This window comes from Bufo gargarizans, unplaced genomic scaffold, assembly GCF_014858855.1.
Source record: "Bufo gargarizans isolate SCDJY-AF-19 unplaced genomic scaffold, ASM1485885v1 original_scaffold_1426_pilon, whole genome shotgun sequence".
NCBI lineage: Eukaryota > Metazoa > Chordata > Amphibia > Anura > Bufonidae > Bufo > Bufo gargarizans.
This window is the reverse complement of record NW_025334353.1, coordinates 1-110539: the sequence shown is the minus strand read 5'-3', so window position 1 is coordinate 110539 and position 110539 is coordinate 1. Positions and strand designations below refer to the sequence as shown.

General features: G+C 46.2%; 3 protein-coding genes and 2 long non-coding RNA genes across 7 annotated transcripts; all 5 read left to right on the top strand.

The window, feature by feature from the left end:
* Positions 1-23852: 23852 nt before the first annotated feature.
* Positions 23853-32715, top strand: LOC122923276 (kinesin-like protein KIF22). Its single transcript, XM_044274060.1, has 3 exons — positions 23853-24024; positions 24097-24306; positions 32575-32715. The coding sequence occupies exons 1-3, from the start codon at positions 23878-23880 to the stop codon at positions 32713-32715; spliced, it is 498 nt and encodes a 165-aa protein (XP_044129995.1). The 5' UTR covers positions 23853-23877.
* Positions 32716-39281: 6566 nt separating this feature from the next.
* On the top strand, positions 39282-41664 carry LOC122923275. Its single transcript, XR_006387259.1, has 3 exons — positions 39282-39438; positions 40974-41033; positions 41152-41664. It is a non-coding gene; the product is annotated as an uncharacterized LOC122923275 (long non-coding RNA).
* Positions 41665-49326: 7662 nt separating this feature from the next.
* Positions 49327-50362, top strand: LOC122923274 (kinesin-like protein KIF22). The gene is made up of 4 exons (XM_044274059.1): positions 49327-49696; positions 49821-49948; positions 50017-50177; positions 50250-50362. Exons 1-3 carry the CDS (start codon positions 49599-49601, stop codon positions 50088-50090), a joined length of 300 nt encoding a protein of 99 aa, XP_044129994.1. The 5' UTR covers positions 49327-49598; the 3' UTR covers positions 50091-50177; positions 50250-50362.
* Position 50363: 1 nt separating this feature from the next.
* On the top strand, positions 50364-93007 carry LOC122923273. Of its 2 annotated transcripts, XM_044274057.1 has the most exons (3): positions 50364-50459; positions 84408-84559; positions 90428-93007. In XM_044274057.1, the coding sequence occupies exons 2-3, from the start codon at positions 84542-84544 to the stop codon at positions 91367-91369; spliced, it is 960 nt and encodes a 319-aa protein (XP_044129992.1). In that variant the 5' UTR covers positions 50364-50459; positions 84408-84541; the 3' UTR covers positions 91370-93007. The 2 variants fall into 2 exon arrangements, with proteins under 2 accessions (XP_044129992.1, XP_044129993.1); XM_044274058.1 differs by lacking the exon at positions 50364-50459 and having other exon boundaries at positions 84107-84559.
* Positions 93008-104206: 11199 nt separating this feature from the next.
* On the top strand, positions 104207-107820 carry LOC122923272. Of its 2 annotated transcripts, none has more exons than XR_006387258.1 (3): positions 104207-104283; positions 107417-107550; positions 107642-107820. It is a non-coding gene; the product is annotated as an uncharacterized LOC122923272 (long non-coding RNA). The 2 variants fall into 2 exon arrangements; XR_006387257.1 differs by lacking the exon at positions 104207-104283 and adding an exon at positions 105169-105216.
* Positions 107821-110539: the final 2719 nt, after the last annotated feature.

Below are 110539 nucleotides of genomic sequence, written 5' to 3'. Positions count from 1 at the left end.
CATGCCCCTGTGGGGATAGATATATGTATGCCCCCTTGATTATGCCCCCCTTGATATACATGTATGCCCCCCTTGATATACATGTATGCCCCCCTTGATATACATGTATGCCCCCCTTGATATACATGTATGCCCCCCTTGATATACATGTATGCCCCCTTGATATACATGTATGCCCCCTTGATATACATGTATGCCCCCTTGATATACATGTATGCCCCCTTGATATACATGTATGCCCCCTTGAGATATTGCCCCCTTGAGATATTGCCCCCTTTGATAAATATATGCCCCCATATGTACTGTCCGTTCATATATGCTTATAGATGTGCCCCAAGCATCTATAGGCATATATGCCGGAATCATGCTGCCTGGTGGAGGAGACCGACAGTTGGACAATCATGTCCAGCGTCGGCCTCTACAAAAGGACAAAGGATCAATGAGATCCTCTGCCCTTTGTCACCATCTCCGATCGCGCCGGAGATGGTACGCCTAACAGAGACATGGGAACAAAGCGTTCCCATGCCCCTGTGAGTGGCTGACCTCGGAGGTAAGCGTCCGCTTCACAGGCGGGAGGAGCACGTGTTCAGGCCGGCCGTGCGCATGCGCACGGTGGCAAAAGGAGGACTGAGCGGGCGCCGCCAAGTTTAAATAGGCAGGCGGCGCTCCGCTCTGGAGTCCAAGACACCACCGGGCAGGACATCACCCCTGGACTGACGAGCCCCCCTGGACAACGAGCAGAACATTAAGTATCATTAACCCCTTTTTCCCTCCCTATACCACCAACGATTAACCCCTGATTACTCCCCTTACCACTATACCACCAACGATTAACCCCTGATTCCCTGCATTACTCCCCTTACCACTATCCCACCAACGTCTAACCCTTTAATTCCCTGACCCCATATTGCTAACCCCCTGATTTACCCTAGTCCCTGCCACTCCTGATTAACCCTATCTACTCCCTGATATAGTCCCTGCCCTGATACCCTATTTGTGCCTCCTGGTTAACCCTATCCACTCCCTGCCCTGATATCCCTATTGTGAACCCTATATCATACCCCTGAGCCCCCCCTTAGGGTTTGTGGTCTGCTTATCCCCAGCAAAACCACCGTTAACCCTCGTCGTTCCCCTAGGGATAGAATATTAGTCAGGTGGGTGGGTTGTTAATGTTACTTGGATGTGTGAACTGTCTAGTTAGTTTATGGGTGGAATTTGGGAACGTGTAGTGTAGTTGAGTACTGTATATTTAGTGTTGTGTTGACAGTATTGTGTGCGTAGTGTATTGTAATAAATACTGTGTTACTTGAACCCTTTGTGTAGTGTGTACTTGTTAGCGGTAGTAAGTAAGGCGCATGCAGCTAGTATAGTGATTAGTGTAAGGCATAGCGAAGATAGTGTAATTGTTATTATATAAAGGCATAAATAGGCGGAGTCATCACTAGACGGCTCCTATTTAGGAATATTAATTATCGATATTAGCATAATATTGGTGATTAATATTCCCCCTTTACATTGGCGAGCCAGGCCCACTGCGTGGATTTTGCGTTTGTTTTTTGGTCTTAAGGCTGAGGGTTGCTGGTACTGTGAATTATCGGGCAGGAGAGACGCGGTCAGCAGAGTGTCTGAGCGTCTAGGACCCGATAATTGGACAGGAGAAGCGATACTTCCCTTACAGTACCAGAAATAAAACAAAATCTTTTGCAGAGAATCTATAATCTGTGTACTAATATTTTTGTATTTGCTTTACACGTCACCGTCGCTGGGGTGTGAAGAAGGATACGTCACGGAAAGAGATCCATCTTCGTTGGAGGTACATAGAAGTCCGGCTGGTCGGGAAGAAGCGTTCCGGAAGAAAAGGACTTCTTTCAAGCAGCTGCAAGGGACGGGAAAGTACAGCACCAACAAGAAGATGGAGGCTCAGAAAAATGTGAGTATGAACTTCTCCACACTCCAAAAACAGCACTTTTAATCCCATTGTTCCTACTACATACAAATCCGCTGAGCTGCTGTGGTCCGCTTTACTGGACCAGGCTTATGCTCATGACCGGGTTTGTATTAGTAGGAGTGTCTTCAATAAGAACACCAAACGCCTCCAAATGCTAGCCAAATTGGTTCTTTCCTATGAGGATACCATTTGGAAGGTGGAACACATAGAGACACTTACCAGCACAAGAAAGGCAGGGGAGGTTGCGGACAAGGCAAACTTCCACTGCAATTGTTGTGTTGATAACTGTAAAAGAATTCACACACTAGAGGTTCAATTACAAGAGGAAGCCCAGTGTACGGTCGAGAGGGGAAGAGAAATCTGTGTGTTAGAGTCGAGACTCTCGGATAATGACAGTCTCTACTCTGATATGGACAGAGAGCTACTCCGGCTGTACACTGAGATTAATCAGTATAGGAACAATACGGTATCTACGGATGCCCCGATTGTTCAGATGAGGGAGGACCTGGCTGCAAAGACGCAAACCATTGCAGACTTGCAGCGGGCAATCTCCAATTTGTCCAGGCCTAGTACCAACGGTATGGTGCCCACGAAACAAGTTTGTGTTTCGGGAACGGCACAGGAGGAGACAGCGGCGACAGCGCCAAGGTCTTCGACGGATAATACATCCGCAGTGGTAGACACTAGGGGACATGTGGAGCGGTCACTACGATTCACCCCGACACCCGGGGAGAATAGGAGTAGCAACCGTTACCAGGAACAGGACAACGGTTGGGGAGAGGAGAGTGGAGGATATTCCGCTTCCAATCCGCCAACACGTCCGGAAAAACAGGAAGAGATGTATCCTAACCATTCAAGTATGGAAAGGATAAACTTCCTGTTACGGATCTGCAAGGAGATCCCAAAATATGATCCCCATGTAGATCCGTTCGCTTCATGCGATATTTTCGAAGGTCACTGTAACAAATATTCAGTGGCTCCGGAATATCGCATGGAGCTGTTCAGATTATGGTTACCAACACACCTTAATCAAAGGTATGAGGTAACGGGGAGGATGCAACCCACGAATGGCCAGTTTCATGATAAGGAAGAACGTCTCTCCATACTCACGAGACTGGCCACGGGTCACTGGGATGTCACTCCAGAGGTCCTGTCAAAATTCAAGCCTACTATACATGATGAACCCTTGTCATTGTGTAGTCGGTTTGAAGCAATGTACAGGAGGGTTACCAAAGATCAGGGTATTGGGATTCCACAAGGCATGGTGCGCATGTTTGTGGAAAAATTCCCATATCTTGATACTGCAATCCGGCTGAGTGCAGCTAGGGAGCCATCCCTCACGGACGCAGCCATGATTATTGAGCAGTGTAGACAAGACATACTGCTCAGTAAGAGGTCTGTGAAAGTGAGGGAGCGTGTGCCTGTATACGGTAGGTCACAAGACGACCGGGTACAACACACGAGGTATACATCCACCGTTCGCCCCACGGCCCCACCGTTGGAAAGGGCAGGAAACTTTCGTTGTTTCCTGTGCTTACAAGAGGGGCATATAAAAAGAAATTGTCCACAGTGGTTACACATTAACCGGACAAATTCGGATAAAAATGGCAATAATAACGGTTTCAGGATGAAACCCAATTTTGCCAGGCCTGTGGGGGGGACAGGGTGATATGAATCTGGGACATTCATCAGGGCAAGCACCAAAATGCTTGGCGGTCATGAATGTCCCAGGGGGCGTGGAATCAAGAGATTCCACACCTAAGGATCAGGAACAGAGCGCAAGAGTGGCAGTATGTACCACACAAGTACCTACTGGGAGTCTGGTGGATATCGAATGAAGATTAGGGGTCCCTAAAGAGTTGGCACCAGTATGTCCAATCATACTGGATCCTTCAGGGAGACCCCATATAGAAGCCACGATAAAAGATAAAGAAACGGAAATCATGCTTGATACTGGGGCGGAAATCTCCATTACCAATATCAAGCATGATCTACTCCCCAACAGCCCTCAGTGTGTGGTGATCGGATTTGATCACCAACAAGGGGGGGTGAAGGCCCACAGAATTGATGAGGTAATCATTCAGATTACCAGGTGCACTACCCTCAGGATACCCATGTGGTATTACCCCGGTTCTGATAACATTATCGGAACCGATGTAGAGACACAAAATGGGTGGATCCTGGATCTGGCAAATTGCATTGTGTGGAGAGGTCCCAGACGAGCCAAGGTGTTTGTCATTCAACGCCAGTATCTGGGACCACCTTTGCCAGCAGTAGATAACTCTACTGATGTGCTGGAACACAAGTGGCCTGAGGTCTCACACAATCCAGACCTTGAGCCTATTGTGTACAAGCACCCTGATCTGTGGGCCCAAAGTAAGAATGACTGTGGCAGACTGATTGGCGTTTTGGTAGACAGAGTGTCCTGACCCTCCACCTCAACGCCAATATCGATTTCCACCAGAGGCCACCCATTCAATTATGGACACAATCCTTGAATTGAAGACTAGGGGTGTGGTCATTGAGGGCAACTCAAAGTGCAACAATGCCCTCTGGCCAGTTAAGAAAAAGGACACGAATGCATGGAGGCTGACCATAGACCTCCGTGTCCTTAACAAATACACCCCAATGTCAGCCCCGGTGGTGGCCCAAACTCCCGACATCATGGCCAGAATAAGTGGCGAAAGCCGCGTATTCTCGACCATCGATGTTGCCAACGGGTTCTTCTCCATCGAACTCACTGTCGGGCATATTTATATCTGCACATTAAGGTCTGACAATATTAGAACCAAAATGGAGATTCACATTACCTTTAAGAGGCCAAACTCTCTGTTGGAATAAGCCAGAGAAGATCATGATGGTCACTGGCATACAATGTATATTGTTTTAAAAGTTATTGCCAACAGATGTGGTATCTTAAGAGAATGTAATGGGTCTCACATAAACTGTCTCAAATACCGGGGTCAAGAGAGGTTATTGCTTAAAAACACTGGTTTCTCTAAACATATCAGTCTGAGGAACAATGGGTGTGCATGACTAAGTCATGATCTGATAAGAAACGTCCATAAAACACATCTGGTGTGGAATGGGTATCTTTTCATATATATATATATATATATATATATATATATATATATATATATATATATATATATATATATATATATATATATATATATATATATATATATATATATATATATATATATAGATATGAAAAATGGCGGCACTGACTACTCCACAGGAAAAATAGGGTGCACGTTCCAGGGGAATCGACTCCTTACCCCAATCAATGGATCCGGAAAAAGGACGGCACACCGGTCTTGAAAAAGTAAAAGTGGTTTTAATCAACCTTGCGGTACAACGTTTCGGCTCCAATACTGAGCCTTTCTCAAGCACAAATACAAATCAAGTGTGAGCAGTTATAAAGGTGAGCTAATTACATTACACATCATGTGATCACTACACGTCCCACCCCAGGGGGCGTGTTCAATGTTAACCAATACATAAACATAGTTGCAAAAATAGCAAATACAGGAATAAAACAAATATCATCAGTTACATATATCCGATGTTAATCCCATGTGAGACATCTTTCAAGTGCATGTGTCAAACATTCATATATATATATAGTGAATATGAAAAGGACAGACCCATCGGCTGCATTTGCATCAATACACAGCCAGTGGATGTGTCCAAAGCGTGTGTACATACTGAGGGAGGAGCTGAGAAATAGATCAAAAAACACTTTCAAAAACTTATAGCTATGTTGTAACTTGATGCTGTGTAGGTTGCACGCCGCAGCTGTACGATCGCTGGGTCCCATTACCAACTCACTGTTGTCACGATCCGGCACCAGGAAGGGAGTATCGCCTGCTGTCTGTCATCAGAGGCCGCCCTCTGTTGCGTCACCACTCCGTCGTCACTTCCGGCCTAGGTGCTGCACTGCGCATGTCCCGTTCACGTCCCATGCCGGGACGCCATCTTGGATACTGGAAAGATGCCCTTAATCCAGATTATGGTACTTCAGGGTATAGCGAGCCAGACCGACATAGACAGCCCGGAAGCCAGATTGTCCTAGTGCCTTACCTGGATAGGAGCCCACCTCCACAACGGTAACCGTTATATATAGAGGGTTACCCATCACAGGTGTCCGGTCGCTTACATACCCACGAGGGTTCTCCTCCATTCTGTACCCAGGTGTTGCAGGGGGCAAATCTAAACCAGATAGATGGTGGAACAGCCGTGTCACCATATCGGCCCAGTTGTGGTGCCCTTGATGTGTGTCTGATCGGACAGTGAGAAATACCAAAAAGAAAAAAGGAAAAAGAAAAAAAGCATAGCTATCAGAGGTATTGGCCCCCTGTACATAAAATTGTGTCGATTTCATTCTCAAGCTCAACCCCTCCGTATGGTGAGTGTTGGTGATCTGTGAAAAGAAGAAAAAAAGGAGTGAGGAAGAATCAAATTTACTGTTGATTCAACAGTTTTTAAATAAATGTATATTCTGTGTGTACACAGACACACCTAGACATATTCCACATGACACAGAGGGCAAACCACCCATCACAACACCTCCCCAAAATTAAACTCAATGTTCAATCCATTGGGTTTAAGGCTGTTAAGCCTATGAATCCAGCGGAGTTCCCTGCGTTTCAGTAATTTGGACCTGTCACCGCCACGTCTGGGCTGGGGTACATGGTCGATGATCCAAACCATCAGATCACTCTCCCTGTGCCCAGCCTCAGAGAAATGTTTGGAGACAGGTAAATCAAGGCGTTTCTTGCGAATGCTCAGACGGTGATTATTAAGGCGGGTCTTCAGGTCGGTTGTCGTCTCACCCACATAGAGTACTTTGCAGGGACATGAAAGTACGTAAACAACGTAACTGGAATTGCACGTGAGGTGGAACAGTATACTGTGTGTTTCACCTGTAAGAGGATGTACAAACGATCTCCCTTTACGAATGTACCTACAGTTAACGCACCCCAAGCAAGGGAAACATCCCAAGCCCGGCTGCGCTAAGGTGGTTTGTCTGCAGGACCCTTTGGGGCCAATGTCGGCCCTGACCAGTTGGTCACGAAGATTTCTTGACCGACGGTACGAGAATAAAGGGGGACACTGAAATTCTGGTATCTCCTTGAAACAAGATCCAAGGAGATCCCAGTGCTTCCTAACGACCTTGTTAATGGATGGACTGAGTTCATTGTACACTGACACGAACGGAATCCTGGCTGCCCTCTGTACAGTCTTCCGCTGAGTCAGTAAAATGTCCCTCTCCATACCGCTTGCTTTGGCCATGTGTTGATCTAACAGGTATTTAGGGTATCCCCTCTCTCGGAATCTCATTGCCATGGACCCCAGGGTTGTATTGGATTTTTGTTCATCGGAGACGACCCGTTTAACCCTCAGGAATTGTGAGAACGGAAGTGACTGCACCATTCTCCTCGGATGGGAGCTATTAAAACAGAGGAAGGTATTCGTGTCCGTGGGTTTGATAAATAGTTCTGTATGTAATGTTCCCTCCTTGTACACAACCCTGGTGTCCAGGAACTGAATGTCCGTTCTGGAATGCACGAGAGTGAACTGTAAATTCGGATCATAGCCATTTAAAAAGGCCTGAAACGAAAACAATTCCGTCTCGCTACCTGTCCATATGAGGAAGATGTCGTCGATATATCTCCACCACCTCAGCACATGGCTGAAGTGGTGGGACAGATAGACGACATCCTCCTCATATACGCGCATGAATATGTTTGCATAAGTGGGGGCCACGTGGGACCCCATGGCCACACCCCGCTGTTGCAAATAGACATCTTTAAAAAGAAAGTAATTGTTACGAAGAACAATGTTGAGCAAATCAATGATGAACTCTAGAGCGTCCGTGGTATATGAGGACTGCATAAGCATTTTCCTGACCGCCTGGACACCACTTTCGTGTGCAATGGACGTATAAAGTGATGTGACATCGAATGATGCCAGCGTCAATGACTCAATCTGTGACACATCTGTGTCGCGTAATTTCACAAGGAAATCTGATGTGTCCTGTATATAAGAGGACCCACCAGTGGAAAAATCCCGCAATACTTTATCAAGAAAAATGGCTATGTTGCTGAGGATGGAATCCGAACCCGAGACAATGGGTCGTCCCGGGGGATCGATGAGGGTCTTGTGAATCTTGGGTAGCACATAGATCACCGGAGTGACCGGATGTGCCACCTCAAGAAATTCAAGTTCTCCCACAGGCGAGCAGTCTTTTTTAGACCAGGTTCCACAGACTCCGGCAGATCGAGGCGACGCATCAGGAGAGGTGGACGTGGACACAGGGGGTCCAAGCAAACCACGCAACAAAAGTCGTCCTGTGATAACCAGGAGCAACGTGGGGAAGAAAAAATGACTGATCAATCTGTCTTCCAAAGAACTGACCTCCACACAAGTGAGTGTCTTATCTAAAGGGTTTTCATTTTGTCCCAGTTCCTCCGTGGACTGGTTTGAACTTGAATCTAACCTGTTTTCTTTCTTTCGCCGCATTAAACTGAGAGTATGGCATCACAACAGAATTAGTATTGAGAGACCCCAGACAAGTGAATTCACGCTGGGTTCTCTCAATCTTTTTTTGAAGAGCAATTTTACACCTAATATCAATGAACCTGCTGTTGAAGCGTATATTAATGCGGTCCGAAGGGGGCTCTCTGAACTCAGGGTCTCCACTCAGGGGGACCCTGACTTCAAATACCCAAACCTGACCAGGGCAGAGGTTGAGGCCCTGGACACTCTGAGGTCTGACTCCACCCTTGTTCTGAAACCTGCAGACAAGGGTGGAGCCGTAGTAGTGATGGACACCAGTAAATATACACAAGAGGTCATGCGACAGCTCAGTGATCCAGATGTCTACAAAGTCTTGGACTCTGACCCAAGGTTCAAGATAGCTGGCATTATCCGCAATCGTCTCAATGATGCTATGTTGGCTGGTATTATCGATGGGGGTCTTGTTGAATTTCTTGAGGTGGCACATCCGGTCACTCCGGTGATCTATGTGCTACCCAAGATTCACAAGACCCTCATCGATCCCCCGGGACGACCCATTGTCTCGGGTTCGGATTCCATCCTCAGCAACATAGCCATTTTTCTTGATAAAGTATTGCGGGATTTTTCCACTGGTGGGTCCTCTTATATACAGGACACATCAGATTTCCTTGTGAAATTACGCGACACAGATGTGTCACAGATTGAGTCATTGACGCTGGCATCATTCGATGTCACATCACTTTATACGTCCATTGCACACGAAAGTGGTGTCCAGGCGGTCAGGAAAATGCTTATGCAGTCCTCATATACCACGGACGCTCTAGAGTTCATCATTGATTTGCTCAACATTGTTCTTCGTAACAATTACTTTCTTTTTAAAGATGTCTATTATTTGCAACAGCGGGGTGTGGCCATGGGGTCCCACGTGGCCCCCACTTATGCAAACATATTCATGCGCGTATATGAGGAGGATGTCGTCTATCTGTCCCACCACTTCAGCCATGTGCTGAGGTGGTGGAGATATATCGACGACATCTTCCTCATATGGACAGGTAGCGAGACGGAATTGTTTTCGTTTCAGGCCTTTTTAAATGGCTATGATCCGAATTTACAGTTCACTCTCGTGCATTCCAGAACGGACATTCAGTTCCTGGACACCAGGGTTGTGTACAAGGAGGGAACATTACATACAGAACTATTTATCAAACCCACGGACACGAATACCTTCCTCTGTTTTAATAGCTCCCATCCGAGGAGAATGGTGCAGTCACTTCCGTTCTCACAATTCCTGAGGGTTAAACGGGTCGTCTCCGATGAACAAAAATCCAATACAACCCTGGGGTCCATGGCAATGAGATTCCGAGAGAGGGGATACCCTAAATACCTGTTAGATCAACACATGGCCAAAGCAAGCGGTATGGAGAGGGACATTTTACTGACTCAGCGGAAGACTGTACAGAGGGCAGCCAGGATTCCGTTCGTGTCAGTGTACAATGAACTCAGTCCATCCATTAACAAGGTCGTTAGGAAGCACTGGGATCTCCTTGGATCTTGTTTCAAGGAGATACCAGAATTTCAGTGTCCCCCTTTATTCTCGTACCGTCGGTCAAGAAATCTTCGTGACCAACTGGTCAGGGCCGACATTGGCCCCAAAGGGTCCTGCAGACAAACCACCTTAGCGCAGCCGGGCTTGGGATGTTTCCCTTGCTTGGGGTGCGTTAACTGTAGGTACATTCGTAAAGGGAGATCGTTTGTACATCCTCTTACAGGTGAAACACACAGTATACTGTTCCACCTCACGTGCAATTCCAGTTACGTTGTTTACGTACTTTCATGTCCCTGCAAAGTACTCTATGTGGGTGAGACGACAACCGACCTGAAGACCCGCCTTAATAATCACCGTCTGAGCATTCGCAAGAAACGCCTTGATTTACCTGTCTCCAAACATTTCTCTGAGGCTGGGCACAGGGAAAGTGATCTGATGGTTTGGATCATCGACCATGTACCCCAGCCCAGACGTGGCGGTGACAGGTCCAAATTACTGAAACGCAGGGAACTCCGCTGGATTCATAGGCTTAACAGCCTTAAACCCAATGGATTGAACATTGAGTTTAATTTTGGGGAGGTGTTGTGATGGGTGGTTTGCCCTCTGTGTCATGTGGAATATGTCTAGGTGTGTCTGTGTACACACAGAATATACATTTATTTAAAAACTGTTGAATCAACAGTAAATTTGATTCTTCCTCACTCCTTTTTTTCTTCTTTTCACAGATCACCAACACTCACCATACGGAGGGGTTGAGCTTGAGAATGAAATCGACACAATTTTATGTACAGGGGGCCAATACCTCTGATAGCTATGCTTTTTTTCTTTTTCCTTTTTTCTTTTTGGTATTTCTCACTGTCCGATCAGACACACATCAAGGGCACCACAACTGGGCCGATATGGTGACACGGCTGTTCCACCATCTATCTGGTTTAGATTTGCCCCCTGCAACACCTGGGTACAGAATGGAGGAGAACCCTCGTGGGTATGTAAGCGACCGGACACCTGTGATGGGTAACCCTCTATATATAACGGTTACCGTTGTGGAGGTGGGCTCCTATCCAGGTAAGGCACTAGGACAATCTGGCTTCCGGGCTGTCTATGTCGGTCTGGCTCGCTATACCCTGAAGTACCATAATCTGGATTAAGGGCATCTTTCCAGTATCCAAGATGGCGTCCCGGCATGGGACGTGAACGGGACATGCGCAGTGCAGCACCTAGGCCGGAAGTGACGACGGAGTGGTGACGCAACAGAGGGCGGCCTCTGATGACAGACAGCAGGCGATACTCCCTTCCTGGTGCCGGATCGTGACAACAGTGAGTTGGTAATGGGACCCAGCGATCGTACAGCTGCGGCGTGCAACCTACACAGCATCAAGTTACAACATAGCTATAAGTTTTTGAAAGTGTTTTTTGATCTATTTCTCAGCTCCTCCCTCAGTATGTACACACGCTTTGGACACATCCACTGGCTGTGTATTGATGCAAATGCAGCCGATGGGTCTGTCCTTTTCATATTCACTATATATATATATGAATGTTTGACACATGCACTTGAAAGATGTCTCACATGGGATTAACATCGGATATATGTAACTGATGATATTTGTTTTATTCCTGTATTTGCTATTTTTGCAACTATGTTTATGTATTGGTTAACATTGAACACGCCCCCTGGGGTGGGACGTGTAGTGATCACATGATGTGTAATGTAATTAGCTCACCTTTATAACTGCTCACACTTGATTTGTATTTGTGCTTGAGAAAGGCTCAGTATTGGAGCCGAAACGTTGTACCGCAAGGTTGATTAAAACCACTTTTACTTTTTCAAGACCGGTGTGCCGTCCTTTTTCCGGATCTATATATATATATATATATATATATATATGTGCATTTATTTAGCGTTTGAACTTGTTAATGATTCATATATATTATGCAATATTAATGTACTATAACCAATTAATAATGTATCTTTTTGTATTGTATCTCACTGAGGGAATATAGAGAGCCAAGTTGTATGTTCTTAAAGAAGGATCTATTCAGAGGAACTGATGGTATTTCAAACATCATTACTCGAATAGCTGTGACAATTAGGTGTATACAAACCAGGGCAAAAGCTAGAAGTTTATGGTTCTCTTATCTGACCATAAATAAGATGGTCTGTTGACTGTCAAAATGGATCCGTGATGTCTGGGAAAGTGATCCTAAAGTGTCAGAAAGAGTACCTCCTAATTGATTTAAGTTGGGAGAGACCAAAGGTTAAGAGGTGTAATAAAGCCGGATATATATGTTAATTCTAAAAATTGCTATATGATACAACAGTGCCATCAAGTGGTAGATGGGCAGAAGAATGCCAATTAAATGACATCATCCCCATGATTACCATACGTAACACCCACCTTATCTAATTGGAAATCCCTAATCCAAGAGGGGATGGGCATAGATAAGGATGTGGATATCTAAACCAGTTTTTGGGGAGAGGAAAAAAGGAAGATCACTTGAAAAATCACTTGAGACAAAGAGGACTTGAGCCAAACATCACTTGGAACTTCTTCAGGGAGAACACTTGGGAATTCATTCATCAGCATCACTTCACACGTCAGGAACGTACCTCAGGACGGGATAGATCTGAATCTTGGAAAGCTGGGTCCCTTCTAAAAGCTCTTTATCCCAAAGCAAGGGGTAATGTATAATCCATTTTATTTGCAGTAATTATAAATCGCTCCAATTGGCATATAGTTGAGACCCCATTATTAGTGGGTCAATAGTGTTAACATTAATTTTACGGGAAATTTTAATGAACGTGCACATCATTAGAATTCCTATAATATTGCTATCAGAGTGGAATCTCTGATCGGATTTTATTATCCGTAGTTAGGTCAACGGGCGTATTTATAAGATGTCTCTTACTGCCATATTCTCTGATTGAGCATAAGGGATTTTCCACAGATTCAGTTCTATTTTTTTTTTGTTGTTGTTGTTGCTGCATTATAATATTTTGATTACCAGTATATTAATCGGTAATAATTTGGTAAAAAGAAAAAGTAGTATTGTATTGTACTTAAGTCAGCCTGTAAACGGTGGAGCACCATCTTATGGTCAATTTTGATATTATCTAAAAAATATGAAATCATAATTTTTATAATTTCATATCTTATATGATAAATACCCGACATATCTGGAGGCCCCAGCGAGAACGATTGAGATATTTCTATAACCAATTTGTGCAATTAGTGAAAATATTCCTTAAACCTTATTGGCAAGTCAAATTGGTGTTGTTATTGAATTTTATCAGAATCATGAGTGTAACAAACAGCGACCCAGGTAATGGCCAGGTTTTAGCAGATGATCCATCTGACCCAGGAAAGATAATCTCTAAGGTTATCAATTATGTTTATTCCCGTTTGAAGTTAGATAAAAATATAGATGAATGGACTAATGAACTGCAAGCGAGAGCCTTTGAAGAACGTTGTGATGTATGGAAGTTAGGTGGCATGGTTGATAGATACCTGACCTATATGGATTTGGCAAATGATAATACCAAGAGGGACCAACACCTCTTATGTGCATTGCCACCTGTTTTGTATGCATTGTTGGCAGTCAATACTCTTTCAAAAGCTAGGTATGAGTCTATAATGGGTACAAAAATATATGTATCCAAAATGGAATCAGAACTAAAATCCGCAGAAGCGAAGATCAAAGACTTAGAGTACAACCTTAGTCTCAGCCTTGATGCATACCAAAAGGCAAAAGGTGATTTAGAGGATTTATATCTCCAGCATTCCAAAATTAAACGGACAGATGAATCAGCCCATAATATAGTCAATGCTGAAAGGGATCCATCTAACACTGTGAGATCTCCTGACCCTCCATTTCTTACTCCCCAATATCCAGACATGTCATCACATGCTTTTACAGCAGACCCCATCCAAAACACTCAGCAACCTGAAAGTGTTGGCATGATTAAACAGGAGGCATTAACCCAATTAGGTCGGGTATTCCAAACTGTAACCACCTTACTAGGTGTTGATATCATGGAAGCCCCTAGAAGTGTCTCTCCTCATGTTCCCCTGGATAGACATGTTAGGGTTAGGGTTAAATCACCTGTGCGATATAAGTCTCATGAAAGTTGTGAAAGTGCATGTGAGTCTGACGGTGATGTGGGGAAGCGTGTGACTTATTCCTTGCCACAGAATCACAGGCGACCAACATATGCTGAGGTGGTTTCTAGGAAGAAAAATTCCCAATATTCAGAAAAGGATCAGAGCTCCTCCAGCATAATTAAGTTTTTAAATAGTACAGTATCCAAGTTTTCCAAGAAAGGTTCGTCTCAGATAGCCAATCACTTAGAACTGTATGAATCCACTATGGATTCTTTAAAATTATACTCTGATGCTGACCGGATTAGGTTCCTTCCATGGGCATTTGATGATAGATATCGTCATTACTTTACATCCTTTAAGGACAGAGGAGTACAAGATTGGCCAAGTGTTTTGCATGAGGTTAAATTGGAATTCGGACCATACCGAACCACTACTGCTGCAAAACGGGACATATATAGCCTTACGTGTAGACCCAATCAGAGTCCCCGTGAATTCCTCTCTGTCCTCAAAAATGCCTATGGGTTGGCATATAGATCCCCAAATTGGGAATCTGAAGAATTCAAGCAGTTATTCTATGATGCTATGCCAACCCAGATCAAACTTAGCCAGAGATCTGGATATTGATGCTCCCTTGGATAGGTTGGTGACGGCTGCCACCACGCTGTATAATATCAGTGAGTGCCATACAACAGGTGAGAGAAGGTTTAAAAATTCCCCAGAGCAAAAGGTAGCTGAAGCTAAGGTAAACCCTAACTTGGGATTTGAAAGCCAGACACAAAGGTTCCCTCAGTCTACAGGACCTTCTCAACAAGCCCAGCAACAACAGGTAGGACCGCCCAAACAGACCAAACCCCAAAATAATAATGGATCAGAGGGGAATAATTCAGGTAATGGGAAGTCTAACTACCGTCCCTATTACAATAACGTTCCCCAGGGATATAGGCCCTATAACAATCGAGTTTATCAGGGTTATAGACGTTGGGATAATCGGCCCAGACAACAGAGGGAAGATAGGCAGGAATCCTTGAATTCACCCAGGAGTAGGTCACCTACCAATAACCAGGGTGCCCAACAAAGCCAAAATGTGCCCAAACCAAACAGGTTTGATCAGCTGGTAGAGCAAGTGGCCCAGCTGAGCAATATGATAAATAAAATTATCCCAGTTATCCCCAGAAAAACAGCCTAATCCTTTTTTAGGGGCAACTGCCGGTCCCAGCAATGTAACAGCATAAAGCAGATTGGGCCGGGTCAAAACCCAGGCCACTGTAAGGATATTAAATTGATTGTGGTAGAATCTGATGTGATTCCTAATTCTTTATTTCCTTGCAGTACCCCTGACCCTGAAATTAGGGCCAGGGGGGAAATGTCTAATATGTCATTTGTCTTGCAGTCTAAGGATGTCAATTCAGTTGACCAGATGTCTGTTCCAGTGTATAATCACATCGTTCCAGCATCTAGCCATGAGCCAGCTGTGATTTGTGATGTCACACAGCTTGTCCCAAAGGGGGGGGCTAACGCTGCTCCTCCAGCTTGTCCTGGGAGACTCAGGAATGCAGAGGTCACGGAGCTGCAGAGAGGCCAACCTCTCAGACAGCAGATGGGTAAACATCCTAACTTTCTCTGTGATTTGTTGCAGGTGGATGGCCGATACTTTGTGGACATATATCTACAAAATGAACTTATCGGACCAATCAAAGGATTAATAGATACTGGATCACAAGCCACCATTTTATCTTACACCTATTTCAAACAAGTTTCAGATTTAACATCAAAGAAGCCACGATTAAGGTCATTTGATGGCTCTTTGATAAGTGTAGGTGGAAATGCCTTACAGGTAAAAGGAACATCCTGGTTGACATTTAAGATTGGCAAGAAGACAATTAGACATCCCACATTGATTGTGGATCTTCCATATGATCGGATGATCATAGGAATCGATCTATTAAAAAGATTGAGTCCCATAGTTGATTTCATTAGTGAAGCAGTATGGACTCAGGTGAAGGCACCCATTGCCTATGAATACTCTTGCAACACACAAGCACAACGCAGTTGTCATGTGATTGAAGAGAAACCTAACTATTGAAGTGCATTTCAGGAACAATCAAATACCGGAGGTCACAATCCTGAAGAATGGTAAGCCCGAGGAAGATGTCAATGGTGCTGCTCACACCATTACCATCCAGAGGGACAAAATCAAAAAGGTAACTCTGGATGATGATCTATTAACCATTTCTCTTGAAAGGGGGAATCAAGAAGTCTTGGACCTGACCAGGCACATTCAATCGATGGTACGGATTGAAAAGGTCAATGACAATTTATTGATTCCCGTACAGGTAAACAATATAGCCCGGGTGAAATATGCCAAGTTGGATCTGAAATCCGAAGCGAGTTACATAAGCCTAGGACTTTTAAAACAGATCACCAACCCTAAAATGATTAAGAGTTCCTCTCCACAGGACCAATGGATTCATGATCTGGATGGAGATTTCCAGAGGCATAATGTTGTTGCAAGATGTGTTTTATCTATCTCCATAGGAAGTAAAACTACGGAGCACGTTTTCATCGTGATAAATGAATCACGGTATCAAATGTATATAGGTAATGACCTTCTGCACCGATTTGCCATACAGATTGACATGGTAAATAACACCTTATGGTCCAGATTGCCGGGAAACCCAGAGGGGTTCCAGGATGAAGAACAAGCCTTACGATGGGGACAACAGATGCCCTATGCCGTAAGTATCATGGTTTGAGGAAGTTGAAATTCCTGAAGGATGCAAACCATTTCTTCTCCCCATTAAAGTAAAGAAGGGACAAAAGCTGAAGAACGCAGATGCGTTGATCTGTTTATCCAACAGAATGCAGCAACTCGGCCTAAAGGTAAAACCTAATCCACTGATAAACATCCATCAGGATCAATTACACATGGTAATTCATAATATGGTTCCCCACAGCATATCCCTACAAAAGGACACAGTAATTGGTTTAGCTATGGATTCGGAATACTACACATTTGGATTCCAAAATGATGTTATTGGAATAATTCCTGATGAATACCTGACAGAGGAACAAACAGTGGAACAACATTTTTCCTCAACCCCTGAGGGGTTATTTAACATAAACAGAGTGTATCCTTTCAGCTCTGAAGAAGGTACATGCCACATCGAAGAGTCATCATTAGTTTTCAACCATGAGATCGATGAAAAAGAGTATGAATCATACCAGCAAGGAAAGGATAAGGTACGCTACACCCAGAATGATTTAACTAGTGAGCTTGAAGAAGCTTACGAGTTAAGTCAGCCTGAGATTTTCCCAGAATTTCAGGAGCGGGTGGAAGAACAAATCTCCATGGCTGACGCATGCTCCGACGAGTCGAAGCGTCAACGGCTAAGGGAGCTCTTCGCAGAGTTCCAGGAGATGTTTGCCAAGGATTCTTATGACTGTGGGGAAACAAACCTACACGTTACAAGAATCCAAACAGATCCCGATGCACCCCCTGTTTTTGTCAAACAATACCGACTTCCGCTGGCGGCTTACGAGTCACTATCGGAAATCGTCAAGAACTTGGAGGAAAGGGGTATCATCCGTCCAGTACACAGTTCATTCAATCATCCGATACTTGGAGTCCTCAAACCTAATGGTCAATTTCGTCTCTGCTCAGACCTAAGACAGTTGAACAAACGTGTTTATATGTCCGGATGGCCCGTGCCATATATCGACCAAAGTTTGGCACAAATACAAGGATCCAAAATCTTCACTGCCCTTGACTGTGCACAAGGATATTGGACGATTAAGATAGATGAAAGGGATCAGTACAAACTGGCCTTTACATTTGGCAAACGACAGTACGCGTGGACCCGATTGCCCTTCGGGTACATAAATGCGGGCCATGAGTTTGCAGTGTTCATGCATAAGGCAATGCCTGATGCCGCTGAACGAGGTACCTTATCCTATGTGGATGACATCCTGATCAAAAGTACAACTTTTGAGGAACATATTCAGGAATTGAGGCATGTACTAACCCAGCTGAGGAAAGCAGGTGTAAAACTTTCTTTACAGAAAGCTCAATGGTGCCGGACCAAGGTTAATTTCCTAGGTCATGAAGTCACTGCGGATGGAATTAACCCACAGAAAAAGAAGGTGGAAGCAGTGACCAAGACAAAATCTCCTACAAATCTCAAGGAGTGGAGATCATTCCTGGGTATGATGAACTACTCACGTAAGTTCATAGATAATTATGCCGAAATTACAAAACCTCTTTTACAGTTGCTAAAGAAAGGAGTAAAATGGGAATGGAGCGAGCATCATGAGCAAGCTGTAACTGAGCTCAAGGCCAAACTTATCCAGGCTCCATGCCTTGCTTATCCAGAAGGGGGGGAAAACCTTTCTTTGTGGAAACAGGTTTCACTGAAAAGCATAAGTGCAGTTCTTTTCCAAAAACAGGAAAACCGAAACAAGATCATCGCCTATGCCAGCAAGTCATTGTCACCAGTAGAGGTAAAATTCAATAGCTGTGAAAAAGCATTATTGTCAACTGTATGGGCTTTACAATATTTTAGGAGCTTTATCCAAGGCGAAAGGATCATTGTGGAGACCGCACACCAGCCGCTGCAATACTTGCAGAGTGATCGTATAAGAGATGGAAACTTGTCAAACAGCAGGATAACCGCCTGGACAATGTCCTTAATGGGATGGCCATTGGAGATCAGGTACAAACAAAATAATAAAAACCCAGTTGCTCAGGGATTAGCAGAACTCCATGACTGTACCAATACAGAATGTAAAGGTGAGACAACGGAAAATGATTTCCTGGAGGAACAATCATCATCACCATATAAATCTTATGAAGAGTACTGCAAATCGTTACCATGTGTGTATGTAGACGGCTGTTCATTCCATGCCGGTGAAGGATCTGAACGTACATTGGTTGCAGGTATTGGAGTCGTGTGGAATAATACATTCCTAGAGGTATCCGTTGGGTACAAAATTGGTTCTAAAAGCAGCCAGGTTGCAGAACTTACTGCTGTGTACAAAACCGTACAAATGGCTATCGAATATGATATTAAGGAGTTTGTAATCATCACAGATTCTGATTATGTTCGTAACAGCTTTGTGGAGTACTTTCCCGGATGGAAAAGATCCGACATGATGAGAAGCAATAACAAACCAGTAAAGCATGGTAAGATGTTTTGTAAAATTGACGAGATGGTCACCGTCCACAGTCTTATCGTTTATTGGAAGAAGGTAAGAGGTCATTCAAAGTATCCAGGCATGGATAAAGAGGGGAATGACCTAGCGGATTCCCTTGCCAAGCAGGCAGCCATTGACGGAGAAGTCTTTGATGTTGACGACCTCATGGGAACTATCCAAGTGGATGCTATGACAAGGAGTCAAGCCCAAAAGGGAGCTGAAGCCAATGTGGCACAGTGGAGCCAAGATTCCCCTAGTGAAGATCTCATTGCGAGCCAAAAGGGGGATCCGATTATTGGTCTCTTTTATAAGTACATTGAGGATCCACACAACTGTCCCATAACCACAGAAGACTGTAGGGATAAGGAGGAGTTACGAATTTTGATGAAAGGTAAGTCCCAATTCTCATTACAGGATGGATTACTGATAAGGACCTCGAAGAACGGTATCAAACAATGGGTAGTACCTGCAGCATACCGAGGTCTGATGTTGCAACATGCACATGATGCCCCAACCGCTGGTCATCGAGGTGAGAAAATAACGTACGAGTTACTACGGGACTACGCTTACTGGCCACATATGTTACAAGATGTGCGAACATATTGTCAGGGATGTCTAATCTGCCCTCAATTCCAGCCACAAGGACCCACTCATCGGGCACCGCTGATGAAAAGGGGGATGTCCATGCCATGGTCAGACATCCAAATTGACTTCATTGGACCAGTAACAACCTCATCAAAAGGAAACAAGTATATGTTAACCGTAACTTGTCTGTTCACCAAATGGGTGGAATGTTTGCCGTGCAAAACATGCAGTTCAGGCGTATGTGCATCTCTGCTCATTAACCAAATATTTTCTAGATTTGGTCTTCCCCAGCGCATTGAATCCGATCGTGGAAGTCACTTCACCAGTGAGGTGATGACAAAGATGTGGGAAATCCTGGGGGTAAAGAGGAAGCTACATATAGCTTATCGACCAGCCTCTAGTGGTGGAGTAGAACGTTACAACCAGTCCATTGTAAACATCCTGAAAAAGTTTGTCAATGAATCTGGTAAGGACTGGGATGTCAAGTTGCCTTTGGTGCTTATGGCCATCAGAGCCACCCCAAGCGCAGCAACTAAGCTTTCTCCCTTCGAGATGATCACGGGAAGGAAGATGGTGTTACCCCAGCATTTACTTTATAGAACAACGGACCATAACTTGATCAATGCTACAACATAGCATCAGTATGTGGAAAATTTACGCAAGCACCTTCAGCATGCTTTTGCGTTCGCACAGAAGAATATAGAGAAAGCCGCAATGAGTGCTAAGACATACTACGATCTGAAGACTACACAGAAGGAGTATCAAATTTCCGATCGGGTATATCTCTATAACTTCGCTCGGGATCAAGTGAAGGAGAGAAAATTCCTGCCTTCCTGGAAAGGTCCCTATGTCATCACTGACAAATTATCTCCAGTGGTCTACAAAATCAAAATCCCTAAGGGGGATGAGTTTATTGAAAAATGGGTGCACATTAATCAGCTACGTGTTTGTCACCCTAGTGCACGACTTCGAGAGATTGAAGGAGTTGGATGAAAAGAGGTGAAGAGACTTTACGGTTCCAGCTAAAGACGGAAATAAGGATTGGTATCGTATGAACTAAAAAGTGTTATCTGTTATTGAACATCTTTAACTCATACTAACCCATCCTCATGTATGTTTCCTCTGTAACAAAATGTCTCCTAACTCACCTCTGAAACCAAAACTTACTCTGTCCAAGAAAAGAACTTATGCCAATCAAAAGGTATATGGTATTAATAATTCTTTTCTTGCAGGATAAAGTTGAAAAGTGTATGTACTCATATATGTCATACAATATTTTAGGGGCGTAAGACATCATCAAAGATGATTGCCATTATCTACATCGTCCTGATCTTGGGGAAGGAGTTCCATGCTGAGCCGATTGCTGTGCCAGGTCCTTCACCCGGAATCATGCTACAGGACACCGCGGGGTTCATATTGACGAACAAGAGGATATTATCCCAGAAGATCTACATCAGCCTGGATCCACGCGTTTTCATCGAAAGGCAATTCAACATGTCTGAAATCCATTCACCGGAGCTCCAATCCTGGTATCAGATGCACATCGGATATTTCCAAGAACGGATTACGCAGATCCTGGAACAAGCAAGGAAGACCTTGACCAAAGAAGTTTTCTACAGACCAAAGCGATTCATATTTCTGCAATCGTAGCCGCCATAATTTTTGGCATAGTGGGCACTGTTATTACTACCGGTGTAACAGTCGCCAACTCCATCTCCATCAAGACATTGGAACTTGAAGTTGGTTCATTGAAAAGGAACCTATTAAACATTCATGTGGAAATGGAGGATCAAAACAAACCTTTATCGAACTTATATCCTGTTTTGCAGGATCTATAGGATATTTGAATTTGTGTCCCATCCAAGTCATGCGTTAGATAAGGTTCTCCAGAAGAACTTTAACCAAGCTCTGGTTGGAACACTATAAGCCAAGTCTACGCATCAAAGAAAATATATGGAAAGCCCTTTATTACATTCCAAATGCATTCACATTTTATGGAATATTTTGGAATGAAGGGGGATTTGTCGGGCATATGTATATCTGCACATTAAGGTCTGACAATATTAGAACCAAAATGGAGATTCACATTACCTTTAAGAGGCCAAACTCTGTTGGAATAAGCCAGAGAAGATCATGATGGTCACTGGCATACAATGTATATTGTTTTAAAAGTTATTGCCAACAGATGTGGTATCTTAAGAGAATGTAATGGGTCTCACATAAACTGTCTCAAATACCGGGGTCAAGAGAGGTTATTGCTTAAAAACACTGGTTTCTCTAAACATATCAGTCTGAGGAACAATGGGTGTGCATGACTAAGTCATGATCTGATAAGAAACGTCCATAAAACACATCTGGTGTGGAATGGGTATCTTTTCGTATATATATATATATATATATATATATATATATATATATATATATATATATATGCATTTATTTAGCGTTTGAACTTGTTAATGATTCATATATATTATGCAATATTAATGTACTATAACCAATTAATAATGTATCTTTTTGTATTGTATCTCACTGAGGGAATATAGAGAGCTAAGTTGTATGTTCTTAAAGAAGGATCTATTCAGAGGAACTGATGGTATTTCAAACATCATTACTCGAATAGCTGTGACAATTAGGTGTATACAAACCAGGGCAAAAGCTAGAAGTTTATGGTTCTCTTATCTGACCATAAATAAGATGGTCTGTTGACTGTCAAAATGGATCCGTGATGTCTGGGAAAGTGATCCTAAAATGTCAGAAAGAATACCTCCTAATTGATTTAAGTTGGGAGAGACCAAAGGTTAAGAGGTGTAATAAAGCCAGATATATATGTTAATTCTTAAAATTGCTATATGATACAACAGTGCCATCAAGTGGTAGATGGGCAGAAGGAATGCCAATTAAATGACATCATCCCCATGATTACCATACGTAACACCCACCTTATCTAATTGGAAATCCCTAATCCAAGAGGGGATGGGCATAGATAAGGATGTGGATATCTAATCCAGTTTTTGGGGGAGAGAAAAACTGAGATCACTTGAAAAATCACTTGAGACAAAGAGGACTTGAGCCAAACATCACTTGGAACTTCTTCAGGGAGAACACTTGGGAATTCATTCATCAGCATCACTTCACACGTCAGGAACGTACCTCAGGACGGGATAGATCTGAATCTTGGAAAGCTGGGTCCCTTCTAAAAGCTCTTTATCCCAAAGCAAGGGGTAATGTATAATCCATTTTATTTGCAGTAATTATAAATCGCTCCAATTGGCATATAGTTGAGACCCCATTATTAGTGGGTCAATAGTGTTAACATTAATTTTACGGGAAATTTTAATGAACGTGCACATCATTAGAATTCCTGTAATATTGCTATCAGAGTGGAATCTCTGATCGGATTTTATTATCCGTAGTTAGGTCAACGGGCGTATTTATAAGATGTCTCTTACTGCCATATTCTCTGATTGAGCATAAGGGATTTTCCACAGATTCATTTCTATATATTAGTTTTTTTTTGTTGTTGTTGCATTATAATATTTTGATTACCAGTATATTAATCGGTAATAATTTGATAAAAAGAAAAAGTAGTATTGTATTGTACTTAAGTCAGCCTGTAAACGGTGGAGCACCATCTTATGGTCAATTTTGATATTATCTTTGTATTCATTTGTATGCCATTTATACTGCTTATATTTATAATAAATTATATTTTGTATAATTAATTGCACCCTGTTTCATTAGCTGCACAAATTAACTTTAGATCTCATCAATAAAAGAACTGGCGTTTATATGTCCGCCAATTAAATTTTCATTTTTTATTTTTTTTGTTTTTCATAAAATATGGAATCATATTTTTATGGTTCCATATCTTATATAAAATAAATACCCGACAGTATGTAGTGTCCTGGAGGTCCACTTTATTGAAGTCCTGGACTCTGTATAACAAGTCATCTTTTCCAGGTAAGACCCACACAATGCTGGGGAGCCCAAGCGAACCGGGTGTCATACCACGAGCTGTGAGAGGCCTGCTGCAGATGACTCGGGAGGCAAATTATAAGCTTGAGGAGGAGAACTGGAGCTACTCAATGACCATGTCCTATGTGGAGATCTATCAGGAGAAGGTGGGTCCCTGCGTGCTGCCCTGCCAGAGATTATCCATATCTGCGAGAACTGTCTAACATCTGTCTTCTCAGGTGATGGATCTTCTGGAGCCCACGAACAAGGCCCTTACAATCCGAGAAGACAAAGACCACAATATCCTCATCCCGGGGGTAACTCAGAAGACCATCAACACCTTCTCAGACTTTGATGAACATTTCATTACTGCAACCCAGAACCGCACAGTGGCCTGCACCAAACTGAACAACCGCTCCAGCCGTAGCCACGCTGTGCTGCTCATCAAGGTGAGAGGGGGGGGGGAGGGATAGAGTTTGCTGTTCCCTGGATTGTCAGATAACTGGTGTCTCCACCTTCAGTCTTCTGTAGTAATTCTGCATCTTAGGGTTCATGTCGGGCTGCAATGCACAGGCACTGGCCGTGTGCCCACCGCTTGCGGATACATTCACTTGAATGGGTCCGCGATCCACAAGATTAAGTCATGTTCTATTTTTTGGTGGTGTAGAAGCACAGACTGAGATCCCACAGAAGCGCTCCATAGTGCTTCAGTGGGCTTCCATATCTTACGGACCCATTTGCTTGAATCTGTGATACAGCACACACGGCCGGTGCCTGTGTATTGCGAACCCGCTGTTTGTGGGCTGCATGAGCCCTTAAAGGGCTTCTGTCACCCCACTAAACGCATATATATATATTTTTTGTCTACTTATAATCCCTATCCTGCCATATTACCATACATTATGTTAATTTTCGTTCAGTAAATTTAGCCAAAAACGTACTTTTATGATATGCTAATTACCTTTCTACCAGCAAGTAGGGCGTCTAACTGCTGGTAGCAGCCGCAGAAAACCGCCCCCCTCCTTGTGTTGATTGACAGGGCCAGCCGCGATCTCCTCCGGCCGGCCGGCCCTGTCAGCATTTCAAAAATCACACGCCTGTGTTGATTCGGCGCAGGCGCTCTGAGATAAGGAGGCTCGCCTCCTCAGCACTCCCTCAGTGCGCCTGTGTTATTATTGTCCCACCCTCTTTCTCTACAATAATAACAGAAAGAATAAGAACAAGAATCAGAAACAAGACATTTCGAGTATTTTAGAATACTCCGTCTCCGGGGTATCCTCTATTGGCAGTGATTTTATATTTTACATATTTTTATGTGGTTGTCTTTTTAAAGCATTATACATTATATATTATTTTGGATAATTCTGTAATTAAGTTAATTCTGTACTAAATTAACTTTCTATCGCAGATGGTTGTATTGAATGTGGTCTGCAAAATATACATAGATATTATGGACATATATCTATATTTATATGTGTATATACATTGTCACATTATTATATATATTTTAGTATATATTTTAAAGTCTGATGAGATAGTAATATTATAGAGAAATCGCAAACAGATGGGAACAAAAGACGCAGTAAGTTATTAAAAACCGCATATAAAATGCATAATGATTCAGATAATTGAATAAAGCGGATTTTCGTCCAGATTTTCATTAATGCCAGGTGAACTATAAAAGGAAGTGACATTTGAATGGGGGTTGAGCCACTGAGGAAGGGGAGAGAGGTCCCTGAAACCCGTCTGGCAGAGTTCACCCCCATACACAAAGATCCGGACCTAGTGCACAGGACTAAAGGACCAAACTTAACTTTGGAGCGCTCCATACAAAGTTATCGGCACGTAAGACCAGACTGAGCAGCAAATCCCGCGAGACACGTACCACGTGACGCGGAAGTCTCGGTCGAGGACGCTAAGCAGGAAGACGCTGGCAGTGAGTAGCAAGTCCCGCGAGACACGTATCACGTGACGCGGAAGGCTAGGCCGAGGACGCCAAGCAAGAAGACGCCGGCAGTGAATGGTGAGTGGAAATTTCAGCGGCGTCCCCGATATTATAGGGGAAATTACCATCATACGCCCTACCATCAAAACCACACACAATAACTACACCAGACCAAATCAAGGTCCTGCATCGGACTATATTGTTCGGCCACGTCATCCCCGATACAGGGAGTATTACCTAAGACACACAGAGTCATTGTATGAAACGGACATTTATTCCAACTTCTCCAGTCCTATACCTGGATACATACCTCGATAACGTATTGTGCTATTATAAGCCAAATTTGTTAGAAGAATAGATATCTGCACATCACGTGCAGCCTGCACCAGTGTGCATAGCATCTGCGATTTTTGCACAGGACTTAATTATATTTTTATTACTGTATTTTATTATTGTATTTTATCTTCATGTGTGTTTTTAGTGCATATTAATATTGCTGTAATAAATTGCTACTGTCTGTGTGAACCCACATATCTGAGTGCCAGTCTTACATTTTTTATCTTTAAAAACCTCTATACTGATCAGTTTTTTGATTAGAGCACCAGTACCATACCATAAAGAAGGTGAGCTATCCACTCCATTGTTATCACATTTTATCTTTCACCCATTCGTGGATTTAGCTCCCTTCTCTATTGTAGTATGGATATGTGGAATCACATTGAACTCAAAAAGCAAAAAGCAGATGCTTTTACATTTGAGTCAGAGTTACATAATATTGAAGCTAAATCAAATAATGAATTGTTCAGAGAGTTAGAACATTTGGTATTGAAACAGCTCAGGCAACACTGGGAGATAAAATCATTACGCCAATACCTAGAACAGAATCAGATTCCAAAGGGTCTAAGGCTAAACAAAAAACCTGCACAGGACCTGTATGGTGAGGATTTTATCCTAGAATGGGAGAATCTTCTCCATACACAGTCTCGTACCTTAATGGAACTCATCATTAAGAGACGAATACAGATTTTGGGATCCCTAACAGATAGTATTAATCAAATGAGAATTAAAATAGACCAAATACCTAAAGACAGCACTTATAATATATGGCAAGAAAGAATTTGCAAGAGTTTAGATAGAGCAGAATCAGAAATAATTGCAAAAAAAAGTAAGAAATATAGTAACGTTATGAAACCAGCTAACAGAAATGAGAACCATGGTAGTAATGATGAGATATTGGATGAGATTTCAACAGAACAGATAAGACCCAACATTCCAATCAGAAATAGATTCGAAACACTTGCACAGCAACCTTTTTTAGACAGGACTCCCCCACACCACTCACCAAGGACTAAACACCGACAACCACGATCCCCGAATCACAACAGGAGAGCACATACCCCACAACGTCACCCGTACAACTTAAGACACAATCATCAACAAGACAGGCAGGATTCACATCAACATCACTCCCCCACACATACACGTACTCAAGGACAGAGGGATTACCAAGGAACATCACTAGTACACAAACCGAGAGAGATTCAAAACATTCCATACCACAATTATCAAACAAGAGGAAGAAGGTTAGAAGGGGAAGGAAGAAGACACAATTACTAACACCATCACTAGATACAGACGTGGACAAAATTGTTGGTACCCTTTGGTCAATGAAAGAAAAAGTCACAATGGTCACAGAAATAACTTTAATCTGACAAAAGTAATAATAAATTAAAATTCTATAAATGTTAACCAATGAAAGTCAGACATTGTTTTTCAACCATGCTTCAACAGAATTATGTAAAAAAATAAACTCATGAAACAGGCATGGACAAAAATGATGGTACCCCTAGAAAACACAGAACATAATGTGACCAAAGGGACATGTTAATTCAAGGTGTGTCCACTAATTAGCATCACAGGTGTCTACAACCTTGTAATCAGCCATTGGGCCTATATATATGGCTCCAGGTAATCACTGTGTTGTTTGGTGATATGGTGTGTACCACACTCGACATGGACCAGAGGAAGCAAAGGAAAGAGCTGTCTCAAGAGATCAGAAAGAAAATTATAGACAAGCATGTTAAAGGTAAAGGCTATAAGACCATCTCCAAGCAACTAGATGTTCCTGTGAGTACAGTTGCACATATTATTCATAAGTTTAAGATCCATGGGACTGTAGCCAACCTCCCTGGACGTGGCCGCAGGAGGAAAATTGATGACAAATCTAAGAGACGGATAATCCGAATGGTAACAAAAGAGCCTAGAAAGACTTCTAAAGAGATTCAAGGTGAACTTCATGCTCAAGGAACATCAGTGTCAGATCGCACCATCCGTCGTTGTTTGAGCCAAAGTGGACTACATGGGAGACGACCAAGGAGGACACCATTGTTGAAAACGAATCATAAAAAAGCAAGACTGGAATATGCCAAACTACATGTTGACAAGCCACAAAGCTTCTGGGAGAATGTCCTGTGGACAGATGAGACAAAAATCGAAGTTTTTGCCAAGGCACATCAGCTGTATGTTCACAGACGAAAAAATGAAGCATATCAAGAAAAGAACACTGTCCCTACTGTGAAACATGGAGGAGGCTCTGTTATGTTCTGGGGCTGCTTTGCTGCGTCTGGCACAGGGTGTCTTGAATCTGTGCAGGGTACAATGAAATCTCAAGACTATCAAGGAATTCTAGAGAGAAATGTACTAGCCAGTGTCAGAAAGCTTGGTCTCAGTCGCAGGTCATGGGTCTTGCAACAGGACAATGACCCAAAACACACCGCTAAAAACACCCAAGAATGGCTAAGAGGAAAAAATTGGACTATTCTAAAGTGGCCTTCTATGAGCCCTGACCTCAATCCTATTGAGCATCTTTGGAAGGAGCTGAAACATGCAGTCTGGAAAAGGCACCCTTCAAACCGGACACAACTGGAGCAGTTTGCTCATGAGGAGTGGGCCAAAATACCTGCTGAGAGGTGCAGATGTCTCATTGACAGTTACAGGAAGCGTTTGATTGCAGTGATTGCCTCAAAAGGTTGCGCAACAAAATATTAAGTTAGGGGTACCATCATTTTTGTCCATGCCTGTTTCATGAGTTTATTTTTTTACATAATTCTGTTGAAGCATGGTTGAAAAACAATGTCTGACTTTCATTGGTTAACATTTATAGAATTTTAATTTATTATTACTTTTGTCAGATTAAAGTTATTTCTGTGACCATTGTGACTTTTTCTTTCATTGACCAAAGGGTACCAACAATTTTGTCCACGTCTGTATAACAGATGATCAAACAAATATTATCAATTTAAGCAGTACAGTTTTGACACAACCACAAATTTCCCTGCTAAATAAAGGATTGAAGTTTGCCCCTAGTGCACAATTGGATAAATTTAATACATATATAGGAATCCAGAAATTTATTAAAAATCTTTGCCTTAAAAAATATTTTATAAAAAACCCAATAATGGTGAGTGCCCAAGTAGTAGACAGTTTTAGTCACACAGATTTGAAGAATAAGTCAAAAAAGTTTCCAAGAAACGAGATAGGTCCTGAGATCGGTAGCTTCCAAAAAAATGTGGAAGCAGACCTTAGAAAAATGAAAGATAAAAAATATTATAAAAAGAATCTGTGTAATAAAGAGATAGCCGCCATAAAGGAGCTTCAAAAAAAATGAAAAGATAACCATACGCCCCGCGGACAAAGGCGGGGCAATTGTAGTTTTGGAGACCACAAAATATAAAGAAGAATGTATAAGACAGCTTTCAGACGTCTCAACATATGAAAAACTGAAAAGCGATCCATCCCAAAGGTTCCAGGAAGAATTACAGAATTATTGCCATAGAGGGTCCCAGATGGGCATACTGTCGAATCAGGAACTCAATTTTATTATGGGGACGCCCGGACGGCTCCCAGTCTTTTATTGCCTTCCTAAGGTACATAAGGATATGGAGAGCCCTCCGGGCCGCCCCATAGTATCAGGGATAGGATCTTTAACATCGAACCTTTCTAGATATATAGACGTATGGCTACAACCCCTGGTAAAAAAGACAACATCGTATTTAAGAGACACGACCCAGATTATAGGGATACTAGAGGGTCTCACTGTGGAACCAGACTGGATAATGGCAACATTAGATATCCAGTCATTATACACAGTGATAAATCATGAACAAGGGATAGAGGCAATTGGACTACAATTACAGAAGGACAAGTCATTAAAATTGGAACAAACTAACTTTATTTTAGAAGGTATCAGACATATTTTGCAGCATAATTATTTTTATTTTGAAGACAATTATTATTTACAAATTAGAGGGACTGCCATGGGCACCAGGTTCGCCCCCAGTTATGCAAATTTGTTCCTGGCTCAGTGGGAACAAACTGCTATTGATCCACACCGTGGGGGCGACCTGGTGCTCTGGCTTCGTTTTATAGACGATGTGATTTTAATTTGGAAAGGAAGTTTTACATTCGTTTATTACTACACTAAATAGAAATGATTTTAATCTTGTATTCACTGCCAATGTGGGTTCTGTGGACACGGAGTTTCTTGATTTATCAATAACAAAAGAAGAGAATAAATATATATGTAAAACATATCAGAAACCATCCACAAAAAATTCATTCATTTTGCATTCAAGCTGTCACTTGCCCAGTTGGCTACTCAATGTCCCATTCGGACAGTTCCGAAGACTTAAACGGAACTGTACCGAAGACGAGCAATTTGATAAAGAAGCCTCCGTTATGAAAAAGAATTTCATGACAAAACAATACCCAAGCTTGATATTAGAGGATGCCCTGGAAAAAGTGAAAAAAAGATACCTAGGAATTCCCTCCTAACAAATAAGGTTGTTCAAAAAACTCAACAGGAACCTCAATTTAGGATTATACTCCCTTTTAAACACACAATATAGAAACATCAAAGAAATAATAAAAAAACATTGGCACCATCTATTACAAGACAAAACATTGGGGACCCTTGTACCGGTGAGACCTCAGATCACCTTTACAAGAGCTCCCAATTTGGGGATTAAAGTGGCCCCATCTATTAAAAATAGAACAACGAAAACACCAGGAGCCAACAATTGGATGAGCCTGGATGGCTTCTATAGATGTGGACATTGCGCCGGATGTAAGGTCACAAAAGCCCCCAGGAATATTAAAAAGATAGAATCAACACAAAACACTTTCTCCTGGGAAATTAGACAATTTTTGACCTGTAATTCCACCAGCGTGATATATCTTGTCCAGTGCCCTTGTTCCAGGCAATATATAGGGAGAACCAAAAGGACGTTGAAGGTGAGGATCTCCGAACATGTGTCCAACATAAAAAAAGGGTATTTGAAACATTCGCTTTCAAAACATTTTAAGGAGGCACATAACCAAGATCCGACGGGATTAACCTTCATGGCCCTGGAAAAGATAGAGACACACTGGAGAGGAGGGAGACACATTGAAAAAATGTCCAGGGCAGAATCCCGATTTATATACGAGTTTGGAAGTCTATTACCCACAGGCTTGAATGCAGAACTAGAAATTTTTGGTTTCCTCTAGATTATGGGGGGTGTGCCCTCCATCCAATGGGAGATCAGATGTTTGGCCATTTAGTGGCACTCTGATTTCCCCTTGGAGGCGGGCCCACCCTCTTTCTCTACAATAATAACAGAAAGAATAAGAACAAGAATCAGAAACAAGACATTTCGAGTATTTTAGAATACTCCGTCTCCGGGGTATCCTCGATTGGCAGTGATTTTATATTTTACATATTTTTATGTGGTTGTCTTTTTAAAGCATTATACATTATATATTATTTTGGATAATTCTGTAATTAAGTTAATTCTGTACTAAATTAACTTTATATCGCAGATGGTTGTATTGAATGTGGTCTGCAAAATATACATAGATATTATGGACATATATCTATATTTATATGTGTATATACATTGTCACATTATTATATATATTTTAGTATATATTTTAAAGTCTGATGAGATAGTAATATTATAGAGAAATCGCAAACAGATGGGAACAAAAGACGCAGTAAGTTATTAAAAACCGCATATAAAATGCATAATGATTCAGATAATTGAATAAAGCGGATTTTCGTCCAGATTTTCATTAATGCCAGGTGAACTATAAAAGGAAGTGACATTTGAATGGGGGTTGAGCCACTGAGGAAGGGGAGAGAGGTCCCTGAAACGCGTCTGGCAGAGTTCACCCCCATACACAAAGATCCGGACCTAGTGCACAGGACTAAAGGACCAAACTTAACTTTGGAGCGCTCCATACAAAGTTATCGGCACGTAAGACCAGACTGAGCAGCAAATCCCGCGAGACACGTACCATGTGACGCGGAAGTCTCGGTCGAGGACGCTAAGCAGGAAGACGCTGGCAGTGAGTAGCAAGTCCCGCGAGACACGTATCACGTGACGCGGAAGGCTAGGCAGAGGACGCCAAGCAAGAAGACGCCGGCAGTGAATGGTGAGTGGAAATTTCAGCGGCGTCCCCGATATTATAGGGGAAATTACCATCATACGCCCTACCATCAAAACCACACACAATAACTACACCAGACCAAATCAAGGTCCTGCATCGGACTATATTGTTCGGCCACGTCATCCCTGATACAGGGAGTATTACCTAAGACACACAGAGTCATTGTATGAAACGGACATGTCTGATGCACAACGCTCACAGGAACCATCACCCAGCTTTCCCAGAGTTTTGCTTGGGTTGTTGTATTTGGATGTTTTTTATTGTCTTTATGTGAATTCCACAGGAAACCCCCACAGGCTGCGAGAACATGCCTGGCTGGGAGTTGACTCTGCGGACAGATCTGCTCCAGAATGGCCGAGAGAAGCTTCTGAATCTGCTGAATGAAGGCTCGATAACAGAGCTCAAGTCCTTGCAGAAGATTTAAGACAAGAAGGCCAAGCTCATTGTGGGTTGGAGGGAGGTCAACGGCCCATTCAAAAACGTAAGTGAAAGGTTGTGTATGTGGTATTGTATGGCACAAGGGAATCCTGAATGAATGGCGCGGTGGATGTCATCTGGTTCAGGTCTGAGGGATTTTGGAACTTTGTCATTGTCCATTTTAGGGTAATTGACTTAGGGCTAACCGTATGACACTGGCTGCGGAGGAGGGTATTTTCTGTGTAGGTGTCGGGATTCGAACCCGTGACCAGCCACATCCCAGGCAGTAGCCCTGCTTACTAGGCTACCATCCTCTCTGGACATTCCTCCCTGAAACCTATTAGTTAACCTCAGTCTTGCCAAGCCTTGCTCATCACCCTTGATTCCCCACACCTGGTACTTCCCTATATAAGTCCAGCCCCTTGCACTCTAGCTTGCTGATTATTGAGCTCCTGAGCCTTGATCAAGCTTCTCCTCATCTGTTGCTCTTGCTACTGCTGGAAGTCCACTGCTGACCAGGAATTGCCTACCGACTACTCTTCTGCCTTATCCCTACCTACTGAACTGCTACCACCGTTGCCATCCGGATTGTCTGACCACGCTTACTACCTGCCTGCGGTCCTTGCCACTGCGCTCCACTCCTACCTCCAGCCAGCGGTCCTCTGACACAGGTGAGCCTGTAGGACTGTTACAGAATAATCAGCCACACTATGGAGTCCGCAATGGCCACTCTGCGTAAGCAGGTCTCTGAACTTCAAGAATTTGGTACTACATATCAGGAGAAATTTGCCCAGCTCCAAGTCGTAGTCCAAAGCCAACAGAGCGAGATTATTGAACTACAGAGGCAACTCCTGGACGTCCGCGGCACGGCTGCAGACACCCGCATGCCACTCCCACCAAGATTCGGCGGTGATAGACGTCAGTATCGGGGGTTTCTAAACCAATGCCGCATCTATTTTCAGATGTACCCGGCCCCCTTCACCACCGAGAAGAAGAAGGTGCTATTCATGGTCAATCTCCTGACGGATGAAGCATTAGCATGGGCATCACCATACGTGGAGACTAACAGTCAGCTCCTGAACAACCTAAACAACTTCATCACCGCAATGAGCCAAGTCTTCGACGACCCCAACCGCTGTGCGACAGCCGAGGCGCGACTACATAGTCTGCGGCAAGGGAGACGCTCCGTCGCCGAATACACCGCCGAGTTTCGCCGTTGGGTCACGGACACCACCTGGAACCCAGCGGCACAGAGGAGCCAATTCCGGCGAGGCCTGTCCGAATTAATAAAGGACGAACTCGCCAGAGTTGAGGCCCCGGACGATCTGGATGACTTCATTCAGTTATGCATCCGGATAGATCAAAGACTCTCTGAGAGGAAGAAAGAAAGAAAGACTCTGGTCCTTGGACCACAGACCCACTTATTCCTTCTCTTCCACCGCCCAGCGCGACCCCCGGTCAGCAACTGAACCTATGCAGGTCGACGCTCTACGTAGGTATCTATCCACAGCTGAGAAGGAGAGACGGCTGGCCGAAAACCTCTGCCTCTACTGTGGGGAGCCGGGTCATTTTGCCATCAAATGTCCTCATAAGATCCGAAAGACTATTGCAGTCACGGAACTAAAGGAGCAACCACAGACTCCAACCCCACCAGCAGCCCCTGAAAATAACAACACGGCGGCTCATGGATCCCACTTCATCGTCCCCATCCTCATCGCAAAAAAGTATGTGCCTAGGTCTGCGGGTATGGTTAGCCGGGGTGTGCCCCTTACTGAACAATATTCTGCTTTCTTACAGGAGGAGGCTCTGGCTTTCCCACTTAGAACTATCCCTAGCGGAAAATGTGCTCAAATTGGATAAAATCCTAACAGAAATGGGAAAATTGGAGTCGCCGCTACTGACCACACCCAGACGAGAGCGCATTGTGCTTATGAAGCAGTTGGGGGAGACTCGGTTACAGATTGCGGTGAGGCTGGGCCAGAACATAAAATTTTCTTTATTTCTCTTGGTTATATAGCAACAACCTATTCTGCAGCGCTTTACACACATTGCCATCACTTCAGTTCCCTATCAGTATGTTTTTCGAATGTGGGAAGAAATCGGAGTATCTGTAGGAAATGCACACAGACACTGGGAGAACAAATGCAGATGTCATCCTTGTTCAGACTCAAACCTAGGATCCAAGCGCTGCAAGGCACCAGTGCTAACCACTGAGCCGCCATTAACCACTGAGCCACCGTGCTTGTGTAATCTGCGGCGTCTTTTTGTTAGTATTTTAAAAGGTTTGCCCAGTCTTCTGTAAACAAAAAGTGAACGTTTTTGGGGCCACTAATCCACCAGTTTGTTACACAGCAGTGGTTTAGCTGTCCATGTCAAAACCAGCCGTTAGAGCGCTGGGTAGTAAAAGTAGTAATACATTATCTGAGATGAGACTGGAGACATTGGCTACATGCACATTGTGCAAATGAAGCTGCGGACAGTCCACATCGGTTCACTGCGTGTGCAGCAGGGTGCCCGTCCAGGAAGCATCTTGTGGGCAAAGCACTAAAATATTCCCATTGTTAATGGTTTACATTCTGTGGAATTAGATTTGCTGCTGGGAGACATGTCAGAGCCTCAGCCGTTCCTGTGTCAGATACTGTGTTGTGCTCTTGCTCACACCTATCCTGCTGATCACCCACCATAATCGATGAGGCCACAGATGTATTTATGGTTCTAACGTGATTATAAAGGAGATAAAACTGGACAGACCTTTATCTGTTTGTTTTCCGGTGGGATTAAATGATGTATTTCTCTCTTTTAATTCTTCCCCTTTTCCATTCCTCAGAGGTTGAGCGTGGAGCGTAAGGAGCTGGAGGACAAATCTCTGGCAGATGAGGCTCTTTGAGAAATCAAACAACTCACACTTAGAGTTGTCCGATTCCAGCCGTCTCTCCAGCTGAGAAGGAGAGACGGCTGGCCGAAAACCTCTGCCTCTACTGTGGGGAGCCGGGTCATTTTGCCATCAAATGTCCTCATAAGATCCGAAAGACTATTGCCGTCACGGAACTAAAGGAGCAACCACAGACTCCAACCCCACCAGCAGCCCCTGAAAATAACAACATGGCGGCTCATGGATCCCACTTCATCGTCCCCATCCTCATCGAGATTGAGGGGCGACAACTCCCCTGTTCAGCGATGTTAGACTCCGGGGCGGGAGGCAACTTCATGGACCTAACCTTCGCCCGCGAAAAGAATATTCCACTGACAATCAAGGCAGCCCCCGTTGACCTGGAAACCGTCGACGGATCCCCACTCTCCTCGGGGCCGGCCACTCACGAGACCACCGAACTACAACTCCTCATAGAACCAGATCACCGTGAAAAGATCCACTTCTCTCTGATCGCCTCCCCGAAGTTCCCAGTGATCTTGGGCATCCCATGGTTGGCCACCCACAACCCCTCGGTGGACTGGGAAACCCGCTGCATACGATTCCCGTCCGAGTTCTGCACGCTAAATTGCTCCCACAAACCCGTCCTTCCACCCGAAGACACCACCATCTCAAAACTATCGGTCAAGGATCTGCTACCCCCCTCAATACAGAGAGTTCCAGGATGTCTGCGACAAGAAAAACGCAGACAAGCTGCCACCACACCGACCCTACGACTGCCCTATAGAACTGTTGCCCGGGGCCGAAATACCCTTTGGCAGTATCTACTCCCTCTCAGAGCCTGAACTCAAGGCTCTGAAAGAGTACCTGGACGAGGACCTGAGGAAGGGGTTCATCCGGCCCTCCACCTCTCCCGCGGGAGCCCCCTTTTTCTTTGTAGAGAAAAAAGACTCCTCCCTGCGTCCCTGCATAGACTACAGAAAGCTTAATGACATAACCGTAAAAAACCGGTACCCGCTCCCACTGATTTCCGAACTCCTTGAGAGACTCCGGGAAGCGAAGATCTTCACCAAACTCGACCTTCGAGGGGCCTACAACCTCGTCCGAATCCGCCCTGGGGACGAATGGAAGACCGCCTTCCGGACACGTTATGGTCATTTCGAGTACCTGGTCATGCCTTTCGGACTCTGCAATGCTCCCGCCACCTTCCAGCACTTCATTAACGACGTCCTCAGGGACATGCTGGATCTGTTTGTAGTCGTTTACCTGGACGACATCTTGATCTTCTCTGAAGACCTCGAGCAGCACCGCGAACACGTCCGCAGGGTACTGCAGAGGCTCAGACAGAACTCTCTCTATATCAAGCTAGAGAAATGCGAGTTTGAGCGAACCACCACTCAGTTCCTCTGATACATCATCTCCCCAGAGGGCCTAAGTATGGACCCGGGGAAGGTCCAAGCTGTGATGAACTGGCCCGTTCCGAAAAACGAGAAGGAGATACAAAGATTCATTGGCTTCGCCAACTTCTATCGGAAGTTTATCCGGAACTTCTCCAAGGTCATAGCACCAATCACCCAACTCACCAAGAAGGCAGTCCCCTTCTCCTGGACACCCGAGGCCCAGGAGGCCTTCACCAAGTTGAAACTCCTCTTCACTTCTGCCCCAATCCTAATCCACCCGAACCCCGAGCTCCCATTTACAGTCGAAGTGGATGCATCAGACTCTGCGGTGGGGGCAGTTTTGTCACAACGGACAGGGGAAAGGATGCTATTACACCCGTGCGCATATTTCTCCCGCCAGATGTCCCCCTCTGAGAAGAACTATGACATCGGGAACAAAGAACTACTGGCGATCAAGGATGCCTTCTCCGAGTGGAGACACCTGCTGGAGGGAGCCACCAACCCCATAATCGTACTAACTGACCACAAGAACCTCGAGTTCATCCGCAGCGCTAAGAGACTCTCAGCCAGACAGGCCAGATGGAGCCTATTCTTTTCCCGCTTCAACTATCTCATCACCTATCGTCCTGGATCAAAAAACGGCAAGGCTGACGCCCTCTCCAGAATGTTTTCCGAGCCCTCACAGAGTAACAAGGGCCAAAATAACATCTTGCCCGAGAGAAGGGTCGTAGGGGCCACCTACTCTAAAGAACTCCTGGGCACAATCAAAGAAGGATATGAAAATGACCCCTTCCTCTCCCACCCCACAGGCAATGTCAGCCTTACGTTTAAGAACGGTCATTGGTTTCATCAGGACCTACAACTATATGTACCAGAAATCGCACGGCTCGAAGTGCTCAAACTCAACCATGACTCCAAGGTGGCCGGCCATTTTGGCACAAGAAAGACCCAGGAGCTTCTCTCCCGCTCCTTCTGGTGGCCAACATACAGGGAGGACATCAAGAGGTACATCTCCTCGTGCACGGTCTGTGCCCGCAATAAGACTCCTCGTTCCTCTCCCGTGGGTCTGTTACAACCTCTCCCGATTCCCTCCCGCCCCTGGGACTCGATCTCCATGGACTTTGTGGTAGACCTTCCTCCTTCAAAAGGGATGAACACCATCCTGGTCGTGGTCGACCGTCTCACCAAGATGGCCCATTTCATCCCCTACAAAGGCCTACCCACAGCCAAACAGACGGCCGATCTTATTCTCAGAGAGGTCTTCAGGCTGCATGGGATCCCGGACGACGTGGTCTCCGACCGAGGTGTACAATTTGCCTCAAAGTTCTGGAAGAACTTCTGCCTGGCGCTCGGGGTTAAAGTGAACCTGTCCTCTGCTTTCCACCCTCAGTCAAACGGGCAGACGGAGAGAACTAATCAGACCCTAGAGCAATACCTACGCTGTTTCAGCTCCCACCTGCAGGATGACTGGCTCGATCATCTCCCCACGGCCGAGTTCGCCTACAACAATGCTGAGCACAGCTCAACCAAGCACAGCCCCTTCTTTGCTAACACAGGCTCACACCCGGTGTTCATTCCCCACCTACCCGTTGCCTCCACCCTCCCAGCAGTGGCCGAACGCCTAACAACCCTACAGGAGGCACAAGAGAACATTATAGACAACCTCCAGCTTGCCCAGAGGCGCTTTAAACAGGGAGCAGACAGACGTCGCAAACCCACCCCGGGCTTCCATGTGGGAGACAAGGTATGGCTGTCCACCAGGAACCTCAGATTGAAGGTCCCCTCCAAAAAATTTGCCCAAAGATACATGGGTCCGTTCCGGATCACCGCACAAATCAACGAGGTCACGTTCCGGCTCGACCTTCCGGACTCCATTAGGGTGCACCCTGTCTTCCATTGCTCTCTCCTCAAGCCATACGTGGAGAACACCTTCACAGGCCGCCACTCGCCCCCACCACCACCCATGAGGGTACAGGGTGAAGAAGAATACGTTGTCGCAAAGATCCTCGACTCCAGGATCCACCGGGGAAGACTACAATACTTAATTGGGTGGGAGGGTTACCCTCCCGAGGATAACTCCTGGGAGCCAGAAGAGAATGTCCACGCCCCCAGACTGGTAAAAGAGTTCCACCAACGGCACCCCGGTAAGCCTGCCCCTGCGGTGCCCGGAGGTCACCTTGGAAGGGGGGGGGGGGGGGTTTTGCTTGGGTTGTTGTATTTGGATGTTTTTTATTGTTTTTTATTGTCTATGTGAATTCCACAGGAAACCCCCACAGGCTGCGAGAACATGCCTGGCTGGGAGTTGACTCTGCGGACAGATCTGCTCCAGAATGGCCGAGAGAAGCTTCTGAATCTGCTGAATGAAGGCTCGATAACAGAGCTCAAGTCCTTGCAGAAGATTTAAGACAAGAAGGCCAAGCTCATTGTGGGTTGGAGGGAGGTCAACGGCCCATTCAAAAACGTAAGTGAAAGGTTGTGTATGTGGTATTGTATGGCACAAGGGAATCCTGAATGAATGGCGCAGTGGATGTCATCTGGTTCAGGTCTGAGGGATTTTGGAACTTTGTCATTGTCCATTTTAGGGTAATTGACTTAGGGCTAACCGTATGACACTGGCTGCGGAGGAGGGTATTTTCTGTGTAGGTGTCGGGATTCGAACCCGTGACCAGCCACATCCCAGGCAGTAGCCCTGCTTACTAGGCTACCATCCTCTCTGGACATTCCTCCCTGAAACCTATTAGTTAACCTCAGTCTTGCCAAGCCTTGCTCATCACCCTTGATTCCCCACACCTGGTACTTCCCTATATAATTCCAGCCCCTTGCACTCTAGCTTGCTGATTATTGAGCTCCTGAGCCTTGATCAAGCTTCTCCTCATCTGTTGCTCTTGCTACTGCTGGAAGTCCACTGCTGACCAGGAATTGCCTACCGACTACTCTTCTGCCTTATCCCTACCTACTGAACTGCTACCACCGTTGCCATCCGGATTGTCTGACCACGCTTACTACCTGCCTGCGGTCCTTGCCACTGGGCTCCACTCCTACCTCCAGCCAGCGGTCCTCTGACACAGGTGAGCCTGTAGGACTGTTACAGTAGGACTTCATTATTTATCACTTCTTATACTATACTGGTCAACTGTAACTGGGCTTTAGGGTCTTCTCTCTGTCCCTTGAATGCTGGGCACCTGACAACCTCATGCCTGATCACTGCAGCAGCAAGCTTAAAGGGGTTATCCCATTTCGGCAAACATCTGGTGTGGGAAGCAGCAAATGGCAGGTGGGGACGAGCCTCCATAGCATTGCAGGTGACGCCAGGAAGGCTCGTCCGCGCCTGCCATTGGCTGCTCCACCCCCCCAGATGTTTTCATCAGTGTGCATGGACTAGGAGCGGCACGGGGTAAGTATATTACCTGTGACTGGCCCGGCAATTCCTTTAAAGGAATTTTAATATTGATGGCCTCAGGATACGTCATTGATTATCCAATCAATCTGGGTTTGACTTCCAGCACCATGGCCTGAGGATAGGCTATGAATATCAAATTCCTGGATAACCCCTTTAAAACAGCCCCGTAAATATTCATTGGCACAGGTTTAAAGACCGGGACCACCTGCTGTAAACTGACATTGAGTGTTTCTAAATGATATGGAAGACAGACTTATTGTGCAGGCCAAGGTTAAAAGGGGTTGTCCCATTTCACCGATCCGATGGTCAGATTGGCCTAAGAGCCTAACACCAGGTGGCTGGATAACAAGGGAGCCACAAACAGCGTGTCACAGTAAAGCTATACGCTTACCCTGACTCGCACTATGGCTTGCTTCGCTGTTTACATAGCTCTCATGCATTGCAGTGGGAACTACCGAAACGGTGCAAAGACAGCCTGCTCCGCTGTTAATCCGCCACCTGGTGGTTTCCTATTAGTCTCATCTTGTCTTCGTAACAGCAAGAAGGGACAACTCCTTTTTTCTTTTTTTTTTTTAAAGAAATTATTTATTTTTCAGGTGGAGGACCTGGCCTCTATAGAAGGGATATCTACCAAATTTGTCGACATATTTTTAGAGGTAAGACTCCATGTTTTGTGTATGGTTACAGCTCTAATGAGATACAAGCAATGATAGGAGTTTTACTTCTGTTGTGTGAGGGTGAAGATCCAATACTGACAGTTCTCCCTCTCCACAGGCCAACATCCTGAGAATAGTAAAAAGATGAAGACGCCCCAGGACCCTTCACTTCTCACTGAGAAGCCTTCACCTCATGGATTCTATGAAACCTCTTATTCGACTGCCTCGTGTACATTCCTATAGTCTCCACCAACCCCCTGGTACATGAGGCTAGTGGGGGGCCTGGCATCCTCCTTGTGTTCCACCTCTCATTGTGACTCTTTACCCTCCTCAGTGTGAGGTCGGCGATGGCAGGAGCGTTGTCTTATTTTTGGATTATTTTTATTATCATTTTTTAATGTATTTGGTTGAATCTGTGCAGTGAGCCGCCTACCCCCCACCCCACCCTACACAGGCATCATACAGATGTGTCTATAGGATCTCCATATACTTACACCATGTAACCACTGTTGTATATAAGATGAATCAGTTTAGGGAGACTGAACAGACCGCCCTGCCCTGGGTAGAAAACGTAGCCCCGGCAGCCTGGGGAGTAATGCAGGTTGAAGCATGTTGAGGAACGGTTGAGCCGTATGCATATATATCCATGCATGCCTGCAAACATGTGCGGGCATGTATGGTATATGTGCATGCATTATCCACCGCATCATGGGATGATGTGCGCAGATGTGCCCAACATCTGCGCACGTCTGCTCATGGGGATCCCCAGGGGCTCATGGTGGCCCCTGTGGGATATATGGGCTTGTGTCCCCTTATAATGTAGGGGCTTGTGTCCCCTTATATCCCTAATATTAATGTATATACATGTGTATGGATGTGCCCCAAGCATCCATACTCATGTATATTATACGTATCCCCCCCCTCCTACACCTGAAACCAGGTGCATCGGTTTGAATGTGCCCCAAGCATTCAAACCGATGCAATCTGGCTAATTACATCAGAATGACTGGACAAGGGTCCGGTCATCCTGATGGATACAAAGAGCTCAGATTCAACAGAATCTGAGCCCTTTGTTGTAATTATCTCCAGCGCTGCTGGAGATAATTACGCATGATAGAAGGGGAGAAGCCTCCCCTCCTCCTATTATGCGCATTCCGACAGTGCGATTACAATCGCACTGTCCGGAATGCTAAGGGCAGCAGGCGGGAGATCAAAGGCATCTCCCGCCTGTCTGCAGCGCGTCCCCGATGTGCGGGCCGGCGCAGTGACGTCATATCGTGTATGTTTTTGTGAAGCCTGAACTTTGTGTTAATAAAACCTATAATTTTTTTAAATTTAAATCTTCTCCAACCGCGTGAGAAAGCTATAGAAATATCAATGAAAATTGCTGCGTGTAATTGGGAATAATAACTGTAATCCAAAAGCATCAGCTACGAATACACAGAATACCCAGGACAAACCAGCGTGGAGGTCCCTGTGTGTAGCCTGACCTACTATCACAGAACGCTTCAGTGTGGCGCTGACTGTGGGTGGTGTGGCCTCCTTCTCCCTCAACCCCTGGGCCACAATGTCCTCTACAGTATAAACAATTAGGCGTCAAGCCCCTTGCTATTGGCCACATATGTACCAGGTATACATTTTCCCCTTTGCCTTATGACAGCACCCTTGAAGAGACCCGTTTCCTCCTCTAGACAATGCAAACCAGAATTGTTTAAAGGAAGGGTTCCTTGCATGTCTGTGGGCTGTGCCTGAATGCCCATCCGTGGCATGGACCTCTGTGTATTCTCACCCCAGAGTATAACATCACTTCCGGTCCATGAGCAGAGCAAAGGAAGCGGTCACTGATGAAGGCCATATGTGGGAGAAGCCTACAAGTGCATGCCAGGAGAAAAGCCCAGCCAGTTCCTTGCATCAAACCATGCAACTGAGGTTGAACGCTGTGTGCTTGTTACGTGGCTGGTTCCATGAGCTTGTACTACCATGATGCAAGCAGTTCAGCAGTACACTCCAGTACAAGGGTAAGGTGCCCGGCATTTTTTTATTTATTTTTTCTGCATGGATGATTGATAGAGATTATGGTTTATGTTCAGGTCTCTAAGCATGCTGGGAGTTGTAGTTTTGCAACAGCTGAAGGGGTGGCAGGTTGGCCATCCCTGCTCTAGAGCTAAGGAGAGGGTCTGTGTAGTGTGCAAGAAAAAGCTGTCCTCTTAATCTTTATATCAGAATTGTATTAAGTTAATGAAGGAGGAAACCCTATCCCTGATAGGAAGTATGAAAGGGGTCCTGTAGTTCTTCCTCTGGATAGATCATCAGTTAAAAAGAACTGTAGAACCCCTTTAAGTTGCTAGTTTTTGAGTCTCAGTTGGCTGCTTAGAAGTCGTCCTAGTTACCTCTTTAGTTCGGTCATGTTCCCTCTCCAGTTACTGTGAGGTGTTGTCAGGTTTTGGAGGAGGAGGGAGAATTGTATTTGGCTGTGGATCCTTCTGGATATGAGCCACCGGGGAAGCCCTTTTTCCCTGCGGAGAATACTAATGTTCTGGTTTAAAGCTGTGAGAACAAATATGGGGCTGGATGATGAGAAATTGCCACAGTCCATACAGATTGTGATTAGGGATGAGCGAATCGACTTCGGATAAAATGCGAAGTCGATTCACATAATACTTCGTTCCAATACTGTACGGAGCAGAAGCTTAAATCAAAATGGCCGAAAAGGACCTCGTACAGTTCCTCAGTGATGAAACAAAGGAAATTCAACCTGATACTGATCATTATGAAGAGCTGGAGGTAGAATCCACACTTCCAGCAGACCAAGTCACGCGACCAAGGCGCTCTCTCAAACCAACTATAAAGATCACGGAAAATTATCACACCAGGAAAGATGAGCTATGTGACAACCTGGAAGAGCTATGGGAACGAGTTTCCTCCCTCATATCAGGACTTAAGTCCTCCTCAGGCGATGCCACCAGTTTACAAGTTGCCGTCAGGCGGCTGAACTCAGCCCATGAAAGATACAAGAGACTGTCCACAAGGTATATAACCTTTCTAAAAGACTCTAATATCGAAGAAGCCCCATCAGAATTGTGCAAGGCAGAATCAATAGACAGACAAAGAGACGCCATGGTGCTGGACGCTAAAGATAAAGTGGAACTCCGCATCTCTCATTTGCAAGAAACTAGATCACACAGATCGCATTCATCCAAACATTCCTCACGGTCCTACAGATCATCATGCTCTAGAAGCTCCGCCCTGAGCGACAGATTACTAGAGGCCCGCATAAATGCAGAGCTATCCAAAGTGAGGCGTTCCTTCACCGAAAAAGAAGTCCTTGCGAGAACAGAAGCACAGACGGCGGCGGCCAAGAGGGCAGAAGCAGAGGCTCGAATAAAGATCCTTGAATCAGAGAGGGAAGAGGAAATTGCATTAGCAAAGGTAAGACTACTTGAGCAAGCATTGAGCCAAGGCTTTGATTCAGTCTGCTTACCACCAGAGGAGATAGACGATCCAGTTGATCGCACCAGTGACTACGTTCTGAAACAGTTATCTGCACCGCCCCCAGTGTGCAGTACTGTCCAAGCAAACACTGAAACCTCCAAGTCATCTCTACCTGCAGTGCCAGCGATACCCACAGCACCTGAGCAACCCAATAACAGTTGCCCAGGCGCGCCCTCTCAAGGGCATTTATTACAGCAAGATGGCTACCAGGTGTTTCCTGGCCTACCTCCACAGCTCAAGCGGCAGTCATCAGAATCTACAGAGGCTAGACCACAGCTCAACCCTGCAGCAACATCATTCTACCCGGAAGCATCTCACCCTTTCACGCCACACAGCCTATACGCCCCAGGGGCATCACAAGTTGTCATGGCAACAAGCAGTGAGAGATCAGATATGTCTGAGTTTGCCAGGTTTATGGTGAGCAGAGAGCTAATTAACACCAGTCTCTCAAAATTTGATGACCGTGCGGAGAGCTACAGAGCCTGGAAGGCAACCTTCAAAGCCGCCATTGCCAACCTCAACCTAACCGCAGAGCAGGAGCTCGACCTCTTGATCAACTGGCTGGGCCCAGGCTCCACAAATCGCATCAAGAGCCTTAGAACTGTCTATGTGGGACAAGCAGAAGCAGGTCTCGCTACAGCCTGGCAAAGACTCGAACGCACCTTTGGCAGTGCAGAAGCAATAGAGAAGGCACTATTCAGGAGACTGCAGAACGTTCCCAAGATCAGTCTTAAGGATGTCCACAAGCTTCAGGATTTAAGTGATTTGCTCATGGAACTGGAGCTCGCCAAAAGAGATCCTCGTCTGTCCGGGCTGTGCTACCTGGATACTGCCCATGGGGTGAACCCAATTGTCGTGAAGCTACCATACAGCCTGCAAGAGAAGTGGGCGGCATCCGTCTCAAGGTACAAAAGAGTGCATGACGTCACCTTTCCCCCATTTATTCATTTCTGTAGGTTCATCGATAAACAGTCCCAGATGAGGAATGACCCCAGCCTCGACTTCCTGGAGTTCAATACTACAGCTTCAGTGACACCATCATCAAGGTATGAAAGTATTGTGCATAAACACAGAGACTTTAAGAGCAGCGTGAATGTTAGAAAGACTAACCTACCATCATCTGCAGTACCCACTGGTAAACAGTACACTACCTCATCAGGAGACAAGGCCTTCAATCGTGAATGTCCCATTCATAAAAAACCACACTCACTGAACAAATGCAGAGGATTTAGATCCAAAACCATACAGGAGCGCAAGAAAGTCCTCACCGAGCTTGGGGTATGTTTCAGGTGCTGCGCTTCATTGGAGCACATGGCTAAGGACTGTAAATCCATTATCAAGTGTGAGGAGTGTCATAGTGAAAGACACGCCTCGGCTATGCACCCAACTCCACTCACAAGGGATTCACCGGCTGCTGTCACCACCAGTCCCGCTCCAAGTCATGGCGGGGAGCCCCAAAATAATGCCAACACAGCCACTGCTGTTTCCTGCTCATGCTTGGATGTATGTGGGGAGGGCCAGAGTGAGAAATGTTGTGCCCGCATATGCCTAATCAAGGTCTACCCAAAGGGGCTACCAGAAAAGGCAGTAAAAATGTATGCCATCATTGACGACCAAAGCAACCGCTCCCTAGCAGGACCTAAATTCTTTGAAGCCTTTGGAATAAAGGGACCGTCAGAACCCTACATCTTAAACACCTGCTCGGGTCGCATAGAGACTAGCGGCAGGAGGGCACAAGGATTCATTGCTTGTTCCGTCAGTGGGAATACAGAAATACCTCTACCGACGCTGATCGAATGTGATCAAATACCCAACCATAGGGATGAAATTCCTACCCCGGAAGCTGCATTTCACCATCCACACCTAAGGCACCTAGCCAACATTATCCCACCTATGGACAACAACGCCGAGATTCTACTCCTGCTTGGCAGAGACAATCTAAGGGTACACAAGGTGCGTCAACAGTGTAATGGTCCCGACTATGCACCATACGCCCAGAGACTGGACTTGGGATGGGTAGTCATGGGAAATGTATGCTTGGATCAACCTAGAATCCACTCTTTCAAAACGTACGTGCGTGGAGATGGACGCACAACTTGCATTAAGCCTTGTCCTCATCACTACGAGGTGAAAGAGAAGCCTCCAGACCTCATACAACCACCTGACGACATTCCTCCCTTCTTTGCCGACAACTTGGGAAGATTAGTCTTTCACACAAGCAAGGACGATGATAAAGTAGCTTTGTCAGTAGAAGACAGAGAATTTATCAAGATAATGGAAAATGAGTTCCTTAAAGACGAAACCAATCACTGGGTTTCTCCATTACCCTTCCGAGCTACCAGGGTGAGACTCCCGAACAATAGGGAACAAGCTCTGTCTAGATTTAACTCTCTTCAGCGTACCATGAACAGTAAGCCTGAGATGAGAGAACACATTGTTGCCTTTATTGACAAAATATTCCGCAACAACCATGCAGAACCAGCTCCATCCTTAGGGAAGAACGACGAGTGCTGGTACTTGCCTTCATTTGGAGTGTATCACCCACGGAAACCTAATCAAATTATGGTTGTTTTCGACTCAAGCGCCAAACATCAAGGTGTATCTCTTAATGATGTCCTTCTTACAGGTCCAGAGTTTCTGCTTGAAGAGGCGGACAAATATGTACAGGAAGCTTTCAGCATCCAGGATCCGGAAAATGATCCAGAAATCCGTGCTGAAGTTAGCGCATTAGTCACTGGAACTAAGCAAACAGCCAGCTTCGGTTGTCAGCGCTTCGAGCGTTTCTCCAGTTGGATGAGACTCGTCACAACTATTGCAAGGTTAGTGCACATTGCAAGATGTTATCATAATACTCACCAAGATAAAGATTGTCATGGTTGGCATGCCTGCCATAAACCCTTCTCTGCTAAGGACCTCTCTCATAGTGAGTACCTCATAATACGTCACGTCCAGCAGGAAAATTTCAACATAGAATGGAAGTGTTTGTACAACAAACAGCAGATTCCTTTAAAAAGTCCTCTCGCCAACTTAAATCCAGTTATCGACAATTTTGGCTTGCTGAGAGTTGGTGGTCGTTTGAATCAAGCCCACCTGGGAATTGCAGAACAAAATCCTCTCATCATTCCCAGCAAACATCATATCACCATCTTGCTAATCCGACACTACCACGAAAGGGCCGAACACCAAGGCAGGCAAATTACTGAGGGCAAATTACGGTCTGCAGGCCTTTGGATAATAGGTATGAAAAAACGTGTGGCCCAAGTACTGCATCAGTGTGTGCACTGTCGTAAAGCAAGAGGAAAACAACTACACCAACAAATGGCCGACTTGCCTGCAGATAGACTATGTACAGAGCCGCCTTTCACCTATGTTGGCCTAGATGTCTTTGGGCCATGGATGGTATCCGCACGCAGGACCCACGGCGGTCACGCAAACAGTAAGCGTTGGGCCGTACTATTTACTTGCATGAGTGTGCGAGCAGTTCACATAGAGGTGATAGAATCTATGGACACATCCAGCCTTATTAATGCCTTAAGACGGTTCTTCGCAATCAGAGGACCAGTAAAACAATTGAGGTCTGACCAGGGAAGCAACTTCATCGGAGCCTGTAGAGAACTTAACATCGACACCAAGTCCATTCAAGATCAGTTGGCGGAAAAAGGTTGCACCTGGATTTTCAACCCTCCTCACAGTTCCCACATGGGGGGCTCCTGGGAGAGAATGATCGGCATCTCACGCAACATCTTAAATTCTATGTTGATGGATGTAAACTCGTCTAGACTCACACATGAGACTAGTTACTCTTCTCGCTGAAGTTTCAGCCATTATCAATTCAAGACCCCTTGTGCCAGTGTCTATGGATCCTGAGACACCAGCCATTCTGACTCCGGCTATTCTACTTACCCAAAAAACTGAGCGTACGCTTATTCCTAGTGGAGAATTCACTCATGCGAACATCTATCAAAAACACTGGAAACGTGTACAATATCTAGCAGATTACTTCTGGAACAGGTGGCGAAAGGAGTACCTCAGTGTTCTTCAAGGAAGAAGAAAATGGCAACACCACAAACCAAACTTGAAGGAAGGAGACCTTGTATTGATGAAAGAGCAACAAACCGAAAGGATTGACTGGCCCGTTGGGCTAATTTCAAAGGTTTTCCCTAGCAAGGATGGTAAGGTCCGGAAGGTGGAGTTGAAGATCTTCAGGAAAGGCGAGCTTAAAACGTTCTCAAGACCAATCAATGAACTCATCTTAATACTACCCATCGAGAACGTCCCTGACGGGTGAACAGGACTGTATTTAGCTTCGCAGATCTTCTCCATTCCAAGTTGAAAACAGGACTATGTTTTGCATTCTAACATGTTTTTTTTTACAGGTTGTTTATATTTTATGGACATTCGTCATAGTGAAATCCCCAAAGTGAATTTCAGACGGGGAGTGTGCTGTTTCTTTCAAATTTAATTAATGCACTGTATTATTATATCTCCTTTTACTATGTTGTTTCTACGTATTGTTTCTCTGCTGCCATCTGCTGGCCGGAATTTGTATGCTGCACGCCTTGTTCCTTGTCTATAAAGTTTTTCTTTCTGGGCGTGGTTTTAGCAGCCTTGGTCCGGTCACTTCCTGTAGCCATTTTCAGTGCTGCACTCCTTGTGACTGGAGACACACATCTTGGCTTGGTAAGGCATCAGTTTTTGACCAGCAGTTGCCTCAGCAGTTGCCTCCGGAAAGACATCCACATTACAGCATCTACACTGCTACTGCATCCCTGTATTGTATAACCGTATGTTGCTGCTCCGGATCAAATAAATCCACGTTTGATTGCATCCTCATGTCTGCGTCTGGATCCATCTAACCTGAGCATCTGCCGGTCCGGTCTGCTCCACTGCTTGGATACGAAGGTAGGACAGTCACAAGGTCATTATCAGTTACACCTTCATTCGCCTTCATGTGGGGACAGAACATGAACATGGCGAAGAGAGTAAGCATCATGGATAGCCACGGGGTGAATGTGACTGAATAAGAAGCCCTCACCTTTCCAGGTGCGAGTAGCGGTGCGCCTCCGGCCGTACATGGAGAAGGGGGAAGATGAGGTCTGTGTCCGGGGCCTGGACTCGCAGTCACTGGAGATTGTAAACTGCAGAAACCAGCTGAAAACCATGCAGTACCAGTAAGTTCAGTCACCAGCAGTGAGGAAATGTTATGTTGGTAATTTAGAACCTGCTGGGTGACGGAAATGAAATTCGTGATCTTATATGAAGTTTTGGGGTTTTGACCCTTTCTGTGCTCCTCAGCGTTGATGCCTTTTATGGGGACAATGCCACCCAGTGTGAGATCTACAACGGCTCTGTGTATCCACTTCTTCCTCACTTATTAGTTGGGCAGAATGCCAGTGTGTTTGCCTATGGACCAACAGGAGCGGGTATGTAGTGTCCTGGAGGTCCACTTTATTGAAGTCCTGGACTCTGTATAACAAGTCATCTTTTCCAGGTAAGACCCACACAATGCTGGGGAGCCCAAGCGAACCGGGTGTCATACCACGAGCTGTGAGAGGCCTGCTGTAGATGACTCGGGAGGCAAATTATAAGCTTGAGGAGGAGAACTGGAGCTACTCAATGACCATGTCCTATGTGGAGATCTATCAGGAGAAGGTGGGTCCCTGCGTGCTGCCCTGCCAGAGATTATCCATATCTGCGAGAACTGTCTAACATCTGTCTTCTCAGGTGATGGATCTTCTGGAGCCCACGAACAAGGCCCTTACAATCCGAGAAGACAAAGACCACAATATCCTCATCCCGGGGGTAACTCAGAAGACCATCAACACCTTCTCAGACTTTGATGAACATTTCATTACTGCAACCCAGAACCGCACAGTGGCCTGCACCAAACTGAACAACCGCTCCAGCCGTAGCCACGCTGTGCTGCTCATCAAGGTGAGAGGGGGGGAGGGGGGAGGGATAGAGTTTGCTGTTCCCTGGATTGTCAGATAACTGGTGTCTCCACCTTCAGTCTTCTGTAGTAATTCTGCATCTTAGGGTTCATGTCGGGCTGCAATGCACAGGCACTGGCCGTGTGCCCACCGCTTGCGGATACATTCACTTGAATGGGTCCGCGATCCACAAGATTAAGTCATGTTCTATTTTTTGGTGGTGTAGAAGCACAGACTGAGATCCCACAGAAGCGCTCCATAGTGCTTCAGTGGGCTTCCATATCTTACGGACCCATTTGCTTGAATCTGTGATACAGCACACACGGCCGGTGCCTGTGTATTGCGAACCCGCCGTTTGTGGGCTGCATGAGCCCTTAAAGGGCTTCTGTCACCCCACTAAACGCATATATATATATTTTTTGTCTACTTATAATCCCTATCCTGCCATATTACCATACATTATGTTAATTTTCGTTCAGTAAATTTAGCCAAAAACGTACTTTTATGATATGCTAATTACCTTTCTACCAGCAAGTAGGGCGTCTAACTGCTGGTAGCAGCCGCAGAAAACCGCCCCCTCCTTGTGTTGATTGACAGGGCCAGCCGCGATCTCCGCCGGCCGGCCCTGTCAGCATTTAAAAAAAATCACACGCCTGTGTTGATTCGGCGCAGGCGCTCTGAGATAAGGAGGCTCGCCTCCTCAGCACTCCCTCAGTGCGCCTGTGTTATTATTGTCCCACCCTCTTTCTCTACAATAATAACAGAAAGAATAAGAACAAGAATCAGAAACAAGACATTTCGAGTATTTTAGAATACTCCGTCTCCGGGGTATCCTCTATTGGCAGTGATTTTATATTTTACATATTTTTATGTGGTTGTCTTTTTAAAGCATTATACATTATATATTATTTTGGATAATTCTGTAATTAAGTTAATTCTGTACTAAATTAACTTTCTATCGCAGATGGTTGTATTGAATGTGGTCTGCAAAATATACATAGATATTATGGACATATATCTATATTTATATGTGTATATACATTGTCACATTATTATATATATTTTAGTATATATTTTAAAGTCTGATGAGATAGTAATATTATAGAGAAATCGCAAACAGATGGGAACAAAAGACGCAGTAAGTTATTAAAAACCGCATATAAAATGCATAATGATTCAGATAATTGAATAAAGCGGATTTTCGTCCAGATTTTCATTAATGCCAGGTGAACTATAAAAGGAAGTGACATTTGAATGGGGGTTGAGCCACTGAGGAAGGGGAGAGAGGTCCCTGAAACCCGTCTGGCAGAGTTCACCCCCATACACAAAGATCCGGACCTAGTGCACAGGACTAAAGGACCAAACTTAACTTTGGAGCGCTCCATACAAAGTTATCGGCACGTAAGACCAGACTGAGCAGCAAATCCCGCGAGACACGTACCACGTGACGCGGAAGTCTCGGTCGAGGACGCTAAGCAGGAAGACGCTGGCAGTGAGTAGCAAGTCCCGCGAGACACGTATCACGTGACGCGGAAGGCTAGGCCGAGGACGCCAAGCAAGAAGACGCCGGCAGTGAATGGTGAGTGGAAATTTCAGCGGCGTCCCCGATATTATAGGGGAAATTACCATCATACGCCCTACCATCAAAACCACACACAATAACTACACCAGACCAAATCAAGGTCCTGCATCGGACTATATTGTTCGGCCACGTCATCCCTGATACAGGGAGTATTACCTAAGACACACAGAGTCATTGTATGAAACGGACATTTATTCCAACTTCTCCAGTCCTATACCTGGATACATACCTCGATAACGTATTGTGCTATTATAAGCCAAATTTGTTAGAAGAATAGATATCTGCACATCACGTGCAGCCTGCACCAGTGTGCATAGCATCTGCGATTTTTGCACAGGACTTAATTATATTTTTATTATTGTATTTTATCTTCATGTGTGTTTTTAGTGCATATTAATATTGCTGTAATAAATTGCTACTGTCTGTGTGAACCCACATATCTGAGTGCCAGTCTTACATTTTTTATCTTTAAAAACCTCTATACTGATTGGGTGATCAGTTTTTTGATTAGAGCACCAGTACCATACCATAAAGAAGGTGAGCTATCCACTCCATTGTTATCACATTTTATCTTTCACCCATTCGTGGATTTAGCTCCCTTCTCTATTGTAGTATGGATATGTGGAATCACATTGAACTCAAAAAGCAAAAAGCAGATGCTTTTACATTTGAGTCAGAGTTACATAATATTGAAGCTAAATCAAATAATGAATTGTTCAGAGAGTTAGAACATTTGGTATTGAAACAGCTCAGGCAACACTGGGAGATAAAATCATTACGCCAATACCTAGAACAGAATCAGATTCCAAAGGGTCTAAGGCTAAACAAAAAACCTGCACAGGACCTGTATGGTGAGGATTTTATCCTAGAATGGGAGAATCTTCTCCATACACAGTCTCGTACCTTAATGGAACTCATCATTAAGAGACGAATACAGATTTTGGGATCCCTAACAGATAGTATTAATCAAATGAGAATTAAAATAGACCAAATACCTAAAGACAGCACTTATAATATATGGCAAGAAAGAATTTGCAAGAGTTTAGATAGAGCAGAATCAGAAATAATTGCAAAAAAAAGTAAGAAATATAGTAACGTTATGAAACCAGCTAACAGAAATGAGAACCATGGTAGTAATGATGAGATATTGGATGAGATTTCAACAGAACAGATAAGACCCAACATTCCAATCAGAAATAGATTCGAAACACTTGCACAGCAACCTTTTTTAGACAGGACTCCCCCACACCACTCACCAAGGACTAAACACCGACAACCACGATCCCCGAATCACAACAGGAGAGCACATACCCCACAACGTCACCCGTACAACTTAAGACACAATCATCAACAAGACAGGCAGGATTCACATCAACATCACTCCCCCACACATACACGTACTCAAGGACAGAGGGATTACCAAGGAACATCACTAGTACACAAACCGAGAGAGATTCAAAACATTCCATACCACAATTATCAAACAAGAGGAAGAAGGTTAGAAGGGGAAGGAAGAAGACACAATTACTAACACCATCACTAGATACAGACGTGGACAAAATTGTTGGTACCCTTTGGTCAATGAAAGAAAAAGTCACAATGGTCACAGAAATAACTTTAATCTGACAAAAGTAATAATAAATTAAAATTCTATAAATGTTAACCAATGAAAGTCAGACATTGTTTTTCAACCATGCTTCAACAGAATTATGTAAAAAAATAAACTCATGAAACAGGCATGGACAAAAATGATGGTACCCCTAGAAAACACAGAACATAATGTGACCAAAGGGACATGTTAATTCAAGGTGTGTCCACTAATTAGCATCACAGGTGTCTACAACCTTGTAATCAGCCATTGGGCCTATATATATGGCTCCAGGTAATCACTGTGTTGTTTGGTGATATGGTGTGTACCACACTCGACATGGACCAGAGGAAGCAAAGGAAAGAGCTGTCTCAAGAGATCAGAAAGAAAATTATAGACAAGCATGTTAAAGGTAAAGGCTATAAGACCATCTCCAAGCAACTAGATGTTCCTGTGAGTACAGTTGCACATATTATTCATAAGTTTAAGATCCATGGGACTGTAGCCAACCTCCCTGGACGTGGCCGCAGGAGGAAAATTGATGACAAATCTAAGAGACGGATAATCCGAATGGTAACAAAAGAGCCTAGAAAGACTTCTAAAGAGATTCAAGGTGAACTTCATGCTCAAGGAACATCAGTGTCAGATCGCACCATCCGTCGTTGTTTGAGCCAAAGTGGACTACATGGGAGACGACCAAGGAGGACACCATTGTTGAAAACGAATCATAAAAAAGCAAGACTGGAATATGCCAAACTACATGTTGACAAGCCACAAAGCTTCTGGGAGAATGTCCTGTGGACAGATGAGACAAAAATCGAAGTTTTTGCCAAGGCACATCAGCTGTATGTTCACAGACGAAAAAATGAAGCATATCAAGAAAAGAACACTGTCCCTACTGTGAAACATGGAGGAGGCTCTGTTATGTTCTGGGGCTGCTTTGCTGCGTCTGGCACAGGGTGTCTTGAATCTGTGCAGGGTACAATGAAATCTCAAGACTATCAAGGAATTCTAGAGAGAAATGTACTAGCCAGTGTCAGAAAGCTTGGTCTCAGTCGCAGGTCATGGGTCTTGCAACAGGACAATGACCCAAAACACACCGCTAAAAACACCCAAGAATGGCTAAGAGGAAAAAATTGGACTATTCTAAAGTGGCCTTCTATGAGCCCTGACCTCAATCCTATTGAGCATCTTTGGAAGGAGCTGAAACATGCAGTCTGGAAAAGGCACCCTTCAAACCGGACACAACTGGAGCAGTTTGCTCATGAGGAGTGGGCCAAAATACCTGCTGAGAGGTGCAGATGTCTCATTGACAGTTACAGGAAGCGTTTGATTGCAGTGATTGCCTCAAAAGGTTGCGCAACAAAATATTAAGTTAGGGGTACCATCATTTTTGTCCATGCCTGTTTCATGAGTTTATTTTTTTACATAATTCTGTTGAAGCATGGTTGAAAAACAATGTCTGACTTTCATTGGTTAACATTTATAGAATTTTAATTTATTATTACTTTTGTCAGATTAAAGTTATTTCTGTGACCATTGTGACTTTTTCTTTCATTGACCAAAGGGTACCAACAATTTTGTCCACGTCTGTATAACAGATGATCAAACAAATATTATCAATTTAAGCAGTACAGTTTTGACACAACCACAAATTTCCCTGCTAAATAAAGGATTGAAGTTTGCCCCTAGTGCACAATTGGATAAATTTAATACATATATAGGAATCCAGAAATTTATTAAAAATCTTTGCCTTAAAAAATATTTTATAAAAAACCCAATAATGGTGAGTGCCCAAGTAGTAGACAGTTTTAGTCACACAGATTTGAAGAATAAGTCAAAAAAGTTTCCAAGAAACGAGATAGGTCCTGAGATCGGTAGCTTCCAAAAAAATGTGGAAGCAGACCTTAGAAAAATGAAAGATAAAAAATATTATAAAAAGAATCTGTGTAATAAAGAGATAGCCGCCATAAAGGAGCTTCAAAAAAATGAAAAGATAACCATACGCCCCGCAGACAAAGGCGGGGCAATTGTAGTTTTGGAGACCACAAAATATAAAGAAGAATGTATAAGACAGCTTTCAGACGTCTCAACATATGAAAAACTGAAAAGCGATCCATCCCAAAGGTTCCAGGAAGAATTACAGAATTATTGCCATAGAGGGTCCCAGATGGGCATACTGTCGAATCAGGAACTCAATTTTATTATGGGGACGCCCGGACGGCTCCCAGTCTTTTATTGCCTTCCTAAGGTACATAAGGATATGGAGAGCCCTCCGGGCCGCCCCATAGTATCAGGGATAGGATCTTTAACATCGAACCTTTCTAGATATATAGACGTATGGCTACAACCCCTGGTAAAAAAGACAACATCGTATTTAAGAGACACGACCCAGATTATAGGGATACTAGAGGGTCTCACTGTGGAACCAGACTGGATAATGGCAACATTAGATATCCAGTCATTATACACAGTGATAAATCATGAACAAGGGATAGAGGCAATTGGACTACAATTACAGAAGGACAAGTCATTAAAATTGGAACAAACTAACTTTATTTTAGAAGGTATCAGACATATTTTGCAGCATAATTATTTTTATTTTGAAGACAATTATTATTTACAAATTAGAGGGACTGCCATGGGCACCAGGTTCGCCCCCAGTTATGCAAATTTGTTCCTGGCTCAGTGGGAACAAACTGCTATTGATCCACACCGTGGGGGCGACCTGGTGCTCTGGCTTCGTTTTATAGACGATGTGATTTTAATTTGGAAAGGAAGTTTTACATTCGTTTATTACTACACTAAATAGAAATGATTTTAATCTTGTATTCACTGCCAATGTGGGTTCTGTGGACACGGAGTTTCTTGATTTATCAATAACAAAAGAAGAGAATAAATATATATGTAAAACATATCAGAAACCATCCACAAAAAATTCATTCATTTTGCATTCAAGCTGTCACTTGCCCAGTTGGCTACTCAATGTCCCATTCGGACAGTTCCGAAGACTTAAACGGAACTGTACCGAAGACGAGCAATTTGATAAAGAAGCCTCCGTTATGAAAAAGAATTTCATGACAAAACAATACCCAAGCTTGATATTAGAGGATGCCCTGGAAAAAGTGAAAAAGATACCTAGGAATTCCCTCCTAACAAATAAGGTTGTTCAAAAAACTCAACAGGAACCTCAATTTAGGATTATACTCCCTTTTAACACACAATATAGAAACATCAAAGAAATAATAAAAAAACATTGGCACCATCTATTACAAGACAAAACATTGGGGACCCTTGTACCGGTGAGACCTCAGATCACCTTTACAAGAGCTCCCAATTTGGGGATTAAAGTGGCCCCATCTATTAAAAATAGAACAACGAAAACACCAGGAGCCAACAATTGGATGAGCCTGGATGGCTTCTATAGATGTGGACATTGCGCCGGATGTAAGGTCACAAAAGCCCCCAGGAATATTAAAAAGATAGAATCAACACAAAACACTTTCTCCTGGGAAATTAGACAATTTTTGACCTGTAATTCCACCAGCGTGATATATCTTGTCCAGTGCCCTTGTTCCAGGCAATATATAGGGAGAACCAAAAGGACGTTGAAGGTGAGGATCTCCGAACATGTGTCCAACATAAAAAAAGGGTATTTGAAACATTCGCTTTCAAAACATTTTAAGGAGGCACATAACCAAGATCCGACGGGATTAACCTTCATGGCCCTGGAAAAGATAGAGACACACTGGAGAGGAGGGAGACACATTGAAAAAATGTCCAGGGCAGAATCCCGATTTATATACGAGTTTGGAAGTCTATTACCCACAGGCTTGAATGCAGAACTAGAAATTTTTGGTTTCCTCTAGATTATGGGGGGTGTGCCCTCCATCCAATGGGAGATCAGATGTTTGGCCATTTAGTGGCACTCTGATTTCCCCTTGGAGGCGGGCCCACCCTCTTTCTCTACAATAATAACAGAAAGAATAAGAACAAGAATCAGAAACAAGACATTTCGAGTATTTTAGAATACTCCGTCTCCGGGGTATCCTCGATTGGCAGTGATTTTATATTTTACATATTTTTATGTGGTTGTCTTTTTAAAGCATTATACATTATATATTATTTTGGATAATTCTGTAATTAAGTTAATTCTGTACTAAATTAACTTTATATCGCAGATGGTTGTATTGAATGTGGTCTGCAAAATATACATAGATATTATGGACATATATCTATATTTATATGTGTATATACATTGTCACATTATTATATATATTTTAGTATATATTTTAAAGTCTGATGAGATAGTAATATTATAGAGAAATCGCAAACAGATGGGAACAAAAGACGCAGTAAGTTATTAAAAACCGCATATAAAATGCATAATGATTCAGATAATTGAATAAAGCGGATTTTCGTCCAGATTTTCATTAATGCCAGGTGAACTATAAAAGGAAGTGACATTTGAATGGGGGTTGAGCCACTGAGGAAGGGGAGAGAGGTCCCTGAAACGCGTCTGGCAGAGTTCACCCCCATACACAAAGATCCGGACCTAGTGCACAGGACTAAAGGACCAAACTTAACTTTGGAGCGCTCCATACAAAGTTATCGGCACGTAAGACCAGACTGAGCAGCAAATCCCGCGAGACACGTACCATGTGACGCGGAAGTCTCGGTCGAGGACGCTAAGCAGGAAGACGCTGGCAGTGAGTAGCAAGTCCCGCGAGACACGTATCACGTGACGCGGAAGGCTAGGCAGAGGACGCCAAGCAAGAAGACGCCGGCAGTGAATGGTGAGTGGAAATTTCAGCGGCGTCCCCGATATTATAGGGGAAATTACCATCATACGCCCTACCATCAAAACCACACACAATAACTACACCAGACCAAATCAAGGTCCTGCATCGGACTATATTGTTCGGCCACGTCATCCCTGATACAGGGAGTATTACCTAAGACACACAGAGTCATTGTATGAAACGGACATGTCTGATGCACAACGCTCACAGGAACCATCACCCAGCTTTCCCAGAGTTTTGCTTGGGTTGTTGTATTTGGATGTTTTTTATTGTCTTTATGTGAATTCCACAGGAAACCCCCACAGGCTGCGAGAACATGCCTGGCTGGGAGTTGACTCTGCGGACAGATCTGCTCCAGAATGGCCGAGAGAAGCTTCTGAATCTGCTGAATGAAGGCTCGATAACAGAGCTCAAGTCCTTGCAGAAGATTTAAGACAAGAAGGCCAAGCTCATTGTGGGTTGGAGGGAGGTCAACGGCCCATTCAAAAACGTAAGTGAAAGGTTGTGTATGTGGTATTGTATGGCACAAGGGAATCCTGAATGAATGGCGCGGTGGATGTCATCTGGTTCAGGTCTGAGGGATTTTGGAACTTTGTCATTGTCCATTTTAGGGTAATTGACTTAGGGCTAACCGTATGACACTGGCTGCGGAGGAGGGTATTTTCTGTGTAGGTGTCGGGATTCGAACCCGTGACCAGCCACATCCCAGGCAGTAGCCCTGCTTACTAGGCTACCATCCTCTCTGGACATTCCTCCCTGAAACCTATTAGTTAACCTCAGTCTTGCCAAGCCTTGCTCATCACCCTTGATTCCCCACACCTGGTACTTCCCTATATAAGTCCAGCCCCTTGCACTCTAGCTTGCTGATTATTGAGCTCCTGAGCCTTGATCAAGCTTCTCCTCATCTGTTGCTCTTGCTACTGCTGGAAGTCCACTGCTGACCAGGAATTGCCTACCGACTACTCTTCTGCCTTATCCCTACCTACTGAACTGCTACCACCGTTGCCATCCGGATTGTCTGACCACGCTTACTACCTGCCTGCGGTCCTTGCCACTGCGCTCCACTCCTACCTCCAGCCAGCGGTCCTCTGACACAGGTGAGCCTGTAGGACTGTTACAGAATAATCAGCCACACTATGGAGTCCGCAATGGCCACTCTGCGTAAGCAGGTCTCTGAACTTCAAGAATTTGGTACTACATATCAGGAGAAATTTGCCCAGCTCCAAGTCGTAGTCCAAAGCCAACAGAGCGAGATTATTGAACTACAGAGGCAACTCCTGGACGTCCGCGGCACGGCTGCAGACACCCGCATGCCACTCCCACCAAGATTCGGCGGTGATAGACGTCAGTATCGGGGGTTTCTAAACCAATGCCGCATCTATTTTCAGATGTACCCGGCCCCCTTCACCACCGAGAAGAAGAAGGTGCTATTCATGGTCAATCTCCTGACGGATGAAGCATTAGCATGGGCATCACCATACGTGGAGACTAACAGTCAGCTCCTGAACAACCTAAACAACTTCATCACCGCAATGAGCCAAGTCTTCGACGACCCCAACCGCTGTGCGACAGCCGAGGCGCGACTACATAGTCTGCGGCAAGGGAGACGCTCCGTCGCCGAATACACCGCCGAGTTTCGCCGTTGGGTCACGGACACCACCTGGAACCCAGCGGCACAGAGGAGCCAATTCCGGCGAGGCCTGTCCGAATTAATAAAGGACGAACTCGCCAGAGTTGAGGCCCCGGACGATCTGGATGACTTCATTCAGTTATGCATCCGGATAGATCAAAGACTCTCCGAGAGGAAGAAAGACTCTGGTCCTTGGACCACAGACCCACTTATTCCTTCTCTTCCACCGCCCAGCGCGACCCCCGGTCAGCAACTGAACCTATGCAGGTCGACGCTCTACGTAGGTATCTATCCACAGCTGAGAAGGAGAGACGGCTGGCCGAAAACCTCTGCCTCTACTGTGGGGAGCCGGGTCATTTTGCCATCAAATGTCCTCATAAGATCCGAAAGACTATTGCAGTCACGGAACTAAAGGAGCAACCACAGACTCCAACCCCACCAGCAGCCCCTGAAAATAACAACACGGCGGCTCATGGATCCCACTTCATCGTCCCCATCCTCATCGCAAAAAAGTATGTGCCTAGGTCTGCGGGTATGGTTAGCCGGGGTGTGCCCCTTACTGAACAATATTCTGCTTTCTTACAGGAGGAGGCTCTGGCTTTCCCACTTAGAACTATCCCTAGCGGAAAATGTGCTCAAATTGGATAAAATCCTAACAGAAATGGGAAAATTGGAGTCGCCGCTACTGACCACACCCAGACGAGAGCGCATTGTGCTTATGAAGCAGTTGGGGGAGACTCGGTTACAGATTGCGGTGAGGCTGGGCCAGAACATAAAATTTTCTTTATTTCTCTTGGTTATATAGCAACAACCTATTCTGCAGCGCTTTACACACATTGCCATCACTTCAGTTCCCTATCAGTATGTTTTTCGAATGTGGGAAGAAATCGGAGTATCTGTAGGAAACGCACACAGACACTGGGAGAACAAATGCAGATGTCATCCTTGTTCAGACTCAAACCTAGGATCCAAGCGCTGCAAGGCACCAGTGCTAACCACTGAGCCGCCATTAACCACTGAGCCACCGTGCTTGTGTAATCTGCGGCGTCTTTTTGTTAGTATTTTAAAAGGTTTGCCCAGTCTTCTGTAAACAAAAAGTGAACGTTTTTGGGGCCACTAATCCACCAGTTTGTTACACAGCAGTGGTTTAGCTGTCCATGTCAAAACCAGCCGTTAGAGCGCTGGGTAGTAAAAGTAGTAATACATTATCTGAGATGAGACTGGAGACATTGGCTACATGCACATTGTGCAAATGAAGCTGCGGACAGTCCACATCGGTTCACTGCGTGTGCAGCAGGGTGCCCGTCCAGGAAGCATCTTGTGGGCAAAGCACTAAAATATTCCCATTGTTAATGGTTTACATTCTGTGGAATTAGATTTGCTGCTGGGAGACATGTCAGAGCCTCAGCCGTTCCTGTGTCAGATACTGTGTTGTGCTCTTGCTCACACCTATCCTGCTGATCACCCACCATAATCGATGAGGCCACAGATGTATTTATGGTTCTAACGTGATTATAAAGGAGATAAAACTGGACAGACCTTTATCTGTTTGTTTTCCGGTGGGATTAAATGATGTATTTCTCTCTTTTAATTCTTCCCCTTTTCCATTCCTCAGAGGTTGAGCGTGGAGCGTAAGGAGCTGGAGGACAAATCTCTGGCAGATGAGGCTCTTTGAGAAATCAAACAACTCACACTTAGGAGTTGTCCGATTCCAGCCGTCTCTCCAGCTGAGAAGGAGAGACGGCTGGCCGAAAACCTCTGCCTCTACTGTGGGGAGCCGGGTCATTTTGCCATCAAATGTCCTCATAAGATCCGAAAGACTATTGCCGTCACGGAACTAAAGGAGCAACCACAGACTCCAACCCCACCAGCAGCCCCTGAAAATAACAACATGGCGGCTCATGGATCCCACTTCATCGTCCCCATCCTCATCGAGATTGAGGGGCGACAACTCCCCTGTTCAGCGATGTTAGACTCTGGGGCGGGAGGCAACTTCATGGACCTAACCTTCGCCCGCGAAAAGAATATTCCACTGACAATCAAGGCAGCCCCCGTTGACCTGGAAACCGTCGACGGATCCCCACTCTCCTCGGGGCCGGCCACTCACGAGACCACCGAACTACAACTCCTCATAGAACCAGATCACCGTGAAAAGATCCACTTCTCTCTGATCGCCTCCCCGAAGTTCCCAGTGATCTTGGGCATCCCATGGTTGGCCACCCACAACCCCTCGGTGGACTGGGAAACCCGCTGCATACGATTCCCGTCCGAGTTCTGCACGCTAAATTGCTCCCACAAACCCGTCCTTCCACCCGAAGACACCACCATCTCAAAACTATCGGTCAAGGATCTGCTACCCCCCTCAATACAGAGAGTTCCAGGATGTCTGCGACAAGAAAAACGCAGACAAGCTGCCACCACACCGACCCTACGACTGCCCTATAGAACTGTTGCCCGGGGCCGAAATACCCTTTGGCAGTATCTACTCCCTCTCAGAGCCTGAACTCAAGGCTCTGAAAGAGTACCTGGACGAGGACCTGAGGAAGGGGTTCATCCGGCCCTCCACCTCTCCCGCGGGAGCCCCCTTTTTCTTTGTAGAGAAAAAAGACTCCTCCCTGCGTCCCTGCATAGACTACAGAAAGCTTAATGACATAACCGTAAAAAACCGGTACCCGCTCCCACTGATTTCCGAACTCCTTGAGAGACTCCGGGAAGCGAAGATCTTCACCAAACTCGACCTTCGAGGGGCCTACAACCTCGTCCGAATCCGCCCTGGGGACGAATGGAAGACCGCCTTCCGGACACGTTATGGTCATTTCGAGTACCTGGTCATGCCTTTCGGACTCTGCAATGCTCCCGCCACCTTCCAGCACTTCATTAACGACGTCCTCAGGGACATGCTGGATCTGTTTGTAGTCGTTTACCTGGACGACATCTTGATCTTCTCTGAAGACCTCGAGCAGCACCGCGAACACGTCCGCAGGGTACTGCAGAGGCTCAGACAGAACTCTCTCTATATCAAGCTAGAGAAATGCGAGTTTGAGCGAACCACCACTCAGTTCCTCTGATACATCATCTCCCCAGAGGGCCTAAGTATGGACCCGGGGAAGGTCCAAGCTGTGATGAACTGGCCCGTTCCGAAAAACGAGAAGGAGATACAAAGATTCATTGGCTTCGCCAACTTCTATCGGAAGTTTATCCGGAACTTCTCCAAGGTCATAGCACCAATCACCCAACTCACCAAGAAGGCAGTCCCCTTCTCCTGGACACCCGAGGCCCAGGAGGCCTTCACCAAGTTGAAACTCCTCTTCACTTCTGCCCCAATCCTAATCCACCCGAACCCCGAGCTCCCATTTACAGTCGAAGTGGATGCATCAGACTCTGCGGTGGGGGCAGTTTTGTCACAACGGACAGGGGAAAGGATGCTATTACACCCGTGCGCATATTTCTCCCGCCAGATGTCCCCCTCTGAGAAGAACTATGACATCGGGAACAAAGAACTACTGGCGATCAAGGATGCCTTCTCCGAGTGGAGACACCTGCTGGAGGGAGCCACCAACCCCATAATCGTACTAACTGACCACAAGAACCTCGAGTTCATCCGCAGCGCTAAGAGACTCTCAGCCAGACAGGCCAGATGGAGCCTATTCTTTTCCCGCTTCAACTATCTCATCACCTATCGTCCTGGATCAAAAAACGGCAAGGCTGACGCCCTCTCCAGAATGTTTTCCGAGCCCTCACAGAGTAACAAGGGCCAAAATAACATCTTGCCCGAGAGAAGGGTCGTAGGGGCCACCTACTCTAAAGAACTCCTGGGCACAATCAAAGAAGGATATGAAAATGACCCCTTCCTCTCCCACCCCACAGGCAATGTCAGCCTTACGTTTAAGAACGGTCATTGGTTTCATCAGGACCTACAACTATATGTACCAGAAATCGCACGGCTCGAAGTGCTCAAACTCAACCATGACTCCAAGGTGGCCGGCCATTTTGGCACAAGAAAGACCCAGGAGCTTCTCTCCCGCTCCTTCTGGTGGCCAACATACAGGGAGGACATCAAGAGGTACATCTCCTCGTGCACGGTCTGTGCCCGCAATAAGACTCCTCGTTCCTCTCCCGTGGGTCTGTTACAACCTCTCCCGATTCCCTCCCGCCCCTGGGACTCGATCTCCATGGACTTTGTGGTAGACCTTCCTCCTTCAAAAGGGATGAACACCATCCTGGTCGTGGTCGACAGTCTCACCAAGATGGCCCATTTCATCCCCTACAAAGGCCTACCCACAGCCAAACAGACGGCCGATCTTATTCTCAGAGAGGTCTTCAGGCTGCATGGGATCCCGGACGACGTGGTCTCCGACCGAGGTGTACAATTTGCCTCAAAGTTCTGGAAGAACTTCTGCCTGGCGCTCGGGGTTAAAGTGAACCTGTCCTCTGCTTTCCACCCTCAGTCAAACGGGCAGACGGAGAGAACTAATCAGACCCTAGAGCAATACCTACGCTGTTTCAGCTCCCACCTGCAGGATGACTGGCTCGATCATCTCCCCACGGCCGAGTTCGCCTACAACAATGCTGAGCACAGCTCAACCAAGCACAGCCCCTTCTTTGCTAACACAGGCTCACACCCGGTGTTCATTCCCCACCTACCCGTTGCCTCCACCCTCCCAGCAGTGGCCGAACGCCTAACAACCCTACAGGAGGCACAAGAGAACATTATAGACAACCTCCAGCTTGCCCAGAGGCGCTTTAAACAGGGAGCAGACAGACGTCGCAAACCCACCCCGGGCTTCCATGTGGGAGACAAGGTATGGCTGTCCACCAGGAACCTCAGATTGAAGGTCCCCTCCAAAAAATTTGCCCAAAGATACATGGGTCCGTTCCGGATCACCGCACAAATCAACGAGGTCACGTTCCGGCTCGACCTTCCGGACTCCATTAGGGTGCACCCTGTCTTCCATTGCTCTCTCCTCAAGCCATACGTGGAGAACACCTTCACAGGCCGCCACTCGCCCCCACCACCACCCATGAGGGTACAGGGTGAAGAAGAATACGTTGTCGCAAAGATCCTCGACTCCAGGATCCACCGGGGAAGACTACAATACTTAATTGGGTGGGAGGGTTACCCTCCCGAGGATAACTCCTGGGAGCCAGAAGAGAATGTCCACGCCCCCAGACTGGTAAAAGAGTTCCACCAACGGCACCCCGGTAAGCCTGCCCCTGCGGTGCCCGGAGGTCACCTTGGAAGGGGGGGGGGGGGGGGTTTTGCTTGGGTTGTTGTATTTGGATGTTTTTTATTGTTTTTTATTGTCTATGTGAATTCCACAGGAAACCCCCACAGGCTGCGAGAACATGCCTGGCTGGGAGTTGACTCTGCGGACAGATCTGCTCCAGAATGGCCGAGAGAAGCTTCTGAATCTGCTGAATGAAGGCTCGATAACAGAGCTCAAGTCCTTGCAGAAGATTTAAGACAAGAAGGCCAAGCTCATTGTGGGTTGGAGGGAGGTCAACGGCCCATTCAAAAACGTAAGTGAAAGGTTGTGTATGTGGTATTGTATGGCACAAGGGAATCCTGAATGAATGGCGCAGTGGATGTCATCTGGTTCAGGTCTGAGGGATTTTGGAACTTTGTCATTGTCCATTTTAGGGTAATTGACTTAGGGCTAACCGTATGACACTGGCTGCGGAGGAGGGTATTTTCTGTGTAGGTGTCGGGATTCGAACCCGTGACCAGCCACATCCCAGGCAGTAGCCCTGCTTACTAGGCTACCATCCTCTCTGGACATTCCTCCCTGAAACCTATTAGTTAACCTCAGTCTTGCCAAGCCTTGCTCATCACCCTTGATTCCCCACACCTGGTACTTCCCTATATAATTCCAGCCCCTTGCACTCTAGCTTGCTGATTATTGAGCTCCTGAGCCTTGATCAAGCTTCTCCTCATCTGTTGCTCTTGCTACTGCTGGAAGTCCACTGCTGACCAGGAATTGCCTACCGACTACTCTTCTGCCTTATCCCTACCTACTGAACTGCTACCACCGTTGCCATCCGGATTGTCTGACCACGCTTACTACCTGCCTGCGGTCCTTGCCACTGGGCTCCACTCCTACCTCCAGCCAGCGGTCCTCTGACACAGGTGAGCCTGTAGGACTGTTACAGTAGGACTTCATTATTTATCACTTCTTATACTATACTGGTCAACTGTAACTGGGCTTTAGGGTCTTCTCTCTGTCCCTTGAATGCTGGGCACCTGACAACCTCATGCCTGATCACTGCAGCAGCAAGCTTAAAGGGGTTATCCCATTTCGGCAAACATCTGGTGTGGGAAGCAGCAAATGGCAGGTGGGGACGAGCCTCCATAGCATTGCAGGTGACGCCAGGAAGGCTCGTCCGCGCCTGCCATTGGCTGCTCCACCCCCCCAGATGTTTTCATCAGTGTGCATGGACTAGGAGCGGCACGGGGTAAGTATATTACCTGTGACTGGCCCGGCAATTCCTTTAAAGGAATTTTAATATTGATGGCCTCAGGATACGTCATTGATTATCCAATCAATCTGGGTTTGACTTCCAGCACCATGGCCTGAGGATAGGCTATGAATATCAAATTCCTGGATAACCCCTTTAAAACAGCCCCGTAAATATTCATTGGCACAGGTTTAAAGACCGGGACCACCTGCTGTAAACTGACATTGAGTGTTTCTAAATGATATGGAAGACAGACTTATTGTGCAGGCCAAGGTTAAAAGGGGTTGTCCCATTTCACCGATCCGATGGTCAGATTGGCCTAAGAGCCTAACACCAGGTGGCTGGATAACAAGGGAGCCACAAACAGCGTGTCACAGTAAAGCTATACGCTTACCCTGACTCGCACTATGGCTTGCTTCGCTGTTTACATAGCTCTCATGCATTGCAGTGGGAACTACCGAAACGGTGCAGAGACGGCCTGCTCCGCTGTTAATCCGCCACCTGGTGGTTTCCTATTAGTCTCATCTTGTCTTCGTAACAGCAAGAAGGGACAACTCCTTTTTTCTTTTTTTTTTTTAAAGAAATTATTTTTCAGTTGGAGGACCTGGCCTCTATAGAAGGGATATCTACCAAATTTGTCGACATATTTTTAGAGGTAAGACTCCATGTTTTGTGTATGGTTACAGCTCTAATGAGATACAAGCAATGATAGGAGTTTTACTTCTGTTGTGTGAGGGTGAAGATCCAATACTGACAGTTCTCCCTCTCCACAGGCCAACATCCTGAGAATAGTAGCAAGATGAAGACGCCCCAGGACCCTTCACTTCTCACTGAGAAGCCTTCACCTCATGGATTCTATGAAACCTCTTATTCGACTGCCTCGTGTACATTCCTATAGTCTCCACCAACCCCCTGGTACATGAGGCTAGTGGGGGGCCTGGCATCCTCCTTGTGTTCCACCTCTCATTGTGACTCTTTACCCTCCTCAGTGTGAGGTCGGCGATGGCAGGAGCGTTGTCTTATTTTTGGATTATTTTTATTATCATTTTTTAATGTATTTGGTTGAATCTGTGCAGTGAGCCGCCTACCCCCCACCCCACCCTACACAGGCATCATACAGATGTGTCTATAGGATCTCCATATACTTACACCATGTAACCACTGTTGTATATAAGATGAATCAGTTTAGGGAGACTGAACAGACCGCCCTGCCCTGGGTAGAAAACGTAGCCCCGGCAGCCTGGGGAGTAATGCAGGTTGAAGCATGTTGAGGAACGGTTGAGCCGTATGCATATATATCCATGCATGCCTGCAAACATGTGCGGGCATGTATGGTATATGTGCATGCATTATCCACCGCATCATGGGATGATGTGCGCAGATGTGCCCAACATCTGCGCACGTCTGCTCATGGGGATCCCCAGGGGCTCATGGTGGCCCCTGTGGGATATATGGGCTTGTGTCCCCTTATAATGTAGGGGCTTGTGTCCCCTTATATCCCTAATATTAATGTATATACATGTGTATGGATGTGCCCCAAGCATCCATACTCATGTATATTATACGTATCCCCCCCCTCCTACACCTGAAACCAGGTGCATCGGTTTGAATGTGCCCCAAGCATTCAAACCGATGCAATCTGGCTAATTACATCAGAATGACTGGACAAGGGTCCGGTCATCCTGATGGATACAAAGAGCTCAGATTCAACAGAATCTGAGCCCTTTGTTGTAATTATCTCCAGCGCTGCTGGAGATAATTACGCATGATAGAAGGGGAGAAGCCTCCCCTCCTCCTATTATGCGCATTCCGACAGTGCGATTACAATCGCACTGTCCGGAATGCTAAGGGCAGCAGGCGGGAGATCAAAGGCATCTCCCGCCTGTCTGCAGCGCGTCCCCGATGTGCGGGCCGGCGCAGTGACGTCATATCGTGTATGTTTTTGTGAAGCCTGAACTTTGTGTTAATAAAACCTATAATTTTTTTAAATTTAAATCTTCTCCAACCGCGTGAGAAAGCTATAGAAATATCAATGAAAATTGCTGCGTGTAATTGGGAATAATAACTGTAATCCAAAAGCATCAGCTACGAATACACAGAATACCCAGGACAAACCAGCGTGGAGGTCCCTGTGTGTAGCCTGACCTACTATCACAGAACGCTTCAGTGTGGCGCTGACTGTGGGTGGTGTGGCCTCCTTCTCCCTCAACCCCTGGGCCACAATGTCCTCTACAGTATAAACAATTAGGCGTCAAGCCCCTTGCTATTGGCCACATATGTACCAGGTATACATTTTCCCCTTTGCCTTATGACAGCACCCTTGAAGAGACCCGTTTCCTCCTCTAGACAATGCAAACCAGAATTGTTTAAAGGAAGGGTTCCTTGCATGTCTGTGGGCTGTGCCTGAATGCCCATCCGTGGCATGGACCTCTGTGTATTCTCACCAGAGTATAACGTCACTTCCGGTCCATGACCGGGAAGAGGCGTTCCGGGAAAATGGACTTCTTCCAAGCAGCTGCGAGGAGGTACGGCCCCAAGGAGAAGATGGACGCTCAAACGGTGAGTATGGACTTCCCCACACTGCAACACTTGAGCAGACACAGCACATTCAATCCCATCCTCCCCACCACATACAAGTCAGCAGAAATGCTGTGGTCCGATTTGTTGGCACAGGCTTGTAGTTATGACAAGCTTTGTGTTAACAAACGGACGGTGTTGAATAAGGCCACTAAACGGCTTCGGATGCTGGCCAAACTCGTTCATACGTTTGAGGCTAGCATCTGTAAGCCAAAGGAAGTGGCGCTGGTGTCTCAGTCAACAGAGAATTCCTCCGGCTGTTCACTGCCAGTGCTGTGCCAATAGTTCCGACCAGGTTTCGGCATTGCGGGCACAGCTGGCGGAGAATGTGCAGTCTACTGTTGACCGAGATGCGCAGGTGGCTCGAATACAGTCACAATTAGTAGAAATGCAGAAGCAGAAGGAGGAAATTGAGGCTCAGTTGACTCAGTCTTATACTGAGGTCAAGGCCTTCAAGGAATGCACTGCCTCTACTAGTGTGACGGTAGCCAAATTGAAGGCTCAGGTTGTTGTAAGCTCCCAGATAATATCTGGCATGCAACAGGTCATCACCAAGTTGGTGCCGGCCCTTTCTTTTCCCATAAACTTTGCCCTATGCAGGGCAAATAGGGGGGAGAGTAGTCTGTGACAGGCCAAATCACCAGACCAAGCCTGTCCAGACTAACAGAGATTTCTCCCTGACTTTGGGGAAAAAAAACATCGTGAAAAGTGCCTCCCTGAAGATGGAACAATTCAGGGAGCGTGGTTGCAGTGTGGACGGACCTAGGCCACACCAGGCAAACATCAAATGCTTTGCTTGTGGTGGCTTGGGTCATATAGCGAAGCACTGCAAAACACACAGGACAGTAAGCCCAATCAGGTGTGGGAACAAAGGATGGGAACAAGGGCAATTCCTTGCAATGTGTCCAGTGATGGGATTCAGGTAACAAATCGTGCAGCGGGGTCTAGTCAGTTTGGCCATAAAGGGGTAACCTCCCGGCAGCATATCAGCTGCTGAGGGGCCAGAGTGGCCAAGCTAGGCTAGGCAACATTTGACACCCCCTGTACTATTTGTTACACCGTTTGTTCCCTATACATGTCCATGTTGTGTGTTTTTTGTTGTCCATTGTAACGTTCTCTTGTTTATGTTGATGGTGGTCCTTGTCTATGAGTGTGTTCCACCAGGCTGATTTATGTAGTGTTGTAATGTCCCGTCTGCTGTCTTGTTTCATTCTGTGTCCCCTTGGAGCGGAGCAGTGTTATACTGTGGATCGAGAACGTATAGGTTCGCGAGCAGATAATATCACACGGGAAATCCTGCTGGTCGGGAGAAGGCATAAGGACCTTCTTCATGCAGAACACAAAGGATGATGTGATATTATTCTGGGCAACCAGGGTCTCGGATCGATACGGATAACACTGTTGTGCTCAAGGTTTTCGGTAGGGCTGTGTTGCGCTGGGGACTGGGGCGGACAGACAACATTGGTGTAATGTTGTGCTGCGCACTTAATTCTAGTCCGAGCAGGTAGCACAGCTCTGATAGGGATTGGACGCAGAGTGTTTGGCAGCAGAGTGTGGACTGTGTTCTTGTGTTGTGGGGTCCTGAGGAGCCGGGGCATGCCTATGCCGTTGGTTCTGCGGGCCTCCACAAGATGGGATCACAGGGGGAAGTCAGCCTGGGTACACATGAGTGGACAGGGATGCGGTGCCATCAAGATGGTGCTTTGTCCACAGAACTCCAGTTATCCTAACCTAGTAGGGAGGCCATCCTTATCTGTTGGTGCAGAGGGATGTGTAGCAGAGGACACGCTCCTCTGAAGGTAGGGTGTTCAGACACCAGTGTTGGGATAATGAGGAGTCCTGTGAGACAAAGGGCAGCCCAATACCTTTCTCTACCCATGGGTCAAAGGTATTGGTGCTGGGAATAATTGTACATTTAACTGCACCGTTAGGGGAGAAATTCCCCTGGGAGCGCCTGGTATTTTCTTCTGCCATAGGTTTTATATGGAGCGGAAGAAAAACGCAGGAGAGGCCACGGAAGAGGCCAGCTATTCCCCCTGACGCTCTTGGGAGACTCCAGAGGATCCCACTGGATTTTGGCAACCAAGCGACCTCTGCCTAGAGGTATTTTAGAGATGGAGGACTGTGCCACAATCCAGCGGGAACATTATTTAAGGCTCTGGAGGAAGATTTGGAGACGTTCGGGTGGAAGAGCATATCACTTGTTTCACCCAGTGAAACTTCTTCTGGTTCTGGTGATCGTCATCTACAGTAGACTGTGTATCGGAGGGTCAAGGGACTTATTGACCAAAATACACCAGAACCAGACAGAACTGTACAGAACTATCCGGAGGAGGAGGCTCAGGACATAACCAAACATGGTTCCTGTAGCCAAATAGTATTGTATGGACATGTTTTGTTTTCAATGGGGGTTCGGGACGTATAACATGTACTACCCTGAAACCCCATAGCACATTGTATTGTATTGTACATATACTGATTATGTTTGTTGGTTGATTGTGTACCCATAGACACTCTAGGTACAAATGTGTGACAGCCTATACCCAGGGAAACTCACCCAACGCATTGTGGCGAGTTATAATTTGGCTGTACACATTTGCATCCTATAGTCGTTTCCCATTGACACAGGGGTCTACGACCTACCTGTGTCTTTGGAGGTAGAGAGGAATGCCAGGTTGCATGAGTCTATGGGTGCACACATGTAATGGAATTTGGTGGTGTTGGGAGGGAGGTAACATGTATTTTGTGTGAATGGGGATAAGGTTAGGTCACAATAGGGACAGGCCTCATTCATTTGCCACCTTGAACCCTGGAACGGTGAGGTTCTTAAGGGAAGGGCTGGAGGTGTAGTGTGGCAGAGGTGTTCTCCGCAGTAGAATTTAGGTACTGTGACATCGCCGCTTAAGAGTCTGACCTGCCTTGTAAAGACCTATTAATCTGTCCACGGGAGAACCGCACCCGTCAAGATGGAAACGGATATTGGACTGAAGAAAGTTGGGACTGAAAATGTGAGGGTGAACCCGCTCCAGATGCCTTGGAGGCGGGCCATACCTGAAGATCGGCAGAACGACCGAGAGACTGTGGGGTGTGGTCACTCCAAAGTGGGGGTGGCCGACACCAAGAGACGGATGAAAGAAAGGCCAGTTAGACGGCAGGAGTACCAAGAGACTGTGGGGGTGTGGCCACTCCAAAGTGGGGGTGGCCAACACCGAGACTGCGAAAGAAAAGACTGCGAGGGTGAACCCGCTCCAGAATCCTTGGAGGCGGGCCGTACCTGAAGATCGGATTACCGAGAGACTGTGGGGGTGTGGTCACTCCAAAGTGGGGGTGGCCGACACTAAAAGACTGTGGGTGTGTGGTAAGACGATGGTGTATCCTGTGGACGGAGGAGTAGGTTACGGTGAAGGGCAGGTCGGAGGTAAATGGATTAGGGATGTCTAAGTACCTAAAGATCAGTGTACACTACAGTTCTTCCTGAACTTCCACCAAGGATGGGGTTGAGGGGGGGGGGGGGGCAAAAATATCTCAACCCGTTCCCCCAATTATATTGTCGTATTATAAAGTCCAACAACAGGGGGATTGTTGAGGAACGGTTGAGCCGTATGCATATATATCCATGCATGCCTGCAAACATGTGCGGGCATGTATGGTATATGTGCATGCATTATCCACCGCATCATGGGATGATGTGCGCAGATGTGCCCAACATCTGCGCACGTCTGCTCATGGGGATCCCCAGGGGCTCATGGTGGCCCCTGTGGGATATATGGGCTTGTGTCCCCTTATAATGTAGGGGCTTGTGTCCCCTTATAATGTAGGGGCTTGTGTCCCCTTATAATGTAGGGGCTTGTGCCCCCTTATATAATTATGTGCCCCCTTATGTCCCTAATATTAATGTATATACATGTGTATGGATGTGCCCCAAGCATCCATACTCATGTATATTATACGTATCCCCCCCTCCTACACCTGAAACCAGGTGCATCGGTTTGAATGTGCCCCAAGCATTCAAACCGATGCAATCTGGCTAATTACATCAGAATGACTGGACAAGGGTCCGGTCATCCTGATGGATACAAAGAGCTCAGATTCAACAGAATCTGAGCCCTTTGTTGTAATTATCTCCAGCGCTGCTGGAGATAATTACGCATGATAGAAGAAGGGGAGAAGCCTCCCCTCCTCCTATTATGCGCATTCCGACAGTGCGATTACAATCGCACTGTCCGGAATGCTAAGGGCAGCAGGCGGGAGATCAAAGGCATCTCCCGCCTGTCTGCAGCGCGTCCCCGATGTGCGGGCCGGCGCAGTGACGTCATATCGTGTATGTTTTTGTGAAGCCTGAACTTTGTGTTAATAAAACCTATAATTTTTTTAAATTTAAATCTTCTCCAACCGCGTGAGAAAGCTATAGAAATATCAATGAAAATTGCTGCGTGTAATTGGGAATAATAACTGTAATCCAAAAGCATCAGCTACGAATACACAGAATACCCAGGACAAACCAGCGTGGAGGTCTCTGTGTGTAGCCTGACCTACTATCACAGAACGCTTCAGTGTGGCGCTGACTGTGGGTGGTGTGGCCTCCTTCTCCCTCAACCCCTGGGCCACAATGTCCTCTACAGTATAAACAATTAGGCGTCAAGCCCCTTGCTATTGGCCACATATGTACCAGGTATACATTTTCCCCTTTGCCTTATGACAGCACCCTTGAAGAGACCCGTTTCCTCCTCTAGACAATGCAAACCAGAATTGTTTAAAGGAAGGGTTCCTTGCATGTCTGTGGGCTGTGCCTGAATGCCCATCCGTGGCATGGACCTCTGTGTATTCTCACCAGAGTATAACGTCACTTCCGGTCCATGAGCAGAGCAAAGGAAGCGGTCACTGATGAAGGCCATATGTGGGAGAAGCCTACAAGTGCATGCCGGGAGAAAAGCCCAGCCAGTTCCTTGCATCAAACCATGCAACTGAGGTTGAACGCTGTGTGCTTGTTACGTGGCTGGTTCCATGAGCTTGTACTACCATGATGCAATCAGTTCAGCGGTATACTCCAGTACAAGGGTAAGGTGCCCAGCATTTTTTTATTTATTTTTTCTGCACAATCAAAGACATGTAGAACAATAAATTTGGCGAAAAATTTATATATGGATGTCGTTTTTTTTGCAAAATTTTACAGCTGAAAGTGAAAAATGGCATTTTTTGCAAAAAAATCGTTACATTTTGATTAACAAAAAAAGTAAAAATGTCAGCAGCAATAAAATACCACCAAATGAAAGCTCCATTAGTGAGAAGAAAAGGAGGTAAAATTCATTTGGGTGGTAAGTTGCATGACCGAGCGATAAACGGTGAAAGGAGTGTAGTGCCGAAGTGTAAAAAGTGCTCTGGTCATGAAGGGGGTTTCACCTAGCGGGGCTGAGGTGGTTAAGGGGGCAATTAGAATCCGCCCAAAATTAAGGTCTTTAGTCCCGCCCTGGGATTTAAATCTAGTACTATCCAGACTAATGTATCCGCCCTTTGAACCTATAATATAAATCTCCTTGAGAACATTGACTCAAGACAGTTAGTGTTTTTTTAGCCATCACTACAGCAAGAAGAGTAAGGGAGATCCAGGCCTTTTCCATCCTACCTCCTTATCTTATGATTCTGGAGGAATCATTAAAACATGCTCCTGAATTTCTTCCTAAGGTTGTAACTAAATTCCAATGTCAACAGGAAGTTACTCTTCCCTCCTTTTGTTCCCAGGTGACCTCCAGAGAAGGAAAAACTGTTTCATAACCTGGACGTTAGGAGATGTGTCCTACAGTATATGCCACAAAGGATCTAAGAAAATCCAACCAGCTACTTGTACAATATCTGGGTCTGCATCGGGGCCAGGCAGCTAGCAAGACTTCCATCTCTAGATGGATCAAGGCCTGCATTGTTCTAGCCTACGAGACAAAAGGGGTTGCTCCTCCACCTTTATTGAAAGCCCACTCTACCAGGGCATTGGCCACATCCTGGGCTGAAGGGGCCTTGGCCTCGATAGAAGAAATATGTCAGGCATGGTCCAATCCTGGCACCTTTTTTTTTTAAAACATTACAAATTGGACGTCTCTACAAATAGAGACTTATCCTTTGGACGCAAAGTCCTGTCGGCAGTTGTCCCACCCTGATCACATCTCTCATATGTTATTCTTCCATGTAGTGCCGTTGTGGAGGCGTGGGGAAAAGATGAAAGTTACTCTTACCGGTAATTGGATTTTCCTTTAGCCTCCACAACGGCACGAGAAATTTCTGACCTTGTATATTGAGCGATACTGTGTATATTGTTGATGTTATATACCTTATTAAATTTGGATCGTTTTGCATCTATCTCTGAGTACTAGGTTACTAACTGGCAAGGTAAGAGGGAGGGGGCCTTTTATTGGCTTGTCTCAAACTATTTCCTGTCCCTGAAGAAGGTGGGATATCCCTCCACGTAGTGCTGTTGTGGAGGCTAAAGGAAAATCCAATTACTAGTAAGAGTAATTTTAATCTTTCCTGAACTCTGGTTCGGGAAGTGTTTTTTCACATTATTATTATTACGTCTTGCGAGACTTCACAAAGCACTGAGCCAATACATTCTAATACTGTATGGAGCGCCTGCTCCGTACAGTATTGGAACAAAGTTTTATGCAAATCTACTTAGGATGTTTCATCCGGAGTTGACTTGCTCATCCCTAATTGTGATATTTTGAGAACTTGGGGCCAAGAGAGAAGTCTTTGCTGTACATAAGAATGTTCTGGAAAAAGCCTGAGGGGAAGTTTTTTTTATTCCTACCTTTAGTTGAGGGAAAATTTCTGTTTGAAGTATCAGCTGTTTGAGAGAGCACCTAAAATTGATGCAAACCTGTCTAAGGAAGTGGTGTTTCCTTTTGAGGACTCGTGGTCCCTGAAGGATCCGATGGACAAAGGCTAAGATCTACCTAAGAAAAAAATAACTGAGGCCTCGGCAGCAATGTTTACTTCAATGGTCAGGTCACATAAGCTCGAGGGCAGTTAGGCCCATACAAAGGAGGGACACCCAGGGAGCATTTATAGAGAAAAGGAGAAGGCTAGGAATGGTGGGGATCATCTAGGACTGAGGCCTCTCAAAATCTGACCCATTAATAATGCCAAGCCCCCTGTGGGAAGACGGCTAGCATGGTTTTGTACAGTGGTAGAAAATTTCCAACAGTCCCTGCATAAAAGTGATGATATAGGAGTGAGACAGATTTGTGATCACATGTTGCTGCTCAGGTCCCATAAAATGCCACAGTAACAGAAGTTTTTCCCTGCTAGCAAAGAAGGTGCTGGTCAGAGTCCCAGAGCAGGAGGTTACCAGGGGGCTCCAGTCAACCCAGTTTGCCAGAAAACCAAATGTTACATTCTGGATTATAATAAACTTGAAATGTTTAAAGTCTGGTGTAGAAGAAATTTCGGATGGAGTCCATCCTCTGAGGTAATATATCTGTTTTCAAATTGTTTTATGGTGACTGTGGACTTAGGTGATGCATATTATTATGTCCCAATTCAACTGCAGGACACAATTCTCCACCTTCAGTTCTGGGCCCTTCCGTTTGGTCTGTCCTCATGTAGATGGTGGCGGAGGTGACGGGTCATTGTCCCTTACCTGGACCCTTTCCTCTCTATATGCAGATTCTCTGGGTAAGAGAAGTGCTGGAAAAAACAGGGATGTGAAATAAATTTAGAAAAATCCAATCTGTTCTCAAGTCAGAGATATCAGTTTTTAGGAGTAATTTGGGATTCGGTCTCCCAGAAGTGTTATCTACCCATCAGAAAGCTTTGTTGAATTCTTCACTGGATTAATAGCTTTTGATTCAGCGGTCAGTGACTCCGAGAGGCTCAGTGTTGGATCTAATGACCGTCTTTATTCCGGCCGTGGAATGGCCTCTGTATCACCTGAGAATTACAGCTTCAGATTCTAGGGACAGATGCCAACATTCCTTAGACTTTGTCGTCTCAAGCCCTAAATTCTCTGAGGTGGTGGATGGGTTTAGAGAATTTAGAGGGGGATACCTTGGAGAAAAAAAAAATATTACTTTCCCACTACTATAGATGCCAGCCCAACAGGATGGGGAGCCTATACAGAATGCTGCCTTCTGCTGGGACAGGGACACAGTCTCACACTTACAAGGAGCTGAGTGGTTCTGTTAGCATTGGTTTAGGGTCTCGCAGTTCTCAAGGGCAGGAATGTGAAGGTATACTCCGACATGGTATCCCACATCAACAGACAGACGTACTGGAGCTCTAGGGCTTTTGTCTTCCATTAGATATTCAGGATAGCGGAGAAATCTTTAATGGCTCTCAGCAGTCCATCTCAGAGAAATGGACAATGTACAGGCAGATTTTCTAAGTTGCCTCAGACTGTCAGGGAGAGTGGACTTCTATTGGATAACCTACAGATATGTTTCCTGAACAAAAACACCTATCAAAAATACCTAAAAATATACATTTTATTACACCAAATCATTTTTTTTTATATAAAGCACTGATTTAGGAATAATGTCAGAAATATGTTAGAAATTACCTCAAATACTGGGTGGAAACACAGGCCTACTGCCCTAAAGAAAAAGGGGATAACAGGTGAGACCAGATATACTATACTGTAAGTTGCTGCCGGCTGTGTCGGGGAAAGTGGACTTTTATCGGAGAGCTTCTCTTTAAGGTATACCAGAGATTGATTTGATCTTTTTTGATCCTGGAGCCAACAGGAGAATAGAGACCTCTTTCTTTCCCATGGAGAGCTACCAGCAGGAATAGATGCTTTTGCCCAGACTTGGAGCTAATGTCGTCTTTATCCCCCCCTTAAGCTTTTATCGAGTACTCAAGAAAATCCGAGAAGAGAAGGCCACAGTGTTAGTCATTGGCCCAGGAGAGTTTTTTTTTTTTTTTTTGAGGCTTTTCAGGATGTCTATAGCTACCCCTTGGATCATGCTAGAGTCTAAAGATCTCGTGTCACAGTCCTCTTTTTCCATCAGGAATTTGTCATGAACCAGCGAGTGTGAACCCACTGTGCCATGATACCAACCTCCTGAGGGAGTTGTGTAAGTGAACCCCTCATTCTTCACTGTACACCTGATGGTGGGTATAGACTTTACCAAGGGGAACACCAGGTCACTACCTCTTGAGGAGGATTAGTGCATGCGGCAGCTGGTCCAGGGGGGTACCAGAGGTGCAGATGTAGTCAGCAGGCCAAGTCATAACCAGGAGCAACAGTGCAGGACTGAAGGCAGAGGCGAAGTCAAGCAAGCAATAGGTCAGGCAATCCAGATTGGTAACAGGAGAGGTGTGGAAAGCAGGCAGGGATCAAACAGGTAGCAGAATCCAGAAACACAAGCCACGGGTCAGGTAAACAGGAACGCAAGCAGAGATAACAGCAACCTTCGCAGGATACAAGGACCTTAACGCTCAGGCACCTGGGAAGGGGGCTGGACCACTAATATAGGTGCAGGAGGGCTAGTATTGGTCAGCAAGGTCACATAAAGTGACCCACACCGGCCCTAAGGAAGTGCTACAGGGAACAAGATGAAAGCATGCTGTGCACAGGGCTGGAAGGGAACTGGAGCTGATTGACTGCTGAAAGCAGAGCCCTGGACCGCAGCTGTAAGCAGGGGGACATTGGCGGTCAGCAACCGTTGTTACAGTACCCCCCATGCCCCCTCTTCTTGCACCCAAGATGAGACAAGAACCTCTTTACCAAATTCGGAGCATGGATGTTCTCTTCTGGTTCCCAAGACCTCTCCTCAGGACCAAAGCCTTTCCAGTCCACAAGATTGTAGGTCTTCTTGCCATGCTTCTTGATGACCAGGATATCTTTGACTTCAAATACATCGTCAATCTCCAGATACAAGACTCAGAGTAGATGGAACAATAGCGAAGTGCTTTAGAACTACTGGTTTCAGTAATAACATGTGGAAGGCATTGGGTATCTGCAGAGAGAGGGGCAGACGTGACCCCATTAATCCTCTTCAATACTTCAAAGGGTTTAAGGAACCTAGGGGCAAATTTGAAACTGGGAAACCTTAAGTGGAGGAGAGCCATACCTCATCTCTTGAACAGAACTGAGGTGGTCATCTTCTCTTGTCTGCATTCACTTTTATACATGTTACCGCTTTGTTGATGCAGTCTTTGGTCTGACTCTAAATCTTCCAGAAATCCTTAAAAGAAGCTAGTAACCCAGAAGACGTTGGGAGAGGAGTGCGAGGATGTTGTCCATAGAATGGAGAGGATCCTTTTAGACTCAATAGAGTCTTCCCAAAGTAGCAATTTTAGACAAAATGCCACAAATAGTTCTCTAATATTTGATTGACCCGCTCTACTTGCCTGTTGGTCTGGGGATAATATCCTCAAAAACGATGTGCAAAGATAGTCCATGCAACTGGAATACGTGTGCCATGAATAATTTATCGAGTTCAGTAGCCTAGGGCAATCTGGCCAAAGGGATGAAATGAGCAAGGCTAGTTTTATGGCCAGAAGCTCTCTATCTCCAATACAGTAATTCCTCTCAGCAGGGGAGAAGAGCTTAGAGAAATATCCGCAGATAAATATCTTGCCCTTGGGACCTTTCTGTAGTAAAACAGCATCTGCTCCTATAGAGGAGGCATCCACTTCAATAAAGAATTGGCCTGTGGTTCGCTCTGACGTCTCAACTCCTATAACTGTTCTTGAACAGGCTTTGGGGTGACCAGGGGGGGGGTCCATGGCCTTAGTGTACGGCAATGAACCAGCAGGTATGAACCCACCGTGCCACATGACCAGCCATCTCTAAGGGCATTGTCTAAGTGAAACCCTTGTTCTTCGCAGTACCTCTGATGGGGATAGAATTTCCCGAGGGGAACACCAGGTCGCTACCTCTTGAGGAGGATGACACACGAGGCAGCTGCTCCAGGAGGTACCAGAGCAAGGTATCAAAGGTACAGACGTGGTCAGCAAGCCAAGTCATAACCAGGAGCAACATGGCAGGACCAAAGGATGAGGCAGAGGCGAAGACAAACAAGCAATAGGTCAGGGCAGGTGGCACAGATACAGGTCAGGCAATTCGGTTCGGCAACAGAAAAAGTGAAGGCAAGCAGGCAGGGATCAAACAGGTAGCGGAATCCAGAAACACAAGCACGGGTCAGGTAAACAGGAACACAAGCAGAGATAACAGCAACCTTTGCAGAACACAAGGACCTTAACACTCAGGCATCTGGGAAAGGGGTCTGGACCACTAATATATGTACAGGGGGGGCTAGGATTGGTCAGCATGGTCACATGTGCAAAACCCTTAAATCACAGGAAGTGATACACGCTGGCCCTAAGGAAGTGCTACAGGGAACAAGCTGAAAGCATGCTGTGCCCAGGAAAACATTGGCAGGTAGTAACCGCTATTACAGAAAATGGGATATTTTTAAAAGCATCCTAAGCTCTAATTGTGAGAGGTATATACCTTTTATGGGAATAAAAGGGTGAGGAACATGGAAAAAATAAATTGTGGATAAATAAAAAACACATAGAATATGTGAAAGATAAATAAAAGCAGCCAAACTAGAAACAGAGTGAGTCATTGTCAAAGAGAGTAAGACTAACCATAAAATGTTCCTTAAAGGGAACCCGTCACCTGGATTTCGGGTATAGAGCTGAGGACATGGGTTGCTAGATGGCCGCTAGCACATGCGCAATATACAGTCCCCATAGCTCTGTGTGCTTTTATTGTGTAAAAAAAAAAACGATTTGATACTTATGCAAATTAACCTGAGATGAGTCAGAGCTTGAAAATATGACTCTATGTTAATTTGCATAAAAGGCGGGAAATATAAAAATGCATAATACTTATTGAATTTGTCTGCAAATGAAATTAAAAGTTTAATTTATTTGTTTAGGGTAACACAATGAACATTTAGAAACGCTCAGTCAGGGTAGCATAGTAGAGGTGACAGGTTCCCTTTAATTATATAAATGGTGAAAAGTATAAATCTGAAGATGTCAGCCCTTTACAGAGTGATGAGGGGGGAGTTGTAGACAGCAATGGGGAGAAAGCAAAGCTATTAAATATTTTTTTTTTCCCCACTGAGGAAAATAAACTCAGATGAAATGCAGAATGTAAAAGTAAATTCCCATTAAAAGTGCCCTGTCTGACCCAGGAAGAAGTACAGCAGCATCTTAAATAGATAAATTGCCGGGACCAGATGGCTTACACCCCTGTATCCTAAGAGAATAAAGTCATAGACAGACCCTTATTTCTGTTATTTAAGGACTCTATATTGACAGGGAGTGTTCCACAGGATTGTTGCTTAGAAAATGTGGTGGCAATATTCAAAATGGGTCCAAAAACAGAGCCCAGAAACCATAGGCCGGTAAGTTTAACATCTGTCGTGGGTAAACTGTTTGAAGGTTTTCTAAGAGATGCTATCTTTGAGTACCTCAATGAAAATAAGCAAATAACACCATATCAGCATGGCTTCATGAGGGATCGGTCATGTAAAACTAATTTAATCAGTTTCTATGAGGAGGTAAGTTCTAGACTTGACTGCGGTGAATCAATGGATGTCGTATATCTGGACTTCTCCAAAGCATTCGACACTGTACCACATAAAAGGTTAGTATATAAAATGAGAATGCTCGGACTGGGAGAAAACGTCTGTATGTGGGTAAGTAACTGGCTCAGTGATAGAAAACAGAGGGTGGGTATTAACGGTACACACTCAGATTGGGTCACTGTCACTAGTGGAGTACCTCAGGGGTCAGTATTGGAGGGGTCACTAGTGGGGTACCTCAGGGGTCAGTATTGGAGGGGTCTCTAGTGGGGTACCAGAGGTCAGTATTTGGCCTCTTTAAATTTATTTATTAATAATCTTGTAGAAGGCATGCACAGCAAAATATTAATTGTTGCAGATGACACTAAATAGATATACTACAGAGGACAGTATACTGTGTATATACTACAGAGGACAGTATACTGTGTATATACTACAGAGGACAGTATACTGTATATATACTACAGAGGACAGTATACTGTGTATATACGACAGAGGTTTAACACTGGTAAATGTAAGGTTATGCACATGGGAAGGAATAATGCTCGCAGTAGCATCGCAGCCTTCTCTCAGCTTTCCCTAGGCCAGTGACGACACGTTTATAGGTCACATGACCTATGAGCAGCTCGGCCCCATAGAAGTGGGTGGGGCTGAGGACGATATGTTCGGCACTGTGCTTGGTTAACTGTCAGAAGGCTGCAAGACTCACAGGAGCTCTGGTGCCTTCTCAAACATCTGATCATTGGGTCCAGGCTGTCGGGCCCCCACCGATCAGATACTGATGACCTAGCCTGAGAATAGATAATGTATACTGTTGAGGAAGGGTGGTGCGTATTGTGTGTGTGTGTGTGTGTGTGTGTGTGTGTGTGTGTGTGTGTGTGTGTGTGTGTGTGTGTGTGTGTGTGTGTGTGTGTGTGTGTGTATTGGCGGTGCAGAGGACGATGTGCGCAAATGTGCCCAGCACCTGCGCCCATCCGCCTCCGATATTCCCCAGGGGCTCATCCATGCCCCTGTGGGAATTCATATAGTGTGGCCCGCGAATGCCTATACATATGCATGTGCCCATTTAATATATATGTGGGCCCCTTTAATCTCTATACATGATATATATGTCCCCCTTCATGCCCCCTGAAGTAAATGCCACACACAGCCCCACATACATTAAACCCCCCCTACATGGACCCAGATGCATCAATGTGAATGTGGCCCAAGCATTCACATTTATGCATTCTGAGTAAAGGCGCCAGGATGACCGGATAAGGTCCGGTCATTCTGGTGACCTCGAAAGGATTCGGATTCTAATGAATCTGAATCCTTTTGTTCCAATTATCTCCAGCCCGGCTGGAGATAATTGGAGCATAATAGAGAAAGTGGAGACACCTCCGCTCCCTCTATTATGCGCATTCCGGCATCGCAATTACCATTGCGATGTCCGGAATGCTAAGAGCTGCAGACGGGAGATCAAAGGATCTCCCGCCTGTCAGCCAGTACACGCGGCCCTGCGGCGCGCGTGCAGGCGCGGTGACGTCATCTCACCGCGCCGGCCCACGTGTTCCTCAGTGGTGCGCGCTCGCGCGCCGCTGTGTGAGCGGTACGGAGTGCGGGCGGCTGGACATATAAGTCCGGCTGGCCCGACACTAAGCAGAAGAGAGCCGGCCGCCCACCCACCTCACCTGGAGAATCATCCCCTGGACAGACGAGCCCCCCTGGACAACGAGCAGGACCCCAAGTATCTTTATTAACCCCCACTATCCCACCAACGATTCTATTTACCCCCCCACTATCCCACCAACTCTATTTACCCCCCCACTATCCCACCATCCCCTCCATTCTATTTACCCCCCCCCCCCCACCAACGCTATTTAACCCCCACTATCCCACCATCCCCTCCACTCTATTTACCCCCCCCACTATCCCACCAACGCTATCATCCCCTCCACTATCAAGCCCCCCCACAATACCCCCATTATAATAACCCTTGCCCCTGGTTATTATATTAACCCTTGATTCCCCTGGTAACCCTTGCCATACCCTCATTCCCTCGCCCCTGGTTATTATATTAACCCTGGCCATACCCTCATTCCCTTAGTTATCACCCCTGCATTGGTTTGTGGTCTGCTTTACCCCAGCACGACCACCGTCAACCCTCGTCGGGCCCCCTAGGGATAGAATATTAGTCAGGTGGGTGGGTTGTTATACCTGTATGTGTGTATTGTATAGTTAGTTTGTGGGTGGAAGTTGGGAACGTGTAGTGTAGTTGAGCATTGTATATTTAGTGCTGTATTACTGTATTGTGTGCGTAGTGTCAGGTGTTAATACTGTGTTACTTGTACCCTTTGTAGTGTGTACTTGTTAGCGGTAGTAAGGCGCATGCAGCTAGTATAGTGATTAGTGTAAGGCATAGCGAGGATATTGTTATATATAAGGTATAAATAGGCGGAGCCTTCACTAGACGGCTCCTCCTATTTAGGAATACTAATTACCGATATTCGCATAATATCGGTGATTAATATTCCCCCTTTACATTGGCGAGCCAGGCCCACTGCGTGGATTTTGCGTTTGTTTTTGGTCTTAAGGCTGAGGGTTGCTGGTACTGTGAATTATCGGGCAGGAGAGACGCGGTCAGCGGAGTGTCTGAGCGTCTAGGACCCGATAATTGGACAGGAGAAGCGATACTTCCCTTACAGTACCAGAAATAAAACAAAATCTTTTGCAGAGAATCTATAATCTGTGTACTAATATTTTTGTATTTGCTTTACACGTCACCGTCGCTGGGGTGTGAAGGATACGTCACGGAAAGAGATCCATCTTCGTTGGAGGTACATAGAAGTCCGGCTGGTCGGGAAGAAGCGTTCCGGAAGAAAAGGACTTCTTTCAAGCAGCTGCAAGGGACGGGAAAGTACAGCACCAACAAGAAGATGGAGGCTCAGAAAAATGTGAGTATGAACTTCTCCACACTCCAAAAATAGCACTTTTAATCCCATTGTTCCTACTACATACAAATCCGCTGAGCTGCTGTGGTCCGCTTTACTGGACCAGGCTTGTATTAGTAGGAGTGTCTTCAATAAGACCACCAAACGCCTCCAAATGCTAGCCAAATTGGTTCTTTCCTATGAGGATACCATTTGGAAGGCGGAACACAGAGACACTTACCAGCACAAGAAAGGCAGGGGAGGTTGCGGACAAGGCAAACTTCCACTGCAATTGTTGTGTTGATAACTGTAAAAGAATTCACACACTAGAGGTTCAATTACAAGAGGAAGCCCAGTGTACAGTCGAGAGGGGAAGAGAAATCTGTGTGTTAGAGTCGAGACTCTCGGATAAGGACAGTCTCTACTCTGACATGGACAGAGAGCTACTCCGGCTGTACACTGAGATTAATCAGTATAGGAACAATACAGTATCTACGGATGCCCTGATTGTTCAGATGAGGGAGGACCTGGCTGCAAAGACGCAAACCATTGCAGACTTGCAGCGGGCAATCTCCAATTTGTCCAGGCCTAGTACCAACGGTATGGTGCCCACGAAACAAGTTTGTGTTTCGGGAACGGCACAGGAGGAGACAGCGGCGACAGCGCCAAGGTCTTCGACGGATAAGACATCCGCAGTGGTAGACACTAGAGGACATGTGGAGCGGTCACTACGATTCACCCCGACACCCGGGGAGAATAGGAGTAGCAACCGTTACCAGGAACAGGACAACGGTTGGGGAGAGGAGAGTGGAGGATTTTCCGCTTCCAATCCGCCAACACGTCCGGAAAAACAGGAAGAAATGTATCCTAACCATTCAAGTATGGAAAGGATAAACTTCCTGTTACGGATCTGCAAGGAGATCCCGAAATATGATCCCCATGTAGATCCGTTCGCTTCATGCGATATTTTCGAAGGTCACTAACAAATATTCAGTGGCTCCGGAATATCGCATGGAGCTGTTCAGATTATGGTTACCAACACACCTTAATCAAAGGTATGAGGTAACGGGGAGGATGCAACCCACGAATGGCCAGTTTCATGATAAGGAAGAACGTCTCTCCATACTCACGAGACTGGCCACGGGTCACTGGGATGTCACTCCAGAGGTCCTGTCAAAATTCAAGCCTACTATACATGATGAACCCTTGTCATTGTGTAGTCGGTTTGAAGCAATGTACAGGAGGGTTACCAAAGATCAGGGTATTGGGATTCCACAAGGCATGGTGCGCATGTTTGTGGAAAAATTCCCATATCTTGATACTGCAATCCGGCTGAGTGCAGCTAGGGAGCCATCCCTCACGGACGCAGCCATGATTATTGAGCAGTGTAGACAAGACATACTGCTCAGTAAGAGGTCTGTGAAAGTGAGGGAGCGTGTGCCTGTATACGGTAGGTCACAAGACGACCGGGTACAACACACGAGGTATACATCCACCGTTCGCCCCACGGCCCCACCGTTGGAAAGGGCAGGAAACTTTCGTTGTTTCCTGTGCTTACAAGAGGGGCATATAAAAAGAAATTGTCCACAGTGGTTAAACATTAACCGGACAAATTCGGATAAAAATGGCAATAATAACGGTTTCAGGATGAAACCCAATTTTGCCAGGCCTGTGGGGGGACAGGGTGATATGAATCTGGGACATTCATCAGGGCAAGCACCAAAATGCTTGGCGGTCATGAATGTCCCAGGGGGCGTGGAATCAAGAGATTCCACACCTAAGGATCAGGAACAGAGCGCAAGAGTGGCAGTATGTACCACACAAGTACCTACTGGGAGTCTGGTGGATATCGAATGAGGATTAGGGGTCCCTAAAGAGTTGGCACCAGTATGTCCAATCATACTGGATCCTTCAGGGAGACCCCCATATAAAAGCCACGATAAAAGATAAAGAAACGGAAATCATGCTTGATACTGGGGCGGAAATTTCCATTACCAATATCAAGCATGATCTACTCCCCAACAGCCCTCAGTGTGTGGTGATCGGATTTGATCACCAACAAGGGGGGGTGAAGGCCCACAGAATTGATGAGGTAATCATTCAGATTACCAGGTGCACTACCCTCAGGATACCCATGTGGTATTACCCCGGTTCTGATAACATTATCGGAACCGATGTAATGACACAAAATGGGTGGATCCTGGATCTGGCAAATTGCATTGTGTGGAGAGGTCCCAGACGAGCCAAGGTGTTTGTCATTCAACGCCAGTATCTGGGACCACCTTTGCCAGCAGTAGATAACTCTACTGATGTGCTGGAACACAAGTGGCCTGAGGTCTCACACAATCCAGACCTTGAGCCTATTGTGTACAAGCACCCTGATCTGTGGGCCCAAAGTAAGAATGACTGTGGCAGACTGATTGGCGTTTTGGTAGACAGAGGGTCCTGACCCTCCACGCCAATATCGATTTCCACCAGAGGCCACCCATTCAATTATGGACACAATCCTTGAATTGAAGACTAGGGGTGTGGTCATTGAGGGCAACTCAAAGTGCAACAATGCCCTCTGGCCAGTTAAGAAAAAGGACACGAATGCATGGAGGCTGACCATAGACCTCCGTGTCCTTAACAAATACACCCCAATGTCAGCCCCGGTGGTGGCCCAAACTCCCGACATCATGGCCAGAATAAGTGGCGAATCGATGTTGCCAACGGGTTCTTCTCCATCGAACTCACGGAGTCGCGTCGGTACAAATTTGCCTTCACGGTGGGGGACAAACAGTACATGTTTGCGGTACTGCCCCAGGGGTTCCATAGCAGCCCCACGTATTTCCATCAGGCATTGGCGGCTGTGCTGAGTGTATTCTCACATATAATGATTGTAGTGGATGGCACTCCTGTTGATGGTGGTCGGTGCTCAGTGGAAGGGGTCTATCAGAGTATATTCATATAAACCACGGCACTCGAAGTATTGCAAGATAAGATTCTTTTTTATTTATTGTCCATCCCAAATGGATCTTTTTATAAGTACACTGGCCAACGTTTCGGTCTGTTTAGGACCTTGATCACGGCCTTAGTGTGGGAGACCGGAGGTATCAGGGAGGACCTGGTATGTCCGTGCTGGTAGCGAGTATATATAGGGAGATAGGGGAGAATGAGTGTATTCTCACGACCGGAATGCCTTTTACAATACGTGGACGACTTGCTGTTGCATACAGAAACCATGGAGGAAAACTTGGTTCTGTTGAAAGAGCTGCTAGGACTCCTGGCAAAGTCAGGACTCAAACTGAGTCCCCATAAGGCAAATCTGGCTAAAGCAGAGGTAACTTTCCTTGGGGTCCAAATTTCCTGTGGAACCAAAGGTATCATGACGACCCGTGTGGAAGCCATGGTAAAGTTACCCAGGCCTGGCACCCTTCAGGATTTGAGAAAATTCCTGGGGGTCGCCAACTTCATGAGGGAGTTCATAGAGGATTTCGCGGCCAAAGCGAAGCCTCTCTACGAACTCCTTCGGGGAGAGGAACCCTCAATCAAAGGATGGTCCGATGCGCAGGAAGAGGCCTTTTCAACCCTGAAAAGGGACCTCTCCTCGGCGCCTGTGTTGGCCACTCCACATTCAGATGGGGAACTGGCCATACAGGCGCATGCAGGGATCGAGTCTATCGCAGCGGTCCTGGTACAGAAAGTAGGCTACGAGACCAGACCGCTGGGATACTTCTCCAGGCTGCTTTCGCCCGTCGAACGAGGGTTCGATGAATGCGCCAAGCAATTGGCAGCCATACACTATGCTGTTAAGACCACTGAGCATATTGTTGGCTTCCGGCCCCTCACTTTGCAGACTCCACATTCACCGTTGACCCTTTTGCTCCGTGATACTCTCCCTGGAGTCTCCCAACAGAGATTCGGGAGATGGATCATGGATCTCAGCGGCCGGAATCTGCAGGTGGACCACAAGGCCAAGTATGTTCTGTCCCAGTTGCTTAACCTGACTGGAACTGAACATGACTGTGGCCAACCGGTAATGGACGACTCTCCACAGATGTTCAGGACTGACAAGCATCCAGATGACAGAGTCATCTTTGTTGATGGCTCTCGGTTCTATCTGGATGGGGAATATGTCACAGGTTTTGCTGTGCTGGATGAGACCACTGGTACCCAGAGTCTTGTCCGGTTACCAGGTCACATGTCAGCACAGCGGGCAGAGTTGGAGGCTGTTAAAGAGGCTCTGCTTCTTCACCCTCCAGGGAAACGAACTATATATAGCGACAGCTCATATGTAGTTCGCTCCCTCACATTGCACCTGGACGTTTGGAAGAGAAGAGGATTTGTGGACAGCCAAAACAAACCTCTGGCTCATGTGTCAGTCCTGAAGGAGCTGTGGGAGTGGGGTATGGCCCACGTGGCGGAAGCAGCCATCATAAAAATCCCGGCGCATCAAAAAGGGGATGAACCTTTGACAATAGGTAACAACCAGGCAGACGAACTGGCAAAACTAGCAGCAGTATCTGGGACCTTTAGGGAACCAGGCACTGAGCCACTGCCCGCATTCCGGATTGCAGCACATACCCATCTGAGTGACAGCCCGGTGTCATTCGAGGAGGAACAAGCTAAGGATCCTCTTCTAATGACACACATCCAAGTACCACAGCATCCCTGGTCCTTACAACAGGGGATCCTGTGTCACGACACCGGTACACAGTCGCTTCCTCTCCCGGTGGTTCCTCAGCATCTGCAAGCAGAGCTGACACGGTTGAACCACCAAATGTTTGGACATCTTGGCCGGAATAAGCTCTTGCCTCTCCTGAGAGACAAATTGTACTGGCCCGGAATGTCCAACACAGTAGAGGAGGTTACGCAACAGTGCCTGGTGTGTGCTCAGGTTAACCCAAGGGCATCTGCCTTGAAGCCAGTGTTACAGCGGGTTCCTCCTGCCGATGGTCCATGGTCCGCTATCCAAATTGATTTCATCGGACCTTTGCCAACTGGGAGTCGTAACTGTCGTTACGCCCTGGTGGTAGTGGATGTCTTCTCGAAGTGGGTAGAAGCCATCCCTACGGTCAATGATTCGGCCTCCACCACTGCCCGTGTTCTCTGGGAACAAGTTCTGTCACGATGGGGGTTACCCAGATTGATAGAATCCGACAGAGGGACCCATTTCACGGGTAAGGTCATGAAAGCGCTTTGTGGTCTCCTAGACATAAAGCAAAGGTTTCATGTCCCTTATCACCCTCAGTCAGCGGGCATCGTAGAGCGGATGAACCGGACCATCAAAACCCGGCTTTCAAAGGCATTACTGGAGAAAGGTTCCTCTTGGGTAACCTCCCTTCCAGCTGTGCTAATGGGTATCCGAGCCACAGAGGCCTCTACTACTGGTATCTCCCCATTTGAACTCATGACCGGACGTAAGATGCCCCTATGTCTACCAAACGAACCCCAAGTGTCGGAGCCCACGAAGAACGCCATCGCCAGGGACTTGTTTCTTCAACAGGTTCAGCAGAACCTGAAGGAGTTACTGCCTCATGCAGCTATACGGTTACACAAACCGTATCTACAGGGGGAAACACCTATGCCCTCTGTAGGAGAAATGGTAATGGTGAAAGTCTTTCGTCGGGTCGGCCCATGGGACGCAAACTGGGAAGGACCGTACAAGGTCCTTGAAGTGATGGGGGACACCATGCTGAAGGTACAAAGGCCTATCACGAGCAAGAAGAAATCCCGTAGACGCCAGGAAGTTTTTTGGATTCACATCGACCAGGCCAAAGCCACCCGAGCCTCCCCAACTCAATAACGAAGACCGTTCCGAGTTGGGTGAGGGGGGGGGGGGGGGGAGAAAATGGCTTGGTGGATCGAAGGTGAATCCGATACACTTATACACATTCCATCTCATTGCAGAACACAAGAGGGAGACACTCCATGGGACCTCACTACCAGGGAAGAGCTAGGCATCCTCGGAATGGGATACGTATCCAGCTTGTGACACTGGTGGTAAGCATGTTGGTGGCAGGCTCAGCCTCTTCAGGGGAGGACCTGGGGACTAATATTGGTATGGCCAGCATATCACTTGATGGACCCGGCCTTTTAATGGTGGAATGTTTGGGTGGCAAAATCCTGGAACCATACGAGCACGTTACCTTTACACCAGGTCAATGGTATCTGTATGGTTTCCAGAGAGAGGGTTTTGCCAACGGTGTAATTCAGCATTATACCCCGGTGGAGAATGTGTCTGCCATACAACATGACTTGCACGCTCTCTGTCTCAAGGAATACAGGCATTTTCAGGACTTGGACCCTGTACCTATCAAATCCTTAAGATGGGTGTCTAGGAATCCACACCTGCACCCTTACCAGCAAGTGAGAGCCAACACTACCTCAGTGTTGTGTACAAAGGAGGGTTTGCTGAGTCCTGAAGATGTCACTGGGGCAGAGTACAGCGGTTGGTATATCCTGAAAGCTACCTTCCTAGGGAAGGATAGCAGAAACGGGTTGAGGGTTAGGACATATTTCGATAGGCCCATTCCGGTAAAAGGCACCCTGAAGGCTTATTGTATGTTGAGGGATTCCCAGATGATTATCACCAGGGAATCCAGTTATGTACAGGGACATGTATCCACAGATTACTTGCGAACCAGCATAATGATGTTAAAGTTAAATTGCAGTGACTCTGATCAGGCCATCTGGAATGATCAGAGTGGTCCGGTAAAACTGGAGGGTTTGTATCGAGCCACAGTTTTAAAGGTACGAACCGATGCCAAGGACCCAAGGTATGCGCAGTTAAAGGGGTCTCCATCCATACGGTCTTTCATGATTACGATCATGAGACAACTGCGTTCCTGAGGTGACGGGATACTATTTCGTCACCTATGCCCACTGGGAACAGGATACCCAGATGGTGATGTTAGACACTAATCCCTGGAGGTGGGATTTAGTGTGTAATGGGGTGGACACCCCTACAGTGGATGTATGGATGGATGGTACCCCTATGACTGAGGAATACCGGGGTAGGTATGTGTCTTCCGATTGGACAGACCCCAGAGGCAGGGACATTAACTTTGACATCAATATAGATGGTTCATTCAAGTGGCCTTTTTGCGAGGCAGCCGACGAAGGGTGCTGGACCTTTACTCAATGGGTCTATCTGTCTCAAACCAAACCCGTAGGGAAACTAGTGTTACAAGCTGGAGAAGACGAACAATGGTATCCATTCAAAGGACGGGGACAGGTCTGTGTTACGGTAGTAAGGGTCCCTTACGAAACAGAAGGTCTCCAACCCGTAAGACCACATTCAGACTCTTGCACCACCCCTATCCATCAATTGGCAGACCCTGTAGCTCCTCAACTGTCATCCCCCTGGAAGATCATCACGGAGGCAAAATTCATCCTGTTTACCTGGAGAATTTCCGTAGATGACTTCCGAGTTGATCACTGGGATCACAGGTGTGAGGAGTTCGTTAGGAACCAAATTGACATGGTAAGAGGTTGGATAGAGGCGGGGCAAGAGGTCAGGAAAGACGACTCTCGACCCAGGAAGAACAGGGGGAGGAGAGACCTGGTGGCTATGGGACTTGGCGGAGGTGCTTTGGGAGTGGGTGCCCTGAACACTATGGATATGGAAGTCCTGAGAAGTAAGCTTGGGGAGGTTGCGCGACACGCCGGGGAGGGATTCAAGACCCAGATTGATGTAGACCACGTCTTAGAGGGTTTACAACACTCGCACATTGATGCCACTACCTCTCTATCTTCTGCTATACGCGAGAAGTTTAGGAGGTTAGTTGTGGGTCTTTTGGAGGAGCAGGATCGGGCTCAGCTTGCCCTGGCGTGTACGCAGGTCCAAAGTGAACTCTCGGACAACCTTAAACATATTGTCACGGCACTTCATAACGGCCACTTCCCATTCAACCTCCGTCAGCGAATAAGTCCACTGATTTCTCCTTTTGCCATTAATCACACCAACTGGTGGGTGGTTCAGTGGCATGGATGTCAAAATTTAACCTGCACTGCTTCGTCCCTGGCACCTGTATCCGGTCGCATCAGACAAGGATACAGTGTCATCAATCTAGGAACGATGATTAACAACCAGACGGTGCTTCATCCCCAGCTCCCCTCGGGCGTTCTAACCTATGAGGAGGGCCATCCCTCTTTGTTTGATACAGAGGGATGTCGGATAAAGGAGAATGCCATCCTCTGTCAGGGTAGTCGGGAGCGGATGCTCAGACACCAGTGTTGGAACACCGAGGGGTCCTGTGAGATGAAGGCCAACCCAATGCCCTCATCCTCTTTGAAATATTTGGGGCAGGGGTATTGGTACCAAGGGAGTGATCCATCATATGCAATTTTTGGGCTTAACTGCACCGAACGAGGAACACTCCGCCCCGGAGCGTACTGCACCCTTAGTCCCGTTTTAGGTTTGAACGTCGCAGAGCAGCAGGGAAGAACCCCGATTACCCCAGAGAAAAGACTTGACATCCGCCCCGATGTTCCTGTAAGACTTCAGAAGATTCCTCTTGGGTTTGGCAAAGAACTTAGACATCTCCTGATGGATTTCAGCCAAGAGGAAGAGATCATACAACGTCTTCGGGAGACGGAGAAGCAAGCCACCATTCAACTCACCCATGACAGAACAAAGATTATCGCGGTTGCCACAGCATTGGACAAGGACTCAAAGGTTTCGTGGTGGGAGAGTCTTTTCGGATACAGTCCTAAGGCAACGTCATTTTTCAATTTATTGATACACCCGGTGATAGTGCTTCTGGTTCTGGTTGGACTCATGTACCTTGGACTATGGTGGATGTATCGGAGAGGCAAGAGACTAACGGACCAACTAAACCAGAACCAGACGGCACTGCACGAAGTCAACCGCCGAAGGCTCAGGACATGACTCCACAAGAAGTCCTGAGGCCTAATCACCCAAAAGACAGGACAATTGGACTGAACTCTTGGGTTTGGGGGGGTTATTGTGTAAATAGGTGGTGTGAATGGGGATAGAATAGGGCACGATAGGGACAGGCCCCCCCTGGTTGCCATTTGCCACCTTACCCACTGAACGGTAAGGATCATGAGGGAAAACCTGGATGTGTAGTGTAACGGAGGTATTCCCGTTGTTAGAATTTAGGTACCGTGACATCACCTCTATTGAAGAAAGATCTGACCTGCCTCGTAAAGACCGATTCAGCTGTCCATGGGAGAACCGCACCCATCCTTCGATCAAGATGGAACAAGACATGACGCAAAATGGAGACTGAGACTGTAAGGGTGGACCCACTCCAGATTCCTTGGGCGTGGACGACACCTGAAGATCAGCAGCAATTGCCGAGAGACAGCGAGGGTGTGGTCATTCTAAACTTCAGGAGTGACCGACACCGGAAGAATGAGAGAAAGACCAGACAAAGACTGCGAGGTACAAGCCACTCCGGAAGTCCAGAAAGAGATGACAGTAGGAGGGGCTGACACTGAAACAATCAAGGCAGAAGAGTTCCTGGGAAAAGAAGACGACGGTGTATCCTGTGGATGGGGGAGTCGGTTACGGTGAAGGGCAGGTCGGAGGAAGTCATCGGGTTAGATGATGTCTAGGTACCTAAGAGACAGGGTGCACTCCGGTTTTCCTGGACCATTACCAAGGATGGGGTTGAGGGGGGCAAAGATGCCTCCACCCTTCCCCCCCCCAAGAGATTGTCGCATTTCCGACAACAGGGGGATTGTTGAGGAAGGGTGGCGCGTATTGTGTGGGGGTGTGTGTGTATTGGCGGTGCAGAGGACGATGTGCGCAAATGTGCCCAGCACCTGCGCCCATCCGCCTCCGATATTTCCCAGGGGCTCATCCATGCCCCTGTGGGAATTCATATAGTGCCCATTTAATATACAGTGGCGGAAATAATTATTTGACCCCTCACTGATTTTGTAAGTTTGTCCAATGACAAAGAAATGAAAAGTCTCAGAACAGTATCATTTCAATGGTAGGTTTATTGTAACAGTGGCAGATAGCACATCAAAAGGAAAATCGAAAAAATAACTTTAAATAAAAGATAGCAACTGATTTGCATTTCATTGAGTGAAATAAGTATTTGAACCCCTACCAACCATTAAGAGTTCTGGCTCCCACAGAGTGGTTAGACACTTCTACTCAATTAGTCACCCTCATTAAGGACACCTGTCTTAACTAGTCACCTGTATAAAAGACACCTGTCCACAGAATCAATCAATCAAGCAGACTCCAAACTCTCCAACATGGGAAAGACCAAAGAGCTGTCCAAGGATGTCAGAGACAAAATTGTAGACCTGCACAAGGCTGGAATGGGCTACAAAACCATTAGCAAGAAGCTGGGAGAGAAGGTGACAACTGTTGGTGCGATTGTTCGAAAATGGAAGGAGCACAAAATGACCATCAATCGACCTCGCTCTGGGGCTCCACGCAAGATCTCACCTCGTGGGGTGTCAATGGTTCTGAGAAAGGTGAAAAAGCATCCTAGAACTACACGGGAGGAGTTTAGTTAGTTAATGACCTCAAATTAGCAGGGACCACAGTCACCAAGAAAACCATTGGAAACACATTACACCACAATGGATTAAAATCCTGCAGGGCTCGCAAGGTCCCCCTGCTCAGGAAGGCACATGTGCAGGCCCGTCTGAAGTTTGAATCATTCAGGTGTTCATTGGCAGAGAGTGACTGGGAGAAGGTGCTGTGGTCTGATGAGACCAAAATAGAGCTCTTTGGCATTAACTCAACTCGCTGTGTTTGGAGGAAGAAAAATGCTGCCTATGACCCCCAAAACACCGTCCCCACCGTCAAGCATGGGGGTGGAAACATTTTGCTTTGGGGGTGTTTTTCTGCTAAGGGCACAGGACAACTTATTCGCATAAACGGGAAAATGGACGGAGCCATGTATCGTGAAATCCTGAGCGACAACCTCCTTCCCTCTGCCAGGAAACTGAAAATGGGTCGTGGATGGGTGTTCCAGCACGACAATGACCCAAAACATACAGCAAAGGCAACAAAGGAGTGGCTCAAGAAGAAGCACATTAAGGTCATGGAGTGGCCTAGTCAGTCTCCGGACCTTAATCCAAATCGAAAACCTATGGAGGGAGCTCAAGCTCAGAGTTGCACAGAGACAGCCTCGAAACCTTAGGGATTTAGAGATGATCTGCAAAGAGGAGTGGACCAACATTCCTCCTAAAATGTGCGCAAACTTGGTCATCAATTACAAGAAACGTTTGACCTCTGTGCTTGCAAACAAGGGTTTTTCCACCAAGTATTAAGTCTTTTTTTGTTAGAGGGTTCAAATACTTATTTCACTCAATGAAATGCAAATCAGTTGCTATCTTTTATTTAAAGTTATTTTTTCGATTTTCCTTTTGATGTGCTATCTGCCACTGTTACAATAAACCTACCATTGAAATGATACTGTTCTGAGACTTTTCATTTCTTTGTCATTGGACAAACTTACAAAATCAGTGAGGGGTCAAATAATTATTTCCGCCACTGTATATGTGGGCCCCTTTAATCTCTATACATGATATATATGTCCCCCTTCATGCCCCCTGAAGTAAATGCCACACACACAGCCCCACATACATTAAACCCCCCCTACATGGACCCAGATGCATCAATGTGAATGTGGCCCAAGCATTCACATTGATGCATTCTGAGTAAAGGCGCCAGGATGACCGGATAAGGTCCGGTCATTCTGGTGACCTCAAAAGGATTCGGATTCTAATGAATCTGAATCCTTTTGTTCCAATTATCTCCAGCCCGGCTGGAGATAATTGGAGCATAATAGAGAAAGTGGAGACACCTCCGCTCCCTCTATTATGCGCATTCCGGCATCGCAATTACCATTGCGATGTCCGGAATGCTAAGAGCTGCAGACGGGAGATCAAAGGATCTCCCGCCTGTCAGCCAGTACACACGGCCCTGCGGCGCGCGTGCAGGGATGCGCGGGCAGGCGCGGTGACGTCATCTCACCGCGCCGGCCCACGTGTTCCTCACAGTGGTGCGCGCTCGCGCGCCGCTGTGTGGGTGGTACGGAGTGCGGGCGGCTGGACATATAAGTCCGGCTGGCCCGACACTAAGCAGAAGAGAGCCGGCCTGCCCACCTCACCTGGAGAATCATCCCCTGGACAGACGAGCCCCCCTGGACAACGAGCAGGACCCTAAGTATCTTTATTAACCCCCACTTTCCCACCAACGATTCTATTTACCCCCCCACTATCCACCAACTCTATTACCCCCCAGTATCCACCATCCCCTCCATTCTATTTACCCCCCCCCCCACTATCCCACCAACGCTATTTACCCCCCCCACTATCCCACCATCCCCTCCACTCTATTTACCCCCCCCCACACTATCCCACCAACGCTATCATCCCCTCCACTATCAAGCCCCCCCACAATACCCCCATTCTTCCATACCCCCCATTATAATAACCCTTGCCCCTGGTTATTATATTAACCCTTGATTCCCCTGGTAACCCTTGCCATACCCTCATTCCCTTAGTTATCACCCCTGCATTGGTTTGTGGTCTGCTTTACCCCAGCACGACCACCGTCAACCCTCGTCGGGCCCCCTAGGGATAGAATATTAGTCAGGTGGGTGGGTTGTTATACCTGTATGTGTGTATTGTATAGTTAGTTTGTGGGTGGAAGTTGGGAACGTGTAGTGTAGTTGAGTATTGTATATTTAGTGCTGTATTACTGTATTGTGTGCGTAGTGTCAGGTGTTAATAAATACTGTGTTACTTGTACCCTTTGTAGTGTGTACTTGTTAGCGGTAGTAAGTAAGGCGCATGCAGCTAGTATAGTGATTAGTGTAAGGCATAGCGAGGATATTGTTATTGTTATATATAAAGGTATAAATAGGCGGAGCCTTCACTAGACGGCTCCTCCTATTTAGGAATACTAATTACCGATATTCGCATAATATTGGCGATTAATATTCCCCCTTTACATATACAGAGCAGCACAAAGGTACCTTTCAACTTGGAAACTCAGGAATGCATCAGCCAGTCCAAATCCCCTGACCCTTGGGGGTTACAGCGATGAACAGTACAAAAAATGTGATGGCAGCATCTCCAATCCAATAAGGCTTTATTCACACACGGTGCATGAAACAGTACACACGGTCCAGATACAGCAACGTTTTGGCTACATAGCCTTTGTGCTGGCATCGGTGAAAACACTGATGCTGGCGCATTAACCCTTGATGTGAAATTGGCGATGTCCTGCGGGGATCAGAGGAGCCATCGGGTCCCCGTGCTGCTGTGACTGGGACCCAATGGCAGGGAAGGCAGCTCGATGCCTTCCGTCACAGCCTGTAAGATCCAGCCCCCTGCTTTACACTGTGTAATACACTTACAGCCAATGCTTTACAATACAGAAGTATTGTAAAGGGGATCAGACCCCCAAAAGTTGAAGTCCCAGAGTGGGACAAAAAAAGAAAGTTAAAATAAATATTTTTTTTGTAAAACTATTTAAGTTTCAAGTAAAAAAAAAAAAAAAAAAAAAGCCCGTCCATCCCAGACATAAGTCAAATATATTTATGCAATCCTGGGCAAAGACGAACATGCCCATGGTCATAGGTTGGAGATCGGGTGCCAGGGAAGATAGATATACATATCTCCCCACAGAAACTAAATAACGGTACCATGCTTGGACACTACTTGTAGCCGGAACCCAGGCGGGTCTGTTGGTCCCAGAACCATCTCCCTGTGACCTTCTGGTCTGGAGCTATGAACCCTAAAGGTTTTTGTGGGTCATTGAGCTGCCAGGATCAGCAGGGGGGGGGGGGGAACCTTCCCAGAGGCAGGAAGAGGAGGGGTCGGCTACAGTTTAAAAGGCTTGTGCCAGCAAGCGGGCGTTTCTTTTCTCTGAAGGAGGGTCACATCATGCCATGTGTTTAGAGGGACCTGCAACCAGCTGACATCACTGCCCTCCATGTGAATACAGCTAAGAACTCATCACAACCCAAAGGACTCATCCATCTGGTAAACTGACTTTTGTTCTGCTTAACCCTGTTTGTACCATACCACCTGTATTTGTAATCTCAGACCACTGTATATATCCTTAGTGTGTGTATAGTGTAATTTCTAGTGAGCCGTTAAGGAGATTAAATATATAATTTAATCTTGTGCTGATTGGTATCTCGATCACGAAACTGGTGGCAGTCTTTCCGGGATGCGAACGCGCTGTTTCACTGAGGCAGTTGTTGCATGTGCCCGTGTGGACAGGAGGAGTCTGTGAACACTGTACCAAGACTGACCTTACCCGCTCCTCCAGGAGGGCGTAACGTCGCACCTTGGTAACCAGTGACCATACCGTATCCCGTGAGCTCGACGTAGTTGGCGTCAGTCGGGCGCACGAGGTGTACGGTATTCGTCACAGTTGACATATTAGGTATCGCCGTGTCCATATCGACCGGCTCTATAAAAATATCACATGACCTAACCCCTCAGGTGAACACCGTAAAAAAATAAAAATAAATTAAAACTATGGCTCTCAGAATATGGAGACACTAAAACATGATTTTTTTCTAGTTTAAAAAATGCTGTTATTGTGTAAAACTTAAATCAAAAAAAGTATACATATTAGGTATCCGCGTCCGTAAGAACAAAAAGTGTAATACCAAGCGATCCAAAATTCATATGCACCCTAAAATAGTACCAATCAAACCGTCATCTCATACCGCAAAAACTGAGACCCTACCTAAGACAATCGCCCATAAAATAAAAAAAACTATGACTCTCAGAATATGCAGACACTAAAACATAATTTTTTTCAAAAATGCTTTATTTCAGTATGTAAAACTGAAACAAACAAAAGTATACATATTTGGTATTGTCGCGTCCGTAACCACCTTCTCTATAAAAATACCACATGATCTAACCTGTCAGATGAACATTGTAAATAAAAAATAAAAACTGTGCCAAAACAGCTATTTTTTGTTACCTCGCCTCCCAAAAAGTGTAATTATAGAGCAACCAAAAAAATCATATGTACACTAAGATAGTACCAACAAAACTGCCACCTTATCCCTTAGTTTCCAAAACGGGGTCTTTTTTTGGAGTTTCTACTCTAGGGGTGCATCAGGGGGTCTTCAAATGGGACATGGCAGCTTAAAATTATCCCAGTGAAATCTGCCTTCCAAAAACCATATGGCGTTCCTTTCCTTCTGTGCCCTGCCGTGTGCCCGTACCGCAGTTTACGACCACATATGGGGTGTTTCTGTAAACTACAGAATCAGGGCCAGAAATATTGAGTTTTGTTTGGCTGTTAACCCTTGCTTTGTTAGCAGAAAAAAAATTGCTCTGAAATTTCATCTTCATTTTCCATGAATTCTTGTGGAACACTTAACGGGTTAAGAAAGTTTGTAAAATCAGTTTTGAATACCTTTAGGGGTGTAGTTTCTAAAATGGGGTCATTTTTGGGTGGTTTATATTATGTAAGCCTCACAAAGTGCCTTCAGACCTGAACTGTTACTTAAAAAGTGGGTTTTGGAAGTTTTCTGAAAAATTTCAAGATTTGCTTCTAAACTTCTAAGCCTTGTAACGTCCCCAAAAAATAAAATGTCATTCACAAAATAATCCAAACATGAAGTACACATATGGGAAATGTAAAGTAATAACTATTTTTGGAGGTATTACTATGTATTATAGAAGTAGAGAAATTGAAATTAGCTAATTTTTCAAATTTTTGGGTAAATTTGGTATTTTTTTTTTTTTATAAATTAAAAATGTTTCTTTTTAACTCAATTTACCACTGCAATGAAGTACAATATGTGACTAGAAGTGGCCTGGATAAGTAAAAGCGTTTTACAGTTATTACCACATAAAGTGACACATGTCGGACTTGCAAAAAATGGCCTGGGCAGGAAGGTGAAAACTGGCCCGGGGTAGAAAGGGTTAAGGTCCAGGCCTCAGCATTGACAGTTCTAAATGAATTTTGCAGAACATCCATGGATAAAGAAGTTTATTAGAGTAGTAACTAGGCTTGTACCACCCTGGGACCTTAGCCTTGTCCGCCCTTACCTCGGACCCCTTTTAGCCTATCCAGGAGATTTCTATGATGATGCTTTCCCTTATGTTGGCCTAGAAGGGTCATTAGGATTGTGGGGTCTCCCCCCTTCAGGATTTGGGACCCATTCAGCTAGGTTGGTATCTCCATCATGGGCAGAGAGGAGTTTTGCTTCTACAGATTTGTTATGTGTCTGCATGGAGTTCTCCGCATTCTCTTCATACGTTACAGACTCTACCTGCCTTGTCGTGAAGGTCTTGCCTTTGGAAGGAAAGTTCTTCAGGCGGTTCCCCTGCCCTCATTTTATCTTCTTCTTGTCTGCTCTCCATGGGTGCTGTCATAAGGCGAAGGGGAAAATTTAGATGACACTTACTGGTAATCTGTTTTCCTAGAGTCTATGACCGCACCCGCGTTATTCCCATCCTGGAGTTTGAATAAAAAAAATAAAAAAAAGAGGAGGAATAATCTGGATAATTATAGATATATTAATAAGAGGGTTCCTTAATCTTGGAAAAGGACTGACGATAGAGAGGGCGTTCCCTGTTTTAAGCAATTCTGTTTCCTGTCTAGAAAGAGGAGGTCTCTCTATGGGTGCTGCCATTATCTCATGGAAAACACAATACTGGTAAGTGTAATCTACATTTTCCAGACTATAAGACGCACCCTTGGTTTAGACAACGGAAAATTAGAAAAAAATATATATTTAGTGAAGTGGAGGGGTCAAGGTCAGAACTTACATACACGGCACTGCTGCATGCACCCCATGACTAATACAGCACACACAGCACTGCTACATATACATCTCTCACACACTATTATGTTTCTCTTCACTTACATCACAGTATTCACTTCCTGGTTCTGGCCCCTCCCACTCATGACATCATCAAGATCCTTCAGCATCTAGTGATCAGAATGGTGTGGAGGCAGACCTCTCTCACCGATCCAGCAGAGCTCTGCCTGATCATAAGCAGTCGTGATCATCCAACCACATGGTGGCAGTATTTCAGTTACAAACTGACACAGGATCAGACATCGCTGGGTTAATATGTATAATATACAGAGATCTACTGACTGGCTATTGTAAGGAAGAGACCACACAGCAAATGTGACTGAGCTGCCATACCAGGTCCAGCCATTACACAATGTATGGCGCTATGCTTGGAATACTATTAAGAGGCCACAGCGCTTGTCCATGTTTCTTTTCAATCAATTTTTAAAAGGGTTTTCTAGGCTCCTGAGGCCTCCTTCACACGACCGCGTGGCTTTTTCAGTATTTTGCGGTCCGCAAAAAATATGAATGACATCCGCGTGCATTCCGTTTTTTTTTGGGGAACGGAACATCTGGCCTTAATAGAACAGTACTAGCCTTGTCTGTTATGCGGACAATAATAGGACATGTTCTATCTTTGAACGGAAATATGGAAACTGAAGGCAGACGGAGTACCTTCCTTTTTTTGCGGATCCATTGAAATGAATGGTTCCGTATACGGAACGCAAAAAACGGAACGGAAATAGGATAAAAAAACGTTTGTGTGCAGGAGAGCTGATACTGAGAATGATCCGCAGGATCGGTCGTTAACCTATTTGCGCATTTTCACATACATATACGCGGAAGAATGCGGTCTCTTGCCGCAACCCCAAGTGCATGTACAGGATCGGGCGAGTGCAGGAGTTGCGCCCACCCGGTCAGCAGCACGGGCCCAGCTGTTACTGACCACCGTCATAGTTGAAACGGGATTAACCCTTCACATGCCATGGTCAGCGAGGAACGTGTCACGTGCAGGGTTTACAGAGGGAGCGGGTCTCCCTCTGACTCCATCGCCCCACCCCGCTCTGCCGTGACAGGGGGCTGATGGTTGCTATGGCAGCCCCGATCCCTTACACAGACATTGGAGCCTGCCAGCTACAGAAGTACAATACACCATGTACTGTACTGCATTGAAACAGATCAAACCCTGAAAAGAAGAAGTCCCACAGTGGGACAAAAATAAAAAGTCAAAAAAGGGTTTTAAAATAAAAAAAATAAAGTTTTAAGTAAAAAAAAAAAAGCCTGTTCACCTCAAAATTATGCACAATAAAACACACATAATAAGTATTGCTGCGTCCGTAACAACCAGCCTTATTAAAAAGTCAAAATCCAGCTACAGAGTCAACCCTTCAAGAGAACAATCGCTTCAGTTATTAAACATTCTTTATTATCTCAACACATATCGAGTGTCCATGGTTGGTCCACCACCTATCCTAACTAGATGGGTTTAGCTGTGGGCAAGGACAATGTCCCTATTATGGACCCTGTGCTAAACCCTTTGCCCAGGGACGGCCCCTGATGGTGGGGACTCCCTGTCCTCCAGCCTAAGGCTAACAGATCCTAGGTAGCCCTCCCTGTTGAGATGAGCCTATTCTGTGGGGGACCTCTATGGACAGCAAGACAAAAACAAACATAAATTTAGTGCGCTATGTATACATCCCTGGTGATATAAAAATATCAAAAGGTACGCGGCGCACCGGACTTACTCATTAAAAAACACTCCGTTATAGGGGTGTAAGCGGTCACCCAGATATATGGACCGAATCAAAGCAATACACTAATACCCCAACGCGTTTCCCCCACGGTGTGGGATCATCAGGGGGTGAATGAATCTTTCCGTTAAATTAAATAATGAGGTGTAGAAAATGCTGCAACAGGTGAGCAGCATATAGCCTATATATCACACTGATAGGATAGGAGGCCCAGGTAATGGGACCGCTCTATTGGTGAATCTCTCTCACCATCCCTAGTGTGATCATGTCTGTTCCTGCACAAATGGCAGTTCGAACTGGACCTATTGGTTTTACATGATATTATTAGTATTAAAGAGAGTTTAAGGAAGCATCCGACATAATCAACCATCGATGCATGGCTATCAGTTACATAGATGCAGGACTTCAGATTAGGATTCTGTAAAGGGAACAGAAAGGAAAAAGAGACATATATGTATAATTACAGGTCGTCATCAGCACTAAATCATCACCTGATAAATGTGTGCCCACCACCATGCTAGTCACATAGGGTTAATTGGTAACTCACTCTGTCTAAGAGTTTTGATGTCACTCCTTGTATTAGTATGCCAACAGGGCACAGGTCGTCATATTATAGGACGAGCGCCCCTATGTGATATAGATATATGGCTGAAAAAGAGAGGAGTATATACATATACATACTTATTGTGTCTCCAGTCAATCAAGAAAACCACCACCAAAATAAATGATGCTACCTTGAAAAGGTCCTAGATCACATAAGTCTGGCCCCACAGATATATCAGGTGGATGAATGGAGCCTGGGCATTCAAGACATTAAGTAATGAGAGAAGATGTATTCATATATCTTGAGCCGGTTTATAGCAGTCTTATGGAGTTACTCACATTTAAGTTGTCCTACGGTCCAGTCCTCCCTTGCACTCCCTATGGCGGTCCAGAGCCATTGTCTGACTGTCACTGCCCACTTTATAGCCCTCTTGATTATTCAGATGTATTGGCCACAGGTGTAGCTCAGCTGCAGGCATGTGGTGTGAGCGTGCGTTCCACTGTGGAACGCACCCCGCCACCGCAGGGGAGATGCTATTTCCTAGGCAGCTAAAGGACCTCTGATGATGTCATGCCCATGTGACCAGACTCGAGTAGGCGGAGCCAGTCTGGAGTCTGCAAGAAGCACAGTTGATTTCCCGGGCTTTTGAGTGGTTTGATCTGGTGAGGACAAGGGCAGAAGCAGGTGAGGTTTTTGCTTGGTGGTGTATGGCTAAGTAATACTCTGCAGGGGGCCTATAGAGTTAGTCTGGAGTCTGCAAGAAGCACAGTTGATTTCCCCCAGAGGCTTAGGAGAGGGTTGCTGTAATGCTCTGCAAGGGGGGGGGGAGGTTGCTGTAATGCTCTGCAAGCGGGGGGGGGGGGGGGTGCTGTAATGCTCTGCAAGACGGGGGGGGGGGGGTGCTGTAATGCTCTGCAAGACGGGGGGGGGGGTGCTGTAATGCTCTGCAAGACGGGGGGGGGGTGCTGTAATGCTCTGCAAGACGGGGGGGGGTGCTGTAATGCTCTGCAAGACGGGGGGGGGGGTGCTGTAATGCTCTGCAAGACGGGGGGGGGTGCTGTAATGCTCTGCAAGACGGGGGGGGGGTGCTGTAATGCTCTGCAAGACGGGGGGTGCTGTAATGCTCTGCAAGACGGGGGGGTGCTGTAATGCTCTGCAAGACGGGGGGGGTGCTGTAATGCTCTGCAAGACGGGGGGGGTTGCTGTAATGCTCTGCAAGACGGGGGGGGGTGCTGTAATGCTCTGCAAGACGGGGGGGTGCTGTAATGCTCTGCAAGACGGGGGGGGGGGTGCTGTAATGCTCTGCAAGAGGGGGGGGTTGCTGGAATGCTCTGCAAGAGGGGGGGGTTGCTGGAATGCTCTGCAAGAGGGGGGGGTGGGGGGTTGCTGGAATGCTCTGCAAGGGGGGGTGGGTGGGGGTTGCTGAAATGCTCTGCAAGAGGGGGGGTGGGGGTTGCTGAAATGCTCTGCAAGAGGGGGGTGGGGGTTGCTGAAATGCTCTGCAAGAGGGGGGGGGGGTTGCTGAAATGCTCTGCAAGAGGGGGGGGGGGGGGGTTGCTGAAATGCTTTCCCGGGCTTTTGAGTGGTTTGATCTGGTGAGGACAAGGGCAGAAGCAGGTGAGGTTTCCGCTTGGTGGGTGTATGGCGAAGTAATACTCTGCAGGGGGCCTATAGAGTTGGTCTGGAGTCTGCAAGAAGCACAGTTGACCGGGCGCGCTTGCTGGGGATGTACTGTTTGATGCCAAGGCGCCCGGTAAAATGTACTAGGGACTCGTCTATGCAGATGTTTTGATTAGGGGTATACGCATCTGCAAATCTGGATGACAAATGGTCTATGAGGGGCCGAATTCTGTGGAGCCGGTCATAAGCAGGGTGGCCTCTTGGATGACAGGTGCTATTGTCAGTGAAATGCATAAAGCACATGATGGCCTCAAAACGCGCCCTGGACATTGCAGCAGAGAACATGGGCATGAAATGTATTGGGTCTTTAGACCAATATGACCGCAATAAGTTTTTTTTAGTTAGACCCATGCTGAGGAGAAGGCCCAACAAAATTTTAAACTCGGAAACTGTGACTGGTTTCCACCGGGAAGGCTGGGCATGGAAGCTTTCCGGATTGGCGGTAATAAACTGTATGGCGTAGCGGTTGGTTTCTGCCACAACTAGGTCATAGAGATCCGCGGTGAAGAACAGCTCAAAAAACTGAAGGGCCGATCCTAAATGAGCCGTCTCCACGCGAACTCCAGACTGGGCGGAGAAAGGGGGCAATACGGGTGCGGCGGAAGCAGGGGATTGCCAATTAGGATTTGCCAGCACCTCTGGGAGACTAAGGGCTCTACGGGCCTGTGAACGCGGTGGCTGCGACAGGGGAGTTATTGCACGTGCCACCGTACCAGCTGGAACTGCCCGTCTGGTGCTCGCCACTTCACCAGGGAATACGGCAGTGCTGGTAGAAGGTCCAGGCTGTGCTGCGCTGCTGGTGTATGCCGCACCATAAACAAGATCAGCGCTAGCACCACTCTGCTGCAAATGAGGCTCATCACGCGGGGTAGGCAGAACTCTTACATGGGATCGGGTACGCCTGACCGTAGCAGGGACCTCTACCTCGTCGTCTTCACTAGCGGTTAGAGTGCCACTGCTGTCTACAGGTTCATATTCTGAACCACTGGATTCAGCGGATGAGGCGTCCCCATCGCTTTCATCCATCACGGTCAGAATCCTGTAGGCCTCTTCAGCGGAATACCCCTTGTTTGACATTTTGGGTTCACTAAATTTAGGGGGTATTCCTCTGAGACTACCCGGGGAAAAGAGCAAACCTACCTAGTAAAAAGGAGTGCGTGCGAAGTAAAGCTGCGATCGCTAATAAAGATCCAAAAAGCTCAAAAGTGATCTTTATAGCGGCGCAGCGATTTTACGGTGTTTTTGCAGTGATCTGAAAAAAAATATTCTGTCACTGCGGCGGGGCGGACTGAACGCAAGTGTGCGCACAAGATCGGGCCTGATCGGGCGAACACAGCGTTTTTTGTAGTGCCTAAGGTGACCCTAATGTACTTATATAGATCTGACTGCGATCAGTATTGATCACTTACAGATACTATATAGTACTAGTGCTGATTAGCGACAGCGATGACGCTAATCAGCGACTAATCAGTGACTGGAGTGGGCTGGGCGCTAAACTACCTGGCAGGGATGAGGAACCCTTACAGGGGGGTGATCAGTGACAGGGGGGTGGATAAGGGGGCGATCAGGGAGTCTAATATGGGTGATCAGGTGCTAAATATGGGGTTAATAAATGCCAGGGTAATATCTAATGTGTAGTGTGGTGATTGGTGCTACTTAGAGAGCCGCCTGTGTCCTCTGGTGGTCGATCCAAGCAAAAGGGACACCAGAGGAGCAGGCAGCAGGTATATCAGATGCTATTTTCAAAATAGCGTCTGACATAACCATTTCATTGGTCGATTCAAAAATCCACAGCCTGCCAGCCAATGATCGCGGCCGGCAGGCTGCAGGTGAACTTGTGAACTACGCGATCCTGTGCGCGCGCGGTCACAGGAAATCTCGGCTCACGCGAGATGACTCCAATCTGCGTTAGTGTAGCCTGAGAGCCGCAGCAATGACTCCTTTCGGCGTTAGGTGTGCGGCAAGCGGTTAAAAGCATGTATTTTGTGGAAGTGTGATTTTTTTTTTTTTTTTTTTTTTTAAATATGGAAATGTTTAATAAACTGATGGCCACTTGAAGTATTTAGATGAACATTTTGATAGAAATGTGACCTGGATAAGAGCAAGACATTCATTTTTGAGGCTAATCTTTTTGCAGGTGCAGGGTCTGGTCATATCGGAGGCAGACAACAATAGGGGTGACGCGCGTTACCAGAAAGATACCTGGTGGTGATGTTTCCTGAGAACATCCAGCCTTAGGGAAAACGCTAAAGAATGGATATTGTATGAAAGGTACTTTTTTTTTTTTTATATTTGTCTAGTAAATTTTTCAGGCTTTCTTTCTGGTTTATATATTCACTTTTTTCCCTTTATTTTTAAACAGGTTTCAGTTGGCTTCTTACATTTGCTTTCTTGAAGATTGAATGGATCAAGTCACCTCGTTCACAACATCATATGCTTACCGTATTTTTCGCCCTATAAGACGCACCGGCCCATAAGACGCACCTAGGTTTTTGGGGAGGAAAATAAGAAAAAAAACATTTTTAACCAAAAGGTGTGCTGTGGGTTTGGAACTAATGGTGGTCTGTGGATGGCACTATTACTGGGGATCTGTGGATGACTGACACTGTTATGGGGGGGCTCTGTGGATGACGGACACTGTTATAGGGGGGATCTGTGGATGACGGACACTGTTATAGGGGGGATCTGTGGATGACGGACACTGTTATAGGGGGGATCTGTGGATGACGGACACTGTTATAGGGGGGATCTGTGGATGACGGACACTGTTATGGGGGGATCTGTGTATGACGGACACTGTTATGGGGGGGATCTGTGGATGACGGACACTGTTATAGGGGGGAATCTGTGGATGACGGACACTGTTATGGGGGAATCTGTGGATGACGGACCTGTTATGGGGGAATCTGTGGATGACGGACACTGTTATGGGGGGATCTGTGGATGACGGACATGTTATGGGGGATCTGTGGATGAAGGACACTGTTATGGGGGGGATCTGTGGATGACGGACACTGTTATGGGGGGATCTGTGGATGACGGACACTGTTATGGGGGAGATCTGTGGATGACGACACTGTTATGGGGTGGATCTGTGGATTACGGAACACGGTGTGGGGGGATCTGTGGATGACGGACACTGTTTATGGGGGGATCTGTGGATGACGGCGACACTGTTATGGGGGGATCTGTGGATGACGGACACTGTTATGGGGGGATCTGTGGTACGGACACTGTTCTGGGGTCTGTGGATGACGGACACTGTTATGGGGGGATCTGTGGATGACGGACACTGTTATGGGGGGATCTGTGGATGACGGACACTGTTATGGGGGGATCTGTGGATGACGGACACTGTATGGGGGGGGATCTGTGGCTTGCACTGTTACAGGGGGGGGTCTGTGGCTGACACTGTTACAGGGGGGGGATCGTGGATGGGTGGCACTGTTATATATGTGCCATCCACAGACCCCCCAGCCCATAACAGTGCCATGCACAGACCCCCCCAGCCCATAACAGTGCCATTCACAGATCCCCCCCCCCCCCCTGTAACAGTGCCATACACAGATCGCAATCTGAACTGTCGACCCCCCCCCCCCCCCGCCCGTCGCCGCACAAAATATAAGTTGTCATATTGAATTAATATTTATTAAACATGCCCCCCAACTCCTATTACTACCGTTCATCCTAATCGCTGGCTGCTGTAGAATCAGACCGGCAGGACGGCCGGCCGGCGCGTCTCACTGACGTCACTTGCCTGCGCCGCCTACTTCATTCATAAAGTAGGCGGCGCAGGCACGTGACACGAGTTACGCTGCCGCCCGCACCGACTGGCCTGAATTCTACAGCAGCGATTAGGAGGGAAGGTAGTAATAGCAGTTGGGGGACATGTTTAATAACTATTACTTCAATATGATTTCTTATATTAGTATACCAGAGCGGCGGGGCGGTGCTATACTACACTGACTGCACCGCCCCGCCGCTATTGCCGGCCCCCAGCTCCTCCCAGTCCCTCCCCGCTCACTGATACATCGCTGGCAGCGATGGTAAAACTCCACGCATTCGCCCCATAAGACGCAGGGGCATTTCTCCCCCATTTTGGGGGAAGAAAAAGTGCGTCTTATGGGGCGAAAAATACGGTATATTCTGTCTTTTTTTTTTTTTTACCCTTGTTATGCACTTGTCGTCATAATTTTTATTTCGTTATGCACATGGATTGAGCATCTCTTTAACCCCTTAACGACATGTGACATAAATTTGCGTCAACAAGAAGATATGGAGCTGTTGCAGATTATGTGTAAGTAACCATAGGAAGAAAACGAAATGATGTTCGGCTCCAAAAAACAAGCAAACTTTTATTTCATTTGGTTTAAAAATCCAGACAAATACAAGGCAAATGGTCCACGCGATATCAGGCTACTTTCACACTAGCGTTCGTCGGTCCGCTCGTGAGCTCCGTTTGAAGGAGCTCACGAGCGGACCCGAACGCAGCCGTCCAGCCCTGATGCAGTCTGAATGGAGCGGATCCGCTCAGACTGCATCAGTCTGGCGGCGTTCAGCCTCCGCTCCGCTCGCCTCCACACGACAGGCGGACAGCTGAAACGCTGCTTGCAGCGTTTCGGGTGTCCGGCCTGGCCGTGCGGATCCGCCCAGACTTACAATGTAGTCAATGGGGACGGATCCGTTTGAAGATGCCACAATATGGCTCAATCTTCAGGCGGATCCGTCCCCCATTGACTTTACATTGAAAGTCTGGACGGATCCGCACGAGGCTATTTTCACACTTAGCTGTTATATGCCAAAATAATGCAGACGGATCCGTTCTGAACGGAGCCTCCGTCTGCATTATTATGATCGGATCCGTTCAGAACGGATCCGATCGAACGCTAGTGTGAAAGTAGCCTTATTATTATTTATTATTAAAGCGCCATTCATTCCCTGGTGCTGTACATATGATAAGCGGTGCACATACATAATACAGACAATTGCACTAATCATAAACAAGATGAGTTACAGACTGGTACAGAGGACAGAGGACCCTGCCCGCGAGGCTTACAATCTACATGGTATGGGAGAAGGACACAGTAGGTGCAGGTGAAGCTGGTCGTGGCGGTATAGAGGCAGCAGGGTCACGGGTTGTAGGCTTGTCTGAAGAGGTGGATTTTCAGGTTTCTTTTGAAGGATTCCACTGTAGGTGAGAGTCTGATATGTTGGGGAAGCGAGTTCCAGAGTGTGGGGATGCACCGGAGAAGTGCTGGAG

Coding starts and splice junctions, on each gene's coding strand:
- LOC122923276 (XM_044274060.1), top strand. CDS start 23,878: ATGCTGGGGAGCCCAAGCGAACCGGGTGTCATACCACGAGCTGTGAGA. Junction 24,025..24,096: donor TGGAGATCTATCAGGAGAAG/GTGGGTCCCTGC, acceptor CTGTCTTCTCAG/GTGATGGATCTTCTGGAGCC. Junction 24,307..32,574: donor ACGCTGTGCTGCTCATCAAG/GTGAGAGGGGGG, acceptor TGAATTCCACAG/GAAACCCCCACAGGCTGCGA.
- LOC122923274 (XM_044274059.1), top strand. CDS start 49,599: ATGGAGAAGGGGGAAGATGAGGTCTGTGTCCGGGGCCTGGACTCGCAG. Junction 49,697..49,820: donor CTGAAAACCATGCAGTACCA/GTAAGTTCAGTC, acceptor TGTGCTCCTCAG/CGTTGATGCCTTTTATGGGG. Junction 49,949..50,016: donor CTATGGACCAACAGGAGCGG/GTATGTAGTGTC, acceptor CATCTTTTCCAG/GTAAGACCCACACAATGCTG.